This window comes from Pocillopora verrucosa, chromosome 12 (assembly GCF_036669915.1).
Source record: "Pocillopora verrucosa isolate sample1 chromosome 12, ASM3666991v2, whole genome shotgun sequence".
Lineage (NCBI taxonomy): Eukaryota > Metazoa > Cnidaria > Anthozoa > Scleractinia > Pocilloporidae > Pocillopora > Pocillopora verrucosa.
Window position 1 is genome coordinate 5,253,244 of NC_089323.1, and position 139,239 is coordinate 5,392,482.

Here is a 139,239-nt window from a genome sequence, read left to right on the forward strand (position 1 = left end):
AAGCAGTAAGAGGTTGTTGGTGAAATAAATCTTTGATTACGTTAAATGATATCGTGTCGCTCGAGGAATGGTAAACTATTACCTCCGCTCAAGTGAATTCAAAGTGTTGAAAAAACTTTCTAATTGTCAAGACAACTTGAACAACCAAATCCAATTTTATCTTTTATTTAGAAAAAATACGCGAAAATAGTTTAACCAAAGGGCATTCGTTTGCAAATGCATGCTAATTAAGCTGTGGGTTCCTTTCCTACCTGAGAAGCCATATCAAACTGTAATCTGTTGACATAAATAAGTTCTGTATTAGTCTAATACCCGGTATATTAAGCGAGTGAACAATTCCAATATGCTGTCAGCATCCACTTGAAAAATTTCTTTTGCAAAAAGAACTTAACATCTAGGTGTCTGTGTCCGCTAAACTAAAAGTGTCGTTTCCAAATAGATGGATTAAGTTTGACACGATAAATCTACAGCGATAAACAAAATTTGTTTCCTTCAGATTATATGAATCAACACGAGACCATAATTCCTCGGAGATCAAACGCTTTTTGCATTTTGTTGAAGCACCAAATATCGAAAAGGAGGCTGATATTATCAACGAATCTCTGTTTACGTAATTGTTGGTGTTTTAATTTTAATTGCGACGAACTTACGCAGAAAAAGAGCCATCCCAGCTGAAGAAATATATTATTTCAAAACAAGAATGAATTTTGACATTGGATTATGAAAATGGCAAATCTGTCTTTGCAACTGTGGTCATTTGGCAAAACCTTGAGATCACGATGTATAAATAGCAACGTGTCTTTAAAACAGTACTGTAATTACTTTTAGAATATGATGGTTTTTGGAGTGGTATTATCTTCCAATGCTAATGATGTAACTTACATCTCTGCCCTTCACGATCAACCCTATTTTATTCTAGCGGAACTCCAGACGAAAGAAAAACTCTCGAATAGAAGCAGGGCACAAGATAGAAAAAATAACACCCATTCTGCGTTTATTTTCTTTCATTTATCTATTCAGCAGAGGTGCCTGTTTTCTGTATATGGCGAGAACAAGCAGGCCGTGAAAGATTGAGTAAATCTGTCTTGCAAACATGGCTCGCACAACAACAAATTCAAACATCCAGTTGGGGGATGAAGTGTAAATTACTTTGAAATAGGAAATACGTATTATTTTCTCGAGTATGCAATGCTTGATTGTATTCACATCCCCATATCACCCGACATATCGTCATGGAATGTAGACCCTTGAACACCTGTTAAAAATAGGCTAAAGAGTTCCTTATTTACCCTTGAGGTAAAAATCTCGATGGAAGCTCCCAAGTATTCGTTTTTCCTGGAGTTTGCTTATATTTACTGGTGTAAATTTCTTTATTTTCCATAGCCTCTACTGAAGGTTTAAGCTCTTTTCATTTTACAGATTGAAAAACTTAAAGTTGAATTTCATTTCATTTCAGAAAGATTTGATTAACACATACTTTGCCTGTATCAGTGTCTTTCAAGAATAAAAACCCTCGAAAAACTGTAAAAATAGATGAAAGAATACACTTGTTACCCCTAAATATAAAAATCTCAAGATATCCTCCTGAGAGTTCGTCCTTCCTGTCGTGGTGCATGTTATTAGATAAACGTTGCATTATATCAAAGGAATTCCTTAAGGTTTAGTTTTTTTTTCTTCTTTTATAGATATTATTATAGTTTCATTTTATTAGAAAAAAAATTATTAACACACTCATGGCTAAATAAATGGCCTCAAAGACCAAGATTAACATCAAGAAAGATGTTGTTTTCGCTTCAGAAGCTATATGAGAATGTATTTTCCCACAGTATATTCAGGCAAGTAACATCAGTCATACTGTTTCAGAGCAAAGATGATTTTAAGAAAAGAAAACATACATTCTGAAATTTAAGTTTTTAAACGTCTACCTATGCAGCTCTGATAGGTTAAATAATTTTAAAAGTCATTCGTTTTCTTTTATTCGTCTATTCATCAGGGAAACCTGTTTTCTGTATATGGCCAAGGTAAGCGGCTCATTAAAGATTAAGCAAATTTGTTTTGTAAACACGGGTTGTACAGCAACAATATCAAACTCACACTTTGCGTATGGAGTGTAAACACTTTGAAATAGGAAATTTGTATTGTTTTCTCCAGTATGCAATGCTTTATTGAAATCAGATATCCCTATCACCCGATATTTGATCAAGAAGTGTGCGCCGTCAAAATTTGTAAAAAATACACTGAGCGATACACGTTACTGATAAAAATTTTTTTCTGACTTGTAATGCTGTTATGAGAGAAACCATACAATTTGATACTATTTACTCGTTAAAATTCCTTATCATTTCCATCATAGCCTTTCCTTTAAGTTCGAGTTTTGTATTTATTATTATTAATTTTTTACGGATGGCCCATATGATCAGTGGTTTTTATAGTTAATGATTGATATAAAGAAAGATTTTATTTATCTGTTGGTAAGAAAAACATACCATATAAAAAACATACGCTCACTCGCTAAAGAAGATGTACGCTTCAGAAGCCATATAAGGATTTGCACTTCCCCTTCTAAAACGTAAACATTAAATTCAAGCACTGCACCTGTGTTAAAACTATTATGAAGTATTTAGTTAGTTAAGTTCGTCAGATAGTTAGTTCAGCATGGTTAAGTCGTTCTATTCTATTTGATTTTACTAGACATGAGTTCAAAGTCCGCAGTTATTTTGATTTGAGCTTTCGTGATGAGTTTCCCACTTGTGACAGTCGTATCTTGTCTAACTTACATAAGAGGAGTGCTTAGTTTGTCTACAGACCTTACTTTGGACCCACAAGAAGGTTCTTTAGGGTTGTGGTTAACGCAGTCAGAGGTTGAATCAGTTAATCAGAGGCATTAAGTACTTTGTTGCTCATTTCGTGAAATTGTTTGGGTTAGTGTTCTAACAACCAATTTTTAATCTCCCAAAGTCAGTCAGCTGGCATGACCATATCTATCAATAGTGTATATTTAAGCATGTTTATAAGAGCAGAAAAAGGCAGCTGGAGAGCCCCTTGGTGCCCGAAATTTTATAGCCTTCAAAATTAATCTACATTCTACTTAAGACGTCGCTATTTGAGTCTTGCTCCTTCCTCTTTCATTTCTTGGCAATCTGTTTGAGCATCAAAGATCTAAGCAAAGAGGCACTTTTGACCAACAAAAAAGACCCTTTTTACAAGTGCTGCAGCTGTTTTTGTACCGTCTGGGTTTACGTCAACGGCTAGGTTACTAAGTTCTCTTCAAAATGGTTGCGTCTATTTTCGAATTATAACCACATTTAAAAACAATTTTCAAACGGTTAAAATTCCTTTGGAACCTCAACACGCTATTAGTAGGGTTCTACCGCAACAAATCTAAACTCGCATCAGGGTATTCTATTACAAAGTCAACCTATCCTTAACTATAAATTGGTTGGAAAAAGTGCGATTCGAGCAACATCGAGGAGTTGTTCAAAATGGCGGATGTGAGTAAAGTTTGAGAGCAGCAACTAAGAGGAGTTGCTAACAACACAGCTATATATTTCAATCCCTTATATGGTACTTGATAAAAGTATTGGAGGAGATTTCTCATCATATTGTAGGAAAAAAGTGCACGAAAATAAAAGTGTAAATATTGGTTATCTAAGTGGTATACCAAACCACTGTAAACATATAAATGTCATGTATTTGAACTGTGGATTAATAAATGAAGACGATCATCGCAGTTAAGAACACTTTTAAAGCAGTAACGAAAATTCAGCCAAAAAAAGATGAAAAATATAGGCTGTACGAGAATTGGACCCATGATTTTTGCGATACCGGTATAGTGCTCTAGCAACTGAGCTAACAAGCCAACAGTTGTGAGCTGATCATTATGTTGGTTCGTTACTAACACGTAGTGAAAATATTGCATTCTCACGAATGAAGGAATTGTTGTTTTACTGCAAAGTAGTTTACACTCTATTCCCCAATTGTCAGTTCAATTTGTTCCTTTCCAATCCGTGTTTACAAAACAAATTTGCTCAAATCTTTAACAAGCCACTCATTTTAGATGCGTAAAGAAAACGTGTTGTACCGTTGAATAGCCGAATAGAAGAAGATCAAATAATTTTAAAATCATTCAACTTATCAAAGCTCTATATCTGAACGATATATATATATATATATATATATATACAGCTATATATATATAGCTTTATATATATTTACATATACATATATATATATTTTTTTTCTTTTAATGAAATCGGATTGAAGTATAAGCCTTGTTATCTGCAAGCTCTAAAAAACCAACAACTCAAACCTCAAGGAAAAGCTTGGGGAATAATTAAGAATTGAAAAGAGTAAATATCATCAAAATAAATTATGTGATAACATCACCACTGGAGCCATTGATATTTTTATCTATAAGAAGAACAAGTGTTTTCGAAATCCATTTTTTACAGATTTTCGAGGATTTACATCATCATTTAAGCCACTGACTGAGGCAAAATATGTGTTAATGAAATCTAATGAACGTAAATTGAAGTATAATTGTTTTTATGAGTGAAATGAAATCAACTAAAACATCAAAGAAAAGCTTTGGAAGTAATTAGCAATTTGAATAAGTAAATATTCTCAAACTATGTGGTGTACCTGATACTATCATTAGAAGACGGACGAACATTTAGGATGGTCCATTGAGATTTTTATCTTAAAAGGTTAAATATTGTATTCTTTATTCTATTTGTTACAGAGTTTCAAGGGTCTACATTCTATGATCAAATATCGGGTGCCTGAGGGAAAAATGAATTTTAATATCACCCGAATGGAATGCATAAAAGCAGTGAGCTCTGAGGCTTCCTACAGTTGAGAACTCAAGTTCCAACGGAGAGGTCAAAATGAAGATATCTATTTTCTTGGCTTCGTTTTGCTTTGTACTCGCTGTTGGCTTTTCAGTGGCGGTAACTGAAAATGACTTGGCCAACATGGCAGATGAATTTGAAGCAGAAAAACTTCCAGGGTAAGTTGGATAAAGAAAAATAACTATAAATGATGACTTAAGTAACAAAATAGAGTTTAAAAAGGTGCCAAATATAAGGATTCCCTCCTGTTTCTTCGGGATGAAGAAGAAGATATTAAATTGTGGCGGGAACTGGCAATTCCTTCGATGACACTCCATTGCGCAAGCATCGGGAACTGAAAATTAGAGCCAGGCCCTCTCCATTTTCTCCTTGTCCACTCTGTCCTTCCAAAGCAACGTAACTTGATCTTCAGCATATTTGGAATACTTATTCCATTAAAGTGTGCCAGTTCACAATCATGAATCAGAAGTTTAATTTATAAATGAATTATCTCCGTGTAAGAAGACTCTGCTTCATACTAATCGGCCACTCTGAAATGTTGCAATGGAAAAAGTGAGAACAGTGTAACCCGATCCTCTGTGTAACCTGGTCAATTCAGCTTATTCAATTTTTAGCTTTCTGCTGGTGTAACTCGATTCTCTGTCAAACCTGGTCAGTTTAGCTTATTTAATTTTTAGCTTTCCTGTTAGTCTTTTGAAAATGTTTGTTTTTTTTCTAAAATGATTGAATTGTGTCGCAGCAGCGGTGGTTTCGTTTTACATTTTATATGTTTTTAGTGAAGAATATGTGAAAGAGGGCGATGAAGACTTTGATGAGGAAGACTTGGAGGATAATGATATGGCAATCCACAGAAGGTATTTTGAGGAAATGGGGACGTCGAAGAACCCCACCTACTTCTCGCAAACAATAGGAAATATAGCTTCCGGTGTTGTGGTCTGATCTTGCTATTGTTTGAGCAGGTCACCATACCAGCTGTAAAGCTGAACTGAGCCAGCCTGTCTAAATGTCACAAATACATGAGTAAATAGATATTTAAGGAACTAGTTGGTTTACGATGATCTTTGGCACCTCTATTTTCCTGCACTCAGAGAAAATGATATGGCGACCGAAGACGAAGAGTTTGAAGAGGGAGCATTCGATAATGACGAAGATGACGTAGGAGCAGTAGAAAAGTCAGCTGACCCCCAACGCATTACACGCCGAATTAGACTGGTCAGACGCATTCGTCGTCGTAGACTTCGCCGCCTTCCTCGTATTCGTCGTAGATTTCGCCGCGTTCGTAGAATTCTTCGTGGTCGCCGCTCTCCCCGTTTACGCCGCCTTCGCGGTTAACGAAGACCATATCAGTGATGTAATTAACAATGGATGGGTAAAGGTGAGTGGCAAAAAAAGATAAGAAATAAGACGTGCAGCCCCTGATTGTTACACAAAGTCTCCTTCAGGTTCTTGAGAAAACATAGAGAAGAGTATGAAGAATATACATACTGATGATAGGCGGTAGATGGTTATGAGTGACCCTCATTAGTACTTATGTTTGATTTTTCTCTTCCCTGTCAGGTCTTGATGAATACTCAGCTTGAAATGACATGTCAAACTTGAGACTATGATTTAACAACTTTCAATACTTCTAGAATTAAAACTTCTGTAACTAAAAAGACTCCTCGGCTTCTGTTTTAATATAATGGGAAAAAGTTGTGATTTGGATTTGCTTTAACATCACGTCAATAAAAATCAACCAAAGATTGTGAAAAAAAGGCTTTTTGATTTTCTTTTCAGTTTGATTTGCTTCTTGGATTCTCGTTAAGTAGCATTTAGAATGAAAACACCGTTTTCTTGACTCTCTGAGTGTAGTCGACAACTGTTCTAAAATCACTTGCAAGCTACTCGTAAGAAAAATAACTGAGGCGTGGGGTGGGGTCACTTCCTTGAAAGAGGCTCATGGTGACGTGTCACTGGATGGGGTTGCATTTTCACCACTGGATTGATTATAATGGGGTTGCATTTTGAACAGAGTAACTAGAATACGGTCCCTCATTTTCGGGAGTGTGGGGGTAAGAAAATTCTCGTTAGTAGGGATTTAAAAACGGGGTCCATAAGGAGGCGAAGCCACAGACATATTCGAAAAGTAAGAGTGATTCAGTGAGGGTAACAAAAGTACACCGAACTTTACCCGATTTTGACTCGAGTTTGTTATTTGTTTCGAAGTATCTTGGTAGTTCGACATTCACAATAGAGATTATTGAGCACATCATACCTAAAGAAAGATGACTGCCTCCTGAAATAAATTATTTTTTAAACAAAGATGTTTTTCGTCTTGTCAAGAGCGTGGGAAAAAATTGTGATTCCCCAAGAAGAATCGAACCTCAAACCTTCGGATTCCGCGCTCCTATGCTCTACCACTGAACCACTACTCTACGGCGAGCGAGGTCTATTACGAGGTTCATACGGCACGCGTCCTTCATACTGCTAGGATCAGCAATGTCGATAGCGTCATGTTTTTAAATAGAAAAGAGAGATGGTAAGTTTTGAGCTCGGTGAAGAAATAATGTAAGATGTTTTTTCGTCTTGTCACGAGCGTGTCACAAAGAAAAAGTTCTGAGTCCCCATGAGGAATTGAGTCCTAAACCTTCGGATTTTTTTCCTTTGTCCCACGCTCGTGACAAGACGAAAAACATCTTTCTCTCTTTCTTTACCGAGCTCAAAACTTACTATCTCTCTTTTCTATTTACAAATAACTTTTTGTCTGCTAACTCCCAAAATATATTTTTTCAGTTAGCGCTGTAATACCACAGAAGACGATAAACATCTCACAATAATTTCAGATGAAAACTTAGGGGGAAAGTTTTTCTACGAAGAGAGAGCACCTGAATCAGTTGATCCGAAGAAATGTTTTTTCACTTCTTGCCAGGACACCACACCATATCTTTCCTTGGCTATAAATGTCTTTGACGAGGCAAGATATATTGTTGTTCTTGCTGCTCTGTTTATCTTTCTCAGTCTCAACTGCAAATATTTCCCAAGGTCATCAAAGTATTTTTTAGATGAATATCGAGGATGTATTTCGAAGTAGTTAAGGAGTTTAAATTTATACTTCCGTTTGCTTGTATCTGTTTATTTAAGGACCTAGTTTGACGTCAAATGTGGTTGAAGCAGAAAGGAGGCACATAAAAAGTCGTGGGCAAAAGTGACACCTACGTACAACTTTTTGACGTGATCTGTGATCACTCAGTAAACAATCACTACTCTGGAGAAATGAATTTCCTTTCTTGATGTATTTGTATAGAGAAAGAGAAAATTGCCACCGATGCTATTTATGCGACTGTATTGAAATATATTACCGGTAAGAAACAATAAAAAGGCGCATGAGAGTCAAAAACACCATATGGAAGAAAAAAAATAAAGTAAGAGGTTGTTGATGAAATAAATCATTGATTACGTTAAATGATATCGTGTCGCTCGAGGAATGGTAAACTATTACCTCCGCTCAAGTGAATTCAAAATGTTGAAAAAACTTTCTAATTGTCAAGACAACTTGAACAACCAAAATCCAATTTTATCTTTTATTTAGGAAAAATTCGGGAAAATAGTTTAACCAAAGGGTATTAGTTTGCAAATGCATGCTAATTACGCTGTGGATTCCTGCCCTACGTGACAAGCCATATCAAACTGTAAGCTGTTGACATAAATAAGTTCTGTATTAGTCTAATACCCGGCATATTAAGCGAGTGAACAATTCCAATACGCTGTCAGCATCCACTTGAAAAATCTTTTTTGCAAAAAGAACTTAACATTTAGGTGTCTGTGTCCGCTAAACTAAACGTGTCGTTTCCAAATAGATGGATTAAGTTTGACACGATAAATCTACAGCGATAAACAAAATTTGTTTTCTTCAGATTATATGAATCAACACGAGACCATAATTCCTCGGAGATCAAACGCTTTTTGCATTTTATTGAAGCACCAAATATCGAAAAGGAGGCTGATATTATTAGCGAATCTCTGTTTACGTAATTGTTCGCGTTTTAATTTTAATTGCGACGAACTTACGCAGAAAAAGAGCCATCCCAGCTGAAGAAATATATTATTTCGAGACAAGAATGAGCTCATCACAGTTATCAAATCTTGCAAGTCTTAATCAAAGGACATCAGCAATCAGAAAATACAAAATGTCCGGCTGAGTAGTAAAAAGTTTAACACGTGATTGGCAAGACAGCAGCGATCTAAGTAGACTTCATTGAGTTTAACCAAATTATCTCCTACATTCTACAGAATTTTGACATTGGATTAAGAAAATGGCAAATCTGTCTTTGCAACTGTGGTCATTTCGCAAAACCTTGAGATCACGATGTATACATAGCAACATTAAAACAGTACTGTAATTACTTTTAGATTATGATGGTTTTCGGGGTAGTATTATCTTACAATGTTGAACAATCTCTGCCCTTCACGATCAACCCTATTTTATTCTAGCGGAACTCCAGACGAAAGAAAAACTCTCGAATAGAAGCAGGGCACAAGATAGAAAAAAAACACCCATTCTGCGTTTATTTTCTTTCATTTATCTATTCATCAGAGGTACCTGTTTTCTGTTTATGGCGAGAACAAGCAGGCCGTGAAAGATTGAGTAAATCTGTCTTGCAAACATGGCTCGCACAACAACAAATTCAAACATCCAGTTGGGGGATGAAGTGTAAATTACTTTGAAATAGGAAATACGTATTATTTTCTCGAGTATGCAATGCTTGATTGTATTCACATCCCCATATCGCCCGACATATCGTCATGGAATGTAGACCCTTGAACACCCGTTAAAAATAGGCTAAAGAGTTCCTTATTTACCCTTGAGGTAAAAATCTCGATGGAAGCTCCCAAGTGTTCGTTTTTCCTGGAGTTTGCTTATGTTTACTGGTGTAAATTTCTTTATTTTCCATAGCCTCTACTGAAGGTTTAAGCTCTTTTCATTTTACAGATTGAAAAACTTAAAGTTGAATTTCATTTCATTTCAGAAAGATTTGATTAACACATACTTTGCCTGTATCGGTGACTTTCAAGAATGAAAACCCTCGAAAAACTGTAAAAATAGATGAAAGAATACACTTGTACCCCTACATATAAAAATCTCAAGATATCCTCCTAAGTGTTCGTCCTTCCTGTCGTGGTGCATGTTATGAGATAAACGTTGCATTTTTCCAAAGGAATTCCTTAAGGTTTTAGTTTTTTTCTTATTTTGGAGAAACTATTACAATTTCATTTTATTAGAAAAAAATTGTTAACACACTCATGAGTAAATAAGAGGCCTCAAAGACCACGATTAACATCAAGAAAGATGTTGTTTTTGCTTCAGAAGACATATAAGAATTATTTTCCCACAGTATATTTAAGCAAGTAACATTAGTCATACTGTTTCGGAGCAAAGATGATTTTAAGGAAAGAAAACATACATTCTGAAATTTAAGTTTTTAAACGTCTACCTATACAGCTCTGATAAGTTAAACGATTTTAAAACTTGTTCGTTTTCTTTTACTCATCTATTCTCCAGCGAAACCTGTTTTCTGTATATGGCCAACGTAAGCGGCTTATTTAAGATTAAGCAAATTTGTTTTGTAAAAACAAGTCGTACAGCAACAATATCAAACTCACACTTTGTGTATGGAGTGTAAATACTTTGAAATAGGAAATTTATATTGTTCACTCGAGTATGCAATGCTTTATTGAAATCAGATACCCATATCACCCGATATATGATCAAGAAGTGTGTACCGCCAAAAATTTGTAAAAAATAGACTGAGCGACACACGTTACCATGAAAGACTGAATCGCAATAAGTGGTCCTGCTAAAATTTTTTTCTGTCCTGTAATGATGTTATGAGAGAAACCATGCAATTTGATAGTATTTATTCGTTAACATTCCTTATCATTTCCATCATAGCCTTTCCCTTAAGTTCGAGTTTTGTATTTATTTTTTTCCTTTACAGATGGCACCGCTTACTTCAATTTCATTTCATAAAATATATTTGATTAACACATACCATGCCCATATGATCAGTGGTTTTTTATAGTTCACGATTGATATCAAGAAAGATTTTATTTATCCATCGGTAAGAAAAACATACTGCATAAAAAAACATGCGCCCACTCGCTAAAGAAGATGTACGCTTCAAAAGCCATATAAGGATTTGTACTTCCCTTGCTAAAACGTAAACATTAAATTCAAGCCCTGTAGCTGTGTTAAAAATATTATGAAGTATTTATTTAGTTTAGTTAGTCGGATAGTTATTTCAGTATGATTAAGTCGTTCTATTCTATTTGATTAGAATGTAGTTACTATACATGAATTTAAAGTCCGAAGTTATTTTGGTTTGAGCAATCGTAATGAGTTTCCCAATTGTGACAGTCTTGTCTAACTTACTTGAGAGGACGTGCCTAGTTTGTCTACAGACCTAGCTTTGGACCCACAAGAAAGTTCTTCACGGTTGTGGCTAACGTAGTTAGGGATTGAGTCAGTTAATCAGAGGCACCCAGTACTTTGTCGCTCATTTCGTGAAATTGTTTGGGTTAGTGTTCTAACAACCAATTTTTAATCTCCCAAAGTCAGCCCATATCTATCAATAGTGAATATACAAGCACGTTCTTAAGAGCTTACTTAGTGGAGAAGAATGTAGACAGTGCGTAGAAGAGTAAAGACAAGTCTGTAGTTAGTGTAAGTGTTTAGCAGCGCAAGTCGGTGAGAAGTACTCAGTGAGAATTAAAGAGTGATAGTAAGAGATTAGCCGGAGTTACACAGCATAAGCAAAAGTTGGATGTAAGTAGAATTTTGTACTGAAGAACCGAGTCATTAAAGAAAGCAGAAAAAGACCGTGTTAGAACTCCCTAGTGCCCGACATTTGATAGCCTAACAAAACTCTTTTGAAATTTGTCTTTAAAAATACTCTACATTCCACTTAGGACGTCGCCATTTGAGTCATACTATTTCCTCTTTCATTTCTTGGCAATCTGTTTGAGCATTATGTAGTTAAACAAAGGGGCATTTTTGATTCGCAAAAAGAAATATTTGCGTTAACTAGAGTTTGTAGCTGTTTTTGTACCGTTTAGATTTGTGCCAACGGCTAGGTTACTAAGTTCTCTCCAGAATGACGGCATCTATGTTCGAATTATTACCACGCTTAATAACAATTTTCGAACTGTTAGAATACCTTTGGAATCTCCACACGCTGTTAGTAGAGTTCAACTCGCATCAGGGTATTCTAATACAAAGTCAAACTGTCCTTAGCTATAACTTGGTTGGAAAAAGTGCGATTCGAGCAAATATCGAGGAGTTATTCAAAATGGCGGATGTGAGTAAAGTTTGAGAGCAGCAACCATGAGGAGTTGCTAACAACACAGCTATATATTGCGATCCCTCATGTGGTACTTGATAAAAGTATTGGAGAAGATTTCTCATCAGATCAGTAGGGTTCTACCGCAACAAATCTAAACTCGCATCAGGGTATTCTATTAAAAAGTCAACCTATCCTTAACTATTAATTGGTTGGATAAAGTGCGATTCGAGCAACATCGAGGAGTTGTTCAAAATGGCGGATGTGAGTAAAGTTTGAGAGCAGCAACTATGAGGAGTTGCTAACAACACAGCTATATATTGCGATCCCTCATGTGGTACTTGATAAAAGTATTGGAGAAGATTTCTCATCAGATTGTAGGAAAAAAGTGCACTAAAATAAAAGTGTAAATATTGATTATCTACGTGGTATACTAAACCACTGTAAACATATGAATGTCATGTATTTGAACTGCAGATTAATAAATGAAGATGATTATCGCAATTTAGAACATTTTTAAAGCAGTAACGAAAATTCAGCCGAAAAAGATGAAAAATATAGGCTGTACGAGAATTGGACCCATGACTTCTGCGATACCGGGATAGTACTCTAGCAACTAAGCTAACAAGCCAACAACTGTAAGCTGATCATTATGTTGGTTTGTTACTAACACTTAGTGAAAATATTGTATTCTCACGAATGAACGAATTGTTGTTTTATTTCAAAGTAGTTTACACTCTATTCCCCAATTGTTAGTTCAACTTGTTCCTTTCCAATCCGTGTTTACAAAACAAATTTGCTCAAATCTTTAACAAGCCACTCATTTTAGATGCGTAAAGAAAACATGTAGAACTGTTGAGTAGAAGAATAAAAGAAAATCAAAGAGTTTTAAAGTCATTCAACTTATCAAAGCTCTGTATTTGAACGATATATATAAATATATATATATATATATATATATATATATATATCACATCTATATATATATTTACATATACATATATATATAGATATTTTTTTCTTTTAATGAAATCAGGTTGAAGTATAAGCCTTGTTATCTGCAAGCTCTAAAAAACCAACAACTCAAACCTCAAGGAAAAGCATGGAAAATAATTAAGAATTTAAAAGAGTAAATATTATCAAAGTAAATTATATGATAACATCATTACCACTGGCGCCATTCAGATTTTTATCTATAAGAAGAACAAGTGTTTTCGAAATCCATTTTTTTACAGATTTTCGAGGATTTACATTATTGTTAAAGCCACTGAGGCAAAATATGTATTAATGAAATCTAATGAATCTAAATTAAAGTATAATTGTTTCTATCAGTAAAATGAAATCAACTAAAACATCAAAGAAAAGCTTTGGAAATAATTAGCAATTTGAACAAGTAAATATTTTCAAACTATGTGGTTTATCTGATGCTATCATTAGAAGACGGACGAACATTTAGGAATGTCCATTGAGATTTTTATCTTAAAGGGTAAATATTGTATTCTTTATTCTATTTTTTACAGAGTTTCAAGGGTCTACATTCTATGATCAAATATCGGGTGCCTGAGGGAAAAATGGATTTTAATATCACCCGAATGGGATGCATAAAAGCAGTGAGCTTTGAGGCTTCCTACAGTTGAGAACTCAAGTTCCAACGGAGAGGTCAAAATGAAGATATCTGTTTTCTTGGCTTCGTTTTGCTTTGTACTCGCTGTTGGCTTTTCAGTGGCGGTAACTGAAAATGACTTGGCCAACATGGCAGATGAATTTGAAGCAGAAAAACTTCCAGGGTAAGTTGGATAAAGAAAAATAACTATAAATGATGACTTAAGTAACAAAATAGAGTTTACAAAGGTGCCAAATATAAGGATTCCCTCCTGTTTCTTCGGGATGAAGAAGAAGATATTAAATTGTGGCGGGAACTGGCAATTCCTTCGATGACACTCCATTGCGCAAGCATCGGGAACTGAAAATAAGAGCCAGGCCCTCTCCATTTTCTCCTTGTCTCTCCATTTTCTCCTTTTCTTCTAATATGATTAAATTATGTCGCAGCAGCAATGGTTTCGTTTCACATTTTATGTTTTTAGTGAAGAATACGTGAAAGAGGGCGATGAAGACCTCGATGAGGAAGACTTAGAGGACAATGATATGGCGATCCCCAGAAGGTACGTTGAGGAAATGCTTAGATTTTTAGCTTTCCTATATGTGTAACTCGATCCTCTGTGTAACCTGGTCAATTTAGCTTATTTAATTTTTAGCTTTCCTGTTAGACATTTGAAAATGTTTGTTTTTTTATAATATGATTGAATTGTGTCGCAACAGCGGTGGTTTCGTTTTACATTTTACATATTTTTAGTGAAGAATACGTGAAAGAGAGCGATGAAGACTTTGATGAGGAAGACTTCGAGGACAATGATATGGCAATCCACAGAAGGTACGTTGAGGAAATGGGGACGTCGAAGAACCCCACCTACTTCTCGCAAACAGTAGGAAATATAGCTTCCGGTGTTGTGGTCTGATCTTGTTATTGTTTGAGCAGGTCACCATACCAGCTGTAAAGCTGAACTGAGCCAGCCTGTCTAAATGTCACAAATACATGAGTAAATAGATATTTAAGGAACTAGCTGGTTTACGATGATCTTTGGCACCTTTCCTGCACTCAGAGAAAATGATATGGCGACCGAAGACGAAGAGGTTGAAGAGGGAGCATTCGATAATGACGAAGATGACGTAGGAGCAGTAGAAAAGTCAGCTGACCCCCAACGCATTACACGCCGAATTAGACTGGTCAGACGCATTCGTCGTCGTAGACTTCGCCGCCTTCCTCGTATTCGTCGTAGAGTTCGCCGCGTTCGTAGAATTCGTCGTGGTCGCCGCTCTCTCCGTTTACGCCGCCTTCGCGGTTAACGAAGACCATATCAGTGATGTAATTAACAATGGATGGGTAAAGGTGAGTGGCAAAAAAAGATAAGAAATAAGACGTGCAGCCCCTGATTGTTACACAAAGTCTCCTTCAGGCTCTTGAGAAAACATAGAGAAGAGTATGAAGAATATACATACTGATGATAGGCGGTAGATGGTTATGAGTGACCCTCATTAGTACTAATGTTTGATTTTCTCTTCCCTGTCAGGTCTTGATGAATACTCAGCTTGAAATGACATGTCAAACTTGAGACTATGATTTAACAACTTTCAATACTTCTAGAATTAAAACTTCTGTAACTAAAAAGACTCCTCGGCTTCTGTTTTAATATAATGGGAAAAAGTTGTGATTTGGATTTGCTTTAACATCACGTCAATAAAAATCAACCAAAGATTGCGAAAAAAAGGCTTTTTGATTTTCTTTTCAGTTTGATTTACTTCTTGGATTCTCGTTAAGTAGCATTTAGAATGAAAACACCGTTTTCTTGACTCTCTGAGTGTAGTCGACAACTGTTCTAAAATCACTTGCAAGCTACTCGTAAGAAAAATAACTGAGGCGTGGGGTGGGGTCACTTCCTTGAAAGAGGCTGATGGTGACGTGTCACTGGATAGGGTTGCATTTTCACCACTGGATTGATTATAATGGGGTTGCATTTTGAACAGATTAATTAGAATACGGTCTCTCATTTTCGGAGTTTGGGGGTAAGAAAATTCTCGTTAGTAGGGATTTAAAAACGGGGTCCATAAGGAGGCGAAGCCACAGACATATTCGAAAAGTAAGAGTGATTCAGTGAGGGTAACAAAAGTACACCGAACTTTACCCGATTTTGACTCGAGTTTGTTATTTGTTTCGAAGTATCTTGGTAGTTCGACATTCGCAATAGAGATTATTGAGCACATCATACCTAAAGAAAGATGACTGCCTCCTGAAATAAATTATTTTTTAAACAAAGATGTTTTTCGTCTTGTCAAGAGCGTGAGAAAAAATTGTGATTCCCCAAGAAGAATCGAACCTCAAACCTTCGGATTCCGCGCTCCTAGGCTCTACCACTGAGCCACTACTCTACGGCGAGCGAGGTCTATTACGAGGTTCATACGGCACGCGTTCTGCATACTGCTAGGACCAGCAATGTCGATAGCGTTATGTTTTTAAATAGAAAAAAGAGATGGTAAGTTTTGAGCTCGGTGAAGAAATAGAGTAAGATGTTTTTTCGTCTTGTCACGAGCGTGGGACAAAGAAAAAGTTCTCAGTCCCCATGAGGAATTGAGTCCCAAACCTTCGGATTTTTTTTCCTTTGTCCCACGCTCGTGACAAGACGAAAAACATCTTTCTCTCTTTCTTTACCGAGCTCAAAACTTACTATCTCTCTTTTCTATTTACAAATAACTTTTTGTCTGCTAACTCCCAAAATATATTTTTTCAGTTCGCACCGTAATACCACAGAAGACGATAAACATCTCACAATAATTTCAGATGGCTCCTCACAGACGCGTGATTAAAAGCAAAACTTTTCCTTGCAGAAATATTTTAATATGTGAGATAAACGCATCATGAAAACTTAGGGGGAAAGTTTTTCTTCGAAGAGAGAGCAACTGAATCAGTTGATCCGAAGAAATGTTTTTTCACTTCTTGCCAGGACACCACACCATATCTTTCCTTGGCTATAAATGTCTTTGACGAGGCAAGATATATTGTTGTTCTCGCTGCTCTGTTTATCCTTCTCAATCTCAACTGCAAATATTTCCCAAGGTCATCAAAGTATTTTTTAGATGAATATCAAGGATGTATTTCGAAGTAGTTAAGAAGTTTAAATTTATACTTCCGTTTGCTTGTATCTGTTCATTAAAGGACCTCAATTGACGTCAAATGTGGTTGAAGCAGAAAGGAGGCACATAACAAGTCGTGGGCAAAAGTGACACCTACGTACAACTTTTTGACGTGATCTGTGATCACTCAGTGAACAATCACTACTCCAGAGAAATGAATTTCCTTTCTTGATGTATATGTATATAGAGAAAGAGAAAATTGCCACTGATGCTATTTATGCGACTGTATTGAAATATATTACAGATAAGAAACAATCAAAAGACGCATAGGAGTCAATAACACCGTATCGAAAAGAACAATTTGCAGTAAGAGGTTGTTGGTGAAATAAATCATTAATTACGTTAAATGATATCGTGTCGCTCGAGGCATGATAAACTATTACCTCCGCTCAAATGAACTCAAAATGTTGAAAAAACTTCCTAATTTTCAAGACAACAACTTGAACAACCAAAAACCATTTTAAAATTCAGGAAAATAGTTTAACCAAAGGGTATTTGTTTGCAAATGCATGCAAATGACGCTGTGGATTCCTTCCCTACGTGACAAGCCATATCAAACTATAATCTGTTGACATAAATAAGTCCTGTATTAGTCTAATTGCTGCCATATTAAATGAGGTAACAATTCCAATATGTTGTCAGCATCCACTTGAAAAATCTTATTTGCAAAAACAACTTAAAATCATGATTTAGGTGTCTGCGTCCGCTAAACTAAAAGTGTCGTTTCCAAATAGATGGATTAAATTTGATACGAAAACTCTACAACAACAAAATTCGTTTCCTTCAGATTACGATATGAATCAAAACGCGAACATAATTTCTCGGACATCGTACGCTTTTTGCGTTTCGTTGAAGCACCAAATATCAAAATGGAAGCTGATATTATCAGCGAATCTCTGTTTACGTAATTATTTACGTTTTAATTTTATTTGCAACAAACTTACGCAGAAAGAGAGCCATCTTGGCTGAAGAAAATATTATTTCAAAACAAGAATGGGCTCATCACAATTATCAAATTTTGCAACATTTTCGCCGTAAGATAATGAGGCAGAAGTTCGCCAAAAGTTTAAGAATATATTAAAGCTAAAACTGAAGTACTAGGTGTGATAATGAAGAATGAGATACACAAAAGGGTTCACATTTTTCAAAGGGAAAATTAGTAAAACGGGTAACAAGAAAGTAGATGTATCCACATAAATATTATTGACATACAGGCAATGCACATGCAACTCAGCGAAATCCCTAATAGTTTATTGTTTTCTTCCCAGAATGTTTGAACTGAAGAATCACCGATTAAAAGGTTCATTTTTATGAAAACGAGCGAATTTATACGTAGCCGTATAGCAGTCTAGGTTATTTTCGACTCTTTGTTAATCAAAGGATATCAGCTATCAGAAAAATACAAAGTGTCTCTGAGTTGGAAAAAGTTTAACACGTCATGGGCAAGATAGCAGCGATCTATGCAAACTTCATTCAGTTTAACCAAATTATCTCCTACATTCTACAACATTTTGACATTGGATTATGAAAATGGGCAAGTCTGTCTTTGCAACTGAGGTCATTTCGCAAAAACTTGAGATCACGATGTATAAATAGCAACGTGTCTTTAAAACAGTACTGCAATTATTTTTAGAGTATGGTGGTTTTCAGTATTTAGACTGTTATCTTAATCAGGGTAAGAAACCCACGCTTTTGCCAGAGATTTGCGTCAAAGAAATGGTGTCCCCTTGAAATATTTAGCTAAAAGAACAATATTCTACCCACAGCCTAACTCAGTTTGATGTCAGGCTGAAACATCTGAAAGGCAATTCTGACTAATTTTTTTCGTCATGATATCGGTAGAAGAAGCGTTCATCAAATGGTATAAAAGAGGCAGTTTTTCTCACTGTTTAAAAAAACGTTGCATACGGTAAGAAAGAACCTCCAAAAAAGCTCCAAGAACTGCGCTCCTTGTAGAGTACAAGATGGTAAGTTAAAACAAATATTGATCCAGTTATTGATATTTCCCTGAACCCTCCTTGTTTGATTCCTACGCCCCAGTCCTATGTACTGTTTATCTCTGTAATCCCGAATCTCGTTTCCCAGCACCAGTTCTCCTAAAATCCCGAATCCCGGACTGAAGGTCATTCTTCTGAAATAGTAACTGCCCTGGAATTTCCTCAAACCTTACCAACTGGTTGTTTATCTTGTTTGTAATAAAAAGGGGTGTCCTGTGGTCGTTTAGGAGAAGTAGCACCTTGCAGATACCCGTACTGATAACTCTTATAACATCATAACAATTAGAGTATCGAGTGCTTACTTCGAGTTTTGTGGTCTGTTTATTACTTAATGTAAGTTGCAAGTTAGACACTTTTTTCCTGTTTATCGCTGAGTGACGATGGAAAGCCGATGAGTGAATTTGCTTTCTCATCTAGGAGTCAGTGAATTAATAGTAGAGATAATTTCACGGAAGAGATCACAGAAATTCAAATAGGAGCGAGCTTATAAGAATGGAGCTGTATATTAACCATCAACATTGTTCGCCGTCCTTGATTCACTAATAACTCAATACTGCCTCTCTTTTCCACCAGAAATTAAAGCTGCTGTTCTCATGTCTTGCTCTGCTGACCGTCAGCGTTCAATCCATGTCCTTAATTGCAGAGGCAAAGGTAAGAACGAGATCATTTTTAATTATTAATTCGAGGGCGAAGAGACGATTTTTGCGCAAGCACATATTGTCATATACGCACGTGCGTGCTTCCCAAATTGCAATGGTGTCCCAATTTTATCCTTTCTTGAAGTAAAGCCTCCATCGGGGTACAAGTTGCTACAAACATATGAAGATGTCTTTAAGTATTTGTCTCGAAGTATAAATGATGTAAACGCTCGATTGATGTAAATCTCAAAACATACATTCCCATATCTTATGAAACTTCTCTCTTCTTAGAGTTCCGTGACTAAATATTCTCTGGAGCTGTCAAGTGGTGGAAAAAGATTTGGCGAACAGATCGAAATTGACACTGCAAAGGGAACAGAGACTTTCCATGTACCAAAGACATCGCTCAATGAATCAGCAGGGGATATAGTCTACGATTTCAAAAGGGTGAATATCGATGTGATTTTCTGTTACAGTCGGGGCCCATTTTTTTCTGTTTATATTTTTTTCTGTGGAGGGGGGTTGGACATAAAGTTTTAACTTTTTCTCTATTTGTTTTTCATGCAGCAAGTGACGATGGTTCGTTTGCTGGAAGAAAAGGCTTGTTATATGGCTGATTCAATCGATGAAACTCTCACACCTGCCGATTTAAAGGAAGCTTTAGAGATGGTGAGCGAAAGTTACTACCAAAGTGCAACACAGCGTCTTATCATTTTCCATTTCAGGCATCCAAGATCTCCTTTGCGTCCTTTGAGTTCTTCTATAGTTTTAGATCCTTGTTATGGCACGGTAGTCTCGTACCCAGACTTTCCATTGGAAGCGGTTGTTACAGTTACACGGTAGTATCTGGGTACGAGATTTGTGGCACGGTAATCCCTCCAACGTATGACTTCAATACCATTGCTGAGATTGCCTTAAGTTCTTAGGTCCGGTTATTTTAACAAAGTTCAGCCGTTGTTTAACAAAACCGCGTACTGGACAATCCTCAAGTTAGCTAGACTTTTCAACTGTACATCATTTTTTGCGAACAGTGACGAGAGGGCCGGAAAATAACCATGGAAGGACAGTTATCTAATCAAATCAATGCTCTCATGTAGAATTAGAGCCTGGCGCTCACTGATTGCATAGAAACCGTGGTTTGGGTTAGACTTCGTGTAAATAACCGGCCCTTTGGCGTTTTTCTTTAAGGGATTGTCAATCGAAACAAATTTAAATTAATCATTTTCATCTCTATGTTCTGCCATGTCATTTTTAGCAAACTCCTGGAGCGGGCGAAGAGTCAACAACTTCTTCAACTGAAACACAAATGACAGTTGTCGGAGAGCTTGAAGATCGCTCAGGGCTGAGTGCTGAAATGGCAGATCTGTGTGTGAATCTGCCAATCTATGTTGTTACCGATGGCGCTATGAACCTCAATGACGAGGAGGCTGACGAGGAAACGGATGTGGATGATGATATGGAAGCTGATGCAGAATTTTATGAGGATGTTGATGAAGACGCCAGCAATTTTCGTGAAATAATCGACTTGGACGACACTCCTGACACACGTAAGTCTTAAACAATCAACCGTGCTTAATACTTTTTACATCTTTAAGGTGTTGAGTAGCCCAGGGGCACGTAGTGGGTTGGGTTGTAAGGTGAGGTGGATTTAAGCCCCCACCCCCTCTCTGGTGGACTTTTTTTGCTCAAGAACACAATAAAATAACCCCGCCAGGTCTGGAACCCACACCTCTCCACTTAGAGTCCTGCGCACTAACCACAAGGCTATTGCGTCTCGCACACAATTTCAGAAACTCCAGGATATTTGTGTTTTTTGTTCTTTCCACTGATGGCATTTTTCGTATTTTATCTGCAAGGTGTAAAACGAGGTTTCTTCCGCAAGCGGAAAGGTAGTAGGCTACTGCGCAAGCTCAAAAAGAAGGCCTGTAAAAAAGTGTGTAAATGGGCCATAAAACGGATTTGCAGAAGAGTTCCTGACAGGTTCAACAAGTTGTGGCGAAAGTGCTTAAATCTCCGAAACAGAGGATGCAAGCGTGTTTGCAAATGGCTGATTGGATAAATTGGTCTATTTACTACTTGTGTCAAAACAAGCGTTAAGAAGTGCTATACAGTAGTTTAATGGACCAATGAGCTTGCTTATTCCGAGGCTTTTTTCAAATTTAATCATCACTTCCGGTTTGAATTTCCGTGAAATTAAGCATTTTAATTTGCAGCTTTTTTCTTCATCCAACCTAATGCTCTCGAATAAAAGAAACGATTTAGTCGCTTCACTAACCCCTGAAATCCTGCAAATGATTATCATGTAACTTCTCCCCAAATATCTTCACATTATCCAGCTAACAGGTAATGAGAATATTCAAACTTATCAGGTAGAAGTTGTATTAAGATTCCATTGAGGCTTTTCGATTGTAAGGAAAGTTCTGAAGTAAATTAGAAATGAAATGTTTATTTAGCATCAAAGTATAATCCTCACTTCACACTAGGCAGTAAGATTGTTTGAAAAGAGCGTGTAAGACCGACCATGTAGGAGACTGGGCGCGGCGTCCAAGGGCAAAGGCAGCTCATTGGCCGAATTTCAGTGTATATACCCACTACAATAGAACGCCTGATTTTCGAGATGCCCCAAGCCTCTCACCAAAACAAGGGTGAGTACGGAGCCTTAGATACAAAAATGGTTTGTCATTTTCTTGCCTTTCAACTCATTACCAAAATAATTGTTTTGTAGTAGCTTTGTTTCGGAAGAGGTAGTTTTTGTCTGATTCTAACAAATGGCCCAACTAGTTCGCTAGCACTTGATGTGGATTTAATGTAACGAAACTAAAAAAATTAACTCAATTAAAACACTTCGTTGGGTCAAAAATAACAATGTCTGTAGTGCATTATTTGTTTTGTTTTTGTTGTTCTATCCCAGTATTGACTTACAGCTCCGATGTCCAAAATAATACCTAGCCCCCATTTTTATCAGCGTACCGACGTTACATGTGGAAACAAGAGATTATAACCTGTTTATATTCTCTTGGTGAAAAGAAAAACATCAACGACAACTGAAAGAAAAAATACATTATTTCATAACAATATCTAAACTGCTTCATTCACAGATGTAAAACCTTGGCTAAGAATCTACATGCTTTACTCTGCTTAGCGTACACCATATTACTACAGCCGTATTACTTAAGAAGTCTTTTACAAAAATAAATTATCTTTTCCTTTACTTATGTCTAACCTTTTGTTTGCTACAATTTTACATTTATTACCCGTAACTTCGAAAATGAAACGGTGTCACCACGGACGTTCATCATAAATAGCAATAAATTCAACGGATCAAATAAGATGTACACATATATAAGCTTTCTATAACACACTACATAAATATGTTGCCGAAGTACCCTCACTACTGTTTACAAATCTTAATCCTCATCCTTTCAAGTGCTACCGTTTAAATCGTGAGAAAGGTCTAGGTAGAGGGCAAAACTGCTCTCGGTACAGAGGAAGGGCAAAAAAAAGACGCTTTCACCATTCCCACCAAGTTAAAGTTATTTGTCCGCGCTCTCGCCAATATAATTTTAAGACTGGACGAGAACTGACAGCAAAAAAATATCAGCACAAAAGTACACTATGTCCACAATATAACTATCACTTATACCCTACACCTCTATTCGAAAACCCTTTGCGGCGCGAAACTTTAAGGCAGTTGAACGGATTCCTTTTAGTGAGGTGTTGATTTCTTGTCTATGACTGAAATTTCGGCCGAGAGCTAATTTTTGCGAGTTCCATTTCAGGCAGCACTATCAAACGTTTTAACCTCCTAGTTAAACGTGTAGATGTAAGCTAAATAGCAAGTATGCGCAGTATTAACTGGCTTCAATAATTCTTAATTCAAGGAAAAAGAATTGAAAAGTGACTATGAAAAAAATTTACGGGTCTCAGTTTGCGGTGGTTTTTTGTTTGTTTGTTTTTTGTTAGGAACTACTTTGCGACTCAAGTGTTGTACTTACAAGTGAGTCCTGAAAATTTCACGTCAGTAATAAAATTCAAATTATCCCTTGTCTCAGACAAAGGGTTCAAATGGAGCCCAAGGTACATTGAAGTCTATAATTTTTTTTTGCAAAATAAAAAATCATAATTTCTCTGCTGAAATAACGTGTCTCAAGGATTTCTTAACGTGCTGGTACATGCAGCGCTCGCGTGTCCTGCCGCGTTAAAGGCTCTTGACGCAAACCGTGCGTCACTACACGTACCTGCGTGCAGTAACCATACACGCACGTGAGTGTGAAATGCGTGTAAATTACACGAAATCATTGCACTCACTTTGCAGTCTTAACTTTCTGCCGCCAAACTGAAAGAGGTCTATTGAATTTGTTTTGCATATGATTTACATTGTCTACCTGCAATGGGCAACGAATTTAGACAACGAAAGCATATCCTTAGAAATTTTGGAACAAAAATTGTGGCCATTTCATTTTTTGGTGAACTGGTGTGACATTGTTCAATACTTTGCCACTGATAACTGTTCTTACGAATAAGAATTTCATTCTGTAACAAACATACGAGATATTCGTTGAAAGATCTCAATATTAAAAAGAAATGATTGAATTACCGAAACGCTTTACTTGCTTGTGCACAAGTAAGAGAAAATAGAGTCGCACTGGTCAACCATTGGTGCGCGAGGTAAATTTTAACAATTTTCAAGCAGAACATTAGTCTTGAACATCTTCATTCTGTTTACAAATCTGGGAAGCGATTCGGATCCTCCTGCAATGGGAAGGTAAAAGTCGAGGTTAATCTAAACTGAGTTAATTACTTCAAGAATAGGTGAGGTTTGTTGCCCTTAAAAGTAACTTTTTGAGACAGAGAAAGAGCGCATTTCGAGCACGTGTATTTAAACCAAAACCAGAAGATGTTCTCTAGCCAAACCTCAACCGTTGAAAGCAGTCAAACAGCACCAGAGGCCAGAAGTCAAAGTAAATAAAGTAGAGTGCTGGAAGTTAGGTTGAATTATTGCAATCTTACTTTCCTCTCGACAATACAAGGAAAATTTTTCTAAATTTCAGGAACCCTTTGCAAGAAAAAATGACAAACTGGCGTATACTTTGTCACGTTGTTTTCCACGCATGAGAGCGTGACGGGTCAAAGGTTACCCTTCGTGTGACAGAAGCGTGACTGACCTTGTAATCTCGAGGTATAAAAAACATTGAAGAGGGAATTTCACTACAGGATTTAAAGTCTCGGAACGTCACACGTGCTGTTATCGTCGGAAAAACTGGTATTTCTGCCAAAAAGAAAAATTCAATATCAACTAAAATAGCGCCATCGCGAGATCAAACGCCGTCACTGCGCTGTGCAAAACTACCTTACAGTTGAAAAGACTACACAGTTTTAGTTTACTATGAAAGAAAATCAACAAAGTTAATAATAAATAGACAAAAAAAAAACAGGAATAGCTAAAGATGGAAAAATTGACACAGCTTGCAAATTATGAATATGGAAAAATCAAGATTTGCACAAAACCTGATGTAGTTTCCTTTACAGCCGCTCTTTGGAATGTCAGGTAACGCCCTTCTTAAAGGTAGCTCGCCGCGTGACATACCAAAAAACGACAACGACAAATACTAAAGACAACGCGAAATCTTTTTTTCTGCTGAAACGATGGGAGGAACCTCAAATGATGAACAAAAACAAAACAAACCTATTCTGACAGGAAATCCAGCGGGTAGTTTCATAGCGACAAACTCTTTTAACTTGTTGAAGTGCTTAAATGGAGCAACAACCTCTAAAACTTTCAGGATACTATAGAGAGAGAGAGGAAAGAAAAGAAAACAAAACAAAACAATAAGAACTTGTTCACAAAATGCACTAAGATGCAAGGTTCCATAACCTTAATCGGAACTGTTTCCATTCTGTGAAAAAATAACTTTATATTAACCCTGCAACACCCAATATCCGATTGTTAATTCTTCCTTCCGGCTGTTACAAATTTCCTTGTAAATTAGTTAGGAGAATTTGGTGCCATACCATAATAATAACTTCTAACTGATAAATTTGAGTATTCTCATCACTTGTTTGCTGAATAACGTATGGATATTATAGGGAGAAGTTTTATGTTAAGCACTTCTGGGAATTGAAGGGTTAATGGTGCAATGAACACCATTGGCTCGATTAGCAGCCGCTGTTCGGGAATAAGAGCCCACGCTCCTTACCCTGAAGGATTGAACACCGGAAACGAGAGCGCGGCGGAAATCGAGCCTATGAACAATACCGATATAACAATAGTGATGAAAAACAAACCAACTTACAGATCAACAGAGAGGGGAAAATCTTCACTCTAAAAAAAAAAAATTAAATAAAAATTAAAAACAAGGTTGATGATGTTAGCACACCTCAACGAAACTGGTAACACTAGTGGTTATAAACTGGTGGTTATAAACTAGTATGGTTCTAACTTCTACTGACACTCACCATTGCTACATGCGCTTTGACAGTTTTCTTGTCTTCTTTGAGCACCATGGGCCGACCAATTGGAGGCAGTCTGTGAATGGAGAGAAACATGCAACCAGTCAAACACAAAAATGCCTTTGGTTAACAATAATAGGGTTTCAGCCTTTTTAACATCACGTGAAACAATAGTCATTCAGCTCTCTGGCCTATTCCAGTCTAGCCTACGAGTAACCGTCCCCCCCCCCCCCCCCCAGGTGAAATGCTTCTGTTTCACCTTGCAGGGGAGGGTACGGCTACACGTTGGCTAGTTCCAGTCGTTAAATTTGCGAGACGAAGCACGATCATAAACGACGCGATAGTAGCGGTGGAGCAGAAAAACGAGAGGGGTTTGGGTCCGGTAACAAACCCGACCCAAACTTTCTTTGGCTCTCCAGCTGAGAAACTCTCTTCCAGAGACAAGACATTCTTCACTTCAAAGGGCAATCACTAAATTTTTAGCACCACTGGGGAAAGACAAAACCAAAGCAATTCTGGACTACTGTTTGACCCCCATCTGAAAATTGCTCCGATCTTGGTCATTTCGCACGATATCAGCAATCACAAATACTTCTTGAATTTGTATTAAAGAGAACTGACTTGTAATGTCTACTGACCTTTCTGTGTCATACAGCAGGTACTCATCCCACGACATGTCAGTCTTAGGTGGAGGATTAAGGGAACTTCTCCTTGTAGTCTGAGAAAAAACAGGTAACAGATACATTAACATCTCAGCGCAAAGACTATAATAAGTACTCGGTTAACCCTTTTACTCGTTTGAGTAACTAGCACCTAATTTCTCCCTGCAATATCAACCCTAAATCACGCATTTAAGTCACGAGAATAAAGAAAATGACCACCAACTAAAGCAGCTCTTGATTATTAGACAAATTTTCCTTGTTCACACCTTAGGAAATGTATAGAGAACAGTATGGAGAATATGCACACTGATGTTAGGGTGTAAAGGAATAAGAGCACAGAATTTCACATGTCTACACCAGATAAAAAGCTTTCTCACCTCAGGAAGGCTGTCCATAATATTTCCTCCTCCCTTGCTTAGATTGTCAATCAGAGCCTGTTAATTCAATGAAAGACTCAGTTCTTAACCTGTGAAAAAGCCCTCGTGATAAGCACCAGAAGACACACATGTCACCACACTTTCTCGACTTTCCATTTATAAAAAAGTCAAAAGTGTAGTAAAAGATTGTGAGTTACTAACCTTGTTTTTCACGACATCTTCCTCTGACAAGTGCTCCCTCCTAGGAAAACAAAGCACAAGTTGGTACAAATTGAACATCCATTGATAATTATGATTGTTTTCAGCAAAGGAAGTCATTAAACTTTTCAGAAATGAAATGATAAATATTTCCCACTGTTATAACTGACTATATATATTTCATTATCCTGAGAACAAGTTATTTTCAAAGCCCAGAGTTATGTGCTCAGAAGAATTATGAGGTGCCTTAGGGCTCTTGAGTCAGAAATCTTGGGTGGCAGGCTCTAGACCTAAACCACTTCACAACTGCTACAGTATAAAAGTTAGCCAATGACATACTGTAGTAACCTGTGGCTGCCACAATTTTAAGGCCAATTTCTTCTTTGATTTTCAATCTTACTAGGTTGAAATCACACATTAGAAACTTTGAACATTTCCTTACCGCTTTCTAGAAATGAGCAACATTCCATTTATGGAATAAACTTCAGACATGTAGGGACCAACCATCTCCTAAACAGTAAACACAAATGTAAAGAGGAAACTTGTTACAGCCAACCAATGAAATGGAAACTACACGTAGCAAATAACAGCAAACAAAGAGATGTTACTTACTGATCTGTCTGCACGCCAAATCCAACCTGCTTGTGAGCGACTAAAGGTGATGGGTTTAGTTGACATAGTGGCTGAAACAATGTCACTGCAAAGTAAATAAGACAACTGTTTCACAGGAAAGCAAATATTTGCACAAAGTTCATACCCTCCAGGACTTTTCCAGGACTCAGATTGATTTTCCAGGGCTTCAATTTTCACCTCAAACCCTTTAATTCCCAAGATTTCAAAATCAATTCTCTTTACCATCTACAAACATTTCTTATAAGTAAATTCTGAAAACGTTATTGTTTGAGTTAAACAAAATTCCAAGACTTTCCAACAACTCTATTCTTTTTCCAAGACTTTCCAGTCCAAGAAAATGTAAAAAGAAAGTTCCAAGACTTTCCAGGTCTTCCAGGACCCATATAAAACCTGTGTGCATCTTTACAGAGAGAAGATTTGTAAGACATATCCCAGGGACCTTTCTGAGACTCAAAAAAAAACCTTTTATCTTAAAATTAAACCTTAAACTCCCATGAATGACCAAGACAGAATTTCTCCTTACAATATCAACCAGATAAGTGATGAGAATAAAGAAAAATATCAATATGGGGATAATTGATTGATCCAATACTAAATTCTCTGAACTAACATTATAAGAATCGTCTGGTTGACAATAAGGAGAATTACAAATTGGATCTAGGAGTTAAAGGGTTAAATTAATGCCAAGAGCAATAAGCAGTCATAGGGTTTTGGACAACTCAGTCTGGTTGTTGCAAAAAGATAATGTGTCCTGTTTGATAATGTTTTTTTTTTTTAACTCTAATCACCTGTTTTCAAAACAATACATGTAAAAAAGGAAGAATTTATTAACTGATCACCACTAGAGGTCAAAAGTTTAACAGTGTGTACCTGCTCATTAGTAGATCAACTTCTTCCTCTATCTCTGCTTCAGTGTCCTGAAAGAAGATGGCAGATGTTGTTTCAATATAAAATTGCCACTTGTCAAAGCACTTATTTAGTCATTCTGGAAAAAGCTAAAATATTCCCTCCTTTTCTACTTTTCTTCTAAAATGGGATGTTTGCTAATTAAATCATGAGAAAATAAAACTCACCTCTGTCCTGAGTCTTTGAAAAACCTTCTTCTCATTGTCTAACACAGCAAAGGATTGTTTTCCTACAAAAAATTATGGATTTGAATTTTTACCAATAATCTTTTTTAATTGAAGCATTTTTAAAACTTTAAGTAAATGAGTGCATATGATAAATAAGTTTAGTGGATTGACAAAAGTTCATCTTGTTTTAGATTAATAGATTGCTTAAAGACGAAACCCATCTTATCATAGATACAACAATAAAGTAATGCAATAAATTTGTCTTATGTTAATTGCTTTAGGGTTCAAACTTAAAAAAAAAACATGTTGGTTAATAGGTTTTCCACATTTTGCTGGCAGTTTTAAAACATGTATCACTAGATAGTAAAATTTAGCAAGATAATTAAAATGTGTAAAATTCAGCCAATAAACATTAAAAACACCTATCAGGATATTTGCATGTCGTCAAGTTAGATTGATTTAAGTGACGCCACTCAACATTTACCTCTTGCATCTCCATTGAAAATAAATGTCAAGTCACCCCTCTGCCACTTCATGTCACTAAAATCCACTAGTGTACTATCCATTCTGTTGAAAGGAAAAAAAATTTCATGACAACAGACAGGAAAAAATTAAGCAAGTAACAAAGAAGTAAACTCTTAAGTATCCTCTGGATAAATCTCTATCCAGTGGATAGAGCAGTATGTTTGGTTGACACTTATCCCCTGGATAGCAATTTATCTAGCTTGGGTTGTTGGAAGGCTGGATAACAGTATTCACTGGGTAAATCTCTATCTGGTGGATGGCACGGTACATTCTGAGCACATTAGTGTGCCAGACAGTGATTATCCCTAGGATAGCATCATTCATGCTTTGAATAACCAGGTCCTGTTGGATAGCCTTATCCCACCTTCAAGAAATGGAGTTCAGCACACAAACCATAGGCCAACACTTCTTCCACTGGACTATATAATCAAGTGTAAATTACAATTGACAAAAGTCAAGTGTGCAGATAAGTGGTTTAGTCACCCCACATAAAGGAAAAAAAGATACAGTCTAATACCTTATGGAGCATCCTTTCTTGTACACTTTACATGTGTCTGATGGCAATATTCTGGACAATAGTGGTACTGCAAAATAAATTTTAAACAGACAAATCAATATGGTACCAAAAGTATCACATAAATGAACAGAAAAGAATGCAAACAGAGCAAAATGTTTTTGTACAAATTAATGAAATCTGTTCAGTTTCTGAATTATTCTGACTGACTGTACATACCCCAGCTTTGAAAATCCCAATTAATCTCTACATAGAAGTCTCCAAGCTGGAAAAAAGGAGCAAATTCTAAAATTACCATACATTTAAGCAACAGACCCCACTTTCTATCTATTTGCCAGCAAATTAACCAACACAAGATGTTTGGAGAACACAAAAAAGTTTGTAAATAAGAAAGTGGGAGCAAGCAGTTCCCAAACTTTTCAGGAAAGAACTACATGTATGTCAGGCATTAGTAACTAAACTGTGAATAACAACTGAAAGTACACAGTACATAGTTTCTGGTTTTGAGGATTTCTTGCATGTACTGAATTTTATTTTCATTGGTACAATGTAATTACAAGTACATGTATTCATTTTAGGGATTCAAATCCAATCGAAGTCTTCACAGTTTTCTGAATCTCACACTAAGAGCACTTGTAAGAAGAACACTCCTTGGTTGGTAATTTGCTTAGGTCTCTCTTGCACTTGGCAAATTATCAGCAAAGCAAGTGGAAGTTAATGTACACCAGTGACCATAATATTAATCTAATCATAACCAATACCATTTCCTCACAAACGATCAGTGCATTAGGTGCTTTATTTTTCACTACTAATTCCACATAGTTGTAATCAGACAGTTGGCTGTAATCTGACACCTGTAATTGGTCAGTTCTAGCAGCCAATCATACTAAGTCCATTCAACTGAATTCCTCAATCACAGAATTGATCACAATAACCATAACAACAACCACTTATCTTTAAAAAATTTGGGGAATTTCCAAAATGGAGGGATTTTTTTACCTTACACATTGTCTCTACTGTAGATGTTTGTCCTGAATGTATATTTTTTTTCCGAAATTGTTACAGTGATGATCAATTGGTAACAAGACTTAGTAATAACTTGTATGATTACAGACCAAATTGGACTCCACTTGCTTCTATTACCATTATAAATTACCTCTTGTAATGCAGTTGTCAATTGAGGTCTTCTTTCCTCTAGAGCTTCTCTTGATTGTTCTTTGAGTTTCTTCAGTAATGATGTGACTATGAATTCACAAATACAGGATGGTTTAAGTACCAAATATACAGCTGTAACCCAGTTCTGAGAAAACCTTTCAAAAACTGAAAATCTACTAGTCTCAGACAAGCTGATATGCAAAAGCTTTCTGCCCTGCACAAAGGTGGCAAACAAAACAACAATTTGTACCATCAAGAGTAACTTACTTATTTGCCGATCCCCATAACTGATGGCTTCAGCCAGAGGAGTCCATCCAAAGTTATTTTTCACTTTCACTGGGGCTTTGTGGGCCAGCAGTAAATACACACATTCTAAAATAAAAAATTACATGCTACAGGACAAGGCAATAAAGCACCTCTGCTGAATCAAGGTCATGTTTCATAGGAAAAATATTATAATATTAATTTTAACAAGTTTGTCAACCTGCTATTCAAAACATAGATATGGTGTTGCTGAAACTTTGTGGATAGAAATCAGTTGGTAACATGCTACTCTGCAAAACCACATCAGGGTTTGAGCTAGTATTTGATCACTGGGGGACAATTTGTCTCCTTAGCAAAAATTTTGGGGGACATTTTCATTTTTAGGGGGACAGACAAATCAATTTTTATTCAACATTTTTTTTTTTTTACATTCATACAGGCAAGCCGACAAAAACATTTTTTTACCTGATCCTTGTAATACAAGAAAAGTGATACAAAAAAGAAAAGTTATGTTATTGGGGTCAAATTTTTTTTCTTGTCATATTTAAACAGAGGATCAATGACTACGCTTTATACTTCAAAACAATTCACAGCAGAATCTCGTCCCGGCATCCCTTGTAAACTTCAATTCCTTTCTTAATTACTGGTAGACGTACATGTACTAATTCTTCTGTTAGTTCTCGCCCAAACATCAAGGGCTGTAGAAAAGAGTTGCTGCAGAGTTGAGGTTCTAAAATTTATACACCCTTCTGCCGTTGCAAAGGGGTTTGTCTTAGATTTCCGACAAAAATAGCAGAACATCGCCTCCTTTTCATAGCGCAACCATGTGTGATCTCACAACCAAGTTTTCAGGAAAGTTGGTGATTTTTTCAGTTTCCTTCGATCCTCATCTGTTTCTTCCTGATCAATACACTGTTCTTCTTCTGTATCATTTTTCTCTGATTCACTCTGGCTTCGATTCGGAGCGAAAAAGCTTTCTAATGTTCGAACACGTTTTCGATGTGACATATTACTGCACTTTTCACAAACACGTGAATTTTGATGTTCAAAAGCTAACTGACGATTGCGTTTTTTGCTGCCATCAATCATCTTAACGGAACTCTTAGGAAACAACACTTTACTTTCATGGGTTCAAAAGCTCATGGTTTGCGATTTGTGATTGGTGGATTTCAATCCGTTTCGTGTGTTTCTGTGTTTCAAGGTTCGTTGCTTGTGATCGAGGGCAGCGAAAAATGTAATTGTGAAGGCGGCTTTTGAACTTTTGAGTTTGCATGTTTGTGAAAAGCACAATAAAAATTTGCCACGTGCGTTCACCACGCTTGGTTGAGCATGAGACGTATGTGTTCAGTAGAGCGTGACTGAAACGTGACTTTGGAATGAACTTTAAACGTGCGATGAAATATATTTTCCACGTTCTGTTTCAGCTTGCAATTTCTGTACTGAGATAAACCTCTTCGTGTGTGCTTCCTTTCAAGTTTTTTCCCTAAATTTTGAAGGGGACAAATTGTCCCCTTGACGGTTTTTTTAAGGGACAATTTCAATTGGAGTGTGGGATTGGCGCAATGGCGCGGCCTGGCTCAAACCCTGCCTATAAGCCTTTTAATTTTGCCAGCATGTTATCCAATTTATCTTTATGCCAACTTAAATTAACATAATGCCTATTAAATAAGACCACAGTATAGATGTAGTGTGTTAACAGGTTTCTTGTGGTGGGTTGTGGTTTTGTCACCATAGTAATCACCATCCTGCTAAATAGATTGGAACCCCCCTCTCTCCCTTCTTCAATAGCAACTACCCTCTAACACTACTGACCAAGAGTTCTGAACAATTGGTCCAAAAAAATTGCCATTTCTATTAGATCCATGTACCAGATAAATCTACAAAAGAGTATCTCTTACCTCTGTGACCCAAGAGAACTGCCAAATGAAGGGGTGTATTTCCTAAACAATGAAAAAAAAATCAATCTACCTTAATAATAAAATGTACAGAACACAGTGCCAACTAATTACTTCTTACAATATCACCCTTCACCAAGTAAAGAAGCTCTTGATTTCTAAACAAATTCTCCTTATCAGCACTGTAGGAAACATATACCGAACAGCACGGAGAATATGCATACTTATGATAGGGTGTTGAGGATTGAGCAATGATGTGAAAATGCTTGTACTCTCTATGAACGAGAGATAAGGTCAAAATGATTTTAAACTAGTTTAATTTGCTTCCCTGTGTTCTCTTTAAATAATCTCATTTCTTACACAAAGAAAATAACAAATCAGTCTCTATTAGAATCAGGGTAATTTGCTTTATTAACTCAGTTGATAACCTAAATTGGCCACTGTTGAGAGTTTCAAAGCTGACATGTCAAGTGTTAGCCCTTGAGCATGGGCTTGCTCTGATAAAGAAACAATGCTCGAAACATCAGCTTTGATACTCTAAATGGTGGCCAATTTACATTGTCAACTCAGTTGACAATACTTTATTACCTCGATACACTCTACCACCAATGCAAAGAGACTTAACTCCTTTTTATATCTTTTCAGGAGACAATATTTAACAACTATATCAATAACGTGGATTTCAACAAACTAGCAATATATTTGACACAAATTAAAACCCTGTGCGTGTGTTAATTAATTTTTTGTGGGTCAAATATTTGAGAGATAACGTTTGTGTTCAGAAGTCTTCCAAATATGAGATATGTATAATTTCTACAAAAAGGCCAGGAATGCTAAAAAATCGCAATTCATTATTGATTACAATTTTCGACTTCATGAGGCAAAGAATTGTTAAGATCACAAGAGAGTCAGAGATAACAATAACCTTTGTACGTCTGGCAGATATTGGCAAACAATAGTATCTTTTTTTTTTCACATTCGCGTAAGATTTGACCACATCGAAACAAATAAACCATTGAAAGGGAAATTAGGTCTTAAAAAAATCCTCGCATCGCTACAAATACGAAAAAAGTTTAAAAGACGCGGGGTAACTTTTAAATTTGATGCTACATGTAAACATGTTCTCAAAATTGTCATCTGGTACTCCGGTGACCACATAAATTCTAGGCAAGATTTTTTTTTCTTTCCATGACATGGCTGCTTAAGAAAGGTAAAAATTACTCAAAGGCTCAAGGAAAGAGTATTCTCCTCGATCAGACACTGCATAAGTAGTGTTGCTGTAAAATTGGGAAAATTAATCTTACATATTTCGATTCGCGACAATTTGAAACCGCCGGCCGGCAATGGGCGGTTGTGAAAACAAACTGTTGGGCGCTGTTTACATGAAATGACAATGAACAAAAGTATTACCATGTACATCTCTTTCTCCTACATCATAGGTGCGTAAGCAACTCGAAACCTTCCGAAGATTCCCCTCAAAAACCGCTCTGTGAAGAGGAAATCTGTCGCATAACGAATCCATCAGTGAAGTAAAGTTCTGCGTTACCTTCCAATGACGTCAACTGTATCCCATGATTCACACGTGCGAGAATCATGGCGGTCTCCATACGCCTGAGAGCTCAGCAAAGATGGAAGATTTTGGCCTCTATCATTAAGAAGGAGAGTTTGGAAAAAAATGATCAGAAGGTGTCTGTGCGTAGATTTTCGGGATTCAACTTATTTTCTAAAAAGATCGTGCTGATCGAGACAGAGCTGAACGAAAATGGAACCGATTATGAGTGGGTGGAATATCGACATTGGGAAATTGTTGCAACCTGTAACAGCCTAGACAATACACCATTGTTCATAAAACAGCGATGTAGGAAAGTTGTCCTTGAAGATTTAATTGGTTTCGATAACACCGGCAACGTTTGCTTGTGGCCGTCAGAGGAAGTGCTAGCTTCGTATGTGCTTAAACACAGAGGTCAGTTTTGTGGGAAAATAGTTTGTGAACTCGGAGCAGGTATGACGGCGCTAGCTGGCATCGTTTTAGCTGTCATGGGAAATCCTCTCAAAGTTTTTCTTACAGACGGTAATGACAACTGCGTGAAAAATATGGAAGCAATCCTACAGCAAAATAAATCATCGTTTGGTTCAACTGTTGTCCTGTCCGAGAAATTGTTATGGGATATTAACTCAGATTTATCTCATTTGGAATCACAATTTGATTTTATAATCAGTGCAGATTGCTTGTTTTTCACTCAGTCTCACTATGGCTTGCTTCATACAATGGCAGTTCTTCTCAAAGACAATGGTTGTGCAGTCATTATGGCACCAAAAAGAAAGGATACACTTGAAACATTTTGCAGCAAGGCCTTGTCTCAGTTTTGTGTGGAGAGGATTGAAAACTATGACCCAGTTGTGTGGTCACAGCACCAAGCAGCAAAAAATGAGGACCCACTTTATGATGAAGACATCCATTACCCTGTGTTATTGCTTCTTACTAAAAAAACCAAGAAAATGCAATTGCATCACCATAGAAGCTCCAGATGAATTTTTGTTATTTTTTTTTTTAGTGGACTGAGTAATGTCTGGCCAGAATTTGAACCTGTAACTGTGCTTTTCCAAGAAATTTTGATTAACACTGGTGCAGTAAGATGGAATAAAGAATCTACAAATGTTATTTTGCATTTGTGTACATGGACCTCAATTTAATGTTGTGGTTTGTAAGCAAAACTCAAACTTTCTCTTGCATTCTCATTGCTCATAATCTAGCTCTTCATTATTTAAGCAAGTTAGAGGCACAGGTAAAAAGCATATAGTATAAGAAAGAAGCTGCCATACTGTGTTTTGCTCATCACCTAGGCATTTTGAGAAAATTGGTCAGAATTAAAATGGTAGGGGTAATTGTATTACACACAGGTATGAATGACTCAGTCAAATCTTCAATCATTAAGTAACCCCTCAACTCCCAAGATCTCATTAGTAATTCTCGTTACTGTCTGCCATACAAATTTTGTGATTTTAGTTTGGAGAATTGAATTGGATCTCTTAAAAATGCTCAAATTGAAATTTTTCTTTAGTCCCATCTCTTGTTTATTTAATATTGTATATATATTTTAAGGATAAATTCTGTTTTGGTCACTCGTGGGAGTTACTCTCATAAGTGACCGAGACAGAATTTCTCCTTACAATGTCAATACAATATCAAGCAGGTAGGTGACGAGAATAGAGAAGAATATCAACCATGGGATTATTAGTTGATCCAATACCAAATTCTCTGAACCAACATCATAAAAATTGTATGGCAGATAGTAAGGAGAATTACTAATTAGATCTTGGAAGTGAAAGGGTTAAGTATTTATTTCAGGTAGACAATCACATCTCATACCACCAGGTACAGATACATTATTTATTTCTCAATAATTTATTCATTAGTGATTCTTCATTAATATTTACAAGCTGAGGAAGTTCTAATTGTTATAAATGTGGGTTTTTTAAACCTATTCCTTCACATTCAATAATGCATTCTTTCTCATCAGGCATCTGCTGCACCTTGAACTTTGCCTGAAAGAAAAACAAAACCTTTGAAAATTTTGATCAAGAAACAAAATAGTACAGTCCAAACTGTATTAAGCAGTCATCCACAGGGAGTGGTGGGGTGACCACTTGATACAGGTTTTACAGAATAAGGGTAATGCTAAAAAACAACAAAAACTGCCATTTTATGCCATAATTGACTACTTTAATGTACAAAAATTTGCTCAAAAACACTAGTCTTCTAACATTGATTTTGGGAGAGAAACATGGATTTAATTTTATTTGAAAGATTATTCTTAGTTTTATTTGAATGAGTGGCTCAGCTTCACATGACCGTTCATTAACAATTGGTTCATACGTCAGCATGCGTTCATCGAGATATGAAACACATGGGAAGTTTGGAGAGCATGAAAGATGCATATGAGTCGCTTGAGGCATAGCCAAGAGCAACTCTAGCTTCTTGAGTGCTCTCCAAACTTCCCTAGTGCTTCATATCTCGATGAACGCACAGCTCAGGTATGAATCAATTGTTTTATTACATTTTCAATCCAATGGAAAATTTTTTTTCTCAAGGGATTTGTTTGCTGATGTCATGAGCATGCACAATGGGAATATGAAGCACGCTTATGCAATTGAATTTGATAGACAAATTTACTAGCAATGTTATAAATACTAGTGAAGGATACTACAAACAGGCCATGGAGCCTCAATGAAAGGTGAACACAATCCCTTACTAGTTGTGAAAATTACCATAATTAAGGGAAAAAAAATTTGGACTTTGACAAGTGACTGCTTAGGGTGACTGCTTGATATAATGCCCCTTAATACAAGTTCAACTGTGAATAGATATTGTTTACCCATAGTCTCTCTTGAAGAACTCTAGCCCTTTGACACCTTGGAGTGACTAGAATCTCAGTGCTTCTTACAATATCACCCCTGAATCACACAATATGGTCACAAGAATAAAGAAATGATCCCCAACTAAAGGAGTCCTTGATTGGTCAACAAATTCTTCTTGTCAGCACTGTAGGAAATGTCTGGAGTACAGTATGGAGAATGTGCATACTGACGTTAGAGTGTAAAGGGTAAGGAGCAAATGAGAACTTAAAGTATAAATAGGCAAACTACCTGACTTGCAGGAAAATACTTGTGACCAAGTCCAAATTGGTTTTATTTTTAGTGATTGGTTTATATAGAGAGGAATAAAAGTTTCTTGAGTAATAGCAGATAGCTGTGAACCAAAACCAATGCAATCCCAGACTACTTTTAACCCTTAAACTCCCACGAGTGACCAAGAAAGAATTTCTCCTCACCAAATCAATCCAATATCAAACAGACAAGTAGTGAGAATAAAGAAAATATCAGTTGGGGGATAATTAGATGATTCAATACCATTTTCTCAGAAGTAACATCCTAAGAATTGTATAGCAGACAGTAAGGAGAATTACTAAATGAAATCTTGGGAGTGAAAGGTTAACACCTGATTGAAAATTGTATCACTCTCACCACATTTTCATTGCTATGTTACATCAAGTAACTATAGGTATATAGCAACTAGAAGGGAGAATTAACAATCCAATCTTGCTTGCAAGTCTCAAAGCTTGCCCTAATATGTTAAACAACACTGTTCCTCCACACATACACTTGCACACCTTAACTACAGGTATACAGCAACTAGAGATGATAATTTATAATCAGATCTTGCTTGCAAGTCTTAAGGCCTGCCTTGATATGTTTAACAACACTGTCCCTCTACACAAACACTGCTCACTCCAGAAACGCTTAAGCTAGCCGTTTAGTATCCGTTTAAAACCATTTTTCTGGACTGTTTAACGGAAAAGCATTACTGTCCGTTTTCCCATGGAGGGTCACAAATGGTTACCACTTTTTAATGCTGAGACATAAAAAAAACACTCAAGTTTAAAAGCTACCATAGTAGCATACCTTCATGATTTTCTCAGCAACATGAATAGCTGTCTGTGTGTGCATAGTGAGTGGTCCACATTTCATAGATGAACGACCAGCAGCTAAAGCCATAAATATGATCAGCTGGAAATGGAGGATCACAGAACATAATCATCAGTCATAAACAGTGCATTACAATCTGCAAAATGTCAAATGCTTGGTGACCAATCTTACCCCGTTTGACACCTAAATTTGATCATGTTTCAGTGTCACATGTTCACACTTACATGCAAGCGACAGTAGAACTTCCCTAACATGTAAACTCTAAAAGATGATTTTAACATGTAACTTCTCCTTGTGATTCCAATATGTCACCTTGGGAACAGGTTATGAGAATAGAGAAGATCATCAGTAGGAGGATGTTATCCTGATAAAACACCAAATTCTCCTATCTTATTTATAAGAAATGTGAGGCAATCAGCAGGGAGAGTTACTTAAATTGGATTGTTAGAATTACAAAGTAAAATGTGTATGTTTATAAATCTACACAATCAACCTGATCCTGAAGATGTTCATCAACACAACTGTCATATTGAAGATTATTTGACAGCTCCTCAACTGCGTTTCTTGCAACCTCCTGTGGAGAAACACCTTGACCATAGAAAAAGAAACAAGATATCACTTCCCTTGATCTTAAATTACAGGTTCTTAGACAAACCATCAGTTGCTATGGAAATAGCAGGGAGTAACCTGAACCAAATGAAGGGAAGCATGGGAAAGGGGAAAGGTGAATCCCTGTGACCTCTGACCTCACACCTGTCACACATCTTCTACACAGGGGTTTATATAATATTATTTAACTTACAATATTGATTAGTCAGTTTTCTTAGTGTGTTATATGCCGGTGAATATGTGTTATCTTCTGTCTATTAGGTTTTGCAAACCCTTCAACTCCCATGAGTGACCAAGACAGAATTTCTCCTTACAATATCTATACAAGATCAACCAGATAAGTGACAAGAATAAAGAAAAATATCAATTTAAGGATTATAAGTTGATCGAATACTAAATTCACTGAAATCAATTAACATTATTAAGAATTTTATGGTTGACAGTAAGGAGAATTAAAAATTTGATCTGGGAGTTAAAGAGTTAATGTTACTGTGATAACTGCCAATCTAAGTTTGGGGCTTGTTTTCTTAATAATCAAAACTAAGAATATTTTAACCACTTATACATATGACATACAGAATGGGCAATTACCTTTCCTTCCAATTGCTGATCCAGCAATTCTACATCCAGTGGAGGATTCAGCCATAAGCCTAAAAATTTAATATCAATAAATTCTAAAATAGTTACATTTGCAATTTAAGTATGAGGAAAATCAACTCATCGGGTGATTTGGGGCTTGATAATCTTTTCTTTTATGGTATGTCATCCACTTAAAACGTATACCATGTCTGTGAGTACAAAGTGTACAGTGAAGACAATGAGATTTGAACATCTTTAAAAATAATTGTCTGGACTAAGTACAGTTACAATTCCTCCTAGAAACTCAAGGGTCCAAAGTAATGAGACAACTGCAAGACTTCGGTAAAAATAAATAATTTTGAATGGAGTATTATCTGTTCACAGTTTGTGCCAACACTAATAATTTAAGTAAGTAATTATTAAAAGGAATTACATTAATCCAGATCCACTTCCATGTGCCTTGTCTCCAGGTTCTTTATCTGGTTCTATCTTAATATCCTGCACATCAGGGTATTTCTCCTTCAACATTCTATGGGCCACTTCAGCCATAGTCTGGGCCATCTATCAAAACATTTGGACCAATATCAGTATCTAGGTGACTGCCCACCTACCCCTCCCCTAACCCAACATTAACCCTAACTTGTTATCGGTTGACTGTTGTTGGACTAGGGGAGGGGTAGGTGGGCAGTTGCCCAGATACTGATATCAATTCAAAAATTAAATCAACCATATTGATAAGCCAACTAAGGCCCTGTTCTTTCATTGACAGAAAATACCAAAACTTTGACATTAGGATTTAAGGTTCAAAATAAGCTTTGTTATTTGGGTGACAAAAAGTGACGAAATGTGCACTTCTGTTTCAATCACCAGCTGGAGCAATTTGGACACCAAAAAGTCTGACATGTAAAATAGTTAATAACTGTGAATATATGAAAATCATATATGTAAACTGCAGACAAAGAAGGGAATATGAAAGCAATCCTCCCACTCATGAAGACTACTTGAAGGAGCAGTAGCGAAAATAAGGCCTGAAGGAAATTCATATAATATTATGTGAGCCAACTGGGAGCTGGTCATAATATTAGCTCATTTAGTAGAGCACTGCACTAACATTGCAGAGGTCATGAGTTCAAATCCTGTACAGGCCTAAATTTTTTCAGGCCTTATTTTACTTTAACTGAGCTGACATAATGGTCAAGTGGTGCTCATTACTGCAAAGATCGCTTTCATATTCAAAATAGTCATTGGTCAGGAACAATTATCACTTGAATAATATGCTGAAAAGTTTGGTGATGGGGTTTTGACTGTAAATGTAAAGTAATGGTGTTCTCACAGGCAACCTTCCTTGTTTGCAATGGTAAAAGAATCTCAATAGCCATGAGTCACTGCCCATCAAATGTGAAAGCCCACCAAAAGAAGTCAAATGACATGTTTCCACTGAAACAGAGCCAGTCACCTGTGAGAACATGATTTATAACTTTATGTCAAAACGTGGTTGCCAAACTTCCCTCGCACTTCAATGAACCAAAAGTCATAGCATAAGGGTTCTTTTATATTCAAGTTCAAGTGCACAAGTCAGAGGATTTTAGGACAACATCTCTACTCTTTAAAGAGATGGCTAACAGCTATCAAAATAACCATTTGAAGAACTGAAACTTAAGGCTATGTTTAATGAAAATTATTGTATCCTTGCTGTCTACAGCTTCATTATGTCAGAACCCCCTAACTTCCTCCTTTCAACAAAACAACCTCACAAATTCTGACCTGAGTCAGGGTTTTCTGCTATTAAAAATAATTCACCAACCTTGAAAGGTAAAACACCTGCAACATAAGCACGACCTGTAATCTTGGATAATGTTCCTCTTTGTAGTAACTGTAATGGCTTCAACTGTTTGACGGGGTTTACTGTAACATGAATTTCTCCTCCTCCTTTAGGATAATAACCTCTTGTACAGAAAAAAAAAACAACAACAACAAACACATTAGTTTGGGTCAAATGTTTTTCTGATTTATTAGATGGCATAAGAGAGGAGGCCCTTTGTAAAAATTTCCTTAACTCAAGTTATAAAGTAGACAACTAACCTTTTTACAATCTCACAATCAAAGTCTACACCCAGTCTTTTTATAGCTGGTCTCAAAATCTGCAGAAGGACAACAGTTTTTTTTTAAAAAGTATATCAATCAAAATCCTTTAGGATACATAATTTAATTCAATGCTATGCGTGTGGATAAAATAAGAAATACAGTTGAACCTGCATTAAATGGTACCATATCATTAATAATATTTTTCTCCACCTGTATTGAATGGTCACTGAAAGGGGGAGCACTCTCATAAAACTAAGAATAATTTTTCAAGTAATTTTCAATCCATGTTTCTCTCCCAAAATCAAAGTAAGATACTGTAATATTTTACAAGCAAGATTCTGTACATTAAGTGGTCAGTTATGACATAAAGTGGCATTGTTTATTGTTTTTCACAATACCCCTAATCTGTGGGACCTGTGTTAAGTGGTCAACCTGTACTAAAATGCCACCACACAGCCATTCCCCATGGGTGACTGCTTAATAATGGTTCAACTGTACATTGATTCCTCAAGCTGAAGTCAGTAAAGTGCATTTTCTATAATCAAAAAAACACTTGGACCTTAAACCAACTGCTGCACTGTTAGGATACATCTTTGACGATAATAACACTATTTAAAAGTAAAGCCAAGGAAATAAGTCTACTAAACAAAACACAGGAACATGGGAGGGTTATCTTAATCCTTTACATCCTAAAATCAGTGTATATATTCTTCATACTATTCCATATACATTTCCTAAGGCATTGACAGGGAGAATTTGTGTAACAATCCAGAGCTTCTTGAGTAATGGTGATCATTTCCTTTATTCTCATGACCTTCGTGTGTGATTCAAGGATGATATCACGAGGAGAATTTAGACACTAGTCTCTCTTAGGGGTCAGAAGGTTCTAAAAAAAAGATCCAAAAATTGCACATGCTTCCTGTAAGATCCATGATGTAATTTATGGCAACGAAGACTACATTCTGTGGGATTACCTAATTCATTTCACAATCCACAATTACAATGATTACCTAGTTACTGAAATGCATAAAAATGATAATGTTCGGTTCAAGTCACTTGCTGGTAAAAGTTTTAAAAAAAATACAGTTGCCTCAGCACTTACATCTGTCATGTAATCAATAGGTGGGGCCATTTCTGCATTTGTTCCTCCTTTAAGTATTAACTTACATGTCTCAGGAGCATATAGAAGGCAAGGAAGAGCCAACTGCATAAGCAGAGAAACACTCCTGTAGGATGAGAAAAATAACTTACTGACACAACAAATAAACTGAAATCACACCCAACTCTTACAAGTCTCTTTTTCAGCTTTTCTTTGGTGTTGTCACACAGTGCATCAGCTACATTTCTCTCTCACTAATGCCTGTGGTGACAGAACCAAACAATGATTGCAAAGGGAAAATAAAACAACAAATTTAAGGATCAATAAAGGTCACCCTAGGAAGAAAATATGGTGCTCTCATTCTAACTAAATTCTAATTCTGATTAGGGCAAAAATACACAAGAACTTGAAAAGTTGACAGAATTTAACAAAATTTATCAGACCTTCAGATTCCTTGCTCTGATGCTCTACCACTGAGCCACAGAGACTCTATGGTGGGCAAGGCCCATTACAAAGGTCATATATGATACACATCCTGCTTACTGCTAGGATCAGTAATGTTGATAGCGTCATGTTTTGTAAATAGAATTAGAAAGGTAGTAAGTTATAAGCTTGGTAAAGAAACATGACAAGATGAAAAGCATCTTTCTGTATTTCTTCATTAAGCTTAAAACTTACCATCTTTCTCATCCTTCTTACAAAACTCCATATTGCAGAAGACTTGTCATGCAATTATTCTAACATATCTCACCCAGCTGTATGAGTATCTGCTAAAAATATCCCAGAACCAATACTGCCTGGATGAAGAGAGACTGAAGTGGAACCAATTTTGTCACCTTCAAGTTTACCAGAAGTAACATCTCGCACCAGTTGCAGTCCTTAAAATCATGAATTAATGACAGCATTAGCCCCAAATCCTTGAGCAGAAATTTGCAAGTGCTGACTGTTGGTAAATAGTCATGACACTAACTGTGACCCAAAACCTCTTAAAGGAGGTTTAGCCCTGGACTGCCAGAAGTGATTAACATGTATCTTCTCCCTATAATATCCATATATTATCCAGCAAACAGGTAATGAGGATACTCAAACTTATCAGGTAGAAGTTATCTTGATCTATACCAACCAAATTCTTGTAACTAATTTACAAGGACATGTGTAGAAGCTAGAGGGGAGAATTAACAATTCAATCAGATCTTGGGAGTTAAAGGGTTAAAGAATAATTACCAATTTTAATCAATATTTTGTTGGCTTATTCCATACGAGAATCTTTGTTGAATCTTTGTCCTTTTTAAATGTTTTTATATAGAAAAGAAGTCGATTTAAAGAAAAAGTTATTTCAAGAACGTCTCTGACTTTGAAATATGCGAAGTTTGGAGCTTCTTGCGAGTGAAGCTAGCTCACGTGCAGTGAAACACTCGCCATCTCAAACTGCCAACTTTCTGGGTGGCAAACGAAGCCTGGAAAATTCAGGACCCAACATGTGGCTCCGTGGCTCGGTTGTATGTTAGTAGTGTCTAGTCGAAGCCTGAACTTTTTAGGCCTCTCTCCTACAATTTCTAAATTGCAAAGTTGCACCTGCGAGAATCGCCTCTTTAATTTGCTCGAAATGTAGTGCGAAAAGTACCGGTCATATGTTGAGCTCTTAATCCTGGTGCAGACCTTCCAGCTCTGATATTCTGAACACAAACTGCAGAATTCAACAGGCATGCGAAGCTGACTGCATTCCGAAGGATTTGACCTCCCTGTGTGGAAAAAGCGAAAACTTATTCAACTATTCGTATTTTGTAACATCTCGTGGATGAAATGCTTTACAATACCCCTTCCATAACACTTCCATCGATGATCAGAGTGCCGTTTGGGTTACCTTCGTCAGAAGCCATTTTCACGATTCTGAATGTGCAAAAAGGGTCAGGCGCTTATTCAACCGACAGGGAACTGGGAAACAAGAAAGCATTGTAACCTTGCCTAACTTAAAATAAATTTGTAAACAAGCAGTTTCATCTTCCTCAGAATGTGCTGTCACGAGACAATTTTTACATAACATCTTCCTTCTTCCGCAAAAGCTGAAAAGAAAAAAGGCTTCTTCAAAGATGTCTTGTACCAGCGAAACGGTAATTCTATCGACAGAGTCGAATCTAAGCTTGCTGTTTGCGAATTGTTCGATGTGTAGCGAATCAGCACTCGTTTCACATTTGGTGGGTCAGTTGATGAAGATATACAATGTCGCTCGCAGTGTGCCCATTTCTAGACTAGCTTTTGGAGGAACATCATCTTTAACCTCTAAGTTACTTAGCCTAGCAAATCAGTCGCTGCTGAAGGGTGGCGGATTACATCTTCAAGGCAGAATAACCACAGAAAGTCTTAACTCAAAACCCTGTTGCTTTGAAGTCACCGCTGAAAAAATTTTGTCCTTCGGAAGAACGCAATTACAGCAAATATTTGGCGAAAATAACTCAACTAGCTCAAATGAATGTGAGATTTTAAGGATTTGCAAGTCAGCCTTGAGTTTACCGCTAAGCAACTGTTTCTCTGACACAAGTACTGGATGCACTTCAATTGGTGTCTGTGAAAACGGAGACAGCATTTCTCGTGCATTGTGGCATGCTGCAGAGGAAAGATGGAAGGATGCAACAGATATGCTTTCCGATTATACACCGGATAAAATTCTTCATACTGTGGTAGAGGTACAACAGTTTAAATCTGTTTTACATGGATGCAATTTTTTTTAAAAGGCAACCCTAAGACCTTCTCTTTGTGGCCTCTTTTGAGATGAAGAGGGCACGATTGAAGGCGTTAAGCTTTCCGCACAAGCCCCATACTTCATTATGCATACAGTTCTTGGGTAATGAAAACAATGGCAAAAACTATAGATTACCTTTGGGACTATGGCTTTGTTTTGGAATAGTTTGGGGTTTTACAGAAATCTTTCAGTGCACATGGCATTTATGCAAATCAGAGGTGATTAAAAAGAAAAAAAAAGAAAAGGAATTATAAACTAACATGCAAAGAAAAGGAAATCATCCATGGGTGAAAGGGGTTTAAAGCAGGGCTAAAATCAACCCTTAAGAAACACCCTGTTGGTCCCCTGAAACAAAATGAAAGCCACAAAATCTCATTTTCCAATTGCAAACCTCAGAATTACCCAAAGGAAAGCCACCATGAAAGAAAAGAGTAGACTGAAATTAAAAAAAAAAAAAGCAAGGTTGTGTACATTCGTGCATCATGCTGACCAAAGTGTTAAACCACTCAGATTTAGCTCCTTACACTTAAATTCTCATGTTTTCTGAGTGACCAAGACAGAACTTCTCCTTACAATATTAATACAATGTAAGCAGAAAAGTGATGAGAATAAAGAAAAGATCAATGAGAGAATCACTAGTCTATCTAATACCAAATTCTCCAGACTAACATCATAAGAACTGTATGGCAGACACTAAGGAGAATTGCTAAATAAGAAGATCTTGAGAGTGAAAGGGTTAAAAAATAAGATTATCAGACCCAGAGAAAACATTAAGAAACAAATTTATATACCAAACCTTTACTTTGTATTGTCATAGAACCAAATTATAATGTTTTTGTCTTGCAGCTGGCACAAGACAGAGTGAATGAATTAATCACCAACAACTGTTTGGTTTCTCAACTTTCTGAAGCTGGAGATTTTCTGATGTCAACTACCCAATGTCTTAAAACTGAGGCTGAAGTGTTTTCACAGCTGTTGAATGAAACACAAGAGCATGCTCTCACTGGCATGACAGAGTTATGGAATGTAATGAATGAATACGGCCATCTGGCCTGTGATGGAATGGAGCTGTTCTCACAGTACATTTGGAATACACTGCCTGAGTTTTATGAACCAGCTTTGCTGGATGTAAACTTGTTCAACATGGATGATGAAGATTTTTTCTTTGTGGCAGAGGAACCAATGCCGAGACGTAGAAGATCCATGTTGTATATTGGTTCACGATGATCAATATGGATGACATCTAATACTGAGTTTTGCAGTGGGATTACTATGGCACAGGAAGTTTGCCTCATAATCTGGTACCAGTAATCATAGTGTGCCAAAACTTGGGTCACTGTATACTTGATTTGCCTTGTGGCAATTGGATTAAATCTCTTGCATTCCTGTTGAAGCATTTGTTCAAAGTCATTGTTTTTTTGCCATATTAAGGAAATCTGAAATCCTGAGATGTATATTAATATATAGACCTATGTACATAGAAAAGCATATTGCCAAGATGGCTGATTATTGCACTTTACGACTTCTGTTCTAAAGAAGCATGTGTGTATATTTGAATTTTATACTACAAACATCTGAGATACATAATGTGTTTACTTGTTTTTGATGTTTGGTAGGTTATGCTAGATGCCTACCTGTACTGCTGTAAGGTTTGGTGAATCTATAATATGTGTAATAGTATTGATAGTTGTAAGTAGTGTCAGATATGGTGTATTGAAAAGAATATTAGACACAGTTGAATATTCTAGATTCAAATTGGATTCAGAATTTGTAATTTGGGCAAGGGAAATTGAGCAGGTTTCACTTAAGGTCTGGATTTTTAAGGGTGTCTGCCTAAAAAATATTGTTGGGTATATCTTAGTTTTAATATGAGCAGTTGGATTGTATTAATGTATTTAATTTGAGCTTAACGCAGAAGTAGTGAGAGTGATCATATATTGTAACTAGCCTGAAATAATGATTGTCTATTGTAAGGAAAGTTTGATGCAAGCACAGTAATGAAAAGGAGTAAATAATAATGGTAAGAGTGAAAGAGGGATGCACCCTTGTAATAAAAGTAACAAGCTGAAAGAATGTGTTGGTCAGTCTCAAGTCTGTAGTTGAGCTAAGTGACCCATGCAATGAAGCCCATCCCAGTTTACACAGCATGAAGCAAATAGTAGCATAATGACAACCCCGTGGAGGAAATGCAAGTCCATTGCAAGGTTACCCCCCAGCACTTCATCACAGGTTTCCCTGGCAATGCAGCTGTACCCATCTTTACTCCTGGATGGAGAGAGGTACTGTGAGAATAAAGTGTTTTGCCCAAGAAACAACACAATAATCCAACCAGGTTTAGCCCACAGAACAGGCATGATTTCGGGGAGTGAATGCACAGTGTTTTCTAAGTGAAAATCATATCCACCATCTTTGATTTTAATGACAGCGGAAGGCTGGGGAGAGAAAGAAATTATTTGTACCAAATGGGTGAGTGACAGGAAAAAATTAGGAAAGGGGTGGGAGTGGTGGAGTGAATATTACTATTATGATTATTAGTTTTGCCTTTCCCCACCCTCGACTCAACCCAAACCTCTTGATCTGCATTAACCATTAGACCACCATGTCCTCTTCTACTCTCTGTTAACCTTTTACAACCTAACATCAGTTTGTATATTCTCCATACTGTTCTTCATACATTCCTAAAGTGCTGACAAGGAGAATTTGTTTAACAGTCAAGAGCTTCTCCAGTTGTTCCATTATTCTCGTGTCCTTGATCTTATAGGGACAAATTATGTGCCAGTCACCGTGACTCTTAGGGGTTGACGAGCTGAAAACAGCCAGATGTTATTTCACGTGATTTGGTTGTGCAAATTATGTAACACGATGCAAAGTGGGAAAGAACCATTGTTCGCTGTTCCACGCAGATGATTTGATTTTCGCGCGGAGGATCAGGTGAATTTTATGGTAACACAACCAAAATCCTTCTTTTTATGAAACTTCTTTTTTCTGTATTTAACATCGATCATCAATTTGCGCTGAAATAATCGTTTGTCATGCCTAAAAAACGAGACAATTTTGCTATAATTTCTTTTATTAGTTAGACAATGGCTCATGTCAAATGCACAGGCCATATTAATTTCTATATCAAGAAATATAAGGTCGTAAAATATTTATAGCTGGAGAATACTTTAAAGACACTTTTTGGTCTCAGAAAGGCATCTACGAGAACTTGAAAAATACTGTTGCGTGCACGAAAGATATAGTTATGGTCAGGCTGTAACAAGCGTTTGAGGTAACCGATATAAATAGCAACAGATAGCTGGGAACCCTTCCGTCGATGTCTGAGTTTGTGTTTTTGCAAGGTATCATAAAACCCAACGGTTGTAAAAGGTCTTTGTACGGCCACATCTAAGATTATTTACATTCGCTATTAGCGATTGCATTTATGGCTGGTTCGTTTTTACAGTCTAACTGGTGATTTGGGGTCTCACTCTAACGCCATGTAAATGATAACAAAAAAAGAACAAAATCAAACGTATGTATAGCCAAAAACCTTATTTTTCAAACACCACTTATGATAGCCAGAAATACTTGCCTTACACGGTCAATGACGCAATTCCAAGAAGCAAAACGAAACGAAGTAAAGTCAGTATTCAAATCGAAGTTTTTGCTACAACTTATAAGTTGTAAATTACAATTGTAGGTAAGGAAATTGACCAACAAGAAAACAAAAATAGTAAAGAACAGCAGAACGCAACACTTAAAACGAACGAGAGTAGAGGCAATGGAAAATTGAATACGATATAAAACGATGAAAAGAGATCGGCGGAGACAGTTTAAATAATTAAGCGATAGATCTGAAGAAATAAAATCCACGGTGAAGGACGTTACCAGAAAGCGAAGGAAATATGCAGGAAAAGGTAACATAATATTGATAAAAGTAATGCGCATAGAATGAGACGAAAGGAAAGGTACGAATTTATCATACGATGCTATACGCCAAACGAACTCATTTTCGGCGGCAACACTACTTGAGAAACCATGATACAAAATTTATATCCTGTAACTGACAGGTTTGGTTCAATCTGAAACAAAAATATACTACAATATGTAATCAACTGTTTGCCCGCATCGGAAAGTTATCACATAAATCTAGTTTTACCGTCCCATATTCAACTCTTAGTTTAGAATACACTGGCAAGACCATTTCATGCTAGGAGAAAAATTATCACTATTCAGTGTTTCTATATGGTAATCTAATTAAAAATTCGGAGGATTCGGGTCACGATTTCTGATATGTAGCGTTCCTTTGCAGCGAATCCGTCTCCAGATCAGTTATCCATTCATCGATCAGATCACTGATCTGAATGATCTGAAAACGGATCATTGAATCCATGGTCTGTTACGTTCCATTAAACTAAGGACCCGAAGTTAATTACTCTGCACAATGGTGTTTGCTCAGAGCAACACAAGTACATCATGTATGAGCTCTATTTCTGGTACTAAGCTTGAAGTGTGTTCGATCTCGTTGTGGTAAAACATGAGATCGTAAATTAGCCCGTCATTTTGATTAATATTAATCGGAAAATTTCTCTTCTCTTTTACGCTTTAGTTGTCTTAAATGCTTTTTGTAGGGCATGGCTTTTTCCTTCAATTCCTTGTTGCTTATCATAAAGAAAAATAGAGCTTCGTCATCTTTGGAACCGCTCGCTTCTACTAGCGCGGAATCATCAGAAAATTCCTCTATTAATGAAAAAAATTTTTAAAAAATTCCGTTCATACAGAGGCCATTGAATTTCGGTTTGCAAATTTTGCGTGTCCATTCCGCTGAAACATATGCAAAAAATTTACGCCTGCTGTCATTGCAACTGAGACTATGCGCCTTAACACCCTTCTCTTGGTAAACTGTTATCCCAGTGATCTCGGATCAATCATCCTGATCCATATCCACCCCAAAGGAACGCGCATGAGACTCAGAAGTATGCAAAGACTGTGGATAGGACATGCGCCATCACAAACATTTTGCGTCTGCATTGTACTGCGTTTTAGAATACCACTTAAACAAACACAACAAACACTCTTCTCCAACGGTTAGAGCATTCCATAACGTAATTCCAATGTTTCATTGAGTGTCGTGTAAGGAATCCCACAATTTGACCATAAAGTTGTTACTCTTTCCCATGCCCCTCCCTAACTTGACCGTTTTCACCATCTGGGAAATAATAATAATGTAAATAACATTAATAATGGAAATTAATTTTAGTGTTCCTCACTTCTAGCGTGTAATTTTCGCTTCCTCTCTGAAAAGATCAGTTTTTTTCGTTGTTAAAACTGTAATGAGTTTCATTGTACCACTTGAACAACCAAAATATAAACCTTCTTTGATAGCACATAGTATCCACACAATCTGATACAACATCCACTCCAAATCTAATACTTATCACGCATTTATATAGTACATGTGATTAAAAAATACATATTTCTTTCCATTAAATATATAAAGGATATTACACGGTAACAAGAAGATATGAATTTTGTGTTCTCGTGGCAAGAACAATGTTATAATAACAAGTGAGCGCAGCGATCGAACGAGCGAGATATTCAGTTCTTACAACTCAAACATATAATTCATATCTTCTCGCCACCGTGTAATAACCTCTATATTTATCACTGGATCGATAATTTAGCAGTTGTCAGCTTTATTGGACGCACTAAAATCAGATTTAATATCTGGTCTAAAAAGGATGAACCAATCAGGGCAATATTTTCTTATATTGCTAGTAAATACAGTACTTGCATGCTACGAGTTATTTTTGACTTGTGACATTAGCTGGAAGAATCATCACTATCAAATGATATAAAATAAGTGGTTTATTAGACTCTTTTACACAGTTCCAGTTTGGATTTGCAGATAGGAGAACTCAGAGAGCCTTTATAGATGAACACTTTGGAAAGCTAAGATAGTAGACACTTTTGATAGCCAGAAATACTTCTTACATGTCCAAATAACCTTTCGACCAATAAGTTGTCTAAAGTTGTTTAAAGTAGTTCTTGGCTTTGCGTATTACTGGTTTCTTAGCTCTGTAGTTTTGAACCTAATTGTTCCTACCATTTAGTAAAGTATGGGGCCTCGCTGCGCGCGCTGCGAATTCCGCTATAAGTCTGTATATTACGATAATGATAACCGGGTGGTTATATAGAGCTCAGGTTGTAGGGCGCCGAACTGCCGTGCAAGAAGTCAAGGGTTTCGAGCCCCAGACCAGACCAACACTCAGGGTCTTAAAATAACTAGGGAAATGTGCTGCCTTTGCTACGAACTCTGAAAATGATCAGACGTCAGTAGTCTACTCAGAAAAGGACGATAAACCTTGGGCCCCGTCTCCTGCATCTTTTCTGTACTGGTTAGCAGGGGACGATAAAGAACCCACCCAATTCTCACAAAGAGTGGGGAACGTAGCTCTCGTGTTGTGGTTTGGCCCTCTTTCCACAAATTCCTAAATTAGGGGTACTTGTAAAATTGTTAACTGCTCAAGGCAGTCTGGCCAAAGTTCCCGCAAAGTGTTTTGAAGTGCATTAGAGCAAATTAATTTGGTCAATGTGCTATATAAATGCATCATTATTACTTCTTCCAATGATACGAGCTCATCCTGTATCTGTGTCCACTTAATTGGTGTGTTTCCCCTAAAGTTCTGACTAAAGCTGGATTTATTATTTTTCATGCTGCAAGTGACAATGACATCTGCCAGCAGAAAAGGCTTGCTATATGGCGAGTTCCGGCGATGAAACTCTCACACCCGCTGTTCTAAAGGAAGCTTTAGAGACGATGAGTGAGACTAAATTACTGCCAAAGCTCGAATCTCTTACCATTAGCTTTTCATCAGTTTTTGTTGTCGCGTGTTTTATTCCTGATTCTCATCACTTTGTTTCATTTAATAATCAGCAGACGCTTGGAACAGGTGAAGACTTGATACTTCTGGTTCAAATTTCCCATCCACCGGGCATGGACAAACAGTAAAAAAGAAGAAGGCTTAAAAAAGACTTAATTTAGGGCTGCTCACGCGTTTTCCTTTGCATCACGACGATCTAAAGCAATTGGCGGATGTCGATCCCCATTGTTCCGGGGAGTTCTGGTTTTCCGAAAGGGCTGACTCTAAGTTGTTCTCTCGACGGTTTGGTATCCACGCTTCAGGAATTCGATTCAATTATCCCTGTTGATGTTATCAGGGTGAAATCTTATGTAAATAGCTTCCTTGACTCTTTTGGTGTACCAGTGTGAGTCTTAATCAATAAACTTTACTTCACTCCAGTGCGGGTGGTGGCTGGTCTTGTTGGCGTGCTTAGAAACGGCAAAGGTCTGGGTACGGGCTAAACGTATATCCCTCTCGTGTTCTTCCATCCTCTGTTGCATAGGTCTTTTCATTTCACCAATGTAGATTTTGCTGCATTTATGGGCAATCCAGTAAACCACGTTGTCCTTTCTAATTGGATTGACAGTGTCGTTTGGTCGTATTAAATGCGATTCTAATTGTCGTGTCGGACTTGAATACTGCACGGATGCCTTGTAGTTGTATGCAACGGCGAAGAGGCTCTGATACACCTTTTACATGGGGAAAAACCGCTGTGGACTTGAACTGCGTCACAGAATCGCTGCTTGTGAGGGGGGGGGGAGGGGGAAATTTCTTGGTTTCGTAACCTTCTGTACAAAGGAGGAGGGACAACTGTTTGAAACAAGAACTGATGACAAATGTTTCTTTTCCTCAGAGATGACTGATGGCTGATGGTCATAAGACGCTTCGCTTGGTCATACAACGCTTAACAATACTGCGCTTTACTGACTGAGGGTGGTGTGAATCATACGCTGATCAGTGTAAGTTGGTTCTCTGTTGACACCGATGAACTGGCGTCTGTCTGGTTCCCTCGTAACGGAAAGGTCGAGAAAGGCGATCTTGTTTCCATGGTGAATCGGATGGTAGGCTGCTGACTGTTGAGATGGTGTAAGAAAGAGTCGACATAACTGCGATCCAGGATGGTGAAGGTGTCATCAACGTAGCGCTTCCAGATCTTGGGGTTTCTGTGTTGTGGATTCTATTTCTTGTCCTCCAAATACCTCCATGTAGAGGTTAGCAATAACCGCGGAAACCAAGGCTCCCCACGGCTGCACCCTCCATGCAGCTGTTCGTAGATCGAACCGCTATACTGGAAGTATGTGGATCTCAATACGAAGTTCAAGAAGTCCGCAATCTGAGCAGGTGTTAATGTCGCGTGGTCTGCAAGGCTTGGGTCACCCTCTAATTTTCGTCGTGTGGCTTCTCCAGTACCCTCGATGGGGACGTTGGTGAACAGTGACTCCACGTCGAAGGATACCACGATCTCGTGGTCTTGACAGACAGATCGCTTTGACGAAGGACTCACGCTTGAAACGTCAGCTTTAAAACTCTTTAAAGTGGCCAATTTACGCTATCAACTCAGTTGATAGGACTAAACTACTCTGTTATACTCTCCCACCGATGGAGCGCCACAGTTCTTTAGAAACTTACCCTCTTTATTCACAGAGAGTACAAATTGGCAACCTGGGTTCGCACGAATTATCAACTCGGGCAACAATTGAACGCGGGCACGCACGAAGAAGCCCCGCCCCACAAATCTGCGCCTCACCCTCACCCCCTTCCCCCACAGATAAATCTTCCCCCCCCCCCTCCTGACCCCTAAGAGTGACCAGCATCTACTTTATCTTCATAACATCACCCCGAAATCGCTCATTAAGGTCGAGAGAATAAAGGAAATGATCAATAATTGGCTGAATTTGCATGGCTTGTGATATAAAAAAAATCCAATTTCATGACGAATGTTAACTAAAGGTAAGATATCACTGGCAAGATGTCTTGAAATGCGAGCGATTATTTGCTGTTCTTAATTTTTAGCACATGCCCGGTAAGATAGGAAACGGACGCTTAAACAAGTGTGTCATCACCGGATGAAATCTCCGTTAGTCATTGTTACGCAATGGTGACTGATCATGTGGCAATCTATTGTTCACTTTCCTGCAGACGGAAACTTGCCGTGCTTGAAGCCTAACAGTCCGTGAGAGGGAAATAGCTTCCCTTAATTCAGCACATTACCAGCTATTTACCGGGGCCCAGCCGAAGGCTGGCACCGGTCATAAAATGCAGACGGTTTCTGTCGTTTTTTTTTCAAGCGCTCCTCTATCGCACGTGACTCTAGCTTCACGCGCGCCTAAGAAACGCAAAACCTCTTGCCTGTTCTCTTGGCTAAGTTTAAAACGAAAAACAAAAACCTAAGATATATTTCAAGAACGTATCTTCTAAATTAGGAAATCGAAATTATCTTTTTCGACCGGCCTTTTTTTCGATTCTAAGGTCTTGAATAGGTCACTGGTGAAAGAATGAACTCTTTGTTCTAGGTGAATCAAACGCTTATATTAAACAATTGAAATATGTCATAGATAAACAATTTCCTGAAGACAAACAGTGCAAGCGTTTACGTCCAAATACCACGTGACGAGTTTTTAGCAGTGTGCGTGCATGTCGTGACTCACGCTCCCACGCTCCCACGCTCCGCAACGTGACTAGAGGGGCGAGCAAAATTTCTTGCCTGTTCTCTGGGCTAAATTCAAAACAAAACAAAACAAAAGAACTCAGTTATATTTCGAGAAAATATCTTCTGAACTAGCAAATTGCAATTATCTTTTTCTACCGGCCTTTTTTTTTCAGGTCTTGAATACCGACACGTCACTGGGGAAAGAAAGATCTCTTTGTTTCAGATGAAATCAAACGCTCATATCAAACAATTGAAATATGTCAAAGATTAACAAATTCCGGAAGATAAACAGTGCTAGCGTTTACGTCCAAATACTACGTGACGAATCTATTTAGCAATGTGCGTGCATGTCGTGACTCACGCGCCCAAAAATTTACAACGTGACTAGGGGGCGAGCCCTTTCAACGCCCACTTCAAAACTGGACACACTTCAAGATGGCTTTCATTCCATTATCTCTAAACACCAACAGGTTAACAATTCTAGGGTCTTATATGACAACCAATGCGTATGATAGCAATCGGAAAAAACACTTCAATAGTTGTAAATTTTATGGTTTAATTTCAGCGTATCTCAGACTCAACAGTGATGTGTAATATTTTCGCCTTTCTATGAGGTGTAAATAAAGATTAACTCTGTGAACGTCTACCCTTCAAATACAGGCCTGCTTCAAAGCTACCTCTTAATTTTGACACCCTGTTGAGCTTTAGCTGGAATCTTATTACCACAGATTGATTGATATTCCAGGCCACATGAGCAAGGAAACATATTTCGTACCTGGAAATTATCTTTCTTTACCAACACAGGATAAAACCACCTTGGTAATTTATTTCCTGTTGCAAATCACATGAAGATTCCCCCTCGCTCAACAGACCAAAATCCAAGGGTTGATTTAAAAATAGGTTAAACCACCCGTTCTGATGACAGAAAATAGAAATGAGGAAAATATAGAATTATTCATTTCCGGACTCATCCGATCAAGAATTCTCCAGAATTATGCACTCACTTCCAAGATTTGCCTTCCAAGTAGGGGTAACCATCCTAAACTGCTCTTTGCTTGGTCTGAACAAAGCTTGGCTCTTTTCCTACGGTTTCATAAGTTTACAGCTTCTATACTTTTTTTTTTTTACTGATCTCTATACCCCTTAGTGTTTCACATGCCTTGCGTAATAGCCACAATTTTTCCAACCCTACAATTAACCCCTTAAGAGTGACTTGCTTTTTATCCCTCCTTTCAGTATCTCCTTGAAATCGAATGTAAAGGATGACGAGAATTGTAGAAAAAAAACCATTTTGAGACACTCCTGATTGTTAAGAAATTTCTTCGGCAATTATCACAGGAAATGTAAAGAGTCCTGCGTGGAGAATATAAATACTGATGTTAAGGTGTAAAGGATTAAAACATGTATGTTTGGTCGGAGGATGCCTCTCAAAAGCTAGAACAAGAAAGCAGACTCCTTTTTCGTTGCTTCGATTTATATTTCAAACACCGCCGGTTGGAAACAAAACGCTGTAAAGAACTTTTTTCCTCGCAAGGCAATTAAAAGGCTAGCCACATTCCCCCGGAAAATTTCAAACTCTAGGCTGGGCCGAAACATCCGTTATTTTAAAATAAGTACGTTTTGTGCACGCAGGAAAGGGCTTATGTCGCTAGTAAAATTAGTTTCCAGGAGGCCACAAGCAGCTAATTTTTTTAACAAAGCCGCCCTCGAGCCAAAGATCAGGTAGGATCTGTGTGAGACGCTATTCCTAAAATACTATAACATGCCAAAAAAAGACTTGCAAAGGAAAAAAATCAGCGGTAGGGTCCATAGCACAGTCACCCTACTTGCACATGTCGTTCATCAAATTTATGTAAACTGTCGCGCGCCTAAGAAAACTCTCCTGGAAACCTGAGGGTGGTGAATGGCAGAAAAAAGGGAAAAAGGAAACTCCTCTCCTAAGTAAGAATCGGTCGAGCCAAATTACCATCCCACGCGCACGAAGGTAGTTTTGTTGGCCCAAACCGTTCAACAGACCTAGGTCTAGCAAAGTAAATGGGCGCATCACCTACATAGCTTCTAACACAAACCTTTACTTCTCAAACTAGTATATGAATACGTGTGATCACTTTTTTCAGTTTAGATAGACTACGAGCAGTCCCTCATTTTGGGTGAGATCCTTCGGCATTTAAAAAAAAATCTGCCAAAAAGAGAAAGCATTATTACGCTGCGCCTCACAACTAAAGTTCAGCGCGGAAGGATTTCGCGTCTTTGGAAAGCGTTCTGCATTAAGGATTTCGCCGAAAAAGAAGGACTTTGCCTGGTCTACATTTTAGATTTAAGAAGGAATCTCAAATTGTTTGCACGTTATCACTCATCTTTTGCCTCCTACGCACACGTGTTGGAAGTATTTGCAATACCGACCCGGAAAGGACGAAAAAAAAAAAACACATTACTGTTTTGTACACCCACGCAATATCCGGGTTCGCCTCGAGTCCTGTGATCATAAAGGCCGTCACGTAAACTCAATAGACAGTGTGACATATGGATCACCTTTTTTTTTTAGACATTCCTCCCTTTTCATGTTATAAATAGTACTGCGCTGGCTCAACATTCGTTTTTTTGTTTGGTTTTGTTGTTGTTTTTTTTTGCCTAAATAAGCCATGAATATGTTTAAGGGAAAGAAATACGAACACCTGTTCTGTATCGTTTATTGTTCCATTTTTCGGTTGAACTGGTCATCAGATCTTTGAGAAATCCGATTCTTTTTATACTTTGCAATTTTCGCTTGTAAACAAAGCTGACAAAGTCCACTGGAAATCAAAGGTCACTAGGAAATAGGGAATCAAAGTCCGCAAGTACACTAGCGATGTTGTTGATTTTTTCAGACGGCGTAAACGAGATTAGATTCGTTTTAGTTCACTGAAGAATTTTCGACGTGCCTCGAAAACAGCAATAGTTATTTGCTCGTGATCACAACCCGAAGCAGAAAAGTTATGAAAACCGATCTCGGGCAGTGTAAGCGTACTTAAAATACTCGCGAACCTGCGCGAGATACACACACGGAAGCCCACGGGTGAAGCGAGAATCCTGCGCGTGTTATTTTAGAATCCCCGTGGCGCTCTTCATCAAAAGAATCCGAGACACACGTACGACTCTTCAGTAGTAGAGGAAGAAGTTTCATTACTTCCTCATAAAGAGTGTGTCGGAAACCTTGGAGCAAGTCCCCTTAATTTTTAAACCCAAATATTTGTTTGAATATTATCCATAATGGTCTCTAAACATTTCCCCTTGGTAGAGTTGGAAATTTTGTCTATTAATAAGAGCTTGTGGAGTTTGTATTTCTCAAAGGTAAAAATTTGTTGGGCAAAATTACATCCTAGTCACCCTTTACCACCTTAACATCAGTATGCATATTTCCGTGCAGTTCTCAATGTGTGATGCAGGCAAGAAGAGTTTGTTCAACACACGAGAGCTCCTAGGTTGGTTATCATTTCCTTTATTCTCAAGGTGTGATTCAGTGGTGATATTTTAGGGAGAAGTTAGATGCCCTTCACTCTTGGGGTTCGGGGTTAATGCTTTTCTTTCCCTTCCTCACACAAACAATATAAATAAAAATTGCAATATAAAAGTTAATCCCTTTATTTACAATTTGCAATAAAACTCTCTATTTTACATTATTACCAATATGGTAGAGTCAGACATAATTTACAATACCCAAAACTTGATACTGTGGTCTTTTTACATCTTTTTTCTGATTTTTTCTTCAATTTTTGTTTCATTTTAAGAATATTTAAGTAACAGTAACAAAAAAAAAAAACAAAAGGTACGAATGAAGAAGAAACTAAGCTTGAATGCTTGTAATTTACTGAACTTGGGACATTTTCAGTGCACAAGCACAAGTCTAAGCTTATGAACATAGAAGAAAATAAGTATCAACAAGCTAAGAGAGTATTAGATTTGGCAAAGTCTTATAGTACACAAGGTCCAGGTGTTTCAAGACTTGGGTCCACTGCGTACATCTGTGTCCAAGAACATCTCCGAGGAAGCACCCCAGACATGTAAGGGTAGTCAGAACCTTCAAGAAGGACTCGTAATCTCATTGCAACTTTGCGACTGTGAACAGAGCCTCCAAGAAGCACACATTGTACTCCATAAGGTCTCCATGTGAAGTTGTTCCCTGTAAAGCGATGTTTGACTGTTGCAAGTGAAGATGGAATCTGAAATCCTGGTCTGTCTGTTACCAGAAGAAAGGCATCTGCCTCAGCAACTTTCCTCTCTAATACTTTCAATGGCTCCTCATAAGTTTGGCACAAGCAGGCTTGAGTGTCTTCATACATCAGCAAAGGCACACTGACATTTGCACATTCTACACAGAAAACAGGTGACAATTCGAGATCAGAAAAATAATCATCAGAATTTTTAAGAAATATGGCCTTTTGTGTAACCAGAAGTATTTAGAATTGCTGCCGGAAGCCTAAAATACACAGTGATTTCACTGAACTTTGCATATACTTCCGGTAATTCTTGATACGTGGCAGAGAAATACATAAACATCACCCCTCGATCATCAGATCGATCAAAACACAAAGAAAGCGAACAAATACAACTGTAAAAACATAGCTTTCGTGACGAAGTAATTGCAACATTTGAAAAGACACTTGTACACTTCCAACGGTTTAGCAATATTCAATTTTATTTTGACAGTTCTCACAAACAATCAGACGTGTCAGAAATGTCAGCCGTTTCACAGATGTCGGAACAAGCAACCTCCAACATCCGTTTCAGGTTTGGAAACAATTCACCAAATCGGAAAGCCGAACCCGCCCCAGAAAAGCTTCCGTGAAACCCGCAAGCATAGATAGAAATAAACTCTCTTTCCTTTGGAGCTGATAGTATCTATTTGAATTGCAAATAGTCACGAGGTCCTTAAACCTTCCACGTTTTTGTGAAAACCCACTGAGGTAAAACGAGTGAAGAACGTTATTTTTGGACATTATATGTAATTTAAAGAGGAAAATTTCGCAACCACTCGGTTTGATTTAATTTTGCCTCACAAAACACTTTTCGTCTTCACATAATCAAGGCTTTCTTAGATTATACTCCTAAGGGTTGGTTCTATATGCAAACCATATTTCGATTACCATAAAATTTGTTTACCTTCCGAGTTTGGATCTTGGCCAGTTTCGAACAAATAAATTACGCTGGGATTTTTCCCTTCCAAAGTGAAAGAGACGAGGTAAAAGAAAAAAAAATTGGAATCGTTAGCATTTCTACTCACCAAATAAAGTTATTTGATGTCCTTCGTTGCAAAGTTGTTTCAACATGTACTGCGCTTGGTTTAGGCCATGACTGCTAGACATAAAATCCGCGAACAATACGATTTTCATACCGTTCGGAGCTTTGGTACTCTGCAAATCCCAAACCTGGAATGAAGACGAAAACCAGATAAGGAAGATGGCTCAATACAAAGATCTACTCACAATAAACACTGAACTGCATCAATTGAAACATTACATCAGAAAAACACATCAATCACGAGTTTTCAACGTGCAGAATGTGATTTCTCAGCTGCCATGAACAAAGTCGACCTCGTCCAAGAAAAGGGCTGATGCAAGAGAACTTGCAAAAGAAATATTTCTGTTGCCCATTTCCAATTTCATTTGGTTTTGTGACTCTTGATTTTCATACCACCTCGCTGTAAAGTGTTAATAATTTAGTATTTGTCCAAATTTCGGTCACGTCCGCAGGTCGAAAAAAATTTGCTTGCCTGGAGAAGAAAGCGAAGTCTTTTCTCGAAGCGCAGGAAAATTGCGACTGCGATCTCAACTCTGAAAAAGTCTCCCTGATATTTTTATAGCAGTTGCAGAAGAAGCCTCAGGTCGATTTAAACGTTTACAGTGATAGCTGTGGACCTCCACTCAACAACAGCCTAGCTTCACGAACGTCCGCAGCAGAATGAAGAGAGAACTTCGAGCGCGCGAGGCCACATCCGACAAATCATTCGATGTAATCGAAAACCACTTTAATTTCGAGAATAGGATCCTCAGCAGGTAAAAGAAAAGGCTCAATCAACAGATATGTCCATCACCTGATGAAACACGTCTGGCCTGTTGCCAATATATTCTGCAAGACCCCAGAAAGCCTGTACTGAAAATTACAAACCGAGAATTTTGGTCACGTACCCGCGTCCGATTGGATAATTCAAACTAGGAAATAAAATTTCGAAGCAAAGTAACAACTCCACGGACTTCCAAACACAAAAAAAAAAACTGCAAACGCAAACACTTTCGATATTAATCGCGCTAACACAGCAGTTTCCGAACGGAGTTGGCGAATTTTGAAATCGCTACTTTAAATTATCAACTAATCAGACTCCTTTTCCAAATTAAAAGAGTTTCGCTCTTAAATGCTACAGGTTTTGTAATGCCTTCGAAGGTGATCGCTATGTTGCCAGTTAATGCGGTTCTTAAATACTGAACAACAGCGAAGAACAGAAATTGACGTTATAAATACGTGCCCAATACGTCCCTTCGCTTGAAAAGAAAATTCGAACGAAGAGCCAGGGTCTTTAAACTAAAATCAATTTCAACATCGATCACTTACCAAGCTAGAGCTAGGGGCTTTTGAATTTCCTTTGCACATCTTGGTCGAATTCAGCTTTTCCCAATTCAATCTCTCACAACAACCTTGTTTCCACACCGTGCGACATAAAAGCACAGATTGGCTTTACCCGTACAAGGGTTTATAGCCTTTGACAATCTCTATGACGTCACACACTCATCATGCAAATTCGCACTAAGCACGTTCTTAATTTAAATCTCGCCTTCTGATTGGCTTCCAGAACAATTAATCTTTCACTGCACTGACATCATGAATCAAAACCCAGATGACGGCTAAAAAAGGCATATCCAAGTTAATGACTTCTATAATCACCTTCGAAGAATAGTCTCGAATATTCATGAGAATTCTAACAAAGAACTCACTTTGAACCAGGGCGCTTTGTTATTCTGCAAGTTTTAAACAAAAGACTTGTGATTTTTCGGAAAAAACAACATACAAAGCGACGAACATGATTAAATGTTTTCCCTTGCAGCTGATAGGCTGAATCTGACACAAGGCTAAGTAGTCTGTCACAAAGATTAGTTTCATGATCAAAACCCTTTAGAAGTTTTTCAGTTGAAAATAAATATAAAAACACCAAGGTGTAATCCAAAGAGAAAAAAAAAGATCCTTGACTTCTAAAAGATCTTTTTGTGTCAATGATTTTTCCCTACAACGATTACTATCTGCAGTATAAAAGGAGTTTTTATTTACATGCAGGGAGTCATGTGCAAACGGATTTTAAACAAACTACGTGCCCGCTTGTAACCGCGAACGTGACGCTCCGGACGGTGACTTACTCATGGTTGATTCTGCCGGATCAAAATTGCTTTCATCACGCTCGCAACATCTTCGAGCAACGCGCCTGATTTTATCAATCGAAGTCTTGATCGATTGAGGGTTGGCCGCTCTTGCTGATTTCATCGAAGACTTGATCGGAAAAAATATAATAAACTGCGTGACCGATATCACAGTTCACCCACCTACCTTGTTTTTTCCTACGATATTGCCTCTGACAAACTTTCTCCCTGCTCTCAAGTTTTTCATGGCCCTACTAATTCGGATTTAAACGCATTGGTAACGGAAATTGACAGAATCGAGCTAAGCCAGCTAAAGAAGAAGTCAAAACAGATTGCACTTTCTCAGACAATTTTGGAGCTCTGCCATTGAATGCATTAAAATTAGCTGTGTGCGGTTGTTCAGCCAGGATGTTTGGGTTTACCGATCATTGAATAAATTCTTTCTCTCTTCCTTGATTCAAGGAGTTGATTTGTAAACATGCTTTGTTCCACCGTCATAAATTTTAAAAACTCATAAACAAAAGAGATTTAAAACTTGGCACCGTGCCCGCGCTTTTGCTTTGTTTCATTTGGTTTAATCAAAGAACTTGTGTTCGATCATGTGATCTTTGTTCAGACACACCCCCAATACACCCATGGGAGGCGTGAAACCGAAACAACAGCTTGTTTCCAGTCCAAAGTTTGCTGTTTGAATATTCTGTGCTTCTCATTGTAATGCATTTTTTCACTCCATTTTCGGCAAGGACACAAAAGCAATATTGAATTTTGATGAGGGCAAGTTCGGGCGAAATCAGTAACTTCACGAAGACCAATACAATAATGTTGAAATTTTCATTCTTGTCTTCTTCTCTCGGCTAATTTTTGCCATGACTTGGTGCTCAATGAAGAATGTTTTGAATAAGCACTCCGAGTCCTTTCAATAAGTGAAATTTTAAACATTACCTGTGAGATTTAGTCCTTTGTTTTCCTTGAAACCTCTTCAAGCCAAAAGATCAGTCACAAAACAAAACAGTGAGATGGATTTTATCCGAGAAAAATGTTTTGCCTCATTCAAAAACAACGAGGATTTAGGCTTTGAAACCAATTTCTAACGGCAGGTAATGGAGAGGAAAAGGGGTTTTTCCCTTTCACGGTCTATCGATTCACTCTCAAGGGCGCCTTGCCTGAACTAATGGCTAAAAATATCATTTGATTTGTTGACAAGTTCCAGACATATATTTGTTCCTTAATTTCCCGGGAGAAATTACGATCAATTTTTTCTGATGGTTTACGAATGTACCTCTTGACAGGACGAGCCATTAGTTACAGTGGGTTGTTCTTGTCATATGAATAAAGGGGGTAAGTTTTAGAGAAACTGTGGTGCTGCGTCGAAACATCAGCTTTGAATTTCTTTACAGTGGCCAATTTACGTTATCAACTCAGTTGATAATATTAAATTACCCTGTTATTGTTATAAATCGTTTTTGTTTGTCTTATAATGGAGTATGTTAAGCCGACTTATTTGGCAACAAAAAGACATAGATGTCTTTTTTTATCAGTTCTGATCTGAAATAGAGCGCTTAAGGTCACCAGCTTTCATTCTGTTAAGCTGAGGTTTTACACCCAAGACAGGAATCTGAAAGTTACCCTTGAGCTCAAATTTAAAGAAAGAGAAAGGGAACGAATATTGACTGTTTTTAAATCAACTATTATCAAATTTCGGTGTGAATAACAGTCCCTTAAGTTGTGTACAGCTGCTTGACCGGAATAAAGCTGACATATTTATCAGCTGGTGCGACAACTTTTTCGGCCCGAAAATTCAAAACAACACGAAATATTTTGAGAAAAACTCACAAGCTATTCAACCTATAAAAACTTCCACCTGTTTATGTTTTTCTCGTCTTTCTTCTCGAACATACCATCGAGCAAAAACAAACTCTAATGTGCATTGGATACAGACACGAAATAAAAATTGTTTTTAAAGGAATGAACTTGAAGATTTTTAAGTGCTCCTCTATCGAAAATATTTTTTTAGGTTTTGTTATTGAAATAAAAAATGACATTGATTTGATTTATTATAGCTAAAGACACGAAATGGAAAAAAAGTTCGTCAGCGCCAGAGGATTTAATTTAATTTTCTGTGTTGCTTTCTTAAACTATAAACTATTTTGTGACTGTTTTGTCAACAGAAACTAAAAACAAATCGTTTAAGTTAAAAATTATCTAAATCTGGGTATACACCCGCGTCACCTGAAGACCTTCTTTCTCGAATCTCCTCGAGGGCTTCGATTCTTTTGTCATCAGACTGTAAAAAATATTTATTTCAATCCAAGAAGATGCTCTTTTAAGATTAGAATGGCGCTCAGATGGGAGAGCAAATCAGCACGTGCCTTGACTGGAAAAGCTCACGCAGGCGCAGACATTTTGCAGCGGCGATCGGTAAGTGATCCGATTCCAGTCCAAAAGGCCAAGTAGCTGCATGCAAGTCAAAAATCCGCTAAACGCGAGAAGAAAATTATTGTAGCTTTGTTTTATGGAAACCAAAGAGTTTCTGAGAATGTGATGATCCACTTGAAAAACTAAACTAGTGTTCTGGTAGGCGATTCTGGCGAAACACAGATGTCTTTTATTGAAAAAAATAAGCTCTAATCTGCATGGAGCCTTGTAAAGCTTTCTAATGAAGTCACGTCTACATTCTCTCATTTTCGTGCACAGAAACACGCCAACTTTTAAAATCAAAGATTGAAAACTTACCGAGAATTGTCAGGTGTAAAGCATTTTCCCGCTGCTTTCAGGTTTAACATGATAAAATTATTTATTTTATTTAATCTATTTTTTTCAAAATATTGAAAGCATTCTGCCGTGATGATTTGTTTTTCGTGCATATAAACACGATACTCTTAATAGGGTACACGTATTCGTCTCTTATTTAATTTTTTTCGTTTTCACGAATAAAAGAAATAAGCTAGACTGAAATAAAAACTAAAAAAATAAAATAAAACAAAAATCAGAAGTTCTTATGATATTTTCCATCAGCGTACGAGTACTTTGATCTCTAGCTGAATGACAGATTGCCCTGAGGAACTTGCGTGTTTCAATGCCAAAAAAGACAATAACATTGATTAGCACTCTCAGCGAGTGTTTTGACGTCAAATTGAACAATGAGCACATTGATCTTTATGAGTCCAAAAGACTGAAAAACGAAAGAACTTATGACTATCACTAGCAATGATCATTTGGGGATGTGATCGACTAATTTTGCTTAAAAAGCTAATGAACCCAAAGTTATCAGTAAACGGTAAACTTATTCACGAATAAAATTTATGATAGTTTACTGTTTTTCCCAAGAAATTAAACCAAACAGTCTTTTTAGAGGAATATTGGCCAACAACACAGGCACGACGGGTAAACTGTCCTGTTACGAGCATGACGGGAACTCAGACTTCATAGGGTTCAAACCGGGTTACTGATAGTCAGATTCGTTCACCATGATATATTTCATTTTAGGCGTTGGTCACAAAGTGACCTCGAAAACCTAAATGTATTGTAATTTTTCCATAGTCTCTCCAATGAAACATAGTCAAGTGATTTAAAAACATTTCTCATATTCTTCCAAAATCCCAAGGGGGTTATTTCGCCAATAAACCGATGGAAAGTGCGGTCTTATTGCTGTTATAAAATAAACTTTAAAGGAAAGTTTTGATGGACTCGCTGAAGTGCATCTTAAATTTACTCTTCATCAACAATATTTAATACTGTTCTAGTGGATTTACTCTTCAGCAACAATATTTAATACTTGTGTATATATTCTTAACCGTCAATATTTAATACTGTTCAAGTGCGTTCCGGTATCATCAAAATAATACGTTGCAAGCAAACACATCGAGATTTCTATAGGTCAAAGTGAATGACATTGCCTTTTGCTACATGTGCCTTACAATCACGGCTCTGTGTGCGGCAGAAAAACCGACGAAAAACAGATAACAAGTTTGCGTTAGACCCATTCTCGTATCCAGATCCTACCGTGTAGCTGTGACTCACAACCGCTTGGCCGTGGAAAGTCTGGGTGCGAGATTACATTATAGCTTGTCAAAAAGCAGCGATGAAAATCTTCGTTTCCGGCGCTATGTCCAACGAAGTTGCCATTTCAAAGCACACTGAGGTCATCGAAAGGATTAAATGTCAGGACAAATAGCTAGAAGCCTAGCAGAGTGTTTTAGGGCAAAATGCAATCCATAGTTCGAAAATAAAATGGAAAATGATTAAAAAAATCCTTAGGTAAAAGTTGTTATCTTGATCTAACACCGAATTCTTGTAACTAATTTTGAAGGAAATGTGTAGCAGCTAGAGAGGAGAATTAACAATAAGATCTTGGGGATGGAAGGATTAAAGTTCACCGCGGACAGTAAAACCCATCCCAAAACAATAATATCCAGAAATAATAATTATAAAAGATAAAACGAGCAAAAATAATTCACAGCCCATGGATATCAAAGCTATGAATTATGAGTCAAATTTAATCGTGGACGCAAGATACTAGACAATCCCGAGGCAAATGACTTCTGCAATTTCGCTGTAGAAGTTTAATTTCAAAGCATGGAAATATTTGAGAAAGACTGCAAGACTTTTATTCGGGAAACTGAGCTGTATTTATCGAAAATATTGATTACGGGTGAAACTGGGATTAGAACAATAAACTGTACGTGATCCTGTCCAAGCACAACCGCTTTTGCTAATAGCTCAGCTGAAGCCCAGCTGAATGAGTTGTGACAAATTTGACAACAAGAAGTTCTAACTGAGATCACTTTGTAAACTTCCCTTTGCATTATTTTACGATATTATGGACTCGCATTCGACAAATATCTATATCACAAGCAAGAATATAGGCTTGTTTGATCGGAAACGAGAGACATGACAGTGCAAAGGAAAATAAATGAAAATTGTTAAATACCGAAAATTTTACTCAGAACTCGCCACCTTAGGGTGAGAAAGTCTTAAAGAAAAATCTTACATAGGACATATTTACAGATAAAAATACAAACTTACAGTCTTTTTAGATGCAGAAATCTTGTTCATCCTCACCCGTTGAGTGCAGATGTCACTTTGGTCAAACACAAAAGATGAAATTTCGTTTGGCTGGTGTTCATGTCCTTGATACCACGTGACATGAGTAGTTTTGACATCCTGCACGAAAGACGAATTGCTCTTCAATGAAGCAATTCGCTAAATTGTGACGCCTGACAATGTTTTTTATCATCAGTTCTATGACACTCGCTTGTTCTAAAACTGACAAAGACGGACTGAATAACTGTATGTCTGTTTCAAATATTTTTCCTGGACAATCTGCCACTAAAATTATGCGACTCTTCCTATTCCTGACGTCAATGGTAACAATAACATCAGCACCTGCAAGTCAAAACATTTCCACGATAATTCCGATCTTTGTAGATGCACGGATTAGATTCTGATAAAAAAAAGGATAACTTGAAACTATGGTAACGTCGAAGGCAAGTGACGAACATGCAGATTTCAGTTGTGATCAGTGTTTTGATTTGAGCCGTTTCTGTTGTGACAAGATTCTAACATTTGCATTTCATTACAATATTTTTCCATAACTCAAGGATCTGCAGGGCGATTAGGTTGTAAACGTAAAAGAAAATCAGTTGCAAATTCTTCCCGTAAGAGTTTGCAGGAAACGCACTTTTCCGAAACAATTTCGTGTCGAAATAACGGCCATGGACCGCGACAATGCAACAAAGCCGATGGAGATAATTTCAAAATCATTTCGGATTTTACGATCACCTGCCCTTTTGACACCACTATCGGGTGTCAGAGCTGTATCTATGATCATTTTACACGCAAGTGGTTTTCCACTGCAATCTGACTCAAACTTCATTCCACTAAAAAAAATTGCAACATCAAAAATATTGCCACAAAATGTTAACGGCGAAACTACATTATAGTACTTTTCGGTTGATAACAAGTTCGCTAACTGTTTGATTCAGGGCTTGAACCAAAGCAAATGAAAAAAAAAAAAAAAAAAAAAAAAAAACCCAATATCTCTACTTCAATGACGTCAACTTGCGTTGTTTTTGTCTCGGAGAATTTTGCCACAACCATCCAGGACGACTCAGTGAAACGAACTGTAACATACTGCTCGCTCGCTTTTCTTGTCCATGCAACCCACCCGTGCAACCCTGAAGTGAACATATTTTGGAAAACAAATCTCTAGCCCTCTTTCTCCACTTTCACTACTGTTATCTTCCACAGGTGTATACAATCTTTAAACGCTGTTACTTTCTGGGGATTTTTTTCTGGCCTCACTGGATGTTTAATTAGCTTCATTTCGTTATATGACGAGTGTGCCATGACATAATGAAAACTTGAATCAATGTTAGTGTCACAGCAACGGCACACCTACCCGTCCCCTCCCCTAATCCAGCAACAGTCAACTGATAACACGCTAGGGAGGGCTAGGGGCGCAGTTGCTCAGATAGTGACATTTATCCTAAAACTTTTTAAGGTTTTAACGTCCTCTCTTCTACGTCTTTTGTAACTTGTCTTCTTAAAGAGCTCACTATTTGCATATTGAGTGTTTCTTCGGTTACCAATATCCAACTGAGGAAAAATATAAAAGGAGTAATTATATTTATCACAGTTCTCAAGCGGTGTTAAAAACATCTTGGACTCTTAAAACCAATGTTCTTCCTGCTAAACCCTTAACACCCTAAGATCAGTATCCATTTTCTCCAAACTGTTCTCTTCATATTTTCTGAGGTGGTGGAAATGAGAATTTGTTTATCTATCGGAAGCTTCTGAAGCTGGTGATCATTTCCTTTATTCTCATGACCCTAATAAGTGATTCAGGGGTGATATTGTAAGGAGAAATTAGAGGCTCGTCATTCTTTGGAGTCAAAGGGTTACTGAAAGCTGTAATATCGGTGGTTTCATGTGCTTTCTCCACTCGCACTATTCAAGCCCTCTCCGAGATCGCCGCAGGATAAGTGCAACTTAAATGAGAAATTAATGGAAAATTAAGATCGTTTTAACTCAATGGACATGTTATGTTTTGATTGTGAACGAATAAGCTGCTGGTCTTGTGGGTGAATCTTAAATCTCTTAAGCCTGTGTGTCTTAAAACATAATTTACTTCTAATAAGTCTCATGCTGCGCCGCCAGTAACACTCCTAAAATTGATAACAAGCTGCAGGATTTCCACTGTACCCGTACATTAACATGAACAGATTACGATTTGAAGATGATGCAAGCAAAAAGTGACAAGAAAAAAAGGCACGATTATCTAAGCAACGTAACATAACCAGAAACTCTTATTTTTATTATTGCCGAGCAAGATGAAGTTTGTTATTTGTTACTCTAGAACTACATACATATCTTGAAAGAATTTTTTCCTGAAAGGTCCGTCTGTTTTCGCCTTTCCCCATTTCTGAGTGGTAAATGGTTTTGCAAAATTTCCAATAATAATTTGTATTATTTCATACTGCTACGTATAAACCACCATCTCCGTGAAGTGTTTTGTAAGTAACTTCTTTCAGTATCACTAAAACGCATGAAAACACAAGGACTTATCCGCAGGGAGGTATTACCTCTAGTATCAGGATACCACAAATATCCTCTCATTAACCAAGTAATTTAAATGTTAAATGTATATCATCTAGAAAAAAAAACATAACCAGATCTTAGGAGTTGACGGGTCACATAAAAAGTTAAAGTTCTCGAGTCTCGGAGAAGCAAAGGCAAAACCAAAGTATTTATAGGCAACAATTAACTAAGAGAACTCAACCAAAACACGAGCTGACTGCCTGATGCGCCTGATTTGCATCTGATTTGTGAACCCTTTCACTCCCAAGATCTAATTAGTAATTCTCCTTACTATCTGCCATACAATTCTTATGATGTTAGTTCAGAGATTTTGGTTTTGGATCAACTGATAATCCCATGATTGATATTCTTCTCTATTCCCATCACCTGCCTGCTTGATATTGTATTGATATTGTAAGGAGAAATTCTGTCTTGGTCACTTGTGGGAGTGAAAGGGTTAAAAGGATGGCGCTTGAGTTTTCTGGACGAATTACAGAGGTTTGTAAAGCATAACTACTGCAGTCCCAGATGATCACACTTTCCATTCAAAACTCCATTGAAAATTGCAGAAGTTACGCAACGCAACGTCTTACGAACGCAACACCATGTCTGTTAGCAACGAATTCATTTTCCCGAAATCTCATTTCTTTCCATTTATCTATTGTAAAGCTACCAAATATCATCATGTATGCAAAATACCCAAAAGAATTCAGTGAAAACGGTTTAAAATCGTCATTGAAATTAGTTAACTGTTATGTTCCCTTGTTATAACAATTAAATCGTGATTCATCTGGTGCGGCCCAGTCTCTCAGCCACTTTGTATGTCGTTCAGGACATGGTGATTCATTTCATTGATTGTACAGTACGTCTCTGAATATCATATTTGTTAACGCCGCTCGAAATGTCATGCCGGCGCCTGTAAAAGCGCTTTTATTTCTTCCAGGACGCTGGACACAAGAGATGAGTCTGTGCTCTTACCGTCAACAGACACGGAGTGATCCTGAAAAGGAACGAAACCATCTTTATCAGCTATTAATTTCTCGTTACGCTAACTTAACAAGAACCTTTTCTTCTTTTTCCAGGGATGTCACGCAACGACAAGTGTTGCGTGACATGCTCAAAAAAACGACACCAAAGACGACCAAAAGTGTCCAGAATAAAATTCAATCATAATACTATCCTGATGCAACGTTTGATTCTCGATAAGAGGATAAAAAGAAACATCAGAGAGTCAGCAAGGAGAGTTAGTCAATTGAACATAAGTTTGAAGCAGAAAAATGCTTGAAAATTTAGGACTGGGAAGTCTCAAATCTTTCTGCGGGCAGAGAGACGCGCGTCCTAAAGTTAAACGTCCCTGTCAATGCTGTTTTAGTACAGTTGAGGTAAAGTCAGCACAAGAGGCTGACTAGCACTGCGTTAGAGACATCAGATTATGATATATATCACAAGCACTAACCGGTAACTGCTTCACAAGAGCACACAAATGGTGTCCTTGAATTGAACAGGCGTACAAAGACGCGCTGTTATCTACTTGTTCCACAACTAAAACAAGAGAAAACCAAAGAGTTACATTTAGTAATCAACATTCCGAATGTGAACGAGCAACTTGTTCGAAGACTTATTTGAGGTTCAAAGCCAGATCGCACTCGCTGATGCATGTGAGCGTCACAACTGGCCGCGCTGAAAAATTCGATGGCTTGGCGCTTGCAAAATGAGTCGCTTGCGAATGAGTCGTCCTAACGGGATACGATTTTTAACCTTGAAACGGAATAATTTTGGCCTATGGCTGTCAAGAAAGGATACTGAGATTTGTATTTGTCTCTTTAACTCCACATGAATGATAGACACAGAGAAGTAACAAAGACATGATTCAAACTTAAATTTTAGGGAGAGTTTTACCAATTCTTTTCTTCGGCATTGCTTAATGTAAGGCTGAATTACGCCACAACAAAACGTGTTCGATTTGCAAAGCAAGTACAACTTTAGGAAGTCAAGTCTGTTAAAGGGTTTCCTGCAGGCCGCTCAGGGGATTAATTACATACAGAGATTGTACGGGAATTCTTAAAAAAATGGATCTGTTCAGGCGGCTATAAATTGGGCCGTCCGTTTCTGAGCGTTCTGTTAGAGATCTTCTACTTAAAGTATGGTTTTCGCTACATGGCTGACAAAAATCTGAAATACACCACGTTATTCGCTCGCTTTATCTCCAAAGTTTCGACTTGTTTTTCAAAACCATTTTGTCGACTTATTTTCAACCATTCCAATACAACCACCGATTTTGAAACAATACCACGCTGTAACTAAGCTCTTTGTTCAAGAAAGGTGGAACACTCGGTATATTGGCAATATACCGAGTGTCTGCACCGACAAAACAACACCTATGCTGGCAGTTTTCCATTATATTTCAAGAAACACCTGAAGATGTTTCCTCCACGCAGATTGCGCAAAGCAGATATAAACAATCTCCGTAAAGTAATTTGAAAGACTACTAATTCACATCTGTTTGTAACCTTCCGACCCTTGACAATAAACAAAAATAACAATAGTTCCAAATGGTTTAAGGCAGTCAAAACAAGGAAAATAAAGGCTTTAATAAACGCTACTGGCAACTGTTTACAACTATTTGCAGACTTGACATTTCCGCGGAAATTCTGTGAAGAAAAACGTGTCCAAAGTAACTCAGAAAATCACGAACGTGACCACTTCAGATTCTGGATGTTATTAATATTGACGTGATCTCAGTCATGTAGAGAGACAGAATCTTACATCGAATATTGAGAATGATTTTAGTAAATGTTTCAGAGAGATCACGTCCTAGAGGTTACTGGTTATTTCACGTAAGAAAAACCCTCTGAAAAAAAATTTGCGCAATATTATCTTCTCACAGTAAACTACAACTGTGGGTCTTAGTTTTTATGGAGTAAAAACATTAGTACTAACACTTCTTCTTGCAATGAGAAGCTTAACAATTAAGGGAGATTCCAACTGTAATAAGATCTTTATCGCGTAAAAGCTCTTAGACAGGATGTCTCGTTGAAAAACATGGAGGATGACGTTAAGAAATCAAAAGTCTGTTTCTTGAAATACTGAACAACACTTCGGAAAACAATGAAGATTCTTTTTCCGGCCTCAAACCTGGGCAAACAATTCGCGATAACATCTCACCGGCTACTGCATTCAGTTGCAACTTAAGTCGATACTTGTTTACGGGAAAAGTGCACGGAAGTTGGCAGAGTTCCGTATCAGTGAAGCGTGTCATTGCGCGTCGAGCGTGATCCACGGCGCGCGTGGAACACGCGTGCAGCGCCCGCGCAAGGGTCGTGCGTGTCAAGCGAATTACGCGCGAGGCTAATGAGAAGGAAATGTTACCTGCAAAATGTAACAGAACGCAAATCTTGGTGATGATTGAACTGAACGCTGTTGTCTCTGGTGTAGTAACCTACAAAAAAAAAAAAAAAGAAAAAAAAACGTTCTAATGAATTCCATCGTCTGTATACCTCCTAATTCTCGACGTAATCTCCACAAATCTTCTGTAGCCGGAACTGACTAGAACAATTGGCGGAACCCTTTTGTAGGTGACCAAATGATACCTTAAAACGTCGACGCATTTTCGAGCAGAAAGGTCATTGGAAGAAACAAAAATATCATCAAAGGGGTACTGTATGATTTAACAACAACTTCTCAAACAAAAAGTAACACAAAAGTATGGCAGTCAATATGAAGAACTGGACCGGGTTGTTCAAAGCTGGATTAAGATAACCTAGGATTAGTGTGAAATCTGATTTGAGATCTAAACTCCATAAAAGGAAATTGAGTCCAATTCTTTCCGTCTACAATTTGATGTTTGAATGTCCTTTAAAGAATATGGAAAATTATGCGAGAAAGGCTTTTGAACAAAAGGATAGAGAAACCTGGATTGAAGTTTAACCCTGGGTTAGCGTTAATCAGCCTTTGAACAACTGGGTGCTGATGTTTAGAACCAGAGTGAAATTAAGCCATTTCATAAAGAATTAAACGATAAAAATTGCGATAAAACATTTCGTAAAAGCATATTTAAAATATGTTGACGACGTTTGGCTAACGTCATTATCAAGTCAAAGAGTGAAAGATAACGAATGTTTTAATACTACAAAGACAATAGGTAATGGAATGCCAAAAGTGAAAAGAGCCTAGGAAAATTAGACTGTCTTGTCTAGGAGATGCTTTTCATCAAGCAGCGCAATCCTAGTCTCAACACGCAGACTGATTCCATTCGCGCCAAACTCTCTGTCTAAAAGAACATTCCATTACCTATTGTCTTTTTAGCAGTTAAACGTTTTTTATCTTTCACTCTTTGACTTGATAATGACGTTAGCCAAACGTCCAAACGTCGTCAAAATATTTCTAATATGCTTTTACGAAATGTTTTATCGCAATTTTTATCGTTAAATGTTTTAAAAAACCGCTTCTTTTTCGTATTCATTAAGTATTGCCATAAATTGAATTAAACATTGAAAAACCTTGTAGATCGGATATCTAGTAATTTTTGAAAGCCACAAACAAACAACTTTTCTTTCTTTTCGAGACAAATCAAATTAACAAGAGATTACAAGTCTGGTTCATGAGCCAACACAGTTTGCGGAAAGGTTCATCCCTTCTAAGCGCAAAAACCACAACAACTTCACCGGGTCAGGATATCTATTGGGGCGCGGAAAACAAAGAACGAAGGAAACAATACTCAGAGACGAGATGGACGAAAATACATAAAAAAACAAATTCTTCACCCCTATCCAGTCCGCACTGTCCGACTTAGCTCCTAACTTTCAAAATATGTTTACCGACGTATAATTAATATAATGTAATATAATTAATGTAATATAATATAATTAATATACTATAATATAATTAATATACTATAATATAATTAATATAATTTTAATATGATATTAATATAAATCTTAATTGTAATTCCTTTTTTCCCTTTTAATTTTATGTATATATTTTAGTCTTAATCTTCCAGGTCCTTTTCGAAAACCTCTTCTTGTGAAAAAGTTTCCTCAATAAAGATCATCACTATTATTATTATTATTATTGACGTCAATTAAAAAAAAGGATTTTCACTCAAACGATTTCGAGGCGCGGACACAGGGTCTGAAAATAATAAGCTTACTTAGGTTATAAGCTTCATGTAGATGTTTTGTCACCGCCAAGTTTTTATTTCCGTTGTTATAACTCCTATGAATGTAGCAAAAGAAATGTGTTCACGTACTGTCATTTCTTGAGCTATCTTCAACTGCTAATCGCGCTTTTAAATCTCATTCAAACTTTTGGCGCGTTACGTCAACGCTGGGCGATCCAAACAGAAGGGAAAACACAAGAACCACAAAGAACGAATATTTCATCCTCAAGATGTTGACCCAAAACAATAACCTCGAATGGTTCCAAGTCTTCTCTTCTTTCATGTTTTTGTAGTATCCAGTCTCCCAGCCCCTTCCATCTCTTTATGCCCCGTATGGTCAGGGATAGACTTTTACGGCAAGAGATTGTATAAAAAATAACAAACCTTAACAGAACCCTTGTGAACAACAGTTCCACTTCCCAGAAGATTCGTAAAATCCGTGCTGAGGATAAACAGAAGAACGACATCACAAAGAGTGATTTAAGAAAAAACATCAGACTGGCAAAGAGGATTGAATTGAATAAAACTGAAAAAAAACAAATAACAATAAAAACCGCACGCATACCTAGACAACGGCGTAGAAATCAGAAATGAAGAGCAAGGTAAAAACAACGAAAAATCCATCTTTTCACTCGTGGAGCCTTCGTCGTCCTGCAAAATGGATATCATAGGCGGATGAAGAAAAAAGTGAAAAATTAAGATTTGTTAGTAACAAAGATTTTTTTATCTTTGTCCCACACTCGTTAAACCAGTAAGTCCATGTAAAATGATCCAAGTGGTCTTCCCTCGACTTGCCCACTCCTCCCTTTCCACAACTAAGTCCCCCCACCCACCCTGACACGATATGTTACCATAAAGTACCTTGATCATGTAAGTGAGTGTGCCTCGCAGTTTCTGTACCATGACTATGCTCTCTACGGTGAAGGCAAACTGTCCTTCATTTGACGATTCTATGAGATAAACAATATTGAGTGTAAACAAGAAGCAAAACTGGCTGATACATCACAATGACACAGAAACACCATTATTCAGAGAGTTTCTGTCCAAGGAACACACTCGAAGAATTTTTTGAAATGACTTACCTCCGACTCATGCTTTACAAACTTTTCTCGTGTTTTCACAACACCACGCGTAAGTTAATACGCTGGTAACAGAAAGATAGTGTGGTCTGTTGCTTAAATAAAAGACATTCAACAGGTGTAAGTGAACATTTACCTGGCAAAAGGTGAAAAGGGACTGGAACACTGTCACGTGACGAAGATCCGATCTGTAACAGAACGCCAGTACGGTCAGTACACACTGGCATATATAACCATGAAATCTTAACTAAGAGTTTCATTTTACTCCAGAGCTCTGAAACGACTGTTTAGTAATTTATTCGTTCTCGTAAGAACGCAAACGCTTCTCTAAGGAAAGTGCAACAAGTTTTACTCCCGCCAATACTTTTTTTCATCGTAAATTTTACCTCTGATCGTTAAGTTGTAATTAGATTGTATTGTGTGTCAACCAGGTGGAACAGAGGTGACGGCTCTTCCACTAGGCACACTCCCAAAATAACAACAGTGTCTCATTTTATGAAGGTGTTTAAGTGCTATGATGCACAAAACTCGAATTGTGGCACAGATAATTTCAACACATATCTTAAAGGGCCAAATTGACTTTCAAGAGCTTAATATTTAGCAACGCTAAAAAGGGATGGTTACACAAGAGAGGGACCTCTGAAAAGTAACTCACCGGACGTATCAGCTTAGTATTAAGTGAATCTAATACATTAAATTCCATGGACTTGATGTGACGATCCGACAAATTACTGTGAACATGAATTCGGAAAAAAACAGAAAGTAAAGTGTGGTTCTTTCGATTTTTTTACGTGTAATCAAAAGAGAAACTGCCATTCCATTCAGTGGAAGATATGGTACTCTAAGTGTGTTATGTCAGCGAAACCGAGATTAGCTTAAGCTGGATGGGCCATTTAGCTCCACTACAAAGTAAAGGTCTGTACTTAAGCCAATCGTTTAACCCTTTCAACCCAAACAGAGACACACATCTAATTTCTCCTTACAATATCACCCCTGAATCACACATTAAGGTCATGAGAATAAAGAAAATGATCATCAACGAAGGAGGCTTTTGATTGGTAAACAAATTCTCTTGTCAACACCTTAGGAAATGTCTTAAGAACAGTATGGAGAATATGCATACTGATCTATGTTAGGGTGTAAAGGGTTAATCCAGCCGAAGCTTATCCCAGTTTCCCCAGTGACTAGGAATATAACACCACCACCCTTGATGGGATGCAAGTTCCCTCCACCTTTTTGGCACTTAATTGCGTCTTTTTCCCAACCAATGAGGAAGCTTCACTTAAATAAAACAACCAATCAGATTTTAAAGGTTGTTTAGAGAAGCCAATCTAATTGCAGGAAAATGAAAAACAACTTGTGTAACTTTCTACAAACCAGCTCACTACTAGATCAATAAAATATTTGTACAGACTAACAGAAAGAAACCTGCATCTGAGCGATTGAATTTTGGATGGATGCAATACAATGGTGATTGAACTTTGTGTCGTGCAATTTTGGTCTGAAATCAGACTTGTGATTTCAAATCAAACTCGTGCGATTTTGACATCACCCATACGATTCCTGACCAAATTAAATTCCACTCAGTTCAGTTACCATTACATATCACGCTGACGGCCTCTTGCTGATAAATTCGTTTATACCCATCACCTGCCCGGTAGACAATGAACAGCGCTTTTGAGGAGAAGATAAATGTGGATTACATCCCAAGACAACACTCACCTGAATATTACGGACACTACTACTTGGTTTCGATTTTGCGTGGTTACTCTTGTCTCGTACATCTGTAAGAACAAAGAATCCATAAATTCAAAATCATATTACCCACCCTCTTCATATGTACTCAAATAATCCCTTTGACTTCAAAGAGTGATACACATCTCACTTCTCCTTACAATATCACACCTGTGTCACACATGAAGGTTATGAGAATAAAGGAAATGATCAACAACTAGAGACGCTCTTGATTATTAGACATATTCTCCTTGTCAGCAGCTTAAGAAATGTATAGAGAACTGTATGGAGAATATGCTTACTTGTGTTAGAGTGTAAAGGGTTGTAATGCTACTTTCCGAGAAAATCTTTCTTGTATGAAAAATTTTATGTAAATGCAAAAAAAAAAACAAAACAAAACAAAAAAAAAAACCAACGATATCAGAAACTGAATATATTTCCTTACCAGTCTAAGAGAGCCGTTTTCGGCAAGAACTTTGTAAGTTGTGATGACGGGCTGAAACACAAACATGAATAAGAAAACTTACTAAAAACATTGAACTCAAAAAACGTCTCGAGGAAAAATTACACGCACACAGGGGAATGTCCATGTGTGAGTCGCATACAGGGCTGGAGGGGGGGGAGGGGTGGGAGGGGGGCGTCTCATACACTGATTTGGTGGGGGTAGGGCTGGGGGGGGGGGTGGAGGATGACCTTGTATCTTACCTGCTTCTTCTCTTCCTCCAACTCTGTGATTGTTGGTTCATACTGGTTCTCTGGTTCAGCTGCAGCGGTCTCAGGTGAATCAGGCTTCTCACTAGTTTTCCCCTTTCTCTTTTCTTTCTTTCTCTCCTTTTCATGCTTCTCTTTCTTCTCCGATTTATCCTTGCGGTGTTTTCGTTTCGATTCTTTAGTCTCGGATTTCTAAGGGAAGAGAGAGAGAAAGAGAAGAAAAAACATTTCGTATTAGCTTTGAATACACTAACCAAGTCCTTGAAGATAGAATGCTACATGAAAAAAAATCACAACTCTAGCTTTGTTGCTCAAGTAACAAAAACTCAAGAAATAAATCACGGATGGAGAGGATTGACATGGATTTAAAATGAAGAATACAAACTCTGTACCTCAGATTGTCTCGCATATTTCTCTTCTTTTCTTGTTTTTTCTGCTGCACTATCTGGTGAGGGCGTCGGGGCTACTTCCGCAGGCTTGTGACAGAATGAGTCAATCAAGCAATAAAACCATTAAATCTTTCAATCAATCAGTGAGTAAGTCAATAATTCAACTAATAAGTCTGTGTGTCAGTACGGCTGGTCAGTGAGTCAGTCTGTCAGGCAGTCTATCAGTCAGCTAGTCATTGAGTCAATCAGTCAGTCCGTAATTCAGTGAGTCAGTCTGTGTGTCAGTCAGTCCGTCAGTCAGTCGGTGAGTCAGTCTGTGTGTCTGTCAGTCCGTCAGTCAGTCGGTGAGTCAGTCTGTGTGTCAGTCAGTCCGTCAGTCAGTCGGTGAGTCAGTCTGTGTGTCAGTCAGTCCGTCTGTCAGTCGGTGAGTCAGTCTGTGTGTCTGTCAGTCCGTCAGTCAGTCGGTGAGTCAGTCTGTGTGTCAGTCAGTCCGTCAGTCAGTCGGTGAGTCAGTCTGTGTGTCCGTCAGTCCGTCTGTCAGTCGGTGAGTCAGTCAATCAGTCAGCCAGCTTAACAGTGAGTCGGTCAGTGAGTGACCCAGTGAGTTGATCAATCTGACAGAATGATAGTCCATGGGTCTGTGTCAGTCAGTCAGTCAGTCAGTGAGTCCTTTCGTCAAACTGTGCGTCTGTCTGTCTATCCGTAAATCAGTCAGTCCACCAGCAAAGCTCAGTAAGTTATTCAGTTGATCAATCGGCCAGCCAACCAACCCGTTCGTCTGTCTGTCGGGCCGTTTGCACATCGATCAGTCCATCGGTTAAGCTATCTGTCAATCCTGATTCAGTCGATCAAGTTTTTCCACAAACCAGTGGGTAACAAAAAATAATTTTAACAAATAATCGTTCTTCACTAAGGTTGGCAAAAATATTACTTAAATTCCACAGCTTACCTGAGGGGAAGATTTCTTTTGAGGAGTTGAGGAAAGCCAGAAATCCATATCATCCTACCATGAGGTAAATGATACCAAGGTTAAAAGATGCCACAGATAAAAAAAAATTTTTACTACAGAAGATGAAAAGAGCGTTTCAACATTAACCCTTTAGCCCCTAAGAGTGACTAACATCTAATTTCTCCTTACAGTATCAGCCCTGAATCAAACATTAAAGTCATGGGAATGATGGAAATGATCAACAGGTACAAGAGCTCTTGATTGTGAAGCAAAATCTCCTCGTCAGCACCTTAGGAAATGTATAGAAAACATTATGGAGAATATGCATACTGATCTTAGGGTGTAAAGTATGAGGCATTAAGCAATGCGAGCCCGCGAGAGAGGTCTGCCACGGTTCTGGCGCTGATAATCAACTCGTCTAAAATCTTCCCGCGGGCGGAGATACGCGCGTCCTGCAGCCCTAGCACTGAGGGCTTGCTCGTGGATTAAAGTTAACAGCAAGCATGTGCAGGTGGACAAGATCACTAAGTCGGTTTAGGGTACACACCTGAGGATCACCAGGTTCATCCGCAGAAGGTTTAAAGTCCTCCACTTCTGCTATCTCCTTCGAGGGAGTTGTTGTTTCACTTTCTTGATGAGAATCATCTCGTGATGGTGATTCAACGTGATCCACTTCTCCATTAAACATCAGATTATCCTCAACAGGTTCTGTGCCTCAGTGGAAAGAGAAATCGTAGAATTAATTCTCCAAAAACGATATCACTCATTTGTTAGTTAAGTACTATTACATCAGGCCAGACATTGACATAACGATACGCCACAGAGGTGAAATCTGCTTATGAGCCAGACGCTACAAATCCATTACAAGACTTGTCAAGGTTCCTATCTCCCGTTCCAACACCCCATCCCTGCACTTTTTTAGGCTTCCATAACAACCTACTAGTACCTATTCATACTCGTGGGTATAAATATACAATGTGAGAGTGAAATATCTTGCGTAGGAGCATAAAACATTGACCCGTCCTGGCTCGAACCCAGACCTCTCTATTCAGAGTCCATCGCACTCAGAACCAAGTCACTGCGTCTCCCGCGTACAGTCGCAATCCTTGGTACTTCATGAATATAATTGAGCAGCTTTATAAGCAGACAACAAATTTAAGATTTGAAGAAGTAATTGAAGGGTTCTGTCTAAGTGAAGTTGTTCAATTTGAACAAAAGTACCTTCATCCTTACGATGGTGTCGATGCTTGTGTTTTGACTTTTTATCTTTGTCCTCTTTATCCCGCTTATGCTTGTGTTTACCCTGACGCAATAGATGGGGGAAGATTAATAATACATTAATAAATCATTTCTTTTAATTTTCAAAAGTACAATATGAGCTCATTCTATGAAACATGTATGACTACAAGTAGATAGCTTACAAGAAGGCTTTCATTATCAGCACTAATAAGAGTGCTATACCCCGAAGAAACCTCTCCTCGACTCGTTTCAAATCTTCCCGCGGGCGGAGAAACGCGTGTCTTGAAGCGCGTTTACTTGAAAAAACAAAACGAAACAAAACAAAACAACAAACAAACAAAGGAACAAAATAAACAACAACAACCACAACAAAAAAATAACAAAGACATTTTCACAGAATTAATAATCATCATGGATTCATCCTTTTGCAAATAGATATTAACAACCATATGCCGCTGACAAACCTTTTTTCCTTCACTATCCCTTCTGTGTCTGTGTTTCTTATCCTTACCATGCTTCTTGGGGGTTTCCTAAAGTTGAAAATATGTCATTAGCCCAAGGTTACTCTGTCGAATCCCAGTACCCTGACTGTTTGCTTTGATTTCTCTCCCGTGAAAGTAGAGTAAGTCAAAATCATGTAAAAGGTGTAATTGCCTAGCTTGCCTAGATAGGTTATGGTGGACCATTACAACTAAGTTTCACTTCTGACCTCATTCTCTTCACCATCAACCGCCTGTGATTCTAATACAACTCGGTGTTGACGAACGGGCAGTGCTTCATGTGCTTCAAGAGGTCTACAGATAAATTGGAAATAAAAGCATTTTTAAATTTTTGTTTTGTCTTTGTAATCCTCTAAAAAAAATTCGCGACACTTAATTGTGCGATTATAATAAATATATATATAAATAAAAACGAAAATAAAGTGAGGCCAACAGTAGGTGTTTGGAACATAACACGTTTGTGTTCGAATCATGCGTAAGTGACTAAACTGGAAGAGTATTTAGTACTGCTTGTTAATCTCGATCAACGCGTCCATGCACGTACTTATGCATTTCTTTCACCCTTTACACCCCAACATCGGTATGCTTTTTCTCCATACTGTTCTCTATACATTTTCCAAGGTGCTGACAAGGAGAATTTGTTCATCAATCAAAATTTGGTGATCATTTCCTTTATTCTTGTGGCCTAAATGTTTGATTCAGGGGTGATATTGTACGGAGAAATGAGACGCGAATCACTCCTACGGGTCAAAGGGTTACAACAGTAGAATCATAAGTGACAGGGACCGACATACTTGCTGAGGTCGACATCCAACAGTTTGTGGGGGTCACTTGCAGGAGCCTCGTCATTCCCTTTATCTTCGTGATCTGAATCATCAGCTCCCTAACCGAAAAAAAAACACACTGTAACGTTAGCTAGCAGCTTAGCTTAAATAGAAAATGGGTTCCTGGTGCATTGGGTAGAATATCCCCCCACAGCCTAGAATCCCCCTCACCGGGTCAAAAGCCTGCATTTTAGAAACCGACATTGAATAGGTCAGTGAAAGGAGCGAAAAGAGGGCTTGGTACGGTAGGGTGGGGCAAAAGGAGAAGAGAGGGGAAACCATGGCAGCAAAGCCAAAAAACTCAAAGAACTCGAAGATCAATCCATTACAAAAGTGAGACTTTGTTAAAGTGTAATTTAGCTGATTCAAAATAATAAATTGGCACACATTTGAAAACAAAAATCTTACTTCAGGTAATTCACCAGCCCCGGCTGGGAGTACTTCATACGAGATGCCAAGGTCTGGTTCTTCTTCATCTGCCCTACTTCCTTTGCGACCTGATAACAGAATAACAGAGAGAAATAAATACCCTTTATTTGATGGTTTTACATGTAGTACGCGCGAATATTTTGCGAGTTGCGTTGCATTTCTCCGCCGGAGCCCACAAGAAGAAAATCAACAACAAAAATACAAACCTTTCTTTCTTTTCTTCTTTGACTTCTTAGCAGATGCGTATTTCTTGTCAAGTGCCATACCTAACCGACAACACATTTCAAGTAAGTGAAGGCAAAGAAGGAGGAAATTCACTTTGAGGTTAAATCAAGGGAATGCAGAAAAAAAAAGACTTTATCAGTGGTAGATGGAGACCAGTTCCTTTATAAACCATTTTGTGAGAGTTAAGTCACTTCTAACTTCATGTCAAGCGATTGACACTTCAGAATTTGAAGAGATATTTTAGGTTTGATTTAACCCTTTAACTCTTAAGAGTGATTTACATCTAATTTCTCCTTACAATATCACCCACAGTCACACTTTAAGGTCACGAGAATAAAGGAAATGATCACCAATGAAAGAAGCTCTTGATTGCTAAACAAATTCTCTTTGTCAGCAATTAAGGAAACGTGTAGAGAACAGTATAGAGAATATGCATACTGATGTTAGGTTGTAAAGGGTTAACCTGCAGCTCAGCCGTCTTATTGGGACGCGTTACCGTTACAGGCTCGCGATCGTTCACCCGGCCGGCCATATTTGATTGAGAGTTAGAGAGAACAGTGAGGAAGGAGGCGGGAAAAGACCCACCCACCAACCCCCTCCCTCTCTTTCCTTTTGACCATCCCTTATCCCCTTGGTACAAATTTCTTTCTCCCCCCAAGCTTCCACTGCAGTAAGAATCTAAGATGGCCGCCATAATTTTCACCGAGAAAGTACTGGGCACTCGCTCGTCAAATTCACACCTGCTCTGGAGGCTAGGTGTAATTTGTATTATGGATCCTGTTTGAAGAGCTGTTCATAATCTCAGTAAAAATCCCGAAAACCTTGTAAAGGAGTTACATCTTACGATTTCTTGGGCTTTTTACTATTCAAGATTTTATTTTCATGTTTGCTCTATTCATTTCATGTTTGTAAGCAAAGAATCCTACCTCCTGACACCTTGAGTGACACAGGTAAGTCAAGGTTGGCGACCGGGATATCATCTACTGCCATTTCTTTCTTTTTAGCCTAAGCAAAAAGAATTATGGGTAAGCAGGGGTTTTTAATATTATTAACTTTCACTATGAACAGCTGACGATGACGTGATAAGCGGCTGTGCCCCCAAAAAGGGGCCGTAAGGCGAAACTCAAACAATTTGCTGAAAAATAAAATTATAAGCCGAAGAAACAGAAAGGCTTGCTTTCCTATTCTTTGAAATTTGACTTCCAAATATGGTTTCGGGCCCGATAAGTTACCACGACTTTCGACAAACGGGACCCTGGTCTGGAATCGAACCTGGGCTACATCAGTGCGAGGCGAGCGCTCTCACCACTGCTCTATCCCCATTCCCACTCCTTGATGATAGGGACCTTGAGCAGTCAGGACGGCAACGCCAAGGAAGACTTCGATTAAAAAATGAATTTCTGCCTTAATTAGAATTTCAAAAAGGGCTGCATTTGTTTACCGTCTCATACGGCGCTTCACCTCAACTTCAGCATAACGTATAAAAGAAGCGTCGAGTTCCAAATGGAAATTAAAATAATTTGCCGTCGCGGTTTCGGTTCGCAGACGACGCAAACTGTGGTGATTTCACGTTATTAGGGACCTTAAGCAAACCACGACGGCGACGGCAACGAGGACATGGAAAAACAAAAGATCTAATTGGCAGAACAATAGCTTAGCACGTGCGTTTGAAAACTTTGTACATTTCTTTGCCGTCCTATGCAAAACAACAACGTGAAATCACCACAACTTGCGTCGTCTGCGAACCGAAACCGAGACGGCAAATTATTTTAATTTCCATTTGGAACTCAACGCTTCTCTTATCACGTTATGCTGAAGTAGAGGTGTGGTGCCGTATGAGACGGTAAACACATGCGGCCATTTTTTAAATTTAATTAAAGGCAGAAATTATTTTTTTTAATCGAAGTCTTCCTGGGCGTTGCCATCGTGACTGCTTAAGGTCCCTATTGTTTTGCATGGGACGGCTAAGAAATGGACAAAGTTTTAAAATGCACGTGCTGAGCTATTGTTCTTTCAATTAGATCTTTCGTTTTTCCATGTCCTCGTTGCCCTCGCCGTCGTGGTTTGCTTAAGGTCCCTAAGAAAGAGTCTGAGAAACGACAGCGTTTAAAAAATGAACGTATATTTTACTTACGAATCTCGCGATACACTTAGTTCATTAATTTTATTTATCGCTATCAAAACGATTCGAAACTGAATATGGAACACAGCGTTAAATTAAAAATGGAAAATTAAAAAAAAAAATTAGCCGTCGTCGTTCACGTTCTCCAGACAACGCAAAGTTTAGTCATTTCACGTTGTTGTTTTGCAGAAGACGCCAGGAAATTTACAAAGATTTATAACGCACGTGCACAACCATTGTTCCGCTCATTTAACTCTTTGTTCATTGCCGTTGCCGTCGAGGTTTCCTCAACCTCCCTTGGGTACATTAGCCACCGTTAAGGGTTTCTAAAGCAACTCATTTGATAAAACCAAATTAATTTACAATGAATAGAAGTGAATGGTGCACGTTCTAGCACAACGAGACCCAAGCAGACCACGATAATGATGACACGCACCATGATGAAGTCATCGAATATCAAACCACTTTGAAGAGTCAGACAAACTGATCTGTTGGCTTTTAAACTAGTACAAGAACACATAACATTGATATCCATTTAATTTTACCTTCCTCTCCTCCCGTGATGACATCTTCAGATAATGAGGATTACTCATTTGTTCCTGTTTCCTCTGTTCACGTCTCTGAAAAATACAACAGAACTGGCATCAGGATGGCACCAACGTCATATGTAGCATGAAAAGGAAAAAAATTCAAAACAAAGTATACTGCAAAGTAAGAAAAAGAAAAAAAAATTACCTTTTGCATTTCCTCCTCATCATCCGATACATACTTTTGCCGCAGTTCTCTAAAAATGTCCAAAACATTTGTTTAAGGTTAACAGAAACAGGGGTTTGAGAGGTCGCCTGGATTACCAAAAATGAATTCCAGCTATGTTGCGTACTATAGGCGATGACGAGAACTCGAGCGCAATGTGGTATTCATAAGTACGACTGAATTTTTCAAAGACAACAAAATTACACGAGCCCGTAAGGCTCGTGCCGTTTGTAGTCTTTGAAAAATTTACAAGTGCCTATTTAGACCAAATTGTACGAGAAAGTCAAGACAGACGAAATTTTGTATTTGTGTTACATGAAAAATTCAGTCTTTTTTTCTTATTCTGGAGACCAATTTTATTTCTGAGGACCCTTTTTGTATTATTTTAACTCCGGCACCAAACGGTGACTTTAGACCAAGATGAGCTTAGATCCCGAAAAGACTTTCATCTTATAAAGTTGTCTGATGATGGAGAATTTGAAGTTTAAGTCATACTTGTGTTCATTTGGTGTGTCAAATATTGTATCGATCTCCTCTTCCTCTTCTGAGCTTTCTGATGGAGGGTCGTTAATCCATTTATCAAGGTCAAGCCTAAAAAAAAAGCACCAGATATAAGGAACTAATTTCTTGACTCAATCACTGCAAAATTCACATCACTTTTTGACCATCAATTTCATCTAGTTAGACAAGTGAGTTGCTTTGAATGAAGACATTGGAGAAACAATAGTTGGATTAATTAGGACAATATCGTTAAAAGGAGATAACTAACAGGAACTGATAACAATAAAAGAAAGTGTCAACCTACCCTTCGGGAATCTGCACCTTCTTCTGTGCTTTGGCAGCGACTGGATTCAGCTCACCACGAAACAATGATGATACCTCGTCGGTGCAAGCAACACCTGATAAATAAACACACACAACAAGGTCAGTGTTCCACCTTGATGTTCTCCTTACTCCATAAAGCAAATGAAGGGCATTATCATCGTTTACTACTCTCAGGCATACAATAACTTTGTGATAAAAAAATAAAAAAATAAATCAAATAATAGTAAGAATGAAAAAAAAAAAAAAAAAAAAAAGGTTAAATAACAGGCTCACCTTTTCCTTGCAGCTTAAGGACATACTTAATGAGCTGCAAAATACAGCTGGCCTAAAACGAAAAAAAAAAAAAAAGACCAAACCCTATTAAATAAACAACATTACAATGACTGCTAAAACTATTTTCGGGTAAACTTCTCCATTGGCTGCCCCTCTCTGATGTGTCTCCCTCTGAAATAAGCTCTCCATCTGAAGTTTCAAGTTTCCTATAAACCCTTGTCTAGAGATCAAAAAGCCATCTTCTCCAGCACACCCCTGTCTAAAGCTTCAAGATTCTCTGGTGGCCCCCCCACCACACACACATCTGGAGCTTCGACATTCCTCACTCTCCTTACCCTGCCCTGAACAAAAACTCTGAAATTAAAAACTGAGGATCACAATGCTGTCTCTCAATTTTTTAAATTGGTTATGAGAATTTGGTGTTAGATTAAGGTAATAACTTCTAATAATTTTGAGTCTTCTCATTACCTGTTTGCTGGAAAATGTATGGATATGGTAGGGAAAAATTACATGCTCATTACTTCAAGGAGCTTAAGGGTTAAACTGACACTACTTACCCTCTCTTGAACCTCTAGGTCTGCACTCTGTACAAAAACAGGTAACCTCTCTACAAGCATCTCACCAACTGATGTCTTCTCATCTTCTTCTTCCTTAAAAACAAAAAAAATCATTTCATGTAAAAGAGTAATCAGCTTTATCAATCACAGAATAGAGAAACACACCACACCTTTACAGGACTTCAAAACAAAAACTCACCATTCAAATTGGGGAGTTGGCTCCCAAAGGAAGGGCTTCAAATACTTCAAACTTGTTTGCTTCAATTTAGCATAATTCCCTTCTCCACAATCCATAATAGCAACACACACACAAAACCTACAATTCCCCACTTTGCCATAAAAAAGGCTAACACTTGAAAATCAGTTCCAAACTTTGCTACAATGATTGATCTATCTTTATCAATTTGCAGCTAAGTCTTTCAAATAGGCACTGACACAGCACAACAATTTCTTTAGATATTAATTACCTATTCTGCAAAAAGGAAAAAAAAGTCAATCTAGTGTTAAGTTTTTAGCTTTTCCCCTATAATTCTCTGTACTATCTGTCATAACTTCCTTGTAATTTTAGTTTAAAGAATTTGGTGTTCAATCAAAAACATTCTCTAATTGACATCTTCCATTCTCCTTGTCTCCAGACAGCTTGAAAACATAAAAACAGAAAAAGGAAAATCTTATTTGGTCAATCATTAAAGTGAAAAAGGATTTCACTAAAATCAAATCACATACCTCCTCTGCTTCACTGGCAAGAAGTTTAGCATACAACTTAGCAATGTTCTGGACATAGACTGCTTGGATGTGTCCAGGGAGGGAGGTCACTTTGGTTTGTAGCATTGCTTCAAGTGTACTATGAATGTCTGGTAAGTGTCTGATATCACAAAGAAATAAAACAACACATCAATACTTCATATACTCTAGCATGTAACTGTTATGGACTCATATCAAGGGCCATACAGGGCAAGTTATAGACTCAGTTTTTCCTTTCCAACAGCAAAGTATCAAAGCTATAAATAAACTGTAAATTAGAGTAACAACAGGGAAACAAAGTTGGTAAAATATTCTTCATATCCCAACATGATGTCTGCATGGTTGGAAAATAATTTTTCTAATCACATAAAATGGCGTCAACAAATCTACTGTTACATCTACAGTAAGCTTTAAATACAGTTGTTACTGACTAAGAAAACCAGAAAGAGTTTGGTGAACTTATTTAGTAACAATCGTAAATTATGTATTATTTATTTATTTATTATTATTTGGCAGTAAACAAAATCCTTCAACCCCTTAACCCCTAAGAGTGACTAGCATCTTATTTATCCAAAAATATCACCCCTGAGTCAAACATTAAGGTCATGATAATACAGGAAATGGTCATCAACTAAAGAAGCTATTGATTGTTAAACAAATTCTCCTTGTCAGCACCCTTAGGAAATATGTTGAGAACAGTATGGAGAATATGCAAACTGATGTTACTTTGTAAAGGGTTCATGACCAACCTTCTCCAATCAAGACGTCTAAATTTTTAGCCTAATTCTACTCTGGTCTTTTCAAGGAGATCACCACCAAAACTTGGTAAATTAGTTAATATCCTCTCATACTGATCTAATGCTGAGTCAGTATAAATGATATTCATAACTTCAGAAGCTAAACTTACTCTGAGAACTCTCCAGAGATCCAAGCAGCAGCATAAAGAACTTCACAAACCCTGTTCTTTTCCATTTGTCCTGAGAGTAATTCATTGTTGTCCAATAATAGAGACTGAAAAAATTGGACAATTCAAACATTTTTGAGAAAATACTATTGCACTGAGCTACAAGGAATGTGGTAAAAGACCCTGATTAAAAAAAGGTTGAAATTTTGCCTTATCTGCTTATCAAGATGAAATGATATAATCATAGTGAATCTTTTTGTGTTTATCTGGAATTTGCTGAATGTAAAGGGAACTCAATATGGAATTGACAATGATTTTTCACAGGATTTTCCAAATAAAGGAGATGCATCTAGCAATCTGTAAAAGGTAAACCAAACCCTTTGGATGATATATAGGAATATAACTTATTAATCAGTTGAAAAGAATCAGAGCAAATTTATTTAAATTAAAAGTAACTAAGCAGACTTTATTTAATGGAGGAAACATTCCCTAGACAGTGCTTAAACTTATGAATTCATGACCCCAGAATCAATGAAGGTAAACAGTAACCATTACATGCTGATTTTGCAGATAAAACTCACCAAGCACTGCACACCATAGGGACGAATTGCCTTGACTCTTATGGTGACATCCATCATCTGTGAAGCCAGCTGTTTACCAAGTCTTGTCCCTTCCACCCTTGTTAATTGAATCAGTACATCAATGTACCTACAAACAGTGAGAAGACCCAATCAGTACTATGCTATTTAAAAGTATTTAATAATGAGTTTGAAGATCAAAAATATTGTAATAAATATCTCAATTATCATTGTTAATTACTAAAATATAAAGAGAAAAACACAATATTTACCATTCAAAGTTTGTAACATAATGATAGTCATTCATACTGCAAATCTGTATAATCTTGGATAGAATTTCATCACAGTAAGCTGTAAATCAAAAACAGCCACAGCAACAAAATCAGACAAGGTTGACAATGCAGACAAAAGTCATTGAAGAATCTGGCAAACACAGAGTATCACCCAAAACCTGAATAATGATGAGAAATGTAGTATTTTGTAAAGAGAACTATAAAGACTCACTTTGGCTGTCAGCCTTGTCAATCTGCACCATTAATTTCTTGATAATATCCATAATGTTCTTCTTTGAAACCTGAATAAATAACATTTAATGCTTTAACCCTTTAACTCCCAGATTACATTTGCAATTCTCCTTACAGTCAACCATAAAATTCTTACAATGTTAGTTCAGAGAATTTAGTATTGGACTAACTAATTATCCCCAAATTGATATTTTCTAAATATTCTCATCACTTATCTGGTTGATATTGTATTGATATTGTAAGGAGAAATTCTGTCTTGGTCACTCATGGGAGTTTAAGGGTTAACTCCCTGCTATGACTTAAGTGTGACTTCCTGTTTTGAATTTGTTTTAATACAACAAGGAGAAATTACATCTTGGTTATGAGTCAAAGCCAAAGATTTCTGCTTTGGCTTTTCCACTCTGTCTGTAAGAGTGTAAAATTTCCAAAAAATCTTCAATTATCATTAACTCCTTACCATTCCCACGATAAGGTCCAGAGCCCTGAGTCTAATAGACTCATCCTTGTCATCTAGACACTGGAGAACAATGTCTCTAAACAAAATAAATAAATGAGAAAAGCATATAATCAGAATGCAGTTGTATTCTCCTCACCAGGCTGATTGGAAAAAATTCATTTGAAGCATTTCATTTTGGCCTTTTATTCCAGCCTTTTATTCTAGACCCAACACTCTGGGACAATGGGATCCAATAATTCTTAAAACTCACTTGTGTACTTGTACAGCTTTTGCATTTACTGTCAAAATCTTTGACATGGCAAGTAACCCAAGATATTTCACTGTCAACAGAATAGAAACGTTAGTAACTAGAGGCCACTTGGCAAACGTAGCTAAGGTGCTGAAAATATTGAATAAAATGCAAATTAATTGACATCAGATGCATTTCAACAAAGTGCACGATTATTTTGGATCAATGTCACTATCAGAGCAACTATGCACCCACCCCTCCCCTAGCCTAAAATCAACCCTCAGATTTGACTGATTTGACTGTTGTTACCTTAGGGGAGGGGTAGGTTTGCAGTTCCTCTTATACTGATATTGATCCATTATTCTAATGAGGCTGCTTGTTTACTTACAGTTCTGGTCAGAATCTTCAATCAAGATCCGCAACTTGCTTACACATAACTGAAGAAAAACAAAATCCAAATTGTTACATACTTTGGCACAAGCAGAATTCACCATCTGCAGAAAACTACTTACAACAACTCAGGAATGGAGAGTACATGGGTAATAAAAAAAAAGTACACTCCCCACCATCTATGATTGGAGATGTACCTCCAGTTAAATAACTCATTTACATCGATTACAGTTGCAATATTAAGGCTTATTCTCTTTTATTATGCCCCTCTACCTCCCAGAATTTATTAAAATGTAGCTTATCCCTATGATATCCATACATTATCAACATGGTAATGAGGCCACCAGGTAATGAAAATACTCAAACTTATCAAGTAAAAATTTTATAGGTATACTTATCTAACACAAACATGAATGTCTTGTGACTAATTTTTGCAGAAATATGTAGCAGCTTTAAGGGAGAATTAACAATCAGATCTTGGGAGGTAAAGGGTTAAGACTCAATTAAATCCATAGCCACAAGATAAAACACTTATCTACTAAATAAAGATTTGATGAATAGCCAACCTGAATGGAAGCATTGTGTTGTGGTAATCCTGAAAGTAAAAAGTATTGATAAGATATTGAGTAAATAAGGTACCTGTACATTTTAGTTCAGGCTACTAGGAGCTCTCTTTTTTACCAAGTATGTCTGTGTTATTGACTGAATAATGTCATCTTTCACTTAGCAATTACCAGGCTAAAAATGTACCATTTTTATTTACATCATCCTTGCGGAGAAACATTACTTGTTGACATTCCTATCTTAGCAGTATGCACGCCAATGAGTTTTTTTTACCATAGACCCAGCTAAATGGCCTAGTCTACTATGAGTTTCCCTTAGGTCAAAGGTTACAGGTAAGTGTCCAAAGTACTAATCAGATGGTCTTAGGTTTTGACTTCTATTGAGAGTGCTTGGAGTTCCATATTCTCTGAGTACTGCTGTATCCTTCACTCAATAAAATCATCTTTCACTTAAAATAGAAATTCTTCAAAGTATTATTTAGAAACAAACAGAATGTAATGTAGCTAGGTACATGTATTTTTTTGCATATATATCATGGAAATAACCCACTCATAATCTAAGGCTCACCTGATATGACAGTATTAATACATTCATAGAGTAGCGACATGGCAGAAGTGCTGCAAGGGAAAGTCGAAAATTATTGACTAATAACAGTGATATCTGATATTAGGCTGTCTTCATTGAAAAGGCCATATCTGGATGTCCACTGACACTTACAAGGCTTCTTACTGAAGTTCATGAAAGCTTTTTGTAGGACTAGTACAGCCTTTTTGGTGGTTACAGCTGCGAACTCCACAGTCAGCAAACTCAATTGCATGAAAAAAGTTACAAAGGAAAAAAACTAGGAAAAAAAAGTTATGTAAGGTGAGGTTTCAAATGTACCTGTGGATAAGGTTTGTTAAAGGTTCCAGTAATTTCTTTCCCAATCTTGGTTCCAGAGGACAAAGAGCACCAAACTACAAAAAAGGAAAAATGTGGAAGATAACCAATGTTTTAATCAAAAACAGGGGCACCTTTTTATCTCCAGGGAATGATAAATTTGTACCTTCTTCGCACAAAAACAATACATCAACTAGATAATGAGAACAAATAGACCTTGGGGATGTTATCATGATAAAACAACAGATTATTCTAGCTTCTTTACAAATAACATTTAGTGGCAAGGGGGGAGAGAATTAGGAATCTGATCCTTGAAGTAACCTTATTCGCTTGAGGATGTTAACTTGATAAAGGACCAGATTCTCCTAATTTAGTTATTGAGAAATATATAGAAGAAAGGAGGGGGAATTTAGGAATCAGATCCTGGAAGTGAAATGGTCAAAGCCATCAAAAACTACTGACGTCTCATGTAGTAAAAAAATTCTGACTTTGCCTTGAAATCAATAAAAAAAGGAAAACATTTGCAAAATAATATATTTTTCTGGGTTTTACTCACCAGTTTGATGATCTTGATTAACATCCAGTTGTTAGTGGAGCTTGTCATGAGTTTGAAGAACAAAGGAGCCAGTGATAGGTAGTTCTTGGGGTTTTTCCGAGCCAGTTCACAAATCACATTCACAGCAGCTGACTGTACACCTGTAATCAAGACAAGATGAATAGTGCAAAATTAAGGTTATTGATTGTTAACTTCCATTCAGTGCTGTAACATCCACCATGAAATCACTGACCTAGGATTCTTGCCATTTGATTGGCTCTCATCAACATGACTTATCATGAATAATATAATTTTATAGTTGCATTGACATATTTTTATCAGCCAATGAAAATGAAGCACTAAAACAAAGTCATAAGATTTCATGTGACATCTGTCCAATTCAGTCATGAATCGCAGTATTTTTTTGCCAATAAATCAAAACCTAATTATACAGTATGTTTGAAGACTGAAGCAAAACCAAATAAAAGCGATTTTGGATTGTGTTGAAGCTTAGTTGCGCAAAAATAATCCTTGATTGTTGATCAGCAATGGTTATTTATTACCATTTTCTTCCCAAAACTGATACAGATGATAAGATGTTCATTTTGATGCCAGGAAGGTCCTTGTCTAAAACAAGACCATCATTGCACAGCTTCTCTCAACTCTTTGATTTGACTCAGTTACCATCTGCTCATAAAATCATTGCAAGACTTTTGACAAGTAATTTATAGTTTCCCGTTTTTAACTTATGCATTATTATAATTTACTTTCACTATGGTTATTACATATAGTAACAACTCACCAGGTTCTCCATCTTCAAGCTTTTCCTTTAATCTTGGGAAGGCTGGTCTTAGGGCTTCAGGAAACTAGATTTGACATTTGTGAAAATAATATTACATTCTCTCGCAGAAGTAAAGCAGACTTAACACTGTAAGACAAACATACACTGTATTGTGCAGGCAGACTGACAGACAAACAGGCATTATAGATTTAAACAGATCTATAGATAGGAAAAAAGACCAACAAACTGAGAAGTACAGATGCAGAGAAAGACTAACTGTCAAATAGAGAGCTTACATCTGACAGATGACAAACAGACAGACAAATAGACAAACAAATAGACAGACATACCAAGGTCAATACCCAGGTTAATAGATACACACACACACACACACACACACACATAATGCAAGACTCTAACAAACAGAGAAACAAACACAGAGATAGACAAACAGAAAGAAACACAGACAAATAAACAGACAGACAGACAAAGATAAAACTACAGCCAACAATTTGGACTTAATAAATTTTAATTATTGTAATAATCATACTGATAAAAAATCCTGAGAAATAGAAAGAGGTGCCCCCCACACCCCTGTTTAGCCCTGACCAGTTATGCCTTAAGATTATACACTCAAATGAACTTTTTTTCCTTCAGGTTAATAGAAATAAGTTAAGAGCTTACAGCTGACACTGACATTTTGTGGAAAATTATTAACTAATTCATACACCCTTACCTTGAGAAATATCTTATACATAAGCAAAACAGCTCTTTTTCTGATGTAAGGTTTAGTTGAGACAAGCTGACGAAAAAAAAGTTAAAAACAATATTAAGTTAACAAAAAAAGTTTGCCTAATGACATAAAATCTAATGACAATTGACTTTGTGGCTTACTTGTTCTCAGGAAACACAGCATATGGTTTATAAAGGAGGGTGGGGAAGGGGGGGAGGTACAAAATTTGAAAGGCAACATGGCTGACTATTAAGTCACATAATTATTTAATTTTAATTTCACTAAATAAATTGTTGTTTACTTTGCATGTATTATCTTATTTTTCCTTAATTTTTTTACTCTTAGTCTTATTTCTCATGTTCCAACATCAAAATGCATACACCAAAATTCTACCATAATCATATAAAACTCACCAACGACATAACATCATTAGCTAAATCTCTTGCCAAGTCTGAAGTCACAAAACAAGCAAAACCAGACAAGGATACACCAGAATCATACATGTTCATGCTGCACAAGTCCTGAAAGTTGCAAAAATAATAATAAGTACTTAATGACTGATTGGAAGGGCTGAATACCAGAATATTTGGCTTGAGGTCATAACGTTTCAGCAAAAGTTCAGCGCAGGGTTTGTGTCATGACTGAGTGCCAAATATATTTCTTATCCACCTGACCCACCTAAGTCAAGAATCATTTTATCATAGGACTCAAGTTCTTTCTTTTTCATCCTTTCCTCTAGGCTCTCATCTTGAAGAACCCTATGGCGTTGTATGACCCTGCTCACACCATAACATTAGGTCCTCAAACAGGAATTTTTGTTAAGGGTTTTTTTCATAAAAAACTCATGAAAAATAACGATAATTAGTTTATACCACACAATCAATAGGAGCTTTTAGAGCATGCTGATTGGTAAATTCTGAAATTAATAGTGAGTAATATTCCCCTCTGTGCCAAAATCATGCATTAAAAGTTCAATTTCCTACCATTTTGTGGCATATTGAAAGAAAAAAATAATTTTTTGGTATTTGTGTAGTATATACTGAAACAAGTATTCACCTCAGTGGTGGTGAAAGAGATTGATATTTACCTTGCCACCTTGCAACTTGGATACTATCCATCACTTTTCACTTCCACTTTGGTGAATGATTGTTGATTATTGCATTAAGAGCAACATTAGCCTTAAATTTGAATTATCCTTACTCTGAGATTTTGAAAACTAAGAACACTTTGATTTGACACTGACAGTTCAAATCTCTACCAACCAATCAATAAATATAGAAAAGTGAGTAAACTCCTTAAGGATGAATTAGTAACCATTGCTGTTCAAATAATGCAAAAAACATTAGCAGCACCTTTCTGATCATGTTTGTGGTTAACATCAGGATATCCAAATCTTCATGGAATGATTGCGATGCTGCTAAATAACCAATTCTCTGAAAAAAGAAAAAAAACTTTAAGATACATTATCAACATACATTATCAACACATTAATCACATCTCCACATCAATCATCTAGTCCTTAACCCTTTCACTCCGATGAGTGACCAAGGCAGAATTTCTCCTTAAACTATCAATACAATATCAAACAGACCAGTGATGAGAATAAAGAAAAGTATAAATTAAGAGAATATAAGTTGATCCACTACCAAATTCTCCAAACAAACATCATGAGAACTGTTTGGTAGACAGTAAGGAGAATTACTACTGAGATCTTTGGAGGTAAAGGGTTAAATTCATCTAAGACATTTTGACAACCTCAGTCTCTTACTCTATATGTACCTGTACATTTAGTAGTGACAGCCTACATTTATCAACTGATGTTCACTACAATCAAAACCAAATTGATTTAATTTATATTCCTTAGGGTTTACATATAGATAATAATAATGATACCTTGTATGTAAACTTGGAAGAACTCATGACTTCAATTATGTTAAATGCAGCCCAGCTGATGTCATATCCCAGCATTTGGAGCTATTAGAACAAAAAGTAGGAAAACAGTCAGAAAATAAATATTCAAACAGGCACCTTTAACTTTTACTTCAAATTAAGGAGAAGACTAGGTTGTGTACTTAAGGACTGTTAAAGAAACTGTGGTGCTGCTTTGATGGGAGAGTATAACAGGGTAATTCAGTATCACAGTTGAGTTTATAAAGTAAATTGGCCCTTGTAGAGAGTTTCAAAGCTGATACTTTGAGTTTTAGCCTTTCGTGAGAGCAAAAGATGGAGGGCTAATGCTCAAAATTTTCAAAACAAAAACACTTTGTTTTGAAACTCTTTATGGTGGCCAATTTACATTATCAACTCAGTTGATGATACAAAATTACCTTGCAATACTACAAATACACAAGTAACTCATTCAGCAACCCTGATCACTTCTTATTTGATAACAGGGCAAGGTGAGAGGCACTTATCTGAGAGGGGCATATATCAAAAATTATCCCCTAACACCTAGCATCAGTGCAAATGATATCCTGTTATGGATAAAACATACCAATATCGCCACGCTCAACAACATGTTCTCAATAGTCTGCATGGATGACTAAGATTTTGATAAGTTCTGCTCTTGTGACTACTGAATACAAACTGAGCTCAAAATTTACTACATTTCCAAATCATAGTATCTACAATAACAATGCCCTGAATATGTCTGATCTATCCTTGCAGTATGCAACAACCTTGTTGTACATAAATCTTTCATATGGTATAGGTCACCAAATAGTTTGCTACAGCTTATTCAATAGAGCACTGAACCGTGAAATCTGAAATTCTGAGGTTCAAATCCTCTTGCCAAGCTCAGAATTTTTCTTTACTCCTCATGGGTGACAAATGAATAACATCTCCCTTTCAATAACTTCTTGTTTTAAGATAAATTACAGGACATCACCATATATAAACTAAAAAGAGAATTATGTATAATTGACACAAACAATCATGATTTGTAATAAAATAGATTTCAGTATAATTTGTATTAAAATAGATTTCATTACACAAATGAGTAAGGTTGAATCAATACCTCAGGGGAATCAAACTGAAAGCTTCATGTACTTGTACACAGTTTTACTTACATAAGTGAGTTTTGCCACTGCGTTGGCTTTAACCGCGGCATTCTCCTGTCTCAATTCTTGTTTGATTTCATCCAGACAGGCAGCAATATATTTAGCCTGTAAAATCAACAAAAAATATACTTCCTGTTAGGAATACGTTTCGAGTCAAATTGTTCGGACTTGTGTAAAATATAATTGAAATTCTTCTGACACACGCTTCGCCTAAAATCGATATCTAATTTAAGTTCCGCGCATGGATCTTACACAATCTTCTTTGGCATCATGCAAACACCAGAATGAAATGAGTTTCATTGAGAAGAATTGAACCAGTTAATTCACCAATTGATCGCCACATTTTTAATTTTCACATATTCTCATCTGCCAAAAATGTAAACTTATAATAGCCATCCAAGCGACATCAAAACCCTTACGAGCTCAATGATTATGGTTGTATAATTAAGATCAACATAAACTGAATGAACAGTATGCCACGTCGTCCGTGTAGAGGGCAACAATGCTCATGTGAGGAGAAATCGCATCATTCCTGTTCTTAATATACCTCGTTGCTTTTGTTGTTCCTTATTCCACGGACAAGATCCGTGAGGTTCTTTTCGAACATTTTGGATACTAGCTCTATACGTAGCCAAAAGAAAGGCGATATTGGTGGAATTCCGACAGAAAATCCTTTATCTACGGCATTTTCCAAACCGAAATTGATCCTCCCCCGAGAGTTAAAGATGGCGACTTAAACTCGCTGAGAGTTATGGGTAAGTTAGTGACAGTGGCTAATGTCAAGGGAGGGGTAGGAAAGGACATATTGGAACTTAAAATCTATATTACAGTTCACACGGCAACCAGGTGGACAATCAGACATGGTTTGATGCTACTCTGGTTTACAGATTTAATGAATGTAACCGAAGAAGTTACAATTCATAGACCCAACGTTTCGACACTCCTGTCTAGTGCCTTCATTAGGGGTCATCGAAACGCTGCAACAAGAGGTCCTTTTATATGATCACTAATTAGCGGCCTTTTTTCCTGACGAGGTGTAAATAGGCGTCAGGAAGCAAACCGCCATCGTCACGATTTAAAGGAGCATGGGCGGAGTTAATATGCCAAGCCTCCAAACAAAGGCGCTGGTGGTAACGCCGATTAGTGGTGATAATTTTAGAACTATCCCACCTGATTATCTGGTTATAGTATGGTTATATTGGAACTTTGTGTATCGAGCACTATCGAGTCTTTCAGATTGTTAGTTGAGATCAGAGATTGATGGGTTTTTGACCAATCAGAGGACAAATATAATCTCAGTGATTTCATTTTACGAGAAAACCATGTCTAGGACTATGCTTGGACAATTATCTTCACATATTTTCCAGGCATGAAGTTCATTTTTTGCACACCCATATTTTTTCAGTTTGATTCTCCGTATCTGTGTTTTTAAAAATAAATATGAATATGCTCAGAAACCATTTGGGCATGACTCATATCATGGGACAACCCTCACACGGAGATTTCGCCATACTCTTCGTCATGTGATCCCTATGATCTATGGTCTTAAGAATTCAGAGCTGGGTAGAAGTTCAGAGGGAAAAGAATGACTCCTCAACTTGACTTCTAGACAGTGTGGTACACAAGATGTCACAAGCTTACTCACATCAATCTTACGATGTATTAAATTGAAAGCGTTCGTCTGATTAAAAATCTTGGGAAAATTCTACGCGCCACCCATACCCCAGGTTAGCTTAGCAGCCTGGCAAAAGGAAGCACTGAGTATTGTGCGAACTCTAGAGGGGAATGAGAATGAATAGTAGTTATAAATTTATGCAGGTTTGTATGCGGTATCTTTTGAATGCGACTGTTCAAGACGTTTTGTTCGCTGTGATCGCAAGAAATCTCGCTCTGTAGCTCCTCTCTAACAGTCGTAATTTCACCCTCAGCACGGGTACACAATGTGCTTGGGTTCGACGCGTTTTTGTCGCTGATATTTCTAATTTTTAAGACGCCAAATGGTGAATGTACTTGAAAATGGTATCCTTAGAAACTTCTGGCTCCGAAGGCCTTTCGTCAAAGGTGTGTTGTATATTTTTATTTATCTAGATCTATGATCAAGATGGTTCAAAATTTTGCCGGATTAACATCTATTATAGTAGTGTTTTTAGCAGAAAATGTTAATATCTAATCTGCAGTGCTTTTTCCCGTTACAAGCGGCCCTCAAAAACCTGAACTAACAAACTCATGAACTCAACTTTATTCCTTCTAGCGACCGATCCGCGACAGATAGAATGTTGTTCACATTGAATCTTTCTTCTTCAATCCTTTTGTGATTTAGACAACAAGCTTTATTGCTGTACCGCCAGCGTGAAAGTATTTCACAGCTAGATCATGCACACTCGTTTTATTGTAGAGTTCTCCGATCGAGGATCACTGAGCCAAACGAAAAATAGAATTAAATTCGCAGTTTATCTTTAGCATAGTTTATTCTTCTGGGATTGTTGACTAGGTCGTAGTGAAGACACACTACTTTTTTTTCAAAAAAGAGCGAAATAATGTCACAATTTTATTGGTCCTGCAAAAAGTAATATAAAACACATCCGTTCTCACTGACACTGCATTTGACGCGTGTTTTACTTTGTACACGCTTGACAAATTTTGACACCGTCTTTCCCGCGCGTAGCGATGATGAATTAAGCTTTTTTGTGATCGCATTTTCCTTGGGGGAATGTGTACAGCACAATAGTCTTAACTTGTAGTCGGAAAAACTAACGTATTGTATCCATTTTCTCGTTGTGAAAAAAGTGATCTTTCTCTTTCAAATAATTCCACCTGCTCCATGTCCGAACTCGGAAATAACAAATTTGTATTCCTATCCATTTCATTCTGTTTGTTTTGCGAGAAAGGTTTTGGATGTAATGAGCTGAGTTCACCTATTTTCCATCGCAAATGTTGCATTCTTTAATGTGGTGACACTATTTTTTTCCGCTTCGTAAAATCTTACTGCAATATTTAAGGTTTGAAACTTTTTATTCTTGCAAAGATATTATTAGGAACACTTTGTTTTGCTTGTCATGAATTCGAAGCTTTTAAATTTAATTTTCATTTCATAAGCCACTCTAAAGTGAGTTTAAAAATTTGGTATTTTTACTCAATATTGTGAGATGCGAGGTACTATAGACATTATGGGTTTAAAAAAAATCAATGTATTATCTGAAATGTGATAAATTTTTTAATCTCTTCAGACTTTGAGGAAAAGTATTTTCAATTAAAAGATTAGCAACTTTTTTCCATCTTTTTCTTCATTGAGATAAATTTTGAAGTGGTTCTTTCTTGAATTTTTTTCATTGTTGATCAGATATTTTGTTAAATTGTTGTCCAACCAGAATTGCTTTTGAATTAAATATTATTAAAATTTTTATTTTGAATAATGATTTTATTTTTACAGAATATTTTCATTGGAGCAGCACTAGCAATTACTGGAAATCTCCTTATCAGCATTTCAATGAATATACAGGTCAGTAGATTGAGAGTGTTTTTATTTTAAGTAGTCTTTGGGGTTAAGATTATAAATAATTAAAGCTCTCCAAAATGAATTTCTCTCAGACATGTACACATGCATGCATTCTTCAATTTTAGAGGCAAGTGTTGGATTTGAGTGATGATTACTTAACTCAGGTCTAACAGCAAGGCATGAAAAAATTTCCAACCAGCACTGGTCAATTTATGTGGTCTAACCTACTCTTGCTTTAAAGGGACAACTTATTTTTAGCTGGAAAAATATCCACAACATTATATCTCTATAAATCCCCTCTCCTTTATGAAATATGTGTAAGTACTTTACCATGCTTTAGTTGTACATGTAGCCTCCAACTCAATGCAAGATAAATGATACACCTATATTTAAAACCTGAACATAGCTTGGAATTAAATTTTTCTTTACTTATGTAAACAATCGGAGGAAATGTGTGGCCATCCAAGGAGTTAACTGGACTAAACCTACATGTATATTTGACCTGATATTGTCCGTAGACTGGTCATTATTTCCAGCCCTGACCAGTAGAAATATAAAAGAACTTGTTTTTAAAGTTTGATACACTGTGTAGGTTTTATTGCTGATTGTTAATGAATAGTTATAAATACCACAATGGAATACTAATCTTATAATAATCAAACTGCTCTTTAAAAGTTTTGTGTATTTTTTTCTATATGGATATCCTTAAGACAATTCCTGTGATTTGCTCAGACTTAGATGCAATCTGATCTTTATGAAGTGTCTTTTGTAAAGAGTCAGTTTTTGGGAATTGTATTAGCAAAGTATAGTGTCTGGTAATTTTATAAACCTTTTTTGTGAACAAGTGTTATTGATTCTTCCTTGATCTAGAGGTCTCAAACCATTTGAACTGTAGTTTTATTTGCACTGTCTTCCCAAAATTTTTATTTCTTTTTCAGAAATCAGTGTTTTTTTTTTTTGTGAAAAATTCAAATAACCAAGTAACTTCTCTCTTGAAAAAGGATGCATTTTTTTTCTAAAAATAAATCCTTATATGAGACATTATTAGTTCTTTTGAATTCAGTATTGCATACATTTCAAATCCCTTTTTCATTTGTGGTGTACAAGACAAGGGTTTGCTTTATTAATTCAAAACGAAAATTTAGAAAATGAAAGCTCTTCCTATGTAACAAAGCTTTTCCATTTGTTACATGTCATTGTCGCCAAAGCACTTTTGAATTCTGAAATCTTCAGTGGATGAATTTGTGAAGCTCATTTATAATTTACAAGAACTGAATAACATTGAATTGTAATATTCGTGTGAAATTGCTTTTCAGACCTACACGTTTAGAAAATTTACAATTAGTTTTTACTTTTGTCATAGAAATATTCCCATTTGCGCCAAGCAGAAGAGAAAAGTGAAACACACTATTTGAAGAGTAAAATATGGTGGTATGTTTTCTCAATCTTTGTTTCAGTTATAATTTGAATTATTAATAAAGATGTAGAGAGATCTTTTAAGAATAGCACATTGGGTGTCATCTTATTGTTGTCTTATTGAAAGGGTGCAAATTTTCACCTCACACCCAATGTGACAATACTACAGTGCACATGTGTATTAATTTTGAAATTAAAAGCACAGATAAGTCAATATGATAAAAACATTTGTTTATTCAAGCTATTTGAAATTTTTTAGATTTATGCTGTAATGCAGGATGAAATGTGCTAAGTGTCTTGAAAATTATATATTAAGCATGTGGGGATTCTGGCCAACTATACCAAGCATGCTAGAGTTGGTCAATAAAGGAGTTATCGAAGAAGAAAGATGGAGAATTTTTTGCAAAATATTCTTCACACTTATCAGCCCTTTGACCTCAAAGAGAGACTGGCATCCAATGTGTTGTTATAGTATCACCCCTAAATCAAACATTAAGGTGACAAGAATGAAGGAAAGGGTCACCAAGTAAGGATAGCTCAGGATTGTTAGACAAATTCTCCTTGTCAGCACCTTAGGAAATGTATAGAGAACAGTATGGAGGATATGCTCAACAAATAGATTCCAAGTTTCCGTGCATCTGTTCGGTAATAGACCACAGATGACGTCAAAATGTGGCAAGAACAAAAAAGTGGCACACGAGGCACAGCCGAACATTTCACTGATGTTCTTACCATATTTTGACATCCTCTGTGATCTATTACTGAACAGATGCATGGCAACTTGGAATCTATTTGTTTTGTGTAATGAAGAATTAAAATATACAGAAAAAAGTTTTAATGATGACGTCATCTATGCATCTGTCCTCCAATAGATCATAAGTGAGAACCAGTCAGAATGCGTGCATAACTGAGCTTATTATCTAAATACTAATAGATGTTTGGGTGTAAAGGGCAAATTAAAAAAATGCTAACTTGTTTTTGATGAATTTAGGGTTGGTCTTATTTTAATGGTTCTTGGAGAAATTGGAAACTTCTCAGCTTATGGCTTCTCACCAGCATCACTTGTGGCTCCACTAGGAACTACCACTGTAATAGGTATGTGTTTGGATATCTTTCTAATCTGTATTATATGCAGGGCTGTATACAATAGCTGGTAGCCAGTTTATTTTCACACAACAGCCCTGTATTAATTGTTATTTATCAGGAGGAAGGTCTGGCAATGATCTGTGCCCAAGGTCTTGAGTTTTGCTTAAGGTCAACTGCCAAGGGCCAAACTCAAGACCAAGGGTGCATTTTTTCCATATAGGGGCCAACCTAGACCAGTAAAAAACTTATTTGTTGTTCTATTAGTTTGCTATTTTCTGCTTTGCCACAAATAGCAAGACAAAAATTCTGGATCTAGCCTTTGTACAAAAGCTAGAAGGGTTTTGACACAGGATTAGCCACTCAGATTCAAGAATTTAAGAGTTTAGCCCACCAAAATACTTCAGTAAAAAAAAAATATATTATTTTCATCTAAAGAGTGCTTTTGACCAAAATACTTGTTGGTAAAAACTCAAGATATGACTACAAATGGTCTAATTGAAGTATAAAATTTGATAGCCATACCTTCTACTCTATATTACAGCGACCATTCATTTACTTTTTACTTTGAAACTTTCAGGAAGTCATGTACATGTATTTGATTTTGTGATCAAAGCTACCATTGTTTAATTAGAATCTCTCTTTTCTTACAGCTAATGCCATCATTGCTGTTGTTTTTCTGAGGGAAAGAGTGCGATACCAAGATGTTTTTGGTAATTTTGATTATTAAATTTTCTATGCAAGTTTTGAACAAATTGAGCATGATCAATGTTTAAAAATGAATGTTACTGAAAACAAGTTTTCATTTATACCAGAAAGAGTAAAATAATTAATTCTGTTCTCATCAACAAGTACAAATCAGTAACAATCTTCACTCTTTGTCATCTTTAGGTGTTACCCTTGCAATTGTTGGTGCCTTTTTGCTCATAACATTTTCAACCAAGGTACAGTGTTCACTTTGAGTTAATTTTAGATATTTCAATATTTAAACGTTTTGCAATTTTTTCTGACATCTGTAAAGTCTTCTTTAGTCTAAGAGCTATCCAATTATCTCTTAATTATTTCCTTAAATCAACATGATATTTATTTATCCAACAGGAGTTTTCAGAATTGACTGGACAAGAATTGGCATCCTATTTGCGTCAGTGGCCTTTCCTTGTCTATCTGGTGAGCCTTTTCATTTCTGGTTGACATGTCATAGATGTTTAAGATGGTTTGTGTTTTCTAGACCCATAGCAGACTTCTGTCACATCTGATGATTGACCCATGGAAACCAATTCCTAAACAATCTGTGTTAACAGAGGAACAGTAACATTTGCTACTTAGAATTTTCTAGAAATGTAAAAAAGGTTTAGTATGTGTATTTCATGAGTGCAAAAGCATGCTTGCAACATGAGATATTTCATTGAAAGTTTATGTAAACAGTGGTGTAGGATGTAAGAAATCAGGCTGTCACACTTGTCAGTCTCGTATTCATGTAACACCTGTGTGGCACAGGATTGTTTGGCTACCTGGCCAAGTTTAGATATATTGTCAGTAAATAAATCTCTGTTGATTATTCTTCAAATCTCACTCATATTTTGGACATGAAACCTCACCATATGCTACATAAATGTCATCTCTCCATGGCTCTACAATGTTGTTAGTTAACCAGGCAAACCTTTATTCAACAACTGTTTTCTTCATATTCAAGTAGAGAAATTAAATTTAAGCAAGTTAAAGATCATTGCAATCTGATCAGCAGCTTTTGTTACATACAGTGTAGTGGCGCAGATAATTTACTTCAGATCTTTTATTGTTTTCCTCCAGGCACTGGAAGTTGCTCTGTTTTGTATTCTACTCATTGCTCAATGGCGTTATGACTTGGAAAATGTGGTAGTCTTCCTACTCCTGGTAGCATTGTTAGGTAGGTTCAACCTTTAGACCCTTAAGAGTGACTAACATCTAATTTCTCCTTACAGTATCAGCCCTGAATCACACATTAAGGTTGTGAGAATAAGGGAAGTGATCATCATCCAGAGAGGCTCTTGATTGTTGAACAAATTTTCTTTGTAAGCACCTTAAAAACTGTATTAGCAAACATTACTGAGAATATACATACTGATGTTAGGGTGGAAATGATTAATATACATAATTGCACCATTTACCAGTAGTTATAGCTCATAAAAAATATTACTCAGTTTTTAAACAAGCTACAAATGTTTATCATTATATTTTTTGTTTTCTTTTGAGTAGTTGAAAATTGTTTTAGACCACAGTATTTTCCAAGAATATTTTGTAGGCATCCAGAGTAAAATAAATTGATAAAAAAAGAAATTAAAAAACAGTAGCTGCCAGAGGTGAAGATTGATTTCAGGTTAAGAAAGGTGTTTAATTTTTTTTTCTCTGATTGAAGCAGCTAGTGCTTCAACAGCAGTGGCCTTCTAAAGTACAGTCCACCAGGGTCTTCTGAAGAATACTGCAAACCCTTTACAATTTCTACCAAAGGGCCAAATTTAAGGAAGTTGGCTGTAGGTCACAAACTCATTTATCTGACTTTTTCTATATTGCAACCAAAAAAATGTTACTGTATGTTTAGGTGTGTTGTTTTCAAGATTCCATCACAACTCTGAAATGCAAAAATTGAGTTCAGGAGAATTGTAAAATAGAGTGTTTGGAAGAAATCTTTCAATACATGTAATTCCCTACCGATTGCTTGATTTTCCTTGATTGCTCTGGTTTATTCAACAAATTCTCCTTAATACCAAAATGAATGCAGAGAGAGGAGTAGGGAGGAAATGCAGACTGATGTTTGGCCGTATAGGGTTAAATAAAGGGATCTACATGTAACACCCTGTTGCCATTTTATTGACTGTTTGACATGACTGTTTTTGTTCTTTTATTTCATGATAGGTTCTTTGACTGTAATATCGGCAAAAGCTGTATCATCCATGATAAACATAACACTGGGTGGAAACAGTCAGTTGGGGCATCCTTTGTTTTATGTCATGCTTATTGTCATGATTACCACAGCTATCGCACAAGTCAAGTAAGTATTAAAACACAAATTTAACAGTCAACTTTCATTCTTTGTAAATGACAATTGTACTTGTGGATGAAAAATTTTGACCTCACACAAGAGAACCCTTCCTGATCAGTTTTTCATGGCTAACACAAAACTTGCACTATTGCAGCCATACATGACATATTTTGGAACTTCAAGGCACATGATGAGGAGAGCCACTTTAAATATTTGTGCTTCTTTGCAACCTCCAATTCTTGGGTCAGAAAAAGCACAGGGAAGAAAGTTGTACCACAATTCTTTTGAATGTCTCCAAAAAGTTTTGGAACATCCTCAGAAAAGTCTTTGATATCAATGGATGGAAAAATTCTAAGGTTTTGTTGCTTTTTTTTTTCACAGATTTCTCAACAGAGCCATGCAGTCTTTTGATGCGACTGTTGTAGTTCCCACCAACTTTGTTTTATTTACAATTAGTGCTATCATAAGTGGTGAGTAACAGAAAGAAGTATAAAGTAATCACTCCCAGATCTCATTAGAAATTCTCCTTTCTGTCTGCCATAAATTTCTTGTGATCATTTGGAGAATTTGGTATTGGAATGACTAATAATTGTTTGCTTGATACTGTATTGATATTGTGAGGAGAAATTCTGTCTTGGTCGCTCATGGGAGTTGATAAGAGTGATAACAGAGTTAAAAAGCTAGCAGTTATATAGCTTACTATTTTTTCTTTTGATTTCAGGTATTGTTTTGTATAAAGAATTTTATGGTCTTACATTTCTGGAAATATTTATGTTTCTTTTTGGGTAAGTTCCTGTATTTTGTTGAAACCAAAGTTTCTCTTTTCAGGGTACATTCAGCGAAATCTTGGCATCCAACTTGACAATGACTGGAACAGTTAATATTATACTTTTCCCAGTATTTTGTTTTAATAATTAAAATGAAGATTATGAAGATCTATTTTGTAGAATTGATTGGCTCAGATTTTAAATGGTTATGAACAACTTTTGCAGGTGCATTTTGTCGTTTATCGGTGTATATTACATCACCTCAGACCGAAAACAAGAGGAGTCAGATGAGCAGCTGCTACTTACAAATGCCGACCTGTTCCCTGGTATGTTGATAATCATTAACCCTTTAACTCCCAGTAGTGATCAGCATGAAACTTCTCCCTATAATACCTGTACATTATCAAGCAAACAGGTAATGAGAATATTCAAACTCATCAGGTAGGAGTTGTTATCTTGATCTTACACCAAATTCTTATAACTAATTTACAAGGATATTTGTAGCAGCTAGAGGGGAGAATTAAGGATAAGATCTTGGGAGTTAATTGGTTAATCTTTTGAGCTATTACTTTTCTTTAATCCTTCAACTCCCAACATTTAATTTTCTTAGAATATCCAGACATCGTACTACAAACGGTTTATGAGAATACTCAATGATCCACAGACTGGTAGAAGTTTGGAGGAAACTGATATGAAAGTATTTTAATTGATTTTGTTTTTTCAGGATTCTTGTCACTTTCCTCATCGAAGTTGATTGCAGTACAACCCAACAACATGCTGACAGCCTCTCATGTGGAGTATCCTATGCTCCCTAGCAAGCCAACTTATGAATCAACTGCAGATGCAGAACAACAAGTGGAAGGAGGGACATAACCTGTTACGACCTGAACATAAATTTCTTGCACAAATAGTACTTTTGGAATGAACTATTAACATGACATTTTTGATTCTGTCTTCCGAAAGGTGGGGTGGGATGGGCCAGGGGGGTGGGTTGAGGGGGGGGTGGGGCAAAGTGGATTGAATAGGGGGTAGGGTGATGGGTCTGAATGACTCATGTGAAAGTGACTAGTACAGTTGTTCATAAATTCTATTTCATACAGGAGACACTTTTGCTAATGTTAAAATATTCATTCACCTTTTTTTATTTCTATTTTAAGTTCCCTTTTCTTCCCTTGCAGTCATTTAATTCTTTCACTCTCAGGAATGACCAAGAGGTATTTTCTCCTTAAAGTGTAAATACACTATTGAGGAGACAGATGGTGAGAATTACAGAAATGAAAAAATGTATGAAAGAATTTGATTGAATGTAACAAATTCTCATTACCATCACTAGATGAAGTTTGTGGCAGTGGGTAGTGAGAATTACTTTTGAGATCTTGAGAGTGAGAAGATTAAATGAAACATTGTTACTCTGCTCTCCACTAGAGGCTTCTTTCATGAGTACAACACTCCTTCTATTTGTGGCATTTGAGTTGACCACAAGAGTGGTATCATCAAAGATTACACCACTAAATCAGTGGTAATTGAGCATGTCATACATATTTGCTTGTTTTCCCACAAATTACTTTAAATTTAGGTTCTGTATGGAAACATTTGGGTTTAGGGAATGAAAGGGAATGTTGTTTCTGGCAGGATGGTGTGCAAGAACAGAAAAATGATTTCTCTTAAGAGGGTTGTTTAATGTACAACCTTAATAGGTTAGCATTAATTGTCCAAGGTATTAAACAACTTGAAGACTTATTTTCATGGCCTAAGGATGCATGTAGCATATACCATTTTTTTAAAATTCATGCACAAAGGGAGCAAAGATGTGTCATACATTATTTTATTAGGTGTTAAACTATTATGGTATGTGTACACATGTAAGTGACACCTCAAAGTTGTATCTTTTCAAAGAGATATGTTACGCCAGAATGAGTGCATGTCACACCTCTGAGATGTGTCACACCACTAAGATATGTCACCCCGCAAAGACATGTAACCCTAAAGGTTCATCACACTACAATTATTACACATCACGCCATTAACATATTTCACACTGCAATCATATGTCACGCCATCAAGATATGTTACCTCCTTAAGATACGTTACAGCATAAAGATAACAAAAATGCCTGTCGTTGCTGTACCATAAAGATGCTGCATCCTCATCGTAAGGTGCTCTCAGGGGTAGGGGGTGGGGGGTGGGGAGGGGGGTATGAGTCAACCACTGAAAGACACCCAAGAAGCAACAATAAAGCAAACAGGAACTGCAATGGTAAATAATAAATAAGATTTAGGTTGATTTTACTATAAAACTTCTATGTAGCAGACATGGACAAAGCCCTCACTAAGTGTCCTCTTGATAAGTGTGTGTCACTACATTCATATTCAGGGAATTGTGTACCTAAAATTTGTTTGTTTCAAAATGAAGTAGCAATCAGCAACCTCTCCTATCTGGTTATTTTGTATCAATGAAATGAAAAAGTACTGGAATCAATTTGTTAAAAATAGATTATTTTATTTGTAATCAAATTGAAATGAGACTTGCATTCCTGATTAAGTTGTCTGTTTAATACAGGTTTAATGTAATAGAAGTGTTAAACCCTATAACTCCCAAGATCTGATTGTTACTTCTCCCCTTTAGCTGCTACACATTTCATTGTAAATTAATTATGAGAATTAAGTTTTAGATCGAGATAGCAACCTCAACCTTATAAGTGCAAGTACTCATTACTGTATGGATATTATAGTGAGAAGTTACATCTTTATCTGTTCTGGGAGTGAAAGGGTGAACTTGGAGAATTGATTGCTGAAAAATAGGTGCCTGCTTTTATCATAGGTTCTTCATGTTCTATTGCGTTTGAAACCTACTGTACTAGTTTAGGTTGCTGGTACTTTAACCCTCTGCAGTAATTGTTCTAAGCTGACAGCCCGCAGCCAAAGAATATAATATTGTTTATTGTTTCCTATTTATCCTTGGGTACAAAAAGTTATTTTTATTGATGTAAAATACTGGAGTATTTTGTTTATTTCTTTACAAGAGAATTAGAATGAAGGGATGGACCTGACTTTTGTTTACAAGGAAATATATATAATGTGAATTGTAGCTCCGAAATTTTTCCTTATATGACAAATCTAGAAAAAAGGTATATATTAAATATTAGATTTCTTTTCTCTTTTGTCCATTCACAAAACCTTGAGATTAAAAGAAAAAAAAAGTTGCATGGGTCTGTGGTACATTTAGGTGTAGTCTGTGAGCACCCTTCATCAGGAACACTTATGGTTCATAAAAGTAGTTTAATAATAAACTGGCAGTGTACTAATGAGAAATTGTAGAATTTGTTCTTTCTTCCTTTTTGTTTTTTGTCTACCACATGTCTGGTTTGGGTGAGGAGGAGGGGTGGGGTGGGGGGGGCTCCTTTCATAAGGAATGAAAGTATATCATTGCCAAACAATAAGTTTGAATTGCAGAAGGACAAAAAAAAAATTTTCCTGATTTTTGCAAGGTGATTTAGGTCTGCATGAAATTTGTAGTTGGTGAAATGACTGCTGAAAGACACCTATGAAGCATTTTCAAAATGATATGCTCTTTTGATTTGATTTGTTCTTCTTTGTTCTGCTTTATTTTTGTTATGGTCTTTGTCAACTTTTTTCCCAAATTTGATCAACTTTTTTGAACTTTTCACCTGACTTTTAAGGCAACTGATGTTGGGAATAACCTTGTAATCTGAGTCCCAGTTCCTATCTTTAACTATTTAGTGCACATCGTCTGTTAACCATCTTGAGTTGTGGTGGTTTTCCTTTTTCAAATTTGTAGAAGTTCACATACCGAACATCACAACATTTTGTGGGTAAGTGATTGGGAAGAGTCATTAGCCCTTAAACTCCCATGAGTGACCAAGAAAGAATTTCTCCTTACCATATATATGAAATATTAAGCAGACAGGTGGTGAGAATATAGAAAAACATTGATTAGGGGATTATTAGTTGATCAAATATCAAATTCTCTGAAGTGGCATCATAAGAGATATATGGTTGACAGTAAAGAGAATTTGTGAGGACATCTTGGGAGTGAAAGTGTTGATTACCAGGGCTCAGTCTTTTGAAGGCTGATTGGCTTAACCCAAGGTTAAATTTTGATCCAGGTTTGTTTGTTTCTTTGTACAAAAGCCTTTCTAGGACAACTTTCTCTATTCTTTTCAGAGCATCCAGTAATCACATCCTAGAGGAAAAGAATAATATGGAATTTTTTAATAAAGCCTTCAAATCTGAAATCACATTTCACACTAATCCTGGTTTACCTTGACCCAGCTTTGAACAACCCAGCCCAGATTTTTAGTTTTAAAGGATTTTGCAGAGAAAAATGAAAGCTTGTTGTGATATCTAAAAACATGAAGAAGACAGAACAAGATTCAGTTTAGTTACTTTATTAAAACTACTGACAATAAATCATTTGCAACATGTCACCAATGATAATTATACTTGAAAATGAGATAATCAGTTAACCCTTTAACTCCCATGAGTGACCAAGACAGAATTTCTCCTTACAATATCAATACACTATCAACCAGAGAAGTGATGAGAATAAAGAAATATATCAATTTGGGGATAATTAGTTGATCCAATACCAAATTCTCTGAACCAACATTATAAGAATTGCATGGATGACAGTAAAGAGAATTACAAATTTGATCTGGGAGTTAATGGATCAGTTGATCTACAGATTAATTCTCTTTAAATATGAATCTTGTATGTTTCTTACATTTATGACCCTTGTGGAAACTAAACCTAAAAAAAATCCAACTTTTTTCACTTATTTTATTCCAAGGGTCAACTGACTTACTACTGACAGAGGAAATTAAGTTTTGAAATGTTTTCCTCTCTTTACCAAAGGGTAATACTGACTATTAAACAAAACAAGATATAAATTAATCCTTAGAGTTCAATGTACAATCTACAATTGCTGATTCACTGACAACTTGTTTTCAAGATAGTATAATTATACAATCTGAAAGGCTTTTCTACTACAACTGGTAAAGAGAATGTAGAAAATCAATCACTATAGAAAGAAATCAAATCTGCACTGTACATTTTTAACCCAGTTGAAACTTAAACTCTCTTAGGATTCTAACTTTTCTAATCCAACTTTCACTGAGGGTCGACTTATTTACAACTGACTGAGGAAAGATTTCTATGTCTACCAAATGTGGTAATGCTGTTTGATAAAATTTTACAGAAGCTGCAACAAATCAGAACTTTAAATTTTGTCTCGTTCAAAACCATCCAGCATTCAGACAGGTGACTCGAGTTTTCAAAACTGTGTTACCACCACAAGCTGAGTATCATAATTACTATCTACATCTTGGAAAAAAACTATCCATCCGTAAGACAAGATAAAAAAAAGTTTCAAAAAGTTTTTCCTCTTGAAATTTAAGCCCTTATACTACAACATATATTACACTTCTTAAAGTTTACATGCCTGACACAACTTCTCCTGTCGAGTATCAGCAAGGAAATTTTCTCTCAATGCAGCATCAGGCTATGGAAAATTATACGGGAGTCCCCACAAAGACGTTCGCCGATTGTTTCTTGTATGCCTCACTTTTATCCCTCACAGTCCGGTTCCTCCTTCCTGAAGTGAAAGAAACAAAAACTTGGAATCTATGCATCATTATTATCAAAATAATTCGAGGCCACAGCCGTTTTCCAATCAGAAACTGTAAGGGACGACTCCAAGTTGTCAATCTCAGAATTCTTAAACGTTCATATACTTGATATAAATGTAATTCGAAACCGAATTTACATCTATTAGATTTGGAACCCTCGAAACTATTTATTTTTTCGCATTTTTAAAAAACAAGCGTTGAAAAAGTCTACTGATATTTTACGGATAAAAGCCAACACGTCAATTCATTCTAGGCATCTTAACAGAAATTAGCTCCTGTAGATGAAAAAGTATTAGTTGTGACTCGCTGTTTGGAAAGACAACCTACCTCTTCAGCGACTTAAAGTCAAATGTCACGTTATCTCCAATCAGCATGAACGGAGCCCACTGGGAAACTTTGGTAAAGCCGTTGTTCCTCAGCCATTTCATGGCCTGGTGAAGACATTCACTGGCACTAAATCCGTCAACAAGGTGTCTGTAGAAACGTGTTATGAACTGCTCTGTTGCTTCGTCCTCTATGGCCCACAGTGTCACCAGCACTGAACGCGCACCGGATGCTAAGAACGCTCGTGCGATTCCAAGAACTCCCTCGACTTTAATCTCTCCTCGCCCACTGTGACAACAGCTGAGTATTACCAGTTTGGCTCGCAGCTTAACTTGTGAAATGTCAGAGACCCTCAAGAGGTAGTCTTCTTCTTCTGGAATACTGTCAACAGTGGGGCGAGGGGAAAGGGCAATCTCCCCTCTGTCGGCATTACCATGGGCAGCAATATGAATCAAACTCACTGAGTTCATTGCTTGAAGTACCGCTTCTCTGGTCGCACGCTCTCCTAACAAAGGCTGAACACCCAGCAGTTGTCCGATCATCTCTGCTTCCTTTCTTGCACCGTCCAGTGATGTGAAGTTATGGATTTCTCCCCTATAACGCGCCCTGCCTACCTTAGGATCACCCACAACCAGAGCACCGGTCTGACTGTGATACTCCGCTGGGCAGTCCTGAATGAGCTTGAGAATCGTCAAAGAGGGGACAATGCGAATCCTGAAAGTCTCTGCTAAACACTTTCCGCCTGGTTGGTGACGTAGGGCTGCAAATGGGACTCGGTACAAGCTGCGTTCGGGAATAATGATGATCTCTGGCTCTGTGAGTAGATCGGCCACTGGAGAGATGATCACTTTGGAACACAACTGAAGTCTTCTTATGGTGTCTTGAGTTTCCTCACCTCGCAAATCTGCTTCACCTTCATCATAAGGTGATGTTGGCATGGTTTCACTCAAAGATCGGTCTTCGCACTTGTGATTGGGTAAAATACTAAAGCGGTGGAGACTCTTGTTAAAAAAGCTATTCAAATCAAAAGCTTTTTCGGCAATGAGACTTTTGTCATCGACTGCCTCGGAAATTCGTAACGAAACGGCTCCGTTTGTTTTCAAAACCCAAAGGCGAACCCATCGATCTTCATACGAAATGTACAGGAATGCGGAGTTATGTTCTTTGCTTAAAATCCCTCGCATCCCAAACCATGATGTCGGATCAGATGAGATGTGACTTTTAACGGTGAAGTTTCTTGCAATTGAGTCTGCTAAGCACCTAGCTCGAGCAAGTTCCTCAACGTAAAGCGCATCTTGAGGATTTTTTTCGTCTAGGCACATGATACGACTGAGCATCTTGTAAGGGAAAACTCCATTCTTCTCTAAAAGAGATACTTGAAACTGCTCGTTTACATGTAAAGAATGTCGCAATTTTTCGTATCTCTCAATACACTGGAGAAGATACGAAACCGCTTCCTTGAACTTTGATTGCAAACACTTTGAGAGGGAAAGACACAATAGAGCTTGAAACTCTCCTCTAGTATCACCAACATCGCTACAGATCAAGCGCGCCTTCTTTGAGTATTCTTCGGCCAAGTTATTTTGGCCAAGATGTCGAAACACATTTCCTAGTTCTAGGTAACAATATGCTTCTCCGCCTCTGTCACCGATTTCAGTGATGATTGCAAGTTTTTTCTCGAAACATTCATTAGCTCTCTGATAGTCATGAAGAAAAAGGAGCACATCTCCAAGAAGTCCATGAGCATTTGCCTCTACATTTCTGTCTCCAATTTTCATTGCGATAGAAAGGGCTTTCTCGCCACATTCTTTGGCGTCCCGATATTTTCTAAGTGCAATAAATGTTGATCCTAAATTAACGTAGTCACACGATTGTTTCCCTCTGGCATCAATTTCCGTATCAATGGCAAGTGCTTTCTCTAGATATTCTTTTGCCTTGTGATATTCACCAACTGAGCTCAACACAGTTCCTAGGTTTCCGTAATTTGTTGCTACTCCTGCCCTGTTACCAATTTCCATATTGATGGCAAGTGCTTTCTCGTAATATTCTTTAGCCTTGTGATATTCACCAAATGATTCTAACACAGTTCCTAGGTTTCCGTAATTTGTTGCTACTCCTGCTCTGTTACCAATTTCCGTATCGATGGCAAGTGCTTTCTCGTGATGTTCTTTAGCCTTGTGATATTCACCAAGTAGTTGCAACACAGTTCCTAGGTTTCCGTAATTTACTGATACTCGTGCCCTGTTATCAATTTCCATATTGATGGCATGTGCTTTCTCGTAATATTCTTTAGCCTTGTGATATTCACCAAGTAATTGCAACACAGTTCCTAGGTTTCCGTAATTTGCTGCTACTCCTGCCCTGTCACCAATTTCCATATTGATGGCATCTGCTTTCTCGTAATATTCTTTAGCCTTGTGATATTCACCAAGTCGTTGCGACACAGTTCCTAGGTTTCCGTAATTTGCTGCTTCTCCTGCCCTGTCACCAATTTCCATATTGATGGCAAGTGCTTTCTCGTGATATTCTTTTGCCTTGTGATATTCACCAAGTAATTGCAACACAGTTCCTAGGTTTCCGTAATTTGCTGCTACTCCTGCCCTGTCACCAATTTCCATATTGATGGCAAGTGCTTTCTCGTGACATTCTTTAGCCTTGTGATATTCACCAAGTGATTGCAACACAGTTCCTAGGTTTCTGTAATTTGTTGCTACTCCTGTCCTGTGACAAATTTCCGTATCGATGGCAAGTGCTTTCTCGTGATATTCTTTAGCCTTGTGATATTCACCAAGTGATTGCAACACGGTTCCTAGGTTTCTGTAATTTACTGCTACTTGTGCCCTGTTATCAATTTCCATATTGATGGCAAGTGCTTTCTCGTAATATTCTTTAGCCTTGTGATATTCACCAAGTGATTGCAACACAGTTCCTAGGTTTCTGTAATTTGTTGCTACTCCTGTCCTGTGACAAATTTCCGTATCGATGGCAAGTGCTTTCTCGTGATATTCTTTAGCCTTGTGATATTCACCAAGTGATTGCAACACGGTTCCTAGGATTCCGTAATTTACTGCTTCTCCTGCCCTGTTTCCAATTTCCGTATCGATGGCAATTGCTTTTTCTAGATATTCTTTAGCCTTGTGATATTCACCAAGTGAGTGCAACACAGTTCCTAGGTTTCCGTAATTTGCTGCTACTCGTGCCTTGTCACCAAATTCCATACTGATGGCAAGTACTTTCTCGCAATATTCTTTTGCCTTGTGATATTCGCCAAGTAATTGCAACACAGTTCCTATGTTTCCATAATTTACTGCTACTCGTGCCCTGTCACCAATTTCTATATTGATTACAAGTGCTTTCTCTAGATATTCTTTTGCCTTGTGATATTCACCAAGTAATTGCAACACAGTTCCTAGGTTTCCGTAATTTGTTGCTACTTGTGCCCTGTCACCAATTTCCGTATTGATTGCAAGTGCTTTCTCGTAATATTCTTTAGCCTTGTGATATTCACCAAGTGAGTGCAACACAGTTCCTAAGTCTCCGTAATTTACTGCTTCTCCTGCCCTGTCACCAATTTCCATATTGATGGCAAGTGCTTTCTCGTGATATTCTTTAGCGTTGTGATATTCACCAAGTAATCGCAACACAGTTCCTAGGTTTCCGTAATTTGCTGCTACTTTTTCCCTGTCACCAATTTCCATATTGATTGCAAGTGCTTTGTCAAGATATTCTTTAGCCTTGTGATGTTCACCAAATGGTTCCAACACAGTTCCTAGGTTTCCGTAATCTGCTGCTTCTCCTGCCCTGTCACCAATTTCCGTATCGATGGCAAGTGCTTTCTCGTGATATTCTTTAGCCTTGTGATATTCACCAAGTCGTTGCAACACACTTCCTAGGTTTCTGTAATTTTTTGCTTCTCCTGCCCTGTCACCAATTTCCGTATCGATGGCAAGTGCTTTCTCGTAATATTCTTTAGCCTTGTGATATTCACCAAGTCGTTGCAACACAGTTCCTAGGTTTCCGTAATTTTTTGCTACTCTTGCCCTGTCACCAATTTCCATATTGATTGCAAGTGCTTTCTCGTAATATTCTTTAGCCTTGTTATATTCACCAAGTCGTTGCAACACAGTTCCAAGGTTTCCGTTATTTGCTGCCACTTTTGCCCTGTCATCAATTTCCATATTGATGGCAATTGCTTTCTCTAGATATTCTTTAGCCTTGTGATATTCACCAAGTGAGTGTAACAGAGCTCCTAGGTTTCTATAATTTTCTGCTACTTTTTCCCTGTCACCAATTTTCATATTGATGGCAATTGCTTTCTCTAGATATTCTTTAGCCTTGTGATATTCACCAAGTGAGTGCAACACAGTTCCTAAGTCTCCGTAATTTACTGCTTCTCCTGCCCTTTCACCAATTTTCATATTGATGGCAAGTGCTTTGTCTAGATATTCTTTAGCCTTGTGATATTCACCAAGTAAATGCAACACAGTTCCTAGGTTTCGGTAATTTGCTGCTACTTTTTCCCTGTCACCAATTTCCATATTGATTGCAAGTGCTTTCTCGTAACATTCTTTAGCCTTCTGATATTCACCAAGTCGTTGCAACACAGTTCCAAGGTTTCCGTTATTTGCTGCCACTTTTGCCCTGTCACCAATTTCCATATTGATGGCAAGTGCTTTCTCTAGATATTCTTTAGCCTTGTGATATTCACCAAGTGAGTGTAACAGAGCTCCCAGGTTTCTATAATTTGCTGCTACTTTTTCCCTGTCACCAATTTTCATATTGATGGCAATTGCTTTCTCGTGATATTCTTTAGCCTTGTGATATTCACCAAGTGAGTGCAACACAGTTCCTAAGTCTCCGTAATCTGCTGCTTCTCCTGCCTTGTCACCAATTTTCATATTGATGGCAAGTGCTTTGTCTAGATATTCTTTAGCCTTGTGATATTCACCAAGTGAGTGTAACAGAGCTCCTAGGTTTCTATAATTTGCTGCTACTTTTTCCCTGTCACCAATTTTCATATTGATGGCAATTGCTTTCTCGTGACATTCTTTAGCCTTGTGATATTCACCAAGTCGTTGCAACACAGTTCCTAGGTTTCTGTAAGTTTTTGCTTCTCCTGCCCTGTCACCAATTTCCATTTCGATTGCAAGTGCTTTCTCGTAATATTCTTTAGCCTTGTGATATTCACCAAGTGATTGCAACACAGTTCCTAAGTTATGGTAATTTACTGCTTCTCCTGCCCTTTCACAAATTTCCATATGGATGGCAAGTGCTTTCTCTAGATATTCTTTTGCCTTGTGATATTCACCAAGTAATTGCAACACAGTTCCTAGGTTTCCGTAATCTGCTGCTACTCCTGCCCTGTCACCAATTTCCATATTGAGGGCAAGTGCTTTCTCGTAATATTCTTTAGCCTTGTGATATTCACCAAGTAATTGCAACACAGTTCCCAGGTTTCCGTAATTTGCTGCTACTCCTGCCCTGTCACCAATTTCCGTACTGATGGCAAGTGCTTTCTCCCAATGCTCTTTAGCCCTCTGATATTCACGAAGTGATTGAAACACAAGTCCTAGCCTAGTGTTAGCTTGGGCTTCTCCCACCTTATTACCTATTTTCTTCAGGATTTTGATCGCGTCCTCAGAAAGTCTTGCTGCCTCCAGAAACCTTCTTTGCCTGTGATAAATATCTGCCAGTGCTAACCTGAGGGTTCCTTCTTTTTCTGTAGCATGTGAGTCTTTGATCATGGGAAGAAGTTTTCTTGCGCATTTCTCTGCGTTTTTGTCATCATTGATGGTATAGTATGCATTGAACATTACCGTATAAATGCTATGGTTGTATGATTTGGTAAAATGATCCTCTGTACCCAATGCTGAGTTGGTAAGTAAAACCAAACATTCTTTGCATAATTCGATTGCTTGTAGGTTACGTTTAGTATTTTGAAGGAAGTTGGCGACAGAAGTACCGACAAAGATGGTTTTTTTGAAACTTTCCCTGTTGTTCATTACGGCTTCGTTGTGTACATTCAGGGATTGGCTCGGAATTAGGGAGCTGAAGAAAAGAAAAACAGACAAAAAGCTTTAATAAAAAGGGGTTGGTGCAAGTATTTTACTCTTGTTTTAATCGGCTATAGTCTCGAGACACAGGAACAAATAAAACCCTGAAAAACATAACCGAGGTTTTGGGGTCACGGAAACGACACTGTGAAGAGAGTAACGACAGAGATTTTTTCTTGATTCCTCGGTATTGCAACACGCATCCTGTACTGCGCATAAAATTGCCCATAGTACCTTGTAAATCAGCGCTCGTATTTCGATAACATGACGGATTTCTATATTTTACTCAGTCAATGGACGACCTTAAAAAAGTAAGATGGTCTTTTTCTGTTGACCGTCATTTTGAATGGCACAATCATGATGTAAACATTTTCACCTTTGGGGTGAAATATTTGAAAGAAAGTGAACGGAAGGAAAAAGATTTGACTCCAAGCTTGCATAGTCATCAACCAGGGATGCAAACAACGACTTAAAAGGTACGACCAAAGGAACATTCTAAGCCTTCTGAAAACTGTGCATTTTTTCCTAACGCTGTATATTCCATTGTTCCAAATGCTCGAGAACTTACTCCTATGAAGTAATTTTTTTCAGCATTGTCAAATTTAAAAACCTGCTTCAAGTTAGACATAGTTTGATGCTACACTGGTTTGCAGATTTAATGAATGTAACCGAAGAAGTTACAATTCATAGACCCAACGTTTCGACACTCCTGTCTAGTGCCTTCATCAGGGGTGATCTAAACGCTGCAACAAGAGGTCCTTTTATATGATCACTAATTAGCGGCCTTTTTTCTGACGAGGTGTAAATAGGCGTCAGGAAGCAGACCGCCATCCTCACAATTTAAAGGAGCGTGGGCGGAGTTAATGTGCCAAGCCTCCAAACAAAGGCGCTGGTGGTAACGCCGATTAGTGGTGATAATTTTAGAATTATCCCACCCAATTGTATGGTTGGTTAGGCAAGTATGCTCCGATAAAGCTGAATTTTCCTTTTTGCAAAGAAAAACCGCTTTTTGGTGCTCTTTTAACCGTGTACCAAACTGGCGTTTGGTCTGTCCGATGTATTCGTTGTCACAGTCATTGCAAGGAATAGAATAAATGGCGTCGGTTCGTTGTTCTTTCGTGACAGGATCCTGCTTCAAGTTTTCGGACGAAATGAAAATAAAAAATAACGCGTGTGAAAAATAATGTGAGACACGATATTCCCAGAACTTCCAAAAGAATTATTGTAGAATGTGATAGAAAAATCACCACTTTTCCGAGATTTTGAAGAATCTATTCCATACAATTAAAAAGAAAAGCGCGTAAGGAGCGAGATTCCTATCTCAGAAGTCACGAGACTCGATTACGTAATCCGAAACGCGAGGGGTATGAGTCGCGCGCAAAATCCTATTTTCAAAAAATAACAGTACAGACACAGAGAAGTATAGGCCTATCACATCTTTCTCGCAGGTACAATGACTCATCTTCTTATTTGATGTTTCGAGAAGTAATTGGTGGGGGACAGTAAATGAAAGTTCCAAACATATGCTTCGTAATGTGAAAAAAAATTCACTTTTTTCTTTCTATGCACGGAATTCGTTTAACTTCAGAGGTGTTGTTCATTATCTTCATAAATTCACACTATAAAGTTTAAAAGATGAGTCTTGAAATTTGAATATATAAAGAAAGGGGATCATTCATTTAGATGTTATCTAAAAGCCAGTAAAATTTGGGTGATGAAATCTTTCTGAAACATACCTTTTAAAGAAAAGAGGTATGAATTTTTGTCTTTTGTCGTATTAAAAAAATTTCGTCTACATTTGTTTTCGAAAGTAGTGCAGTTTCTGTTATATGGTAACAGTTTCGAAAGTCGGGGACTTAGTGCAGTTTTCATATTTGATCCTAGTTCACAAATGCAGTTGTTATAATTGGTTTATTGCTTCTTGCGACCGTTCTATGACGCCTTGCAATGATGTCGGGAACGCGTTCGTTAAACTTGTTGAAAACGAATGTAAATATGCAAAATATCACATATGTGAGCTGCGGTTGAAGAAACGAAAATGGAAGCGATCCTCGCAGTCATGAACACCACTTAAGTAGTAGTGAAAATAACGCCTGAAAAAAATTCAGGCCTGTGCCAGCAGGATTTGAACCATTGACCTCTGGAGCTGGTCAGTATGTTGGTTGGTTCCAACTCTACGGGTTTATTTGGAACCAACACAACGACCAGTCCCAGTTAGCTCAGTTGGTAGAGCGCTGCACCGGTATTGCACAGGACATGGGTTTAAATCCCGTACAGGCCTGAATCTTTTTCAGGCCTTATTTTTACTACTACTTACGTAGTGTTCATAACTGCATGGATCGCTCACATGAGCTTTCAAACTAGCATAGCGTTTTCTACTCTGAATCGAAGTCGAGTACTTTAAAGTTTTGTAACTCTAAGTGAACACTTTTTCAGATGCCAGAGTGGCCAAAGTCGGTGATGTATCAAGGCTGATAGAGATGTTGAATTGACCACCATAAATAACACCATCGGCAAAGAGCGACATCGCTTGCAGGCCATGTTGATAATCTGCGGCCGAACCAGCCGAATGAACAGTAGTCGAAGAATGTTCAGAAAATTGAGACAAATTTGATTTCTCTACATCATGCGCTCTCCCTGTACTTAGTTAACTCAAAGTAAAAAACGTTTTTAATTGCTGTTTTTCAAGAACAACTGAATAATTTGTCATACTTTGAAGGTTTTTGTTACAAACTTTGCAGACTTTCACCCTCAGTTACTTCGCATGGCCGCCCCGAAAGGCGGGGAAACCGATACCATTGGGCAATATGCCTATTGTTCTCGCGTGACATTTGCTTGCAGTGGAGGAAATATTATAGATCTGTAATATTAACGGCGAAGCGTTAACAAGAAGGCTCTCATTGGTCGAAGATCACGCGCGCTTTTCTCCGAAGGGAATACTGCCTTAACTCATTAGAGACCTTAAGCAAACCACGACGGCGACGGCAACGAGGACAGGGAAAAACAAAAGATCTAATTGGCAGAACAATAGCTCAGCGCGTGTGTTTTAAAACTTTGTCCATTTCTTGGCCGTCCCATGCAAAACAACAACGTGAAATCCCCACAATTTGCGTCGTCTACGAACCGAAACCGCGACGGCAAATTATTTTTAATTTCCATTTGGAACTCAACGCTTCTTTTACTTCTTATGCTGAAGTTGAAGTGCGGCGCCGTATGAGACGGTAAACACATGCAGCCATTTTTTAAATCTTAATTAAAGGCAGAAAGTAATTTTTTAATCGAAGTCTTCCTCGGCGTTGCCGTCCTGACTGCTCAAGGTCCCTATTAACTTGTCGAGGTGGAGTTCAAAGACAAAGGCCGCGTAACTTATTGTTTTATCTGTTATTTCTGATATCACACTCAGCATCAGCTCCCGATCGCATACAGATTGCAGGGCACTCGGGGATTCAGTGAGCTCTAAAAAGAGCTCCCGATCACTAATAGCTCGTTGGTCGATGCACGCAGTTATGATTTAACTTAATCTGTAAAGCGAAGGTTTGACATCTGATGCACGTGGCAGTTTTAAAATTCGCGGCAATTGTGAATAATTTTATAAGCGAAAAGGTTCAACAATGGGCGCTGTTTAGTTTGACATGTGTATTGTTATTCATGGCTGGGCTAAAGACAATGCCGACTCGCTCAAAACGCGCCATTTTTTAACACAATGTGAAAAAATGTGCACATGTGAAAAAATCGTATCAGGCTTCGGATTGGTCATACGATATTTTTCACAGGTGAGAAAAATCGTATGGCCAATGGAATTGTTTCTCATTAAAGACAGATGATTCAACCTTGGTACATGCATAATAAAGTTACATTTGAAACAAAATTGATATTGAAATATTCCAATATGCACTCGTCTATGTATAGGCAGGCTTCAAAAGCAATCAAAATTTTAACGTACTCAGAATTTTAGCTTACCGTCAAGCTTTCCAAACTTTTCACGTACGAATGAATCACATCTTGACCACTGAGAAATGAAGAAGGTTCGGTGTTAACTATGCAAATATAAACAGTCAACAAGTTATTTTTGAAGACAGAAAGATTTAGTTTTATGGTTCCTGGCATAAATTTTTCAATGAAAAATGAAAATATGTGGAATCAGCAACGAGTTCTTCGTAAGGGTACAGAAAAAACTCGATCAGGTAAGTATGCATCAGGATACATAGGAAGGAAGGTAGGTAGGAAGAGAGGGAGATGAGTAGGTCTGATGGGAGGCAGGTCGGTGACGTGAGTAGGTATGTCGGGAGGTAGGTAGGTAAGCTAGGGAGGAAGGTACAGAGGTATGTATACAAGGAAGGCAGGTATGTATGGAGCGTGAAAGGTAGACTGGAGATAGAGAAGGAGGTTGTCAGATTGGTAGATGGAGAAAGCTGGTGGGTAGGGAGGAAGGTAAGTAAGGAGCAAGGTACAGAGGTGTGTATACAACGAAGGCAGGTACGTATGGAGCGTGAAAGGTAGATTGGAAAGTGGGGAGATAGAGAAGGGGGTAGTCAGATTGGTAGATGGAGAAAGTTGGTGGGTAGGGAGGAAGGTAAGTAAGGTGGTGGATAGGGAGGAGGGGTAGACAGACAGGTAGGGAGGGAGAGAAGAAAGAAGTTAGGTTGAATGGTTGTTGGAGAGGAAAATGGGTTGAGAGGTCGCTGGGATGGTAGGTTAAGAAGGGTGGCAATTTATTTGGGAGAGAAGATATTACGTAGTTAGGTAATTAGGTTGGAGAAAAGGAGATATATAGGGAGGGAGGTGGGTAGGGAGGTAAGTTAATAAGGAGTAAGAGAAGTTGGAAGGGACAAGAGAGCGAGGAAGTTGGGGAAGGATTAATGTTGTTGAGTAGCTATGTACGAGGCAGATAGGTAATGAAGGAGGCATGTAGGTAGGCAGTTAGGTTAGATGATGGGTAGGTAGGTAAAGTGAGAAGATGGGGAGAAGGCAGGTGTTTAGAGCGGTAGAAAGGTAGGTAAGGAGGCAGTTCGTTTGAGGGGAAGTAGGTAGCTAGGGAGGAAAAGGGTGGAGGTAAGTCAGTGGTAAGTGGGGAATAGTAGGTAGGTAGTTGGAGAGGGAGGTGAAAAGAAGGAGGTTCATTTGTTAGAAGGGGAGGGAAGGAGGTAGGTAGTGGCTAAGGATGATAGAGAGGGAAGGAGGCTGGTAAGTACGTCAATAGGGAGAGGAAGATAATAAGTATGGAGCTAGGTGAGGAAGGAGTTGAGGAGGTTGGATGGGAAGGGAAGAAAGTAGGTAGGAGAGCGGGCATAAGGTTAGGTTAGTAGGGATAGATAAAGAGATGATGTTAGAGGAAAAGATAGGTAGGAAGAGAAGCTGTGAGGAAGAAAGCGTGTTAGAGGATAAGGTAGGTAGGAAGAGAAGGTGTAAAGAAGGGCGGATATTAGAGGAGAAGGTAGGTAAGATAAGAAGCTATAAGAAAGAGTGGGCATTAGAGTAAAAGGTAGGAAAGAGGTAAAGCTGTAAGGAAGAAAGCGTGTTAGGGGAGGTGGGTAAGGAGAGAAACTGTAAGGAAGAGAGGGTGTTAGAAGAGAAGGTAGGAAGGAAGAAAAGCTGTAAAGAAGAGAGGATGTAAGAGGAGAAGGTAGGTAAGAAGAGAAGCTGCAAGGAAGAGAGGTGTTAGAGAGGAAGGTGGGTAAAAAGAGAAGCTGTAAGGAAGAGAGTGTGTTAGAGGAGAAGGTAGGTAAAAAGAGATGCTGTAAGGAAGAGAGGGTGTTAGAAGAGAAGGTAGGAAGGAAGAAAAGCTGTAAAGAAGAGAGGATGTAAGAGGAGAAGGTAGGTAAGAAGAGAAGCTGCAAGGAAGAGAGGTGTTAGAGAGGAAGGTGGGTAAAAAGAGAAGCTGTAAGGAAGAGAGAGTGTTAGAGGAGAAGGTAATTAAGAAGGGAAGCTGTCAAGAAGAGATGGTGCTGGAAGAGAAGGTTTATAAGAGGAGAGGCTATAAAGAACAGAGGTTGTTAGTGGAGAAGGTAGGTGGTAAGAGAAGTTGTAAAGAAGAGACGGTATTACAGGAGAGGGTTGGTAAGAATAGAAGCTGTAAGGAAGAGATGGTGTTGGAGGACAAGGTAGGTAAGAAGAGAAGCTCTAAGAAAGAGAGGGTGTTAGTGGAGAAGGTAAGTGAGAATTGAAGCAGTAAAGAAGAGAGGGTGTTAGTGGAGAGGGTAGTTGATGAGAGAAGCTGTAAATACGAAAGGTTATCATAGGACAAAATAGGTAAGAGGAAAAGCTGTAAAAAAGAGACGGTATTACAGGAGAAGGTAGGTAAGAAGGAAAGCTTTAAGGAAGAGAAGATATTAGAGGAGAAGGTAGGTAAAGAGAGAGGCTGTATCAAAGAGAGGGTGCTAGAGGAGAAGGTAGGTGAGAAGAGAAGATCTAAGGAAGATAGGGTAATAGAGAAAAAGATAGGTTGGAAGAGAAGCTTAAAAGAAGAGAGGGTGTTGGAGCAGCAGGTAGCTAGGACGAGAGGCTAAAAGAGGGTATTAGAGGAGAAGGTAGGAAGGAAGAGAAGCTGTCAAGAAAACAGGGTGTTAAAGGAGAAGGTAGGAAGGAAGAGAAGCTGTAAAAAGGAGACTGTGTTAATGGCGAAGGTAAGTAAAAATAGGAGCTGTGAGGAAGAGAGAGTGTCAAAGGGGAAGGTTGGTAGAAAAAGAAGCTGTAAGAAAGAGAGGGGGTTGGTGGAGAAGGTAGGTAAAAAGAGGAGCTGTTAGGAAAAGAGGAACTGAGAGGAGAAGGTTGTTAAAAAAGAGACCGTGTAAGGAAGAGAGGACGTAACTGGAAAAAGTAGGTAGGTAGGAAGAAAAGCTGTAAAGAAGAGAGGGTGTTGGAGGAGAAGGTAGGTAGGAAGAAAAGCGGTAAGGAAGGGAGGGTGTTAGAATAGAAGGTAGGTGGTAAAAGAAGCTGTAAAGAAAAAAGGTTATTACAAAAAGGTAGGTAAGAGGAAAAGCTGTAAAGAAGAGCGGTTGTAAGAGGAGAAAGTAGTTAGGAGTAGAAGCTGTAAGGAAGAAAGCTTGTTAGAGGAGAAGGTAGGTAAGAAGAGAAGCTATAAGGAAGAGAGTGTGTTAGAGGAGATTGTGAGGGTATTAGAGGAGAAGGTAGGTAGGAAGAGAAGCTATAAGGAAGAGAGTGTGTTAGAGGAGATTGTGAGGGTGTTAGAGGAGAAGGTAGGTAGGAAGAGAAGCTATAAGGAAGAGAGTGTGTTAGAGGAGATTGTGAGGGTGTTAGAGGAGAAGGTAGGTAGGAAGAGAAGCTGTTCAGAAGAGAGGGTGTTAGAAGAGAACGTAGGTGGTAATAAAAGCTGTAAAGAAAAAAGGTTATTACAAAAAAAGGTAGGTGATAAAAGAAGCTGTAAGGAAGAGAGGGGTGTTAGAGGAGAACGTAGGTAGGAAGAAAAGCTGTAAGGAAAAGAGGATGTTTGAGGAGAAAGTTGCTAAGAAGAGAAGCTGGAAGGAAGATAGGGGGTTAGAGGAGAAGGTGGGTAGGAAGAGAAGCTTCATACAAGAGAGGGTGTTAGAGGAGAAGGTACGTAGGAAGCATAGCTAGATAAGTAAAGAAAAAAGGTTATTACAAAAAAAGTACGTAATAGAAGAAGCCGTAAAGAAGAGGGGATGTTAAAGGACAGTGTAGGTAGGAAGAGAAGCTTTAAGGAAGAGAGCGTGTTAGAGGAGAGGGTAGGCAGGAAATGAAGCTGTAAAGAAGAGTGGGTAGAGAAGCTACAGGGAAGGGAGGGTATAAGAGAGGAAGGCAGGTAGAAAGAGAAGCTGTTAAGAAAAGAGGGTATTAGAGGAGGAGGTTGGTAGGAAGAAAGCTGTAAAGAAGAAAGAGAGAGATTTAGAGAAAAAGGTAGGTAAGTTGAGAAACTGTTAGGAAGAGAGTGTTAGAGGAAAGAGTGGGTGGTAAGAGAAGCTATAAATAAAAAGGTCAACAAAAAAGGTAAGAGGAGAAGCTATAAAGAATACAGAGTGTTAGAGGAGAAGGTAGTTAGGAAGAGAAGGTGTAAAGAAGAGAGGGTGTTACAGGAGAATATAGGCAGGAAGAGAAGCTCTAAGAAAGAGAGGGTGTTAGAGGAGAAGGTAGGTAAGAGGAGGAGCAGTAAAGAAGAGAAGATGTTAGTGGAGGAGGTGGGTGGTAAGAAAGGCTGTTAAGAAGAAAGCTAGTTAAAGGAATAAATAGCTAAGAGGAAACGATGGTATTACAGGAGATGGTAGGTAATGGGATGCTAGAGGAGAGGGTATGTAAGATAAAAACCTGTAAGGAGGAGAGGGTGCTAGAGGAGAAGGTATGTGAGAAGAGAAGCTGTAAAGAAGAGAGAGCGTTACAGGAGAAGGTAGGTAAGAAGAGAAGCTGTAGGGAGGAGAGGGTGTTAGAGGAGAATGTAGGTGAGAAGAAAAGCTAAAAGGTAGGAAGAGAAGCTGTAAGGAGGAGAGAGTGGTCGAGGAGAAAGAAGGTTACGGGAAAAGCTGTAAAGAAGAGAGGGTGGTAGTGTAGAAGGTAGGTGGTAAGAGAAGCTGTGAGGAAAAGAGGGTGATAGAGGCAAAGGAAGGTAGGAAGAGAAGCTGTAAAGAAGAGAGGATGTTAGAGGAGAAGGTTGGTAGGAAGAGAAGCTGTGAGCAAGAGAGGGTGTGAGATGAGAAATGAGAAGGTAGGTAGAAATAGAAGCTCTATACAAGAGGGGGTGTATGAGGAAAAGGTAGGTAAGAAAAGAGGCTCTAAGGAGGAGCGGGTGCGAGAAGAGAAGGAGATAGGTAGGAAGAGAAGCTGTAAGCAAGACAGGGTGTTGGAAGGAGAAGCTATGTAAGAAGAGAAGCTTTAAAGAAGAGAAGGGGGTTAGAGGAGACTGTAGGTAGGAAAAGAAGCTGAAAAGAAGAGAGGGTATTACAGGAGAAGGTAGGTAAGAATGGAAGCTGTCAAGAAGAGAGGGTAGTAGAGGAGAAGGTATGTAGAAAGAGAAACTTTAAAGAAGAGAGAGTTTTAGAGGACAAGGTATGTAAAAATGGAGGCTATAGGGAAGAGAGGTTGTTAAAGGAGTAGGTAAGTGAGAAGAGAAGCTATAAAGGAGAGAGGGTGTTAGAGGAGAAGGTTAATAAGAAGAGAAGCTCTAAAGAAGGGAGGATGTTGAAGGAGAAGGTAGGTAGGAAGAGAAGCTGTAACAAAGAGAGGGTGTTCGAGCAGCAGGTAGCTAGGATGAGAAGCTAAAAGAGGGTATTAGAGGAGAAGGTAGGAAGGAAGAAAGGCTGTCAAGAAAACAGGGTGTTAAAGGAAAAGGTTGGTAGGAAGAGAAGCTGTAAAAAGGAGACTGTGTTAAAGCAGAAGGTCGGTAAAAATAGGAGATGTAAGAAAGAGAGAGTGTGAAAGGAGAATGTTGGTGGCAAGAAATGCTGTAAAGAAAAAAGGGTTGTTACAAAGAAAGGTAGGTAACTGTGGAAGCCGTAAAGAAGAGAGGGTGTTAGAGGGAAGGTAAGTAGGATAAGAATGTGTAAGGAAGAAAGTGTGTTAAAGGAAAAGGTAGGTAAGAGGAGAAGCTGTAAGAAGAGAGGGTGTTAGAGGAGAAGGTAGGTTATAGGAAAAGCTGTAAGAAGAGAGGGTGTTAGAGGAGAAGGTAGGTAAGAGGAGAAGCTGTAAGAAGAGAGGGTGTTAAAGGAGAAGGTAGGTAAGAGAAGAAGCTGTAAGAAGAGAGGGTGTTAGTGGAGAAGGTAGGTAGAAAGAGAAGCTGTAAAGAAGAGAGGGTGTTAGAGGAGAAGGTAGGTAGGAAGAAAAGCTGTAAAGAAGAGAGGGTGTTAGAGGAGAAGGTAGGTAGAAAGAGAAGCTGTAAAGAAGAGAGGGTGTTAGAGGAGAAGGTAGGTAGAAAGAGAAGCTGTAAAGAAGAGAGGGTGTTAGAGGAGAAGGTAGGTAGGAAGAGAAGCTGTAAAGAAGAGAGGGTGTTAGTGAAGAAGGTAGGTAAGGAGAGAAGCTGTAAGGAAGAGAGGGTGTTAGTGGAGAAGGTAGGTAAGGAGAGAAGCTGTAAGAAAGAGAGGGTGTTAGAGGAGAAGGTAGGTAGAAAGAGAAGATGTAAAGAAGAGAGGGTGTTAGAGGAGAAGGTAGGTAGGAAGAAAAGCTGTAAAGAAGAGAGGGTGTTAGTGGAGAAGGTAGGTAGAAAGAGAAGCTGTAAAGAAGAGAGGGTGTTAGAGGAGAAGGTAGGTAAGGAGAGAAGCTGTAAGGAAGAGAGGGTGTTAGTGGAGAAGGTAGGTAGAAAGAGAAGCTGTAAAGAAGAGAGGGTGTTAGAGGAGAAGGTAGGTAGAAAGAGAAGCTGTAAAGAAGAGAGGGTGTTAGAGGAGAAGGTAGGTAGAAAGAGAAGCTGTAAAGAAGAGAGGGTGTTAGAGGAGAAGGTAGGTAGAAAGAGAAGCTGTAAAGAAGAGAGGGTGTTAGAGGAGAAGGAAGGTAGAAAGAGAAGCTGTAAAGAAGAGAGGGTGTTAGTGGAGAAGGTAGGTAAGGTGAGAAGCTGTAAAGAAGAGAGCGTGTTAGAGGAGAAGGAAGGTAGAAAGAGAAGCTGTAAAGAAGAGAGGGTGTTAGTGGAGAAGGTAGGTAAGGAGAGAAGCTGTAAAGAAGAGAGGGTGTTAGAGGAGAAGGTAGGTAAGGAGAGAAGCTGTAAGGAAGAGAGGGAGTTAGTGGAGAAGGTAGGTAAGGAGAGAAGCTGTAAGGAAGAGAGGGTGTTAGTGGAGAAGGTAGGTAGAAAAAGAAGCTGTAAAGAAGAGAGGGTGTTAGAAGAGAAGGTAGGTAGGAAGAAAAGCTGTAAAGAAGAGAGGGTTTTAGAGGAGAAAGTAGGTAGAAAGAGAAGCTGTAAAGAAGAGAGGGTGTTAGAGGAGAAGGTAGGTAGAAAGAGAAGCTGTAAAGAAGAGAGGGTGTTAGAGGAGAAGGTAGGTAGAAAGAGAAGCTGTAAAGAAGAGAGGGTGTTAGAGGAGAAGGTAGGTAGGAAGAAAAGCTGTAAAGAAGAGAGGGTGTTAGAGGAGAAGGTAGGTAGAAAGAGAAGCTGTAAAGAAGAGAGGGTGTTAGTGGAGAAGGTAGGTAAGGAGAGAAGCTGTAAAGAAGAGAGGGTGTTAGAGGAGAAGGTAGGTAGAAAGAGAAGCTGTAAAGAGAGGGTGTTAGTGGAGAAGGTAGGTAAGGAGAGAAGCTGTAAGGAAGAGAGGGTGTTAGAGGAGAAGGTAGGTAAGAGGAGAAGCTGTAAGAAGAGAGGGTGTTAGAGGAGAAGGTAGGTAAGAGGAGAAGCTGTAAAGAAGAGAGGGTGTTAGAGGAGAAGGTAGGTAGAAAGAGAAGCTGTAAAGAAGAGAGGGTGTTAGTGGAGAAGGTAGGTAAGGAGAGAAGCTGTAAAGAAGAGAGGGTGTTAGAGGAGAAGGTAGGTAGAAAGAGAAGCTGTAAAGAAGAGAGGGTGTTAGAGGAGAAGGTAGGTAGAAAGATAAGCTGTAAAGAAGAGAGGGTGTTAGTGGAGAAGGTAGGTAAGGAGAGAAGCTGTAAAGAAGAGAGGGTGTTAGAGGAGAAGGTAGGTAGAAAGAGAAGCTGTAAAGAAGAGAGGGTGTTAGAGGAGAAGGTAGGTAGAAAGAGAAGCTGTAAAGAAGAGAGGGTGTTAGTGGAGAAGGTAGGTAGGAAGAGAAGCTGTAAGAAGAGAGGGTGTTAGAGGAGAAGGTAGGTAGGAAGAGAAGCTGTAAAGAAGAGAGGGTGTTAGAGGAGACGGTAGGTAGAAAGAGAAGCTGTAAAGAAGAGAGGGTGTTAGTGGAGAAGGTAGGTAGGAAGAGAAGCTGTAAGAAGAGAGGGTGTTAGAGGAGAAGGTAGGTAGGAAGAGAAGCTGTAAAGAAGAGAGGGTGTTAGTGGAGAAGGTAGGTAGAAAGAGAAGCTGTAAAGAAGAGAGGGTGTTAGAGGAGAAGGTAGGTAGAAAGAGAAGCTGTAAAGAAGAGAGGGTGTTAGAGGAGAAGGAAGGTAGAAAGAGAAGCTGTAAAGAAGAGAGGGTGTTAGTGGAGAAGGTAGGTAAGGAGAGAAGCTGTAAAGAAGAGAGGGTGTTAGAGGAGAAGGAAGGTAGAAAGAGAAGCTGTAAAGAAGAGAGGGTGTTAGTGGAGAAGGTAGGTAAGGAGAGAAGCTGTAAAGAAGAGAGGGTGTTAGTGGAGAAGGTAGGTAGAAAGAGAAGCTGTAAGAAGAGAGGGTGTTAGAGGGGAAGGTAGGTAGAAAGAGAAGCTGTAAAGAAGAGAGGGTGTTAGAGGAGAAGGTAGGTAGAAAGAGAAGCTGTAAAGAAGAGAGGGTGTTAGTGGAGAAGGTAGGTAAGGAGAGAAGCTGTAAAGAAGAGAGGGTGTTAGAGGAGAAGGTAGGTAGAAAGAGAAGCTGTAAAGAAGAGAGGGTGTTAGAGGAGAAGGTAGGTAGAAAGAGAAGCTGTAAAGAAGAGAGGGTGTTAGTGGAGAAGGTAGGTAAGGAGAGAAGCTGTAAAGAAGAGAGGGTGTTAGAGGAGAAGGTAGGTAGAAAGAGAAGCTGTAAAGAAGAGAGGGTGTTAGTGGAGAAGGTAGGTAAGGAGAGAAGCTGTAAGGAAGAGAGGGTGTTAGTGGAGAAGGTAGGTAAGGAGAGAAGCTGTAAAGAAGAGAGGGTGTTAGAGGAGAAGGTAGGTAGGAAGAAAAGCTGTAAAGAAGAGAGGGTGTTAGAGGAGAAGGTAGGTAGAAAGATAAGCTGTAAAGAAGAGAGGGTGTTAGTGGAGAAGGTAGGTAAGGAGAGAAGCTGTAAAGAAGAGAGGGTGTTAGAGGAGAAGGTAGGTAGAAAGAGAAGCTGTAAAGAAGAGAGGGTGTTAGTGGAGAAGGTAGGTAGGAAGAGAAGCTGTAAGAAGAGAGGGTGTTAGAGGAGAAGGTAGGTAGGAAGAGAAGCTGTAAAGAAGAGAGGGTGTTAGAGGAGAAGGTAGGTAGAAAGAGAAGCTGTAAAGAAGAGAGGGTGTTAGTGGAGAAGGTAGGTAGGAAGAGAAGCTGTAAGAAGAGAGGGTGTTAGAGGAGAAGGTAGGTAGGAAGAGAAGCTGTAAAGAAGAGAGGATGTTAGAGGAGAAGGAAGGTAGAAAGAGAAGCTGTAAAGAAGAGAGGGTGTTAGTGGAGAAGGTAGGTAAGGAGAGAAGCTGTAAAGAAGAGAGGGTGTTAGAGGAGAAGGAAGGTAGAAAGAGAAGCTGTAAAGAAGAGAGGGTGTTAGTGGAGAAGGTAGGTAGAAAGAGAAGCTGTAAAGAAGAGAGGGTGTTAGAGGAGAAGGTAGGTAAGGAGAGAAGCTGTAAAGAAGAGAGGGTGTTAGAGGAGAAGGAAGGTAGAAAGAGAAGCTGTAAAGAAGAGAGGGTGTTAGAGGAGAAGGTAGGTAGAAAGAGAAGCTGTAAAGAAGAGAGGGTGTTAGTGGAGAAGGTAGGTAAGGAGAGAAGCTGTAAAGAAGAAAGGGTGTTAGAGGAGAAGGTAGGTAGAAAGAGAAGCTGTAAAGAAGAGAGGGTGTTAGAGGAGAAGGTAGGTAGAAAGATAAGCTGTAAAGAAGAGAGGGTGTTAGTGGAGAAGGTAGGTAAGGAGAGAAGCTGTAAAGAAGAGAGGGTGTTAGAGGAGAAGGTAGGTAGAAAGAGAAGCTGTAAAGAAGAGAGGGTGTTAGAGGAGAAGGTAGGTAGTAAGAGAAGCTGTAAAGAAGAGAGGGTGTTAGTGGAAAAGGTAGGTAGGAAGAGAAGCTGTAAGAAGAGAGGGTGTTAGAGGAGAAGGTAGGTAGTAAGACAAGCTGTAAAGAAGAGAGGGTGTTAGTGGAAAAGGTAGGTAGGAAGAGAAGCTGTAAGAAGAGAGGGTGTTAGAGGAGAAGGTAGGTAGGAAGAGAAGCTGTAAAGAAGAGAGGGTGTTAGTGGAGAAGGTAGGTAGAAAGAGAAGCTGTAAAGAAGAGAGGGTGTTAGTGGAGTTGGTAGGTAGGAAGAGAAGCTGTAAGAAGAGAGGGTGTTAGAGGAGAAGGTAGGTAGGAAGAGAAGCTGTAAAGAAGAGAGGGTGTTAGTGGAGAAGGTAGGTAGAAAGAGAAGCTGTAAAGAAGAGAGGGTGTTAGAGGAGAAGGTAGGTAGAAAGAGAAGCTGTAAAGAAGAGAGGGTGTTAGAGGAGAAGGAAGGTAGAAAGAGAAGCTGTAAAGAAGAGAGGGTGTTAGTGGAGAAGGTAGGTAAGGAGAGAAGCTGTAAAGAAGAGAGGGTGTTAGAGGAGAAGGAAGGTAGAAAGAGAAGCTGTAAAGAAGAGAGGGTGTTAGTGGAGAAGGTAGGTAAGGAGAGAAGCTGTAAAGAAGAGAGGGTGTTAGAGGAGAAGGTAGGTAGAAAGAGAAGCTGTAAGAAGAGAGGGTGTTAGAGGGGAAGGTAGGTAGAAAGAGAAGCTCTAAAGAAGAGAGGGTGTTAGAGGAGAAGGTAGGTAGAAAGAGAAGCTGTAAAGAAGAGAGGGTGTTAGTGGAGAAGGTAGGTAAGGAGAGAAGCTGTAAAGAAGAGAGGGTGTTAGAGGAGAAAGTAGGTAGAAAGAGAAGCTGTAAAGAAGAGAGGGTGTTAGAGGAGAAGGTAGGTAGAAAGAGAAGCTGTAAAGAAGAGAGGGTGTTAGTGGAGAAGGTAGGTAAGGAGAGAAGCTGTAAAGAAGAGAGGGTGTTAGAGGAGAAGGTAGGTAGAAAGAGAAGCTGTTAAGAAGAGAGGGTGTTAGTGGAGAAGGTAGGTAAGGAGAGAAGCTGTAAGGAAGAGAGGGTGTTAGTGGAGAAGGTAGGTAAGGAGAGAAGCTGTAAAGAAGAGAGGGTGTTAGAGGAGAAGGTAGGTAGGAAGAAAAGCTGTAAAGAAGAGAGGGTGTTAGAGGAGAAGGTAGGTAGAAAGATAAGCTGTAAAGAAGAGAGGGTGTTAGTGGAGAAGGTAGGTAAGGAGAGAAGCTGTAAAGAAGAGAGGGTGTTAGAGGAGAAGGTAGGTAGAAAGAGAAGCTGTAAAGAAGAGAGGGTGTTAGTGGAGAAGGTAGGTAGGAAGAGAAGCTGTAAGAAGAGGGGAGGGTCTATTAAGAGAGGAAGGCAGGTAGAAAGAGAAGCTGTTAAGAAAAGAGGGCTATTAGAGGAGGGAGGTTGGTAGCGAAGAAAGCTGTAAAGAAGAAAGAGAGAGATTTAGAGGAAGAAGGTAGGGTAAGTTGAAAGAAAACTGTTAGGAAGAGAGGTGTTAGCGGAAAGATGTGGGTGGTGAAGAGAAGCGATAAATAAAAAAGGTCAACAAAAAAGGTTTAAGAGGAGAAGCTATAAAGGAATACAGAGTGTTAGAGGAGAAGGTAGTTAGGAAGAGAAGGTGTGTAAAGAACGAGAGGGTGTTACAGGAGACATATAGGCCAGGAAGAGAAGCCTCTAAGGAAAGAGAGAGGGTGTTAGAGGAAGAAGGGTAGGTAAGAGGGAGGAGAGCAGTAAAGAAGAGAAGATGTTAGTGGAGGAAGGTGGGTGGTTTAAAAGAAAGGATTTTAAGCAAGAAAGATAGTTAAAGGAATAAAATAGCTAAGAGGAAACGATGAGTATTACAGGAGGATGGTAGGTAATGGGATGCTAGAGGAGAGGGGAGTAAGATAAAAACCTGTAAGAGGAGAGGGTGCTAGAGGAGAAGGTATGTGAGAAGAGAAGCTGTAAAGAAGAGAGAGCGGTACAGGAGAAGGTAGGTAAGAAGAGAAGCTGTAGGGAGGAAGAGGGTGTTAGAGGAGAATGTAGGTGAGAAGAAAAGCTAAAAGGTAGGAAGAGAAGCTGTAAGGAGGAGAGAGTGGTCGAGGAGAAAGAAGGTTACGGGAAAAGCTGTAAAGAAGAGAGGGTGGTAGTGTAGAAGGTAGGTGGTAAGAGAAGCTGTGAGGAAAAGAGGGTGATAGAGGCAAAGGAAGGTAGGAAGAGAAGCTGTAAAGAAGAGAGGATGTTAGAGGAGAAGGTTGGTAGGAAGAGAAGCTGTGAGCAAGAGAGGGTGTGAGATGAGAACTGAGAAGGTAGGTAGAAATAGAAGCTCTATACAAGAGGGGGTGTATGAGGAAAAGGTAGGTAAGAAAAGAGGCTCTAAGGAGGAGCGGGTGCGAGAGGAGAAGGAGATAGGTAGGAAGAGAAGCTGTAAGCAAGACAGGGTGTTGGAAGGAGAAGCTATGTAAGAAGAGAAGCTTTAAAGAAGAGAAGGGGGTTAGAGGAGACTGTAGGTAGGAAAAGAAGCTGAAAAGAAGAGAGGGTATTACAGGAGAAGGTAGGTAAGAATGGAAGCTGTTAAGAAGAGAGGGTAGTAGAGGAGAAGGTATGTAGAAAGAGAAACTTTAAAGAAGAGAGAGTTTTAGAGGACAAGGTATGTAAAAAGGGAGGCTATAGGGAAGAGAGGTTGTTAAAGGAGTAGGTAAGTGAGAAGAGAAGCTATAAAGGAGAGAGGGTGTTGGAGGAGAAGGTTAATAAGAAGAGAAGCTCTAAAGAAGGGAGGATGTTGAAGGAGAAGGTAGGTAGGAAGAGAAGCTGTAACGAAGAGAGGGTGTTGGAGCAGCAGGTAGCTAGGATGAGAAGCTAAAAGAGGGTATTAGAGGAGAAGGTAGGAAGGAAGAAAAGCTGTCAAGAAAACAGGGTGTTAAAGGACAAGGTTGGTAGGAAGAGAAGCTGTAAAAAGGAGACTGTGTTAAAGCAGAAGGTCGGTAAAAATAGGAGATGTAAGAAAGAGAGAGTGTGAAAGGAGAATGTTGGTGGCAAGAAATGCTGTAAAGAAAAAAGGGTTGTTACAAAGAAAGGTAGGTAACTGTGGAAGCCGTAAAGAAGAGAGGGTGTTAGAGGGAAGGTAAGTAGGATAAGAATGTGTAAGGAAGAAAGTGTGTTAAAGGAAAAGGTAGGTAAGAGGAGAAGCTGTAAGAAGAGAGGGTGTTAGAGGAGAAGGTAGGTAAGAGGAGAAGCTGTAAGAAGAGAGGGTGTTAGAGGAGAAGGTAGGTAAGAGGAGAAGCTGTAAGAAGAGAGGGTGTTAGAGGAGAAGGTAGGTAAGAGGAGAAGCTGTAAGAAGAGAGGGTGTTAGAGGAGAAGGTAGGTAAGAGGAGAAGCTATAAGGAAGAGAGGATGTTAGAGGCGAAGGAAGTAAAGAGGAAAAGCGGTAAGAAGAGAGGGTGTTAGAGGAGAAGGTAGGTAGAAAGAGAAGCTGGTAAGAAGAGAGGGTGTTAGGGGAGAAGGTAATTTGGAAGAGAATCTGTAAAGAAGAAAGGGTGTTAGAGGAGAAGGTAGGTAGAAAGGGAAGCTCTAAAGAAAAGAGGGTGTTAGTGAAGAAGGTAGGTAAGGAGAGAAGCTGTAAGGAAGAGAGGGTGGGAGTGGAGAAGGTAGGTAAGGAGGGAAGCTGTAAGAGAGAGAGGGGGTTAGAGGAGAGGGTAGGTAGAGAGAGAAGATGTAAAGAAGAGAGGATGTTAGAGGAGAAGGTAGGTAGGAAGAGAAGCTGTAAGAAGAGAGGGTGTTAGAGGAGAAGGTAGGTACGAATAGAAGCTAAAAAGAAGAACGGGTGTTAGAGTAGAGGGTAGGTAGGGAGAGAAACTGTTAGGAAGAGAGGGTGTTAGGGGAGAAGGTAATTTGGAAGAGGAGCTGTAAAGAAGAAAGGGTGTTAGAGGAGAAGGTAGGTAGAAAGAGAAGGTGTAAGGAAGAAAGGGTGTTAGAGGAGAAGGTAGGTAGAAAGAGAAGCTGTAAAGAAGAGAGGGTGTTAGAGGAGAAGGTAGGTAGGAAGAGAAGCTGTAAAGAAGAGAGGGTGTTAGAGGAGAAGGAAGGTAGAAAGAGAAGCTGTAAAGAAGAGAGGGTGTTAGTGGAGAAGGTAGGTAAGGTGAGAAGCTGTAAAGAAGAGAGCGTGTTAGAGGAGAAGGTAGGTAGAAAGAGAAGCTGTAAAGAAGAGAGGGTGTTAGAGGAGAAGGTAGGTAAGGAGAGAAGCTGTAAAGAAGAGAGGGTGTTAGAGGAGAAGGTAGGTAAGGAGAGAAGCTGTAAGGAAGAGAGGGTGTTAGTGGAGAAGGTAGGTAAGGAGAGAAGCTGTAAGGAAGAGAGGGTGTTAGTGGAGAAGGTAGGTAGAAAGAGAAGCTGTAAAGAAGAGAGGGTGTTAGAGGAGAAGGTAGGTAGGAAGAAAAGTTGTAAAGAAGAGAGGGTGTTAGAGGAGAAGGTAGGTAGAAAGAGAAGCTGTAAAGAAGAGAGGGTGTTAGAGGAGAAGGTAGGTAGAAGGTAGAAAGAGAAGCTGTAAAGAAGAGAGGGTGTTAGAGGAGAAGGTAGGTAGAAATAGAAGCTGTAAAGAAGAGAGGGTGTTAGAGGAGAAGGTAGGTAGGAAGAAAAGCTGTAAAGAAGAGAGGGTGTTAGAGGAGAAGGTAGGTAGAAAGAGAAGCTGTAAAGAAGAGAGGGTGTTAGTGGAGAAGGTAGGTAAGGAGAGAAGCTGTAAAGAAGAGAGGGTGTTAGAGGAGAAGGTAGGTAGAAAGAGAAGCTGTAAAGAAGAGAGGGTGTAGTGGAGAAGGTAGGTAAGGAGAGAATCTGTAAAGAAGAGAGGGTGTTCGTGGAGAAGGTAGGTAAGGAGAGAAGCTGTAAAGAAGAGAGGGTGTTAGAGGAGAAGGTAGGTAGGAAGAAAAGCTGTAAAGAAGAGAGGGTGTTAGAGGAGAAGGTAGGTAGAAAGAGAAGCTGTAAAGAAGAGAGGGTGTTAGTGGAGAAGGTAGGTAAGGAGAGAAGCTGTAAAGAAGAGAGGGTGTTAGAGGAGAAGGTAGGTAGATAGGAAGAGAAGCCTGTAAAGAAGAGAGGCTGTTAGTGGAGAAGGTAGGTAGAAAGATAAGCTGTAAAGAAGAGAGGGTGTTAGTGGAGAAGGTAGGTACGGAGAGAAGCTGTAAAGAAGAGAGGGTGTTAGAGGAGAAGGTAGGTAGAAAGAGAAGCTGTAAAGAAGAGAGGGTTG

The 139,239-nt window shown here is 38.0% G+C and overlaps 12 protein-coding genes across 16 annotated transcripts; 6 read left to right on the plus strand and 6 right to left on the minus strand.

The window, feature by feature from the left end:
• Positions 1-4,875: 4,875 nt before the first annotated feature.
• LOC131769560 (uncharacterized) lies at positions 4,876-6,594 on the plus strand. The gene is made up of 4 exons (XM_059085285.2): positions 4,876-5,008; positions 5,627-5,704; positions 5,939-6,225; positions 6,408-6,594. Exons 1-3 carry the CDS (start codon positions 4,887-4,889, stop codon positions 6,180-6,182), a joined length of 444 nt encoding a protein of 147 aa, XP_058941268.2. The 5' UTR covers positions 4,876-4,886; the 3' UTR covers positions 6,183-6,225; positions 6,408-6,594.
• Positions 6,595-13,791: 7,197 nt separating this feature from the next.
• LOC131769561 (uncharacterized) lies at positions 13,792-15,485 on the plus strand. Its single transcript, XM_059085287.2, has 5 exons — positions 13,792-13,953; positions 14,251-14,328; positions 14,520-14,597; positions 14,827-15,113; positions 15,295-15,485. The coding sequence occupies exons 1-4, from the start codon at positions 13,832-13,834 to the stop codon at positions 15,068-15,070; spliced, it is 522 nt and encodes a 173-aa protein (XP_058941270.2). The 5' UTR covers positions 13,792-13,831; the 3' UTR covers positions 15,071-15,113; positions 15,295-15,485.
• Positions 15,486-18,818: 3,333 nt separating this feature from the next.
• LOC131769555 (uncharacterized) lies at positions 18,819-22,460 on the plus strand. Its single transcript, XM_059085274.2, has 6 exons — positions 18,819-18,879; positions 19,483-19,560; positions 19,839-19,994; positions 20,115-20,216; positions 20,803-21,094; positions 21,404-22,460. The coding sequence occupies exons 1-6, from the start codon at positions 18,877-18,879 to the stop codon at positions 21,604-21,606; spliced, it is 834 nt and encodes a 277-aa protein (XP_058941257.2). The 5' UTR covers positions 18,819-18,876; the 3' UTR covers positions 21,607-22,460.
• A 132-nt stretch (positions 22,461-22,592) lies between these two features.
• Positions 22,593-34,838, minus strand: LOC131769553 (ankyrin repeat domain-containing protein 13C-like). The gene is made up of 19 exons (XM_059085272.2): positions 34,704-34,838; positions 33,297-33,338; positions 31,402-31,506; positions 31,136-31,221; positions 30,199-30,244; positions 29,983-30,049; positions 29,425-29,507; positions 28,941-29,002; positions 28,738-28,784; positions 27,847-27,931; positions 27,677-27,744; positions 27,238-27,277; positions 27,037-27,093; positions 26,636-26,715; positions 26,004-26,073; positions 25,841-25,869; positions 25,234-25,334; positions 24,713-24,816; positions 22,593-24,299 (listed from the first exon to the last, which is right to left on the minus strand). The coding sequence occupies exons 1-19, from the start codon at positions 34,813-34,815 to the stop codon at positions 24,270-24,272; spliced, it is 1,314 nt and encodes a 437-aa protein (XP_058941255.1). The 5' UTR covers positions 34,816-34,838; the 3' UTR covers positions 22,593-24,269.
• A 22-nt stretch (positions 34,839-34,860) lies between these two features.
• LOC131769554 (calmodulin-lysine N-methyltransferase-like) lies at positions 34,861-35,960 on the plus strand. Its single transcript, XM_059085273.2, has one exon. The coding sequence runs from the start codon at positions 34,887-34,889 to the stop codon at positions 35,823-35,825; it is 939 nt and encodes a 312-aa protein (XP_058941256.2). The 5' UTR covers positions 34,861-34,886; the 3' UTR covers positions 35,826-35,960.
• A 716-nt stretch (positions 35,961-36,676) lies between these two features.
• On the minus strand, positions 36,677-45,059 carry LOC131769556 (RNA 3'-terminal phosphate cyclase). Its single transcript, XM_059085275.2, has 11 exons — positions 44,970-45,059; positions 44,777-44,894; positions 43,904-44,030; positions 43,156-43,279; positions 42,051-42,109; positions 41,773-41,914; positions 40,402-40,529; positions 39,981-40,039; positions 39,274-39,368; positions 38,757-38,861; positions 36,677-36,839 (listed from the first exon to the last, which is right to left on the minus strand). Exons 1-11 carry the CDS (start codon positions 45,030-45,032, stop codon positions 36,753-36,755), a joined length of 1,107 nt encoding a protein of 368 aa, XP_058941258.2. The 5' UTR covers positions 45,033-45,059; the 3' UTR covers positions 36,677-36,752.
• Positions 45,060-45,138: 79 nt separating this feature from the next.
• LOC131769557 (uncharacterized) lies at positions 45,139-47,959 on the plus strand. Its single transcript, XM_059085276.2, has 2 exons — positions 45,139-45,836; positions 46,739-47,959. The coding sequence occupies exons 1-2, from the start codon at positions 45,243-45,245 to the stop codon at positions 47,117-47,119; spliced, it is 975 nt and encodes a 324-aa protein (XP_058941259.2). The 5' UTR covers positions 45,139-45,242; the 3' UTR covers positions 47,120-47,959.
• Positions 47,960-59,026: 11,067 nt separating this feature from the next.
• LOC131769558 (uncharacterized) lies at positions 59,027-67,977 on the minus strand. Of its 4 annotated transcripts, none has more exons than XM_059085280.2 (3): positions 67,837-67,977; positions 60,690-60,834; positions 59,027-59,777 (listed from the first exon to the last, which is right to left on the minus strand). In XM_059085280.2, the coding sequence occupies exons 1-3, from the start codon at positions 67,864-67,866 to the stop codon at positions 59,380-59,382; spliced, it is 573 nt and encodes a 190-aa protein (XP_058941263.1). In that variant the 5' UTR covers positions 67,867-67,977; the 3' UTR covers positions 59,027-59,379. The 4 variants fall into 4 exon arrangements, with proteins under 4 accessions (XP_058941263.1, XP_058941260.2, XP_058941261.1 ...); XM_059085277.2 differs by lacking the exon at positions 67,837-67,977 and adding an exon at positions 62,999-63,232; XM_059085278.2 differs by lacking the exon at positions 67,837-67,977 and adding an exon at positions 62,015-62,369.
• Positions 67,978-70,100: 2,123 nt separating this feature from the next.
• LOC131769552 (AP-3 complex subunit delta-1) lies at positions 70,101-99,260 on the minus strand. Of its 2 annotated transcripts, none has more exons than XM_066159028.1 (46): positions 99,081-99,260; positions 98,543-98,638; positions 97,368-97,448; positions 96,827-96,907; positions 95,888-95,995; positions 95,478-95,543; positions 94,763-94,826; positions 93,982-94,121; positions 93,429-93,502; positions 93,114-93,163; positions 92,549-92,577; positions 91,981-92,029; positions 91,614-91,683; positions 91,364-91,439; positions 90,887-90,956; positions 90,655-90,733; positions 90,386-90,512; positions 89,808-89,911; positions 88,883-89,021; positions 88,157-88,249; positions 87,600-87,651; positions 87,307-87,400; positions 86,997-87,092; positions 86,484-86,532; positions 86,294-86,368; positions 84,553-84,631; positions 83,608-83,667; positions 83,381-83,469; positions 82,943-83,031; positions 82,358-82,442; positions 82,113-82,178; positions 81,631-81,712; positions 80,957-81,117; positions 80,410-80,463; positions 79,464-79,547; positions 79,066-79,263; positions 78,806-78,856; positions 78,349-78,410; positions 77,282-77,357; positions 76,763-76,814; positions 76,409-76,497; positions 76,113-76,198; positions 75,932-75,989; positions 73,759-73,828; positions 71,846-71,931; positions 70,101-71,389 (listed from the first exon to the last, which is right to left on the minus strand). In XM_066159028.1, the coding sequence occupies exons 1-46, from the start codon at positions 99,138-99,140 to the stop codon at positions 71,294-71,296; spliced, it is 3,795 nt and encodes a 1,264-aa protein (XP_066015125.1). In that variant the 5' UTR covers positions 99,141-99,260; the 3' UTR covers positions 70,101-71,293. The 2 variants fall into 2 exon arrangements, with proteins under 2 accessions (XP_066015125.1, XP_058941253.2); XM_059085270.2 differs by having other exon boundaries at positions 80,957-81,123.
• A 1,087-nt stretch (positions 99,261-100,347) lies between these two features.
• LOC131769551 (NIPA-like protein 2) lies at positions 100,348-109,280 on the plus strand. Its single transcript, XM_059085269.2, has 13 exons — positions 100,348-100,594; positions 101,964-102,032; positions 103,393-103,460; positions 104,437-104,540; positions 105,182-105,241; positions 105,420-105,472; positions 105,627-105,695; positions 106,338-106,434; positions 107,421-107,556; positions 107,929-108,017; positions 108,269-108,332; positions 108,540-108,640; positions 109,039-109,280. The coding sequence occupies exons 1-13, from the start codon at positions 100,538-100,540 to the stop codon at positions 109,185-109,187; spliced, it is 1,116 nt and encodes a 371-aa protein (XP_058941252.1). The 5' UTR covers positions 100,348-100,537; the 3' UTR covers positions 109,188-109,280.
• Positions 109,281-112,716: 3,436 nt separating this feature from the next.
• LOC131769564 (tetratricopeptide repeat protein 28-like) lies at positions 112,717-115,555 on the minus strand. The gene is made up of 2 exons (XM_059085294.2): positions 114,289-115,555; positions 112,717-113,927 (listed from the first exon to the last, which is right to left on the minus strand). Exons 1-2 carry the CDS (start codon positions 115,467-115,469, stop codon positions 113,900-113,902), a joined length of 1,209 nt encoding a protein of 402 aa, XP_058941277.2. The 5' UTR covers positions 115,470-115,555; the 3' UTR covers positions 112,717-113,899.
• Positions 115,556-115,710: 155 nt separating this feature from the next.
• LOC131769550 (tetratricopeptide repeat protein 28-like) lies at positions 115,711-120,098 on the minus strand. Its single transcript, XM_066158789.1, has 2 exons — positions 115,814-120,098; positions 115,711-115,763 (listed from the first exon to the last, which is right to left on the minus strand). The coding sequence occupies exons 1-2, from the start codon at positions 120,096-120,098 to the stop codon at positions 115,711-115,713; spliced, it is 4,338 nt and encodes a 1,445-aa protein (XP_066014886.1).
• Positions 120,099-139,239: the final 19,141 nt, after the last annotated feature.

What these genes read in the sequence shown, in the direction of transcription:
- LOC131769552 (XM_059085270.2), bottom strand. Translation starts at nt 99,140, where the DNA reads ATGTTCGAAAAGAACCTCACGGATCTTGTCCGTGGAATAAGGAACAAC. An exon ending in TGGAGGAAGAGAAGAAGCAG is followed by an intron (nt 78,857 to 79,065) that starts GTAAGATACAAG and finishes TTTGTGTTTCAG; the next exon opens with CCCGTCATCACAACTTACAA. An exon ending in CCCTTTTCACCTTTTGCCAG is followed by an intron (nt 76,498 to 76,762) that starts GTAAATGTTCAC and finishes TTTATCTCATAG; the next exon opens with AATCGTCAAATGAAGGACAG.
- LOC131769564 (XM_059085294.2), bottom strand. Translation starts at nt 115,469, where the DNA reads ATGCGAGGGATTTTAAGCAAAGAACATAACTCCGCATTCCTGTACATT. An exon ending in GACTTTAAGTCGCTGAAGAG is followed by an intron (nt 113,928 to 114,288) that starts GTAGGTTGTCTT and finishes CTTTCACTTCAG; the next exon opens with GAAGGAGGAACCGGACTGTG.
- LOC131769551 (XM_059085269.2), top strand. Translation starts at nt 100,538, where the DNA reads ATGTACTTGAAAATGGTATCCTTAGAAACTTCTGGCTCCGAAGGCCTT. An exon ending in CCGAAGGCCTTTCGTCAAAG is followed by an intron (nt 100,595 to 101,963) that starts GTGTGTTGTATA and finishes TTATTTTTACAG; the next exon opens with AATATTTTCATTGGAGCAGC. An exon ending in ATATTTATGTTTCTTTTTGG is followed by an intron (nt 108,333 to 108,539) that starts GTAAGTTCCTGT and finishes CAACTTTTGCAG; the next exon opens with GTGCATTTTGTCGTTTATCG.
- LOC131769556 (XM_059085275.2), bottom strand. Translation starts at nt 45,032, where the DNA reads ATGGCTTCTGACGAAGGTAACCCAAACGGCACTCTGATCATCGATGGA. An exon ending in GCAGATACTCATACAGCTGG is followed by an intron (nt 43,280 to 43,903) that starts GTGAGATATGTT and finishes CTCATCCTACAG; the next exon opens with GAGTGTTTCTCTGCTTATGC. An exon ending in ATCAGCAATTGGAAGGAAAG is followed by an intron (nt 39,369 to 39,980) that starts GTAATTGCCCAT and finishes TCTATGGTCAAG; the next exon opens with GTGTTTCTCCACAGGAGGTT.
- LOC131769561 (XM_059085287.2), top strand. Translation starts at nt 13,832, where the DNA reads ATGAAGATATCTGTTTTCTTGGCTTCGTTTTGCTTTGTACTCGCTGTT. An exon ending in GAAGCAGAAAAACTTCCAGG is followed by an intron (nt 13,954 to 14,250) that starts GTAAGTTGGATA and finishes TTATGTTTTTAG; the next exon opens with TGAAGAATACGTGAAAGAGG. An exon ending in GATATGGCAATCCACAGAAG is followed by an intron (nt 14,598 to 14,826) that starts GTACGTTGAGGA and finishes TCCTGCACTCAG; the next exon opens with AGAAAATGATATGGCGACCG.
- LOC131769557 (XM_059085276.2), top strand. Translation starts at nt 45,243, where the DNA reads ATGTCTTGTACCAGCGAAACGGTAATTCTATCGACAGAGTCGAATCTA. An exon ending in TTCTTCATACTGTGGTAGAG is followed by an intron (nt 45,837 to 46,738) that starts GTACAACAGTTT and finishes TTTGTCTTGCAG; the next exon opens with CTGGCACAAGACAGAGTGAA.
- LOC131769560 (XM_059085285.2), top strand. Translation starts at nt 4,887, where the DNA reads ATGAAGATATCTATTTTCTTGGCTTCGTTTTGCTTTGTACTCGCTGTT. An exon ending in GAAGCAGAAAAACTTCCAGG is followed by an intron (nt 5,009 to 5,626) that starts GTAAGTTGGATA and finishes ATATGTTTTTAG; the next exon opens with TGAAGAATATGTGAAAGAGG. An exon ending in GATATGGCAATCCACAGAAG is followed by an intron (nt 5,705 to 5,938) that starts GTATTTTGAGGA and finishes TCCTGCACTCAG; the next exon opens with AGAAAATGATATGGCGACCG.
- LOC131769550 (XM_066158789.1), bottom strand. Translation starts at nt 120,098, where the DNA reads ATGTTCAATGCATACTATACCATCAATGATGACAAAAACGCAGAGAAA. An exon ending in CTTGATCTGTAGCGATGTTG is followed by an intron (nt 115,764 to 115,813) that starts GTGATACTAGAG and finishes TCCCTCTCAAAG; the next exon opens with TGTTTGCAATCAAAGTTCAA.
- LOC131769554 (XM_059085273.2), top strand. Translation starts at nt 34,887, where the DNA reads ATGGCGGTCTCCATACGCCTGAGAGCTCAGCAAAGATGGAAGATTTTG.
- LOC131769555 (XM_059085274.2), top strand. An exon ending in TAGTCTACGATTTCAAAAGG is followed by an intron (nt 19,995 to 20,114) that starts GTGAATATCGAT and finishes TTTTTCATGCAG; the next exon opens with CAAGTGACGATGGTTCGTTT. An exon ending in GGACGACACTCCTGACACAC is followed by an intron (nt 21,095 to 21,403) that starts GTAAGTCTTAAA and finishes TTTATCTGCAAG; the next exon opens with GTGTAAAACGAGGTTTCTTC.
- LOC131769558 (XM_059085277.2), bottom strand. Translation starts at nt 63,058, where the DNA reads ATGAAAAACTTGAGAGCAGGGAGAAAGTTTGTCAGAGGCAATATCGTA. An exon ending in ATATCGTAGGAAAAAACAAG is followed by an intron (nt 60,835 to 62,998) that starts GTAGGTGGGTGA and finishes TCTTCATTCCAG; the next exon opens with GTTTGGGATTTGCAGAGTAC. An exon ending in ACATCAAATAACTTTATTTG is followed by an intron (nt 59,778 to 60,689) that starts GTGAGTAGAAAT and finishes TTTTCTGTGTAG; the next exon opens with AATGTGCAAATGTCAGTGTG.
- LOC131769553 (XM_059085272.2), bottom strand. Translation starts at nt 34,815, where the DNA reads ATGGATTCGTTATGCGACAGATTTCCTCTTCACAGAGCGGTTTTTGAG. An exon ending in TTGGGATTTTCAAAGCTGGG is followed by an intron (nt 30,050 to 30,198) that starts GTATGTACAGTC and finishes TTTATTTTGCAG; the next exon opens with TACCACTATTGTCCAGAATA. An exon ending in TTTGGCGTGCAGACAGATCA is followed by an intron (nt 27,745 to 27,846) that starts GTAAGTAACATC and finishes TTTACTGTTTAG; the next exon opens with GAGATGGTTGGTCCCTACAT.